General features: G+C 42.7%; 7 protein-coding genes, 1 long non-coding RNA gene and 1 pseudogene across 17 annotated transcripts; 6 read left to right on the top strand and 3 right to left on the bottom strand.

The window, feature by feature from the left end:
• The first annotated feature begins 9,873 nt into the window (after positions 1-9,873).
• LOC307200135 (serine/threonine-protein kinase SBK2-like) lies at positions 9,874-25,159 on the top strand. The gene is given in 6 exon segments (XM_079948535.1): positions 9,874-10,200; positions 10,203-10,243; positions 18,624-18,796; positions 20,474-20,676; positions 21,379-24,144; positions 24,521-25,159. Coding segments are annotated over 5 exon segments (1,053 nt in total). The 5' UTR covers positions 9,874-10,122; the 3' UTR covers positions 21,937-24,144; positions 24,521-25,159.
• A 2,413-nt stretch (positions 25,160-27,572) lies between these two features.
• On the top strand, positions 27,573-65,892 carry LOC307200120 (uncharacterized protein). 3 transcript variants are annotated; one of them, XM_079948503.1, is made up of 15 exons: positions 27,573-27,685; positions 46,386-46,454; positions 48,076-48,433; positions 50,667-50,897; positions 52,423-52,491; positions 52,800-53,027; positions 53,709-53,798; positions 54,441-54,530; positions 55,605-55,949; positions 56,719-56,829; positions 58,271-58,504; positions 59,067-59,111; positions 59,578-59,670; positions 61,310-61,993; positions 62,734-65,892. In XM_079948503.1, exons 3-15 carry the CDS (start codon positions 48,088-48,090, stop codon positions 64,722-64,724), a joined length of 4,557 nt encoding a protein of 1,518 aa, XP_079804629.1. In that variant the 5' UTR covers positions 27,573-27,685; positions 46,386-46,454; positions 48,076-48,087; the 3' UTR covers positions 64,725-65,892. The 3 variants fall into 3 exon arrangements, with proteins under 3 accessions (XP_079804629.1, XP_079804631.1, XP_079804630.1); XM_079948505.1 differs by lacking the exons at positions 27,573-27,685; positions 46,386-46,454 and having other exon boundaries at positions 48,303-48,433; positions 50,761-50,897; XM_079948504.1 differs by lacking the exons at positions 27,573-27,685; positions 46,386-46,454; positions 48,076-48,433 and adding an exon at positions 50,075-50,212.
• Positions 38,556-46,394, bottom strand: LOC307200234. 2 transcript variants are annotated; one of them, XR_013832346.1, is made up of 2 exons: positions 46,140-46,394; positions 38,556-38,990 (listed from the first exon to the last, which is right to left on the bottom strand). It is a non-coding gene; the product is annotated as an uncharacterized lncRNA (long non-coding RNA). The 2 variants fall into 2 exon arrangements; XR_013832347.1 differs by having other exon boundaries at positions 46,145-46,394.
• A 3,203-nt stretch (positions 65,893-69,095) lies between the features above and the next one.
• Positions 69,096-86,445, top strand: LOC307200130 (olfactory receptor 14I1-like). Of its 6 annotated transcripts, none has more exons than XM_079948523.1 (5): positions 69,096-69,179; positions 72,599-72,890; positions 75,114-75,341; positions 76,639-76,765; positions 83,830-86,445. In XM_079948523.1, the coding sequence occupies exons 2-5, from the start codon at positions 72,729-72,731 to the stop codon at positions 84,780-84,782; spliced, it is 1,470 nt and encodes a 489-aa protein (XP_079804649.1). In that variant the 5' UTR covers positions 69,096-69,179; positions 72,599-72,728; the 3' UTR covers positions 84,783-86,445. The 6 variants fall into 6 exon arrangements, with proteins under 6 accessions (XP_079804649.1, XP_079804652.1, XP_079804654.1 ...); XM_079948526.1 differs by lacking the exon at positions 83,830-86,445 and adding an exon at positions 77,663-78,971; XM_079948524.1 differs by having other exon boundaries at positions 69,137-69,179; positions 72,604-72,890.
• A 2,096-nt stretch (positions 86,446-88,541) lies between these two features.
• Positions 88,542-89,492, top strand: LOC307201585 (olfactory receptor 14C36-like; the record flags this gene model as incomplete). Its single annotated transcript, XM_079950866.1, has 1 exon — positions 88,542-89,492. The coding sequence occupies one exon, from the start codon at positions 88,542-88,544 to the stop codon at positions 89,490-89,492; it is 951 nt and encodes a 316-aa protein (XP_079806992.1).
• Positions 89,493-92,502: 3,010 nt separating this feature from the next.
• On the top strand, positions 92,503-97,412 carry LOC307200175 (olfactory receptor 14I1-like; the record flags this gene model as incomplete). The annotated part of the gene is made up of 2 exons (XM_079948590.1): positions 92,503-92,656; positions 96,460-97,412. The coding sequence occupies exon 2, from the start codon at positions 96,471-96,473 to the stop codon at positions 97,410-97,412; it is 942 nt and encodes a 313-aa protein (XP_079804716.1). The 5' UTR covers positions 92,503-92,656; positions 96,460-96,470.
• Positions 97,413-105,580: 8,168 nt separating this feature from the next.
• On the top strand, positions 105,581-110,295 carry LOC307201584 (olfactory receptor 14A16-like; annotated as a pseudogene). Its single transcript has 2 exons — positions 105,581-106,389; positions 109,330-110,295. The product of its transcript is annotated as an olfactory receptor 14A16-like (transcript).
• Positions 110,296-112,641: 2,346 nt separating this feature from the next.
• LOC307201583 (olfactory receptor 6M1-like) lies at positions 112,642-113,598 on the bottom strand (the record flags this gene model as incomplete). Its single annotated transcript, XM_079950865.1, has 1 exon — positions 112,642-113,598. One exon carries the CDS (start codon positions 113,596-113,598, stop codon positions 112,642-112,644), a length of 957 nt encoding a protein of 318 aa, XP_079806991.1.
• Positions 113,599-118,708: 5,110 nt separating this feature from the next.
• On the bottom strand, positions 118,709-119,635 carry LOC307200204 (olfactory receptor 5F1-like; the record flags this gene model as incomplete). The annotated part of the gene is made up of 1 exon (XM_079948621.1): positions 118,709-119,635. One exon carries the CDS (start codon positions 119,633-119,635, stop codon positions 118,709-118,711), a length of 927 nt encoding a protein of 308 aa, XP_079804747.1.
• Between the last annotated feature and the right edge of the window lie 3,297 nt (positions 119,636-122,932).

The raw sequence follows: 122,932 nt of genomic DNA, 5'->3' as shown, positions 1-122,932 counted from the left end.
GCTAGTCTGCCCCCCATAGTTCTCTCATCTTCTCTCCACCTGCTAGGAGGGGAGCTGGTAAAAGGGTATGTGAGGGGAGAGGGCCTTACTGTCCATTGGAGATTTATCGCCAGCAGGAGGTGGGAAGAATGCTTTGAAATGCTTCAGAAAGGGGATGCCCTGCTCCATCTTCTCTGAGGTGAACTTAGGAATCCGGTCCTAAGTACAAGGCTACGCTAGCTATAGAAGGCCATTTTTTTAGGGCTTCCTACCACTACATGTTTGAAACACTAATAGTTAAACATCTACATCACTCTTACCCTGAGCTCAAGTCACCTGTGGAGCTGCAGCGAAGCATTCTGGTCCCATCCATCAGCTAAGGGATGTTTGAATTGTGCGATTTCAAGATTTGCATATTGCGGTCTGTTGTAAGCTGCCTTGAGGCCCATTCATCCAAATGACAGGATATAAATCTTGTCACTAATTAAGCGAAATCCAGTTAATATGTAGATTAACTCCACCCTTTTCCCCTATACAGAAATAAAATAACATTCCCATGCCACCTCAGCTCATTCTTGTCTTTTTCATTCAACCATCATTTTAAACAACTAAACTAAACAAAAGCGCACATAATTACTTCTAATATAACTTATCAATAAAACAAAACTTTGGAAGGTAAATTTAATTCTCTGCAGATAGACCCACACACCTATATGTCACTGTTTGGCTTTAGGATTTGGCAGACACCATCACCCCACCAAATGGATGAAGGTCAGTATCGAAATTAATAAATAGTTGTAACAGCCTGCTCTTTACTGCTGAATCAGAGCAAATGTCAATAGGGTTTTCTATGGACTGACGTTTGCTCTGATTCCGTGGTAAAGAGCAACTTTCCATTTGGGGCAAATGGAAAACCACTCTTGGACCTGGGCCTAGTAGAAAGCACTGGACATGCAGAAAACCTCTCTAGAAATCAGACAAGCAAAGTGTGGATGAGCCCTATATAGGACCATAAAGACCTGGTTTGAAACCTCATTGCAGCCTTGAAACTTGTTAGGTGGTCTAGGGCCAATCCCTAACTCTTAGCCTCACCTATCTCACAAGGTTGTTGCAAATGGGTGGGAGGAGATGGGGCACACCATGTATGCCACCTTGAGCTCACTGGAAAATGTAAAGCTGCCTTAAAACTGAATAAAAATGCTGGCCCATCTAGTTCAGCGCTGCTTACTCTTACTCTTACAGCAGATCTTCAGGGTTTCAGATGGGAGTCTTTCTGAGTCCTACCTGGAAATGCCAAGGCACAAACCTGGGTCCTTCTAAATGCACAGTATGTGTTCCACAGCTAGGTCATCCTCCTGCCCTTGTAGAAATGACAGGCTATAAAGAATAATAGAAGCCTTCCATGCCTCACTAAACTACCCCATATTTTATTTTCTCCAGTGTTTTCAAGCCTTTTACATTGGTGTAACTGTTGTAACCTTGGAAAGCATCCAACAGGAAGTTTGACCGTACGAGATCCATCAAGATGCAAAAGAAGTGGATGCAGAACGCTACCATCTCCTGCTCATTTTGGTGAATCGTGTGCAGGAGAACTTCCCAGTTGGACACTGTGCCTCTTTGACCATTTCTTGGCTTGTTTCCCTATCTGCTTGCATGTTTTGGACGTTAGTAGGGAAACATTGCATTAGATGTGATTACAGCAGGAGGAACAGAGCACCAGTCATCCCTTTGAACTATATCATCCCCCACCCCCAAGCCTGGGCAGCTGTCAGGGTGACACTCTATCCAGATCATTCAATGGCTAATTGAAAAGCTTAACAATGACCTCAGCTTCTGATGGATCAACAAACAGTCACCGGACTGTTACACATTCCTTGCTGTGATGGAGTTAAGCTGCCTGAACTAAACTGAAGGTTTTGGTAAGTCTCGGCACATTAGATGCAGTTTGAGGAAGGGGCAATTGTGGTGGTGTTACCTATGCTGGGTTGACACAAGGGGAATAGACCACTGGGAGCAATACAGAAAATGGAAAGACTAGGAGGACGTTTCCCCTAGACCACAGAAAACCAATGGAGATGTTTTCTGATACTTATTTATTTTCATTTTATTTATTTCATAAAATTTATACACCACTTGATTGTAAAAAAAACCCCAAAACAAACCCCCCCTCAAAAGGTTTATAAAACAATAAAATCAAGAAAAAAATCACAACCATATTTCCAAATACTAAAACAGATTATAATTTATGTAGTTCAATTTCCACCCTTCTTATTCTGAAAGGGGTCAAAGGTGGGTAATAACTGCAAAACGTGCTGCCGAACCAAGATAAAACAAAATAAAACAAATAAAACAAAAACTTCCTGTCATAAAATTACGTCGCGTCTGTTTAACTGAGTGACAATCCAAAGAGAAATGTTTGAAAGGTGCCTGGAAACAATAAATGTTTGGGCTTTTCTGGATCTTTATGGGAAGCTTATGACTAAGAAGTGGAAGAACCATTCCTGCTTCTGAATACATGCTAATAGCCCAGTCTTCAGATTACTACTTTTTCACACAGCACATAGTTATACTGTGGAATTTTCTCCCCTAAAGGGCAGGGATGGCTACCAGCTTGGGGGCCTTTAAAAGATAACTATACCAATTCATTGAGGGTAAGGCATTCAGTGGCTGCTAGCCATGATGGCTGTTTTCTATCTTCACTGTCAGAAAGCAGTTGATGGAAACCACAGGAAGGAAGAGTGCTGTTGTGCTCAGACCCTCCTTGTTTGTTTCCTGCAGGCAGAGCCATAACTATGGGGGGGGGGGGGATCAGGGCGGGTAGCCATTTTTTTTTCCCCAGGTGAAGACTCTAAAGGGGTGCCACTGAGGTTCCAAGCCTGTGTGAGCGCGCACACATGCAAATATGCATGGTGTTGGTGGTGCCAAACTGGGTCTTTGATCTGGGTGAAATAAAGCCTAGTTTCACTCCAGCCAACAGGCATCTTGTTGGCCATTGTGAGAACAGGATGCTGAACAAAATGGACCACTGGCCAGATCAGGCTCCTGTCATGTGCAAAGAAAGATAAAAATAGAGCCAATATAAGAAAACTTTCTTTTGAACAGAAGATGAAAGAAGGCATTAAAGCTGCCAAGAACTTCCTGAGGATCTGTTTATCAAACATTCATCCTATTTTGTTCGCGAGGAGATTAGAGAACGCCAGCCATTTATTGAGCACTGATTCTGATTTGTCTGTGGAGAGGTTAGGAAATGTGGCATCAAGAAATCATTACCCCACACTTTCTGGTGCACTTCCCTGTCACTTTTCTCATTGCAAAAAGTGAAATTTGGGGGCAGGGGGGGGGAGGAGATTTGTTACGCAAGTGCTCCAAAGCTACTTCAGTTGCACAATTTGAATATGCCAGTATGTGACTGTATTCTACCTGAAAATAGCAACAGCTTAGAAGTGCTCAGTGTCAAGCACAGAGCTGTGGAGCTTTGAAAACAAGAAGTGTGAAGTTTATGGAAGACATTCTGAGAGTCAGTGTAGGCAGACAGATGGCATGACTATAGTAATGGGAGAAGCATCAGTTTCATAGATATTATAAATTTCCCCAGGGAGGGAAGGCATTCCGGGATTGATTCAAACTGGGGCTCCTAAGCCCAGCTGCACAGAATTCTAAAATGGTATGAACAAAGACATCTCTTTGAGTGCAATGGCAATAGATAATAGGCAAGTACACAAACCCAAGTTTAGCATAACAAGAAAAGAAGAATATTATGTGTCCTAATCTAGAAAAGATTCAGACAGTGGCCTATGAAAATTTTATATTTTGTTAAAATCAGCCTCGAAGATGCAACTTGACTCATAATTAAAATAACCATCACAAAAAGAGAACCAGGTATATGATGTGTGCCCTAAAAGTTTGCCTCTACAGCATTGCCTGTCTCTCTCTGAGTATCCCACTGAATGTAAAATTCAGTGCATTTCTAAACCCAACATGATCATACTGCTGTCTTCAACCCTGGCATTCTACTGTGTTTTGAACACAGCATGTTCATGAAGCAAAAGCCCATTAATATTTTTCTAAGTCAATAAATGGCAACGTAATTAACCAGTTATAGTATGATTGTGGAAAAGACCCTGGAAAAGACCCTGACCCTGATGTTGGGAAAGATGGAGAGCACAAGGAGAAGGGGATGACAGAGGACAAGATGGTTGGATAGTGTTCTCGAAGCTACCAGAATGAGTTTGACCAAACTGCGGGAGGCAGTGGAAGACAGGAGGGCCTGGCGTGCTCTGGTCCATGGGGTCACGAAGAGTCAGACACGACTAAATGACTAAACAACAACAAAGTATGATTGTAGCAGAACTTCTCTGTGATAGGGAGAACTCAGTGCTACAGTAAGATTGTCAAAGGCCAGACAGGGTGTGTGTGAAGGACACATTAACAACCAAATATTTGGCAGTCAGGAATCACCAGGTAAAGCTCTTCATGACACAAAGATGATAAGCATTAGTAGAGGTTCTTTCAATTTGTGGTAGGGGCAGTGGGATTGCACACACTGCCTCTGCTCCAAAACTTCTTCATATTCAGTTTGGGCAGGTTCAGGGTAACTTGTCCTTTCGATGTTATCTTTTACCACAAGAGATACTGTTTCAACATGAAGGTGACTTATTCCTTTTTTTGTTTTTTTTTAAAAAAACATTTTCAGCTGCTTTGCTCTTTTGGGTAGAAATTATGATCCAACCAGAAGGTTTCCAAGCCTTGGGTGCAATTTTAAAAATGCTTTCCCAAATTAGAACTGCTGCATCAGGATGAAAAATGGGCTGCTCTGTGAAGAATTGCAGGAACACTTACAACTGAAGAGGCAGCTAAAGGTTCTGCTTGCCTCATCAAATTCCATCCTGGATTTCTGTTTGATCTTTTCTGCCAGATCACGTATTTCATAAAGGAAAATGCTGGCTCTTCCAAGTCTCGTGCCTGAACATTGATGGAATAGACTCTTTGCACTCTGCACCTTGGGAACATTTCCATCCACCTGCTGTTATGCTAACCAGATGAATGATGAGATTAGCACTTGCTGAGAAAGAGGTCGACCTCCCTTATAGCAGGGCGAAAAGAGATCTGGTGCTAGGGAAAGAAGCCAAGATGGACCAGCAAGACTGCCAGCAACCTGGGCTCTTACGCGGTAGGATACAAAAGGTTGCCCTTCTTGAAGTGTGGGTGAAAGTGTAACACAGCTGCTTCCAGTTTATGAGGAAACAATCTGCCTTACCAAATGCTAATGCCTTCTTAGTAACACTCAAGCTCTGGTGAAATTCTGGTGAAAGAGTCATTTTATCTCTGGCCACTTCCAGGTAGCTCACCTCTGGATAAACTGCTTCTTGAGCATTCATTCTGGTGTGTTCTCACAGTTTGCAGGCAGGTTAGTTTAGTGGTTGCTTATTGAGCATTCATTCTGATTTGTTTTCAGGGAGGTTATATGACATGGCCTCAAGCATTTTTTATCTCATGCATTCCAGTCAGGGCTTTTTTCAGCTGGAACTCAGTTCCGGCACCTCGCAGGTGGACGTCATTGCCATTATAAGAGAAAGAAGGGAGGCGTTCATAGCGAGTTCTGGCACCTCTTTTCCTAGAAAAATAGCACTAATTCCAGCACATTTCTCGTCATTCTTCTTATCACAAAACGTCTGATAGGAGGGAGCAAGTTTGTTGCGCAAGAATGACAAATCCACTTCAGTTATGTAACTTTTATGTAACTTATGTATACAGCTTTCAGAGAATGCTCGAGATGCACCTCTTTAAACACTTGTTATGTTTTTAGGACCCACTTCATTTTATGGCTGTAAATTGTTTTCAGTTGTTTCTAATATCATGTTTTAATGTTGCCACCCTCCATGGACCTTAGGGCGAAGGGAGGGTAACAGTAAAAATAGTAAAAATAATAGTGTTATGAAAGTTGGGTGCCTCGCCCTCTTTCTGGTAACAACAATCCATGGGGTTCCAGGTACTCACCCAGGGTCTGTGTTCCTTTGGAGAATTGAGACATGGCATAGACTGTTGTAGTTTTAAGAAATATGGTCTATTCACCTATCTACATCTTCAGTCTGCATGAAGGGAGTCCAGATCTTACAGCATGGTCATTTCAAGAGGGGCTTGTCCCCCACAGCAGTACAGCCAGCCTTCAGCCAGCCTGCCCAAGATGGATTCCAGTCTTTTTTTTTCTTTTTTCTTCTTCCCTAAACACCTTGCTAAAAGACTCTCTTTTTCTGTTACCACACACCAAGTTACCCTGGCAACCTTCTAAACCCCCAGTCTCCGTTCACACCTCAGGGCAAGGGGAAAGACAGTTCTCTTGCATTTCCAATGCCTCTCAATGGCCCCATATTGTTTCTTAATGGCCCTAGCTTAGCTTGGTCATGTGCTTTTTCTTTTTCTTTTTTCTTTTTGCAAAGGCTAGCATGGGAATTCCTCTGCAGCTTGTTTTTCTGCCTTCACATCCCAAATAATCAAAATCCTACCATTTATCAATTTCTAGGGTTTTGCGCCCCCCCCAATCTATAACAATAGCAACAACCTGAATTTGCTGGTATGCATATTCCACTCAAAAATACCAGCCATCGGTATAAACTAATAGTATACAGAAAGTGGGATATTTTGTCATTATCTCGTCTTTGATCTTCATATTGTTGCATTTTCATCTTACATTTTCCATCTGCCTCCGGCCATTTGGGCAGATGCAGAGAGTGCTGGCAGCACATTGTGTAAGATGTCAGAATGCTGCTTTCCAGCTGCCTCCAGACTGAGGAAATAGTGACAGGATAGCTAGAAGTGCCAAATGAGAGGGAGGAAGGTGAGCAGTGAATATCTAAAAGGCCTAGTTGCTAAGATTATCAGCTGTGCATCCAAATCCTAAATAACCAAGAGCTTAGGCCAAGGCAAGAATAAGAGAGATAGATAAACTAGTGGATATCTTTTCCTTCTCCTTACTATCAAGGCTATAGAGAGAATAAGAGCTATAGATAGACCGGTGGATGTATTTTCCATCTCCTTATTAGTGATTCCAGTTACCACTCATCTGAAACACTTCACAGCTAATATTCTTTCCCTACATTACATGCCACTTGCAGCAGTAAATAAGATGAACTGGGTTTATTTATAATGTATATACAGTGGTACCTCAGGTTACAGATGCTTTGGGTTACAGATGCTTCAGGTTACAGACTCCGCTAACCCAGAAGTAGCACCTTGGGTTAAGAACTTTGCTTCAGGATGCTCTGGTGGCATGACGGCAGCGGGAGGCCCCGTTAGCTAAAGCGGTGCTTCAGGTTAAGAACAGTTTCAGGTTAAGAACGGACCTCCGGAACGAATTAAGTTCTTAACCTGAGGTACCACTGTATTGTACTTTCCTTCCAAGGAGCTCATAACAGAACACATGTTTATCTCTCAATTTATCATCCTAGCAACCCTGGGTGGCAGGCTAAGTTGAGAGATAGCGACTAGCTGAGGGGTCAGCAAACTTTTTCAGCAGGGGGCCGGTCCGTCAGCAAACTTTTTCAGCAGGGGGCCAGTCCACTGTCCCTCAGACCTTGTGGGGGGCTGGACTATTTTGTGAAAAGAAAGAAAGAAAGAAGAACGAATTCCTATGCCCCACTAATAACCCAGAGACACATTTTAAATAAAAGCACACTTTCTATTCATGTAAAAACACCAGGCAGGCCCCACAAATAATGCAGAGATGCATTTTAAATAAAAGGACACATTCTACTCATGTAAAAATCCGCAGGCCAGATTTAGAAGGTGATTGGGCCGGATCTGGCCCCCGGGCCTTAGTTTGCCTACCTCATGGTCACCAAGGGGCTATACTCTTCTCTTTCCAGGCATGACCCATTATTTAAAGGACCATGTCTGAGCCCTTTTAAAAATCTTGCTCCAGAGTTTTCCTTGTTAAAACCTGCTCTTTAAAGCTCAATGAAAGCAGACATAAATCTGTGGAGAACCCAAATTGATGTTTGCTCCAATTCGGCTTTAAAGAGTGGGTTTTCACAGGGAAAGTTCAGAATAAAAAGAGAGAGGGAGGGAAAAAACACCGCTTGGGTATGGAACATTAAACTGAGGACCTCTGGCTAGAAAAAGGATGGCAAAAAGTAAGTGTAGATAAGGCCTAAAAGAAGTTCATGGTTCTGAACCTGACTTTTCCAAGTTCTACCCTGACACTATAACTACCACACCATGCTGGCTCCATACTTTCTCAGACAAAAGAATATGTGATGTATTCAAATAGGTTCAATGGATTGTTCTAAAGAACTGTTAATTAGGAACATTCTATGCAGCTGCAGTATATGACTGTCATTAAAGCTAACCCCCCCCCCAACCAATTAGACTGATCTGCTCAGTAGCTAAACTGAACCACAGGTGAACTGTCTTCTGATTTCATTATACTGTATTTTGATTCACTGAGCTGTTTTTGTTTGTTTCCTGTCAGATAAAGAAACTAGGCCCTGAAATTTAAAGAAGATGAGAGATTCTGATACATTAATAATTTCCCAATCATTTGAATTTTCAAAATATCCAACTATCTTTATTTCTAAGGACACCTTTCAAGACAGAAATGGTTATTAGACCAACAGTACTTACATCTACAGTTCAACACATAGCTTGGCCCCAACACAGAGCCAAATGCTAAGTTGGAGCTTGAACGGCAAGCTCAAGAGATCCAAGTCAAATCTTTACCCACTCCATTTGCCAATGCTGCTGCCAGCATCACTTTGACAAATCCACCCTGAATCCTTCCAATAGGATGGGTCAGGTAGGTCACAATACCTTCTAACAGTCCAGTCACATCCCTCTGTTGGACTCTCATTGTTAAATCAAATCACATGAATCATGATCAAGTGAAGGAGAGACTAATCACTTTTCACCTTTGAGTTGTTTTGCATATTGCAAATTCATTGGCCGTCGCAGCATGGAGAAAGCACAGGCATGTGAAGCACCCTCAGCAATGCTGGGTTCCCTCGTTTTGCCCAAACCACTGAAGTTCTGTCCCATTCATGCGCAAAACACTTGCTGAAATTTCGGAATTCAGCAGATGTTGTTTTCAGGGCTTATTCTGTTGCAGCCAGCCAGCCAGAAGCATGTGATTGAAATCCTCATTTCTCTTGGCTGCAGAGCTTAATCCGAGCTATACTGTTCCTGTTTTGTACAGCAGGACAGCACAGGATTATGTAAAGTGACAAAATAGAAGAGGCTGCTTTTGCATATGCACAGAGTATACTTCACAGCTATCTTTGGTAAAGCAGTAAGAGGCAGGGCTGCTAACACAGAGAACTGGATTGAACTAGGTACCTCTCACTTATGAGAGTGTGACTTACTTCTCCCTATTCACTCTTTCTGTACTATTCAAAATGATATACATCTCTTTTGCGTACCACCAACTATTGTACTGAATGCAAAAAAGTACTCGCTGCTTAATTTTTTCTCTCTAGTGTGGAAGACAATTCATTTCCCTAAGTGAAATATTGGCTTTCGGGGACATTCAGGCTTTCTTACAAGCCTGGGCTTGCTGTACATGTTACATAAGCTGCACCACCCTGGTTTCCATGGAAACCGCCTTTAAGAGGTAGCCAGCTGTTGGCAACCTCAGAACATGGTACAGACATTTGTCACAGCTTACTCTTGCAGGATCCCTTGTACTTTTCAGCTAGAATGCATAGTGTGGAGAGGAGATGGACACGTGGGGGGTGCAGAAGGAGGGAGACCACGATTTCCCCCCTGCTTGTCTGCTTGCTTCCTCTCTCTCTTTCTCTCTCTCTCTCCCCGTCCCCATGCAGTGAAGAGACATGGACACAGGATGTCACTGTATCACAACTGCAGCATAAAGGATTATGGGGAATGGCAGAGGACTGTGGGAGAGAGGTGAAAGGCCATTGAATCCCCCAGAAACAGGAGCCCAAACTCTTGCTGCGGGTTAGGTATCCTGGCAGATGCCATGGTCTGGGCTGAATGCTGCCGGGTGGACAGCCTGCCTGGTATGCTCAACTCTTTCATCTGTCCTAGAGAGATAGATGACACCCTCGCTTGCGCTCCCCCTCTTCAAACTCCAGCTCCATAGGGTGTGTGTGGCACAGGAGAAGAGGCGGAGCGTCACGCTTAGACCCGGTAATGCCTGGCAGACACCCCGGCTGCACTCTGGACAGTTTCACCAGACAGCAGCAGAAGCAAGAAAGCGAGCGAGAGAGATAGAGAGACTGGGCACTCCAGAGATCCTTCAGCACAGCAGGAAGTAAGTACCAGGTGGAGTCCGCGGTGTCAGGGTGGGGAACTAGGTCCTGGGGTCAGCTCTGTTACCTGGGGCTTCAGACAGCAGAGTCCTGATGGAACAATCTGACAGGTGGCTTCCATTCAAATAACTATGGGTCTGCCTGCTACCCCAGTGCTTTTGGACAGTTTGCAAAGGTGTTCTCGGGTACCGAATCCAAGAGAACAGCCCAACTGTGTAAGCCAAAGCCAGAATAAAGGGCAAGAAATAATTATCTACACTGACTAATCAGCACAGAGCATTCATTCTAAAAAGTGTCCCTGGTTTTTGTCTGGGCGATTGATGTGTGAGGAATTGCAGCGCAGTGCAGCAGAAATGTGCAGGAAGAGGCAGGTGTTAAGGACTAGAATTCTAGCAAAGCGTCCATCGTTTGCCTGCTACTGTTCTATACTTCTTTCCCACGTCTTTCCAGTTATGTCTTGTACTGTGTATGTTCATGTTGCCACCTCATAAGTGGCTGTCAGTAGCAGGGGTGATGAAATGTGCAGAACATTGATGTCACATTGCACATTATGTTATAGTACATGTGCCCGGGAAGGGAGAAGAACAAATACAAAGGGGCAGCTCAGTGTCCCTTGTGTCTAATTCCACACTACATTTACTGGCCAAAGTTTCCAATATTTGAGTAAAAACCTGTATAAATCCCAGAGGGGTTTTCTTTCTCATCCAAGACTCACAATTAAGGTTTCTTTGCAGTTATCTAATCCGTGATGCCCGGTAAGAATACAGTAATATACAGGTGTGTGTACCAACAGGAGTGAATGCATTCCCCTCCCCCTTGCCCTGTGGTCCCTCTCAATCTTTGTTTTTCAAAGGAAACACATACTTGCCTTCATATCCAGCAGTTATCAGTGGCAGACTTTGGGCTCTCACATTTCAGCGGCGCCCTGTGCGACGCTAAAGTTCAGTCCCCCCACCTCGCACGCACCATTCTACATCATTATTGCAGCGCCCCCTGTTGCACGGTGCCCAGAGTGACCAAACCAGTCATGCTACCCTAAAACCGCCTCTGCAGGGATCACTTATTTATCCGTTTCAGGTAGGCTGCATTCTATTTTATTAAAAGTGTCTTGCAAGCTTCCTATTCAAATTATCCAGCACCTGAAAAAACAGCTTCTAAAAAGGAAGAAAATAAAAAAAGCCCTAGGGGAGTGTGTGTGGCTTTGTGATGTACAAGGGTCAGTCAATTAGCATGGAACACATCTGGTTTGTGTTGGTAAACCAATATACGGTAGCAAATTTTCTCTTTAGCTCATTCCTGTAGGGAAGATTGTGCATCCAGCCAAAACAGGGTCTGTGCTTGCACAGTGTTCTGACTGCTCTAATCAGGTAGGTCTGTGCACCGGCATGTATGAACACATGTAGCTGTTTTATATGCTGTCAGACCATTGGGCCTCTGTAGTCCAATATTATCTACTACAACTGGTAACATTTTATCAAGATCTCAGGCAAATAGAATTCCTTGCCCTACTTCCCACGCTTTAACTGGAGATCCTGCACAGTGCACTGCAAGACAAAAAAACACTTTCATTGAGCTCAGGCCCTCCAAAATAACAGAGGCAATTCAGAACTACTGCTATGCTTATGGTCATGCCTTTTCCCTGCTCGAACCACAGCAGCTTTTTGTCCACAGTAAGCAGATGGCCAGAGTCCTTCAGTGTGAGCGGAAAGTACCAGGCTGCTGTCGACAACACACTCCTGCTGCTACAGCTTGCAGCAGTGTAGAAAACTGATAGCTCCTATCCTGTGCATCAGTAAAAAGCACAAAAATTGTTACCAGACATGATGGTTGTATGAACTGGCCTGCACGCAGTTTTAACTGCTATGGGGGAATGTGTGCTTAAAACATAGCTGTCAACTTTTCCCTTTTCTTGTGAGGAATCCTATTCGGAATAAGGGAATTTCCCTTAAAAAAAGGGAAACATTGACAGCTATGGCTTAAAAGCCTTCTGTGATTGTTCTCTGTGTTTAGCTGAACCACTAAACAAGGTCTCTGCACATTCCAACATTGTTTTTTTTTATAAACAACACACAACTAAATTCCACACAAAAAACGAATTAGTCAACTTCTATATTAAATAAAGCAAATGTCTGCACATCTATTCTTATTTCACATTAACTTCCTCACCAACATGGTGAAAGGGGGAAGCTATGCAAGGTGCTGAATCTCTGAAACCCTGGGAATCCTGCTCAGCCCTTACCCTTGTTTTTGAAATTTCACCAGCTATCTGCAAGCCTACCCAGAACATTAAGGACTAGACACTTACTAGTCCTTACAGGTGACAGCAGTGGGGCAGAGGACAAGGTGATGGTAGTGGGTGTATGCCATTTTCTGTTTTGCCTCAAATGGCAAAATGCTCTTCACTCAGTGGCAACTTCACAAGCCCTGGCCTAAACTTGCACAGATAAACAGAATACCTTTGCCCTTTAGAAATTACAACAGGAAAGAGGGATGCCTATTTACTTGTAATTTTCTTCCGTTGGGCATAAGCAGTGCTTTAAATAAAGAATGTAGTGAGTGTTTCACAAGGAGTTTGAGCTTGTAAAGAAGTTGTTTTCTAAAACCGATTGTTCTCACCTAGTAAGCTTAGCTCCTCCTGAATAGTTGTTCCTTAATTGCTAGTATTATGTTAGAATCAAGGAGGAACTAATGATAATGAAGGCAAGGCAGGGTAGCCAATTTGCATTGAAAAAAGAAAGGAAATCACCAAAAAAGAATTGCATAAAAGATAGATTAATTTATATGTATTGATGCAAATTTTGAAAATGTTTTCTATAATTTACACAAAATACATCTCCCTGTATGGAGTGAGGCTGTGGACAGGCGGCCTGTGCACTTGCTCAGTCTGCTCCCAGGCATTGCTAACCGTTGATGGGCAGCTTCAAGGCACTTGGTTTTCCTTCTTACATTTCTTCATCTTTAAACCAAATGGCCATTCAAACTGAAGAAACACACCTTCATATAGAGAGCTGTCCTTCCAAGAAAGAATTGACCTCTGTAGAGTAGATCATATGGCCATCCAAAGGCAAGGTTTGGAGGTCAGATTTCAAAACAGGAGGGGAAGCAAAAAGCACAAACGTGAGAGGAGTTGTCTCCTTCAAAAATGGAAGAATGGCCTTATCTTCTGAATCTCTCTGACCTTTCATAGGATCAGAGGCAGGCTCTGTTCTCTTGCATGAGTAGAAAATTCACCATAGAACTCACATGCCCTTTAAACCAGGAAGCAGAATTTCACAGAAATTGTGGCAAAGCATCAAACAGACCAGTTGGGTCCACCTTTATTAGTAGTGGGGTAGCAGCAAGGTTTATCCGTGGACTGCACCTATAGGTAGAGCGAATGAAGGAGAGGAAGAGGGCACTTAATGAAAAGTTTTACTCTTTTTTGACTAGTGAAAAATGGTCTCTTTTGCCCTGTGCAAATGAATGGTACCTGAGTGAAACAGGCCTCAGATTTGCTCGGTTACCAGGGCAACCGCCTCCCCTTCAACCCTGCTTTGCGTGCAAGGATTGTCCTGAGAGGCAGATTGGGTTCCTTGCGAGTGTCCAAGCCCACATGATCGATCACAGCCAAGTGGCATGCAGCAGCAGCCGCGAATGGGCGGGCCAAATATTTGTTGCTTTGCCTGTAACTGGAGAGTATTCTGTGAAGTCTTGGTTGGTGTCTCTGCCACTCATTTGGAAGAGATACAGCCGTGATGGGAGATGAGACTTCCTTCACTTCACACTGAAGCTTAAAGGAGAGGAGATTTATAGTTAGTAGCAATAAAAACACACTGTGTTTTTATTTACTATTGTAAATGATAATAATAATCCAATGCTGAGCAAGTGGGGTATGCGAGGGCTGCAGGGGAGAGGAGGGGGGAGTGTTGTTGCACAGCCTTGTGTTTTTACTCTGGGCTTAAAATCAAATGATGAGTCTTTGTACCATGTTTTTATTTTATTTTTCACACAGTGATCTATTTGTGTGAAATTGCCCCTATGCGTGAGAGAAACCAGAAGGTTATTGCATCAGAGGGGTCATAAAATGGATGCAATACCTTTTCATTTGCTAGGTCTAATAAAAGCAAGACGCCCTACGAGCATGTACAAAATGCCAACTGCTCCCACCACTGAATAACCAACACCAGACACTACACCACTGATCTAGCTCATCCAGACTTCCAGGCACCCTTGAGCCTCAAGCTTATTTATTTATTTATTTAACCATCTTTCTCTCTCCCTTTCACATTTGCCTCTGTTTACTGGGCTTATCTCTAGGAGCAGGCTAGGCAGAAGAGAGAAAAAGGAGAGGGTGGTTGGACCTTGCCATGCCCTTTCCCTTTGCCTCTAGAAGCTTGGAAACGGATCTCCAGTGGCTTTAAGAGCGTGTCAATCCCATTTAGGCCCAAATCCCCATGAACTTTCCTAGCCTGTAAGAGAGGACGCTTGGCATGGAATCAGAAGGCAGGCACTCTGGCAGCAGCTAAGCAAAGGGGGCTACAGGCGACTGTGTCCATCTTCCGCGGGGCACCAGAAATGTAATTTAGAACATGACATAGAGCCAGTCTGCTCACCCACTTGAACTGGACCAAAAAAGAGTGTGTAGAAAGAAATCACTATCAAAGGGATTTTCCATTCTGCCTTCCAGCATTCTAGAGTTCTGCACAGTTCTCCAACCGGGACAATGTTTTATAAGTGGAATTAGTTAGGGAGATTGATACACTTTAGCCTTGCTAAATTTGGAATATGTCTGTATGGAGTGGGAGAGGGGAAAGGGACTAGAATCAAAAATTGTGGCTCAAAGAATCTCAGGGATACTACAGAGGCAGTGCATCCAATCTGCTGTAGATGCAACTGTTTCAGCTTGTTTGGCCTGGCCCACTTATAATGTAGACTACGTAGATGGAAACACCAAGCTGTTACAATACATCTACATGCAAGACTTCCCACAGTTGACATGTAAGGATTAAGAGGGCAAAGGATACAGTATATGCCCTTTCTAGGGTTAGAGTTGCATCTACGCATATACAGAGTACCTTTGCTTGACTTCCATCATAGATGCTGGATTGGCTCAGCTGAGGGAGGTCTAATACCTCTCTTTTTTTTTTTTGGTAGCCCCAGGTGGGGAGGAGCAGTGGCTGTGTGGAAAAACCTGCCTGGAGAGGAAAAGCAAACTCGGGCTACTGTTGTGCATCTATCTATGTGCCAGAGACTTGCCCTGAGTTTCTGTATTAAATTTCTTTGATAAATAATTATATTAAATCTATTGTGTGCTTAATTTATATATATTATACATATAAACATATCTGTGTATATTAAATAATATAAACTATATTGCAAACACTTTAATTAACAATATAGAAATTTAATTCAGCGTGTGGCTTGCAGGTTCTGTGCTGAAGTGCTCTTGCAGACCACTTCGTCTGAGAGGCTGGACTGCCCTGAGCTAAGAGCAGACGAAGCCCGCAAGGCTCTTAGTCTGAGTACAGAAGGCTAACTAGTTTAGATGTACTCTGTGTGGCAATTCACAGAAACTAGAATCCATATCCAAACACTGCACTGTGGAAAAGAATGCCAGCTGCTTCTTATGGGATGATCACATGCATTCCTATTTAGTGGATGAGCATGACAACACACACATATGGTTTTATTTATCTGTGTGAAAACTATAAATCCTCTCTCTTTCTCACTCACTCTCTCTCTCACACACACACAAAACAACAACAACAACAACACAGAATGAATTAAGAGGAGGTTAAGGGGTGATATGATAGCCATGTTCAAATATATAAAAGGATGTCACATAGAGGAGGGAGAAAGGTTGTTTTCTGCTGCTCCAGAGAAGCGGACACGGAACAATGGTTCCAAACTACAAGAAAGAAGATTCCACCTAAACATTAGGAAGAACTTCCTGACAGTAAGAGCTGTTTGACAGTGGAATTTGCTGTCAAGGAGTGTGGTGGAGTCTCCTTCTTTGGAGGTCTTTAAGCAGAGGCTTGACAACCATATGTCAGGAGTGCTCTGATGGTGTTTCCTGCTTGGCAGGGGGTTGGACTCGATGGCCCTTGTGGTCTCTTCCAGCTCTATGATTCTATGATTCTATGATTCTATGATTCTATGATTCTATGAATTATATTAGGAGGTGTTTATAAGTAGCTTGGATTGACATTATTTCCCCTGGTTCTATATGCTCCTGTTCTGGCAACTAGTCAGGAGGACTTTAAAAGTCTGGCTGTTTGGCAAGCCTAAAATTGCTTCCTGGTGTCCTAAATGAGCAAAAGCATGGAGCTAGGGGCACCTTTTAAGCTACCCATAAAGAGGAACGCATTGCAACTTAACCCACATTTACTATTTTCCCTCAAAACTGCTGAAATTGGATTGAGTGGTTGCGCTGTGCATTCAAACAGATTGTGTGATATGTTGCTGGTCTGATAACTTCATTACTACTTCAGCATCATAATAACAACAACTCAGTCCAAATCTACTCAGCCCACATGCCTGCCACATCAATATGGATGTGTGAATGAATTTACCTTCAGTTAGGGCTAGAGTGCCTAGTCAAATAGATTAATCCATCAAAACATTTTGACTGATGAAAAGGTGTCCTGAATTACTCAGGCAGTGGGATTTTTTTTTTTTAAAAAAAAATGTAAGTACTTAAGTGCAGATGATGTCTTGGAAGAGGTGGCTCCTCCTGTGTGAAAGAGAAGAGGAAGGATGCCCTTTCAAGATGATGTTTTCTGAATGAATTGTAAGACTAATACCACCTTCAACTGAAAGGACTTCTTTCTACTTTTCCTTCTGAGAGGTAATTCCTTTCGAAAGAATTCAGCCCAGAAATATCATCTAAGTGGAGAGCTAAAGCATGCTTTAAAAAAACCAACTGGACCTTGGAGACGTGGGATGGAACTGGGAATTAACAATGTGCAACATTCAGATGTGGACATTGGGGGACAGGGGCAGGGAACTCAAATTTAGGTTGAAATTACACAGTATGTAGGTTTCTGCTCCGTGGTTGCCCCAAGGCCATCTGGACCAATTCATACTTTTCATGGTGTATAAAGAGTGCCAGGCATGTGTGTTCTTCTGTTTCAAGGTCATTGAAAGGTTTCCAGGGTATCTGAACACCCTGGGGAGCTGCGGGGAAGCAAAGAAAGGCAAAGACTCATCCTAGAGACCTTTTGGAACTATAGGATGGCTCTGTTTATCAGTGGCGTAGCGTGGGGGGTGCAGGGGGGGCCGGCCACACCGGGCGCAACATCTGGGGTTAGGGTTAGGGGGCTCAAATCCACGGGTTAGGGGGCGCAAATTACTTGCCTTGCCCCGGGTGCTGACAACCCACACTACGCCACTGCTGTTTATTGCCTTGGCCCAAGAGACACCAAATAGTGAGGAGAATGCGTCATTACCATATGTTGAGGGGGAAGAGGGGAGGTAAATGACTTCCTTCCCTGTTCTGCAAATGGGACTTGAGACTGGTGGGTGGTGAGGGCACATCTGCATGGTAGGGAACCACTACCAACCTTCTTGCAATCTGAAACAAACTCCTGGGACATTCAGTGCAGGAGAAACTAGTCCTTGGAAAAACGAGGAATTTTTGAGAACCCAGCAAAAAGTAATAAAAAAGTTTGGGCAATATGAGTGACCATACCTCTATAGGAGTGCCATTAGATGCTCTCTCCCTCCCCACCAGGAAAGAAGGAGTGAGTGAAGATCTGCAACAGGAACAAGTGGGGAATAAAGATCTACCTCAGGATCTGCTGCTCCTGTGGATCCTGCTGCCTGAGGTGGTCACCTCACTTTGCCTCATGGGTGGGCTGGCCCTGCTGCTTGGACCATCTGAAGAGATATTTCAAGTAACAAAAACAACATTTTTTTTATTTGTACCTCGCTCTTCTGACTGGGGTGCCATTAAAAAAACAAAACAAATCACCTTGGTTAGGACTATAGTGGTACCTCGGGTTAAGTACTTAATTCATTCCGGAGGTCTGTTCTTAACCTGAAACTGTTCTTAACCTGAAGCACCACTTTAGCTAATGGGGCCTCCTGCTGCTGCTGCGCCGCCAGAGCAAAATTTCTGTTCTTATCCTGAAGCACTATTTCTGGGTTAGTGGAGTCTGTAACCTGAAGCATATGTAACCTGAAGCGTATGTAACCCGAGGTAATTTTGTAACCCACTGTAATTTTGTTTGCTACATTTGGATTTCTTGTGCTGTTTGGTTGTTTTCAATTACTTGTGACTTAGGAGAATTGAAATGTTATATATTCGTATATATGTAGAGAACTGGCTTTCTGCTGTCCTCCCCTGCCCAACGCAATTCATTTCAAGCTGTACTTAGCAATTTCTTCCTGTGTTTCTTGCAGCTTGGTCATGGACCTGTCCTCAGGCATGGAGGCCCAAGCTCTCCTAGAAGACATGTTGGAAATCACGTCCCAGAGTTTGGTGCACATGGAGGTGTCTGAGCACTACCACATCATCAAGGAGTTGGGCAAGGGGAAATATGGGCAGGTGGTGCTGGTGACTCACAGGAAGAGAGGTAAGGGTGGATTGCCTTGTGTGCTCTGGCAACTCCACTCACCAACAAGCTGTTTACGTTGAAAGGGCAACTAGGGATGAGAATACTTCAGTGGCCAGGTGTGCCACTGGAGAAGGTTGGACCACTTGCCATAACCAATGGGTGTGGTAACAATTTCAAATTACTATATGTGATCTGTGGTCAGCCAGTCATACACAGCAGTGGTCATGGACAGAACTGGCCATTTTTTTTAAAAAAACCCCCACTCTATTCAGTGACTCGTTTCATTCATTTATTAAACTTATGAATCACTTGTCACCTGAAGGTCCCCAAGTGGGTGACAAGACCTCTACTGTGGGCATTTGGTGCGAAAAAACTTATCATTGCCTGTGGAGGCATTCACCTTCCATCTCGTGACTGTAGAAAGAGTGCCCAAACAATTTCAAACAAACTCCACATATCAAGCAACATTCTTGACCCAGCTCTTAGTGGTTTCACTGAAGCCCATTTTAATGAAAATATCATTGTGAATGTAGTCCTTACAACTTGTCTTGTGCCTAAAAGATTTATGGGCCCCAAAAAGAATGAATGGGACTGATTCTCCCCAATTCTGAAATTCAGAATTAACAGCATAATCCTACCCGCGTCTATTCATAAGAAAGTCTGGTAAAGGTAAAGGGACTCCTGACCATTATGTCCAATCGTGACCGACTCTGGGGTTGTGGCACTCATCTTGCTTTATTGGCTGAGGAAGCCGGCGTATAGCTGCTGGGTCATGTGGCCAGCATGAATAAGCCACTTCTGGTGAACCAGAGCAGCGCACAGAAACGCTGTTTACCTTCCCGCTGGAGCGGTACCTATTTATCTACTTGCACTTTGACGTGCTTTCGAACTGCTAGGTTGGCAGGAGCACGGACCGAGCAACGGGAGCTCACCCCGTTGTAGGGATTCAAACTGCTGACCTTCTGATCGGCAAGTCCTAGGCTCTGTGGTTTAACCCACATCAAATGGAACTTACTCCCATGTCAATGGGGCTAAGAACCCCCTTCAATGCAGGAATTTTATCTAAAGCCTCTGCTTAATAACTGCCAATGAAGGAGAGTCCATTACCTTCTGAGGCAGTCCAGCAACCACTGTCCAGCAGCGCTTACTGTTAGAAAGTTTTCCCTGATGTTCTCCAAGAATTCTCAGAGATTAGACAGAGGCTCTGAGATTACACACACAAGCTCTTTTAGTATGATTGGGTGCAGCTCATCAGGCTCTAGATAGATAGGATGAGCTGCTGCAAATCCCTGCTTTCTAAATCCAAGTCTTGTTCAAGTGTTTGAAAGGGAACACCCTCATCTCCTCACCACCCCCTCATTTTGTTGCTACTGCAATTCCCCCTCTTCTAATCCATGTTTAGCTAGAATGGTTGAACTTGTATCTTAATTATCTCACATGTATGAGTGCTGTATGTTAAAGAGACTTCACCTTACTTGATTTGATTGATAGATGTAATCCCTCTCCTCCCACTATCCAACTTTATATATATATATATATATATATATATATATATATATATATATATATATATTTAAAAAATGCAATTGGAGTAATACTACGTTTCAGTTGTCTGTTGTGGAAATACATTTACTGTTATTGGAGTAGTATTATCTCAATGTCTCATTCACTTTTGTATCTCTCAACCTCCCTCAGGGACCCCTATGGCTCTCAAGCTGCTGCCTAAGGCAAGCACTAAACTGGAGAATTTCTTGTATGAATACTGTGTGGCCCTCTCACTCTCCACACACCCTGCCATTGTTGGAATGTTTGGCATCGCCATAGAGTCCAGCCAGCACTATGGTTTTCTTTATGAGGCAGCCTTGCACAAGGACCTCATCTCCATTATCAAGCCCAAGGTAAGGAATATACACGGACATCCAATGCAAAGCTTAGCTCCCAGCACCCCATGCTCGGGTCTCCTCAGGGAGGAAGGGCAGGATAAAAATACAGTCATACCTTGGATCCGAATGCCTTGGTACTCGGATGTTTTGGCTCCCGAATGTCGTAAACCCAGAAGTGAGTGTTCTGGTTTGCGAATGTTCTTTGGGACCCAAACGTCTGACAGGGCTTCTGCGGTTTCCAATTGGCTGCAGGAGCTTTTGAATGTTTTGGAAGTTGAACAGACTTCTGGAACAGATTCTGTTCGACTTCCATCGTATGACTGTATAATGAAGGAATGAATAATTGGCTTCAGCTAGGAATTCTACCAACACATGCGTGGTTTTATTTCTGAAATCGTGAAATAGCTGTTAATTAAACAAATTACACCAGGAATTTAAAACAAAAAATCCATAGATTAAACAAAAGCAGTGGGGCAAAGCCTTTTGAAGCTTGCAGCTGAATGTGTCTTGAGATATTTTAACATGGGTTGATGCAGTCAGGGTGGCATCACAGAGGGAAAGGAAATGTGACGTTTATTTTTAAATGCCTGTTGAGATTTTGTTGCTTTATTCAAGAGCAGAAAAGGGCTTGTGTTTCAGTGGCAGAGCCTAAACGCTTATGAGGAAGTGAGGAGACCCGACATGATAAAAACACGTGCCTTTCTCTTCTCTGACCAGGCTGGCATCCCTGAGCCAGCAGCCAAGCTTTGTGCCAAACAGCTGGTGAGTGCTCTGGACTTCATCCACAGCCGGGGCCTTGTCTATCGAGATGTCAAGCCTGAGAACATCCTGCTTTTTGATCGCCATTGCCACTGCATCAAACTGACAGATTTTGGCCTGACGCGGCCCCAGGGCACCCTTCTGCGCCTGGTGGTTGGGATCATCCCTTACACTGCACCCGAGCTGAGCTGTGGCACCGGTGACTCCCCAGGCCTGCCCATTGACGCCAGCCTGGATGCCTGGGCCCTTGGAGTGCTGATCTTCTGCCTGCTCACCGGCTACTTCCCTTGGGAGAAGACGTTGCCTGAGGATTCCTTCTTTGATGACTTTGTGATATGGCAACAGTCCGGCCTAGACGAAGACTTGCCATATCACTGGCGCCCTCTGTCGCCAGATGCCGTCGCCATGTTGCGGAGCCTCCTTGCTCTGGAGCCCACAAAGCGCGGTCCCATCCGCCGGGTACTCAGCTACCTTGACCGGCCATGGCGAGCAGAAGTGGTGGCCAAAGACCCCTAGCATAATAAAGCAGAGCAGGAATCCATTTTATGAGGCTGGGGAGAGAAAAGCACTAAGCAACTCATCCGAATACAAAAGATACTTGCAGGAATTCAAATGTTACGTGCTCTCGGCTGGGTTATTTCACAACATTCCCCAAGGAACGTAACACTGGACGTTCAGATTTCAGGAGGAGAGAAAATGTGTATTCTGTATGCCATGTGTCTGATCTTCTGGCACTGTTAGTGGCTAAGCATCCTTGTGCTAAGAACAGACTCATCTTATATCCCCAAAGGTAAACTCATTTTTCCACAGGCTGCAGAAGCCGATATTGCCCACCTTCTGCCCATCTTCATCACATCATTTGGGAAAGGCTTGGCATTCCTTGGATGCGAGGAGTGTTAAAGGCTTTTAAGGACATTTACAGTTTCAAACTTTCATAGTGCAACCATACATAAACTTTTATCATGTATACATGGTATCTTTAATTTTATTATCTGTATAGTTTTCATGCTCTGAATGGAGAGTCACTTTTCTCTGAGGGCTCATTCACACTTCTACTTATCCTGTGCATTGGAAAGCATGGGTCCTGGCAGTTTCCTGCTTGTTCCATGTTTTCTAGGCACAGCTCTGAGTGGTTTTGTACCACTGCTTTCCTGAGGAAAAGCTGCTCTTTAGCACTGAATTGGAGCAAACGTCAATCCAGAGAAAACCCGACTGATGTTTGTTCCGATTCAGCAGTAAACAGTGGGTTTTCCCCAGGGAACATCGCAGGGAAGCGGAAATGTGGATGAGCCCTGAGTGTACAGTGGCAAAAGTTATAGGCTGCCAGCCAGCTTCACATTTCACCTGAGTCCACTAGGTGTCCTTAAGAAAGCTTTTAGTGTCTACAATATAGGAATCTAATACAGTACTAGTCTATCTTTGACAGGCTGCTGTAGGGATTGTTGAAATACTGGGTTGGAACCAGACTAACTTAGTTGCACTCAGGCCCCATTGAAATCAATGTGAAAAATTAAGTCATGTTTTCACTTAAGTCTTGCTGATTTCAGTGACATGCATAACTTCTTTTAAAGAAAGAAGGAAAAGGCCTAAGAGCAAAACTCAGTTGAACGCACTTTTCTCAAGATACCAGTTCTACTGTTCCTTGCCCTACTTCTTTTAAAGATTCCTTACAATTAGTGTTACAAAATGTTTTTTCCAGTAAATAGTCATAGTAAGCTATGCGGCCTGCATTTAAGGCAGTGGTGCCCTGTCTTGATTCGTGCTCTATATTTCACACTGCAGTTAGTACCTCATAAAAGAGGTACTAATTTTACCACAATGTCCCTTACTGCTGTGAATGACCTTTAGGGAAATGTTTCACAACCCTCTTCCTCTTTCCTTTTATCACAGATAGCATTTTTAAAGTTTGAAAGCAGAAGGCATCCACAAATCGACCAGTTGCTCAGGTACCCCATTTCCATTGCCTCCATCACCATCCACTGTCTGCCAACCTTATTCAACATTAAGTAGACATCTTCCCTGACTATTTTATAATCCCAGATATATATGTTCCCCATTTTGTATAAAGAGATTTGGATCACCTACTGTAGTTAGTGATGTGGATTCCATTTGTGTGCACTTTTCTATTTCTTTCTTTTTTTTAAAAAAAAAAAGATATATAAAATACCCAGCTCATTTGCGAGGAAGAAAGTCACAATTACGCAACACATAGAGAAAGAAAGACATGGTGTAAAATTTTAAAATAGACTATTGGGATGGAATCAAAAGGTGATGAGCAGTGCTTTTTTTCTATTAAAAAAAAGGTTTCAGTACTCACCATGAAGTTGTTACAGTAAGTACCACACTTTTTAACAACAAAAAAAGAGGTGTTGGTACTGTGTCCCCTTGAGTGCCCCCGGGGGGAAAAAAGCACTGGTGATGATGCCGATTATGTTCCAGCATTCAGCTATTTTCTCATCAATAATGCACATAGAATGCATTCCTAGAAATATCAGCAAATTTCTTTGTCCCATCAATTTCTGTGCTGTGATAAAGTTCTGTTGTTCTAACGGAATAATTGCCATATTGCAAATCTTCACTCACTACTGTCCTTCCCCCGTTCCCCCACGGGTACATTTAAAATATTTTGTGCGCTCCCCAAATTATCTAATTTCTAGAGGGCAAATACATTTGTAAACACATTTATGGTGCAAACAGCAACGATAACCAAATGTATTTATTAAGGTAAAGGTAAAGGTACCCCTGCCCGTACGGGCCAGTCTTGACAGACTCTGGGGTTGTGCGCCCATCTCACTTAAGAGGCCAGGGGCCAGCGCTGTCCGGAGACACTTCCGGGTCACGTGGCCAGCGTGACATCGCTGCTCTGGCAAGCCAGAGCCGCACACGGAAACGCCGTTTACCTTCCCGCTGGTAAGCGGTCCCTATTTATCTACTTGCACCCGGAGGTGCTTTCGAACTGCTAGGTTGGCAGGCGCTGGGACCGAGCAGCGGGAGCGCACCCCGCCGCAGGGATTCGAACCGCCGACCTTTCGATCGGCAAGTCCTAGGCGCTGAGGCTTTAACCCACAGCGCCACCTGCGTCCCAAATGTATTTATTAAGACCAACTAAAAACCCAAAATAAAAAGAGTCTTGCAGGATCAGACCAAACACCTTTCTCACAGCACCCCATTTCTCACAGTGGGCAACTGGATGCCAATGGTGATGGTCCTTTACATTAGCAAAGCTGGGGATTAATTTTAGATGGGTGCTGGGAATTTAAGTGCCCATCTAAAATGCATATCCATTGTATTTATTTATACCTTATAAGGGACTCTGCTAGAAACAGTGCTAGAAATAGATTAGAATAATTGTTGGCTTTTATTAAAGTGTTTTAAGACCTCTTTCAACCCAGCATGCCCTTCTGCATCTGAGATCTTACTTCTTCGGGCCCGCAAAGCTCATAGTCTGAGTACAGAAGGCTAGCTAGTTTAGATGTACTCTGTTTGGCAATTCACAGAAGCTAGAATCCATATCAGGCACCATCTAACATAATCAAATCTGTATGATGTATGTCCCCTGTATGCCCCCAACTACAACAACTACAGCATTGGGCTTTTCATATTGCCTAAATACATCTTCCCTCCTCTTGTTTTAAATTATTTTGCTTAACATGTATGCACAAGAAGAATTATGATGAACACAAAAGTTTGTACACTTCTTTGTGACTTCTTAGCTAGTCCTAATAAAAGTATGATGATACTGCTGCTGTTTGAATTTTTTCTAGTGGACTGACATGGCTGCCCACAAGTTAATTTGTTATATAGGTACTCCTGTCATGGAGCCCTGGTTGCTCAGGTAACCACAGGGAGTGTACAGGCAGGTGGAAGTCTAGCTCACATCAAGTCTTCAGTATGAACATGCAGAAAGGCAAGTGATGGAACACAGAATCTGAGCCCCACCCACTTGTCAACTCAGCACTCAATGGGTACACACTCCTTGGCCAATGGTTGACCAGTTTTAATCCAAAAGGGCTGTCTTACTCATTTGTGACATTTCCAACATGGAAGCAGGAACTTTGGGATGAGACTTTGAATGGTGGAAGCTCAAAGTATGAGCTACCTTTAAATAGGTTGGCCCTATTGGGAGTTGGGCCAGAACCACTTTGAGCTGGATGCGACTCAGAATGTGGTTCACACTTGGCCTCTCCCCTCCCTGTCACTCCCCACCCCGCAAATAGCACCATGAGGGGAGCAGCAGGATAAGAGTTGGGGAAGGTCCTTTTAACACTGGAAGCATACCCTCCAACATTTCTCCAGTGAAAATAGGAGGAGGTCACTTCCAACTCTACAATTCCTTGGTTAATAACAATAATGTTATTATTTATACCCCACCCATCTGACTGGGTTGCCCCAGCCACTTCCAACATATATACAAACATATTAAACATCAAACATTAAAAACTTCCCTATACAGGGCTGCCTTCAGATGTCTTCTAAAAGTTGTATAGTTACTTATCTCCTTGGCTTGAGGGGGTATGTGGTTCACATAACTTTGTAACCTTCAACATCTCTCCAGTGAAAATAAAAGGTAAAGGTAAAGGTAAAGGTACCCTTGCCCGTACGGGCCAGTCTTGACAGACTCTAGGGTTGTGCGCTCATCTCACTCTAGAGGCCGGGAGCCAGCGCTGTCCACAGACACTTCCGGGTCACGTGGCCAGCGTGATGAAGCTGCTCTGGCGAACCGGCACCAGAGCAGCACACGGAAACGTCGTTTACCTTCCGGCTATAAAGCGGTACCTATTTATCTACTTGCACTTAAGGGTGCTTTCAAACTGCTAGGTGGGCAGGAGCTGGGACCGAACGACGGGAGCTCACCCCGACGCAGGGATTCGAACCGCTGACCATGCGATCGGCAAGTCCTAGGCGCTGAGGTTTTACCCAGTGAAAATAGGAATGTCCTAAAGAAAAGTGGGACATTCTGGCATCAAATCAGAAACCGGGGCAGCTTCTGTAAATCCAGGACTGTCTCTGGGAAATAGGGGCACTTGGAGGGTCTGTGGAAATTCAAAAGAAGACTTATTTTTCCCTTTGGGGAAGATGATGGATACTGAGTATTCAATTGGACTGTTTGAGCAAACTGAAAGCTTGAAAACCCCATCAAGTTTTATCAGGTACTTGACTTGAGGACTCAAAAGCAGAATTCAGGCATAGGTTGTGTACACATTATCATTTACCCTGGTTGTAGTGCACTCCCACTGCTGGTGTTTGATGCCGTTAGCCACAATCCACGTATATGCTGTAGTTTCTTTGATGTACTTTCCCTCAAAACAGCATCAATCCAAAAGCAAAATTTAAGCCACATTAGCTTTTTTTTTTTTTTTTAAAAAAAAGCCTCCCTTCCCCATGTGACCAAAGTAACCTCCGGCTTCTATTAAAACCAACATTGACATGGTTTGAAATTAATGAGTTTAGGGCAATAGCAACTTTGGCCCTCATCCAATTCCAAATAGGGCCAGCCTATTTGAAGGGGGGGGGTCATTCCTGGGCATTATTAGCCAAAGGTCAAATTCACACCATACATTTAAAGCACTATGGCACCACTTTAAACAACGATGGCTTCCTCTGAAGAATCCTGGGATGTGTAGTTTGTTAAGGGTACTGAGAGTTGTTAGGAGACCTCTGCTCCACTCCCAGAGCTACAATTCCCAGTGTTCCCTGGGAAGAGGAAGTGCTTGTTAAAACATTCTGGGAATCTCTGGATGATTGATGGCTTCATGAACTGAAACAACATGATACATATATTCACAAGTTTGGGGAGTTGAGAACTGAAATTTGGTTAAAAAATGATTTTGGGGGAGGGTGCTTAAAAAACACAACTGAATTAAAAGGTGAAAAACTCAAAGGTAATAACCGAAAACTCGACAACTTATAACTCTCCCCTCTCTCTACCTAAACACACTAAATTCATCAATATCCTAAAATGTAAATAGATACTTTTTAAACAATAATCTTAAAAAAAAATGTTGGATTATAAATGTGCAATTTTGCAATTGAAAATTTGAATTAGGGAAATCAGCATGTTAATTTCCTTCCTCTTCAACTTCAGTAGCATGTAGAAACTCCTTGCTTAGAATTATTCCTTTCTTAAAGGGAAAGTCGAGGTTAAGGCACGTTCCTCCCTGCACAGGTGTTGCCCTGATCAGTAACACATCCATCAGCTCTGCCTTGTCTCTGTGTTCCTTGGGGACCGCTCAGCGCTGACAATCGGACTGCTGAAACCAACACGGTAAGACCTGCTGAAATCCATTCACCCAAGAAGGGGAGCGGGAGGGGAAAATGTTGGTGGTTTGGCAGTGAATGTCAGGGGTCTAGAAATGGATCTTTCCACCCTTGTCACCCTGGCATAGTAGCAGCTGCTGTGGCTGCAAAGCAGAGCAGAGAGGTGTTTGTAAATATACCGATCTGTTCGCAGCCTTGCTGCCTGCAGGGTGGGAGGCCACTGGCCTTGTGCCTGGATCCGTGAAAGGGCAACACTTCGGCTAATGCAGTGGGGCGGATTCAGTTATGTCCTGAAAGAGGCATCGAGTGGCTGTTAAGGGGGAGGGAAGGGTCAGGAATCTGTGCCTCTTGAGGACAGAATAAAGAGATAACAAGGAGGGCGAAGCAGAAAGCAGGTGGGAACTCAAGCCTGGGTGAGAAGAGCTTTCTCTTTTTAATTTATTATTTCCATCTGTATGCCATTTTCCCAGCTCTGTAGTTCTCAAAGGGGTGCACCCCGACATTAAAAAAAGAAGCAAATGATTCTGACTGCACAATCTCAGCATATTCCTTTAAGGGGAAGAAGTTAGAAACAGGAAGCAAGTACCCAAGGGAGGGTGAAGTTTCTTCATAGTTCCTTTTTTTCACTTCCTAGTTCCCTATTTCATTCTAGCCCCCATCTGCCTTTTTTAATGCTGCCTTTGCAACTGCATAGTGGTTTTGAAAGGAGAAATAAGTGGGTATCCCAGAGTCCCCACATCTTGTAACTAGTAGTTGTAGCATCAAGGGTGATACTACATATCATCTGAAGGCAAGTCCTGTTTTGAGCATGCAAAACGAGGTGCCTGCTTTCTTCATTGGCCTGGTTCACACATAACCCAAAAACATGGTTTATTAAACCATGGCTTAGTGCCATGTATGAACCCATCTCAGCAGGTTAACAAAGGTTTCTGAAAGGTTGCTCATTAACCAAGCTTTTTAGTTGGTTTATAAAGCTTACCTAGTGTTGTAGCTAAGGCTGTGTATTCATTAGTAGCTTGAAATGCAAGGTTGTCTGCTGTTTCAAGCCACTTATGATTCATCATATGCACACTGCTGAACACACCAGAAATTGGGCGGGGATGTATTCACCTAAAGTGCTTTAACTGTTTGGTTTTGCTGTGTTTACAACCCCTGTGAACTCCAGTGAAGCTGTCATCTGCATATGTGCAATGGTTACCTCCAATGTAAACACCACAGCTTATGTTTTCAAATCCGGCAGAAGCTGCTTTGAGGAAAAACACATTAAATACAACAAACGGCACCGTTTCTCAAGAAACTACAGGATACACATGAATTGTGGCTAACATCATGCATATGCAGCTTCAAACACCAGCGAAGCCGGAGTAAACAGTGATGTGACACAACCTTAGTGTTACATGTGAGCCCAGATCTCTTTAACCAAGGTGAAGGAACTGTCACTACCTTAAAATTCAAACCACTCTTTTTATGTTGGCTAGTTTGTAAAAACTGTTAGGCCAAATCAGGAGATATGGGTGAGGTGCTAAACAGGCTTTTGGAGTCAGGGATGGGCTGGATGTGGAAGTGGAAATCGAATCCTGAAAGACAGAAGTGTTACATGTTCCAGGTTCTTGAGACCAGGAGGTGTGAAGACAGCCTGTTCTGAGTGAGGTTGTTGCGCTCCTGGAAGGAGCAGGTTCATAGTTTGGGAGTAGTCCTGGAGCCAACATTGTCACTTGAGGCCCAGGTGGCCTTGGTGCCTATTTCCAGCTAGAGTTTGTCAATTATGCCATTTTTGGATGGACATGGTCACAGTACAGCTCCGATATGACAAGATTACTGCAATGCACTCTAGGCGGAGCTGCCTTTGATGCTGCTGGTGTCTTCAAAGATGGTCTTTGTTTTGTAATGGATCCTATTTCTCCCCTTTGAAAGTGTGTGTAACTGAAAGGCAGAACAGGCTATGCGCGTGCCTACGCTTATATGTAAACCTGACATAATTTATACCCTGGTTCCCTTCCACCAAGTATCACAGAATCACAGAATCATAGAGTTGGAAGAGACCACAAGGGCCATCGAGTCCAACCCCCTGCCAAGCAGGAAACACCATCAGAGCACTCCTGACATATGGTTGTCAAGCCTCTGCTTAAAGACCTCCAAAGAAGAAGACTCCACCACACACCTTGGCAGCAAATTCCACTGTCGAACAGCTCTTACTGTCAGGAAGTTCTTCCTAATGTTTAGGTGGAATCTTTTTTCTTGTAGTTTGGAACCATTGCTCCATGTCCGCTTCTCTGGAGCAGCAGAAAACAACCTTTCTCCCTCCTCTATGTGACATCCTTTTATATATTTGAACATGGCTATCATATAACCCCTTAACCTCCTCTTCTCCAGGCTAAACATGCCCAGCTCCCTTAGCCGTTCTTCATAAGGCATCGTTTCCAGGCCTTTGACCATTTTGGTTGCCCTCCTCTGGACACGTTCCAGTTTGTCAGTGTCCTTCTTGAACTGTGGTGCCCAGAACTGGACACAGTACTCCAGGTGAGGTCTGACCAGAGCAGAATACAGTGGCACTATTACTTCCCTTGATCTAGATGCAAAACTCCTATTGATGCAGCCCAGAATTGCATTGGCTTTTTTAGCTGCCGCGTCACACTGTTGGCTCATGTCAAGTTTGTGGTCAACCAAGACTCCTAGATCCTTTTCACATGTACTGCTCTCAAGCCAGGTGTCACCCATCTTGTATTTGTGCCTCTCATTTTTTTTGCCCAAGTGCAATACTTTACATTTCTCCCTATTAAAATTCATCTTGTTTGTTTTGGCCCAGTTCTCTAATCTGTCAAGGTCGTTTTGAAGTGTGATCCTGTCCTCTGGGGTGTTAGCCACCCCTCCCAGTTTGGTGTCATCTGCAAATTTGATCAGGATGCCCTTGAGTCCATCATCCAAGTCGTTGATAAAGATGTTGAATAAGACCGGGCCCAAGACAGAACCCTGTGGCACCCCACTAGTCACTCTTCTCCAGGATGAAGAGGAACCATTGATGAGCACCCTTTGGGTTCGGTCAGTCAGCCAGTTACAAATCCACTGAGTGATAGCATAGTCAAGACCGCATTTTACCAGCTTCTGTACAAGAATATCATGGGGCACCTTGTCAAATGCCTTGCTGAAATCAAGGTAGGCTACATCCACTGCGTTCCCTTCATCTACCAGGCTTGTAATTCTGTCAAAAAATGAGATCAGGTTAGTCTGACACGACTTATTTTTCAGAAATCCATGCTGACTATTGGTGATCACAGTATTCCTTTCTAGGTGCTCACAGACTGTTTGCTTAATGATCTGCTCCAGGATCTTCCCTGGTATTGATGTCAGACTGACTGGGCGGTAATTATTTGGGTCCTCTCTTTTCCCCTTTTTGAAAATAGGGACAACATTTGCCCTCCTCCAGTCTGCCGGGACTTCGCCTGTTCTCCAGGAATTCTCAAAGATGACTGCCAGTGGTTCTGAGATCACATCTGCCAGTTCTTTTAATACTCTTGGATGCAGTTCATCTGGCCCTGGAGACTTGAATACATCTAAACTAGCCAAGTATTCTTGTACTATCTCCTTAGTTATTCTGGGCTGTGTTTCCTCTGCTGAATCATTTGCTCCAAATTCTTCAGGTCGGGCATTGTTTTCTTTATCGGAGAAGACTGAGGTAAAGAAGGGATTGAGGAGTTCAGCCCTTTCTGTGTCCCCTGTTTGCATTTCAGCATCTTCTCCTCTGGGAAGATGTAATCCCGGGAAACGTCATTTTGAAAGGAAGCAGTGACATCTGTGGTAAAACCCGAGCCCTTTACAGAACTACAATTCTGGAGTTCCCTGGGGAAAGCTACTGATGTTAATCTTTATAGCCCAATCCTATGCACAATTACTCAGAGGTGAGAGTCCCAGTATTTTCAATGGGGGATACTCCTAATGTTTGTAATGTGGGCCCCTCTCCCCACAGATGCAAAGGATCCTTTGTGTTTATGCTATTATAGTATTAGGGAACTGTTGCATAGATGTGTAGACTATGTGTCATCTATTTATCTGAAAAAGGGGCTGTGAGGAAAGGAAAGTGAAAAAGAGCAAAAGGAGCAAGAGCTCTGGTAACTGAGCCCAATCCAGCCCATGTACAAACAAAGCTCCTACAGATGTTTAGGGAAACTCTTAGTTCCTTGTCCCAGCCCTCAAAAACCTTTGCTATTTTATCCTCTCCAGACTGACAGAAGAGGGAACTATATAGTGTCCGTGTGGCAAGTGAGAGCCAGTGAGGTGTGGTGCTTAGAGTGTCAGACTCGGACCTGGGAGACCAGGTTTCGATCCTCACTTGGCCACGAAGCTCACTGGGTGATGGTGGGCCCGTCACTCACTCTCAGCCTAACCAACCTCACAAGGTTGTTGTGAGGAGTAAATGAAGAGAGGGGGAACATGCAAACCACCTTGAGCTATAGAGAAAAAAATTAGGGTTACCATATTTCAAAAAGTGAAAAAAGAAGTTGTTGAGCTACACTGCTTTAGACTGCAATATTCTGGGTATGTAAGGGAAATTCTGGATGTATGACAATCCTAGAAAAGGGTGGGGTATAAATGCAATAAGTAAATGTAAGTTTTGTTCAGTGAGCTGGGAATTCCTCAGTTCATATATTATCTCCGCCATGTGAATGTCCTAGAGGCCTTAGGCAAGTTATTGTATTTCCATTTCTAATGTGCAGTATTGGGACAATGATACTGGCCTACCTTATAGGCAGCTGAAAGGATGACTGAGATAATAAATGAGAAGTGCATTGAACACTCAGTATTTATTGCATATTTTAATTGTCTCATAACCCAAGTTCTCTACGAAATGAACACTAAGCAATTTAAAACAAAAATGGCATGCTATGAAGCAGATAACATTGTAACATTAAATCAACAAACAGAACAAAAAGTGAATTTAATACTGGCCACCATGATATACCGGTACGTCAATCAGGCCAAGAGCACAAAAGGCAAAACACACCGATAATTTATATTTTAATGCCAAGGATTGTCGGCTGTCAGGATGTTTTCCCACCACTAGGCGACACTGCCAGTTCTATACCAGGGCCTCTCTGCTCAAGAGAGCAAAGATTCCACCCAGATTCATTTAATTATTTTAAGATTACTTTTATACTTTGGCTTTTCCCCGAGGAGTTCAAAAGGTGGCAAACACAGGACTTCCGGGTTGGCGCCACAGCCGAATGGCGGATTCCCTCCGAGCTCCGGAGGGAATCTGCTCTACAGGGGTCGGGTCCTGCCGCGCCGGAAACACAGGGACCCTCAAAAACCATGGGCGCGGAAGCCCGTGGACCTGGTGACTTGGCGGGCACCGTTTTGTGCCCCCCAACCCGCGATGGAGCCTTTTTAAAGGCTGTGGAGCGGGGGACGGGAGCGGCAAAGTGCTGTGAGTCTTCTGCTTCCCCTGACGAGCGAAGCCGCATGCCGTTCGACCGAGAGCGCTGACTTTTTCCTATGAACATTTGGACTAAAAGCAACAACCCGTGAGTAATACGGAAATTGGACTTAAAAAAGAAAAAAAAAATTTTGGATTTGGCACGATCGGGGAAGACCAAAGAGGAAGTCCGTCTCCCCAGTCTTGTACACAATCTGAAACAAGGACTATATATTTAAGGTCGAGAGAATATCTCCTTTTAAAATGGATTAAACTATTAATTGCACGAATTGACAGTATAAGTAATTGTGCTGGAGGATAAGAGCTAACTTTGAGAGCTAAAGTGCCCCCCCCCGAGACCCAGGAGCGATCCGTGAGAGGAGCTTGCTGAGGAGACATAGAAGACTTTGACAGCTGTCAAATTAGCTGTCAAAGTGGGGAAAAGTAGAGAACTTTGTTTCTGATGCCTTTGCTGGCTACATTTGTTACAATATAGTGAGAAACTGTTGAAAATAAAGAAGAATTGAAACAAGCTAACTGGACTTTTGGGCTGGAAGTGTAAGGAATACATAATAACCAGAATCCCTCTAGAGGGGATTCAGGGACACTACAAGAATGGAAATAGGTCGAAAAATACTAGCTGATCTGGAAGAGGTTGCTTTTCTCGTGAGAAAATTGGTACAGCAGAGCCATGTTTTGTCTACAGCCCAGGCAGCTGAACAAGAAAAAGTGCAGAAAGAGATATTTGCTGAACAGGAGCATCAGGAAGGAGGGGCTGACATGTTGCAGAAGGCAAAAGGGAACCGGAGGCCTGTCAAGAAGGATATAAAAGAAAAAGAGGACTGGATGATGAAAATTTGGTTTGAACTGAAGAAGGAAGAATGGAAAGTTCTCCCTTTGTGGAGAGCTGAAGAATTTGGGACATTTGGACCTATAAAGATTAAGAAACAAGTTTTGAGCTCCACCTTTAAATCTGGAGGCCCGGCTGGATGGAACATGGACATTTTTGGGATAGAGCCCTTCCGAGACTCGGTGGTTATTACAGAGGACTTTCAAAAAAACCGGCAGAAAGGAACTGAGAGAGATTTAAGGGCTTTTGATGTGAGGAATCCAGGCTGATAGCATAAGGACAAATGGACAATGGTTTGGGGATTGAAACCGGGAAGGGGAGGGTGGGATTTGGAAATCCGAAGGGTGCACAAGTATGTTTTTGATTCTTTCTATTGTTTTCTTTCTTTTGTATTGCTATTAGTGTAAAAACAGGGAATTCGTGCAAGGGAAACAGGGTCGACCTTAGAAAAAGTCTTTAAGCATAATGATCAATGTATACAAGTAAAAATTTGATATATAAATTGAATTAGACATAATAACAAATTAGGGTTAAAAATTTAAGAACAAGAACTTGTTGAATAAATATCTGGATAAGGAATACAAGAAGGGGAGGTGAGAGGAAGTCGCAGAAAAGAAGTTATTGGAAAAAAAGGATTGTTAAGGTTGACTGTTTTTCTTTTCTTTTCGTTTTCTTTTTTCTTGTTTGTATTATTTGAAACTTCAAAAAATATCATTAAAAAAAAAAAAGGTGGCAAACACCTTTTTCTCCATTTTGCCTTCTCGACAACCCTGTTAGGCTAAGAAATAGTGACTGATGCAGAATTACCCTGTGGGCTTCATGGCTGAGCAGGGATTTGAACCCTAGTCTCTCAGGTCCTAGTCCAACCCACTCACCACTACACCACACTGGCTCTCATCTGATTAAGAACAAAGCACTGTCAATGTGCCCAGAGCCCCTTGCACTCTTAATCAGCCCAAAAGGATGTTCCTGTATAGAAAGAACTCAACCCCAGGGGAAAGACTGCTTCTCTGGCATTGATGGACTTGCCGGGAGATGCGCTGGGAGCCAGAGTTTATTTGCATGTTCTCATTGCACATAGTTAGCATTATTTCCATAAATGCAACAGATTCCAGGGGCCGCTGACAACTCCTGTTTCACTTAACCGAGACTACTAGTCTGCTAGGATGATCAAGCCCCTCAGTCTCTTTTAGTCACAAACGCGCTTGAAGTCATGGGATTTTGTCAGGATTTCTAAGCCTTAGGGGATTGCAAACAAACCATTTGATTTGTCAGTAAACCAAAATGCAAAATAGAATCCGATTGCTGGATGTTTTCTGGATGTTTACTCTTTGGCTTCTGAGTTTCGCAAACTAGCCTTTGTACATATTAACATAAGAAGAGACCTGCTGGATCATGTCAAAGGTCAGTCCAACATTCACTTCCCACAATGGCTATGAGAAGCCTGTGAGCAGGATTTGACTGCAGTATCTTTCCCCCACTTGTGTTCCACAGCAACTGGTAGAATTGTTGATTTCCTGCACACCCACAGAACAGAAAATAATCTAAGGGTGGGGAACATTTTCAGTCTGGCATGCTTGAGTCTCACCTCTCCACACCCCAGCGAAAGCTCATGACATAAATTTGTTTGTTTTTAAGGTGTCACAAGTCTCTGTGTCGTTTTCACTACAAGAGGCTAACATGGCTACACCTTTGGAAATTCATAAGGAAGATGGAACAGATAATTTTAATTGGATTTTTGTACCTTCCTCTGTATGGTGCTCTCTCTCTCTCTCTTTTAAAATGATTGACTCGATTACTGGAGAGGGAGCGATTTGCTTTGCCCACCCCAACACTGTATCTACTTTAAAGTATGGTTACAAAAGCTGGGTGACACCCTCACTCTCTGTTGGATGGTAGCAAGATTCCAGGGGGTTCCAGGCACTCACCCAGGGTCTGTGCTCCTTTGGAGAATGGAAGGCATGGCAGAGACTGTCATAGCTTTAAGAAATATGTTTTATTCACATATTTACACCTTCTGTCTGTGTGGAAGGAGTATAGATCTTACAACATGGTCACTTCAAGAGGGGCTAGTTCCCCACAGCAGTGCAGAACTGGAGTCAAAGGCAGGGGCACCAACTATAGGGGGCGATCACCCTCTGTGTTCCCCATCCCGGGTGGGGGCAGGATGCATAATGTGTCACTAGGCCCTCTTAATGTGGGGGGGGGGGCAAGTTGGCAACCCTGGTCAAGGGCATCTCTCTCAGCCAGCCTGCAGCCAGCCAGCCCAAGATGGATATGTGTGTCCTCCCCGTCCCTTCTTCTTCCCAGCACACTTTGCTTTCCAGACTCTCTTTTCCTGTTCCCTCAAACACTCCCCCATCAGAATGGCAACCTTCTGCCTGCCCAGGCTCAAGATTCCTCTCAGGTGGGCCACCAACACCTTTTGCCATGTCAACACCTGTATCCCAGGTGAGGCCCTGGCTTGGAAATGAAGCTTTGCCTGTAATTTTCCACTAGCCTGCAATCTTCCCTTCATTATTCCAAATAATAAAAATCCCATTTATTAATTTCTATGGTTTAGCCACCTGCCACCCCCAAACTCACAGCACTGAGTCTTGGAGGCCAGAAAAAATTGACGTCTTGAACGGGGGGTTAGCTTTTCCTGGAAGATAACTCCCTTTGCAACGGACACTCCACAAATGATGGCATGTGCAGCACTGTGTGCAGAAGTGCTAAGAATGTTTGGTGGCAGTAGAAAAAGCTGCTGGGTTGAGAGCAAGTGGCCAGGGTGATAATTGTAGACAGCTGTATTGTGGATTGCTAGGGCAGTGTGGTAATGGCCCAGGACTGACAACAGAGGCCTCAACAGTCTAGAAGCCTACAGTCATCGTCTGTACACACATTAAACTTGTGCACATCCAGCTTTACGTGCTTGGCCAAAAATTTAGAAATAAGACAGGGGGTGGGTGTCGGGGCGGGGGGAGGGGACTTTGGCAATCCCAGCCCCAGTGAACCCAGTATGCTTTGACTATCTGTGATTTTGGCTTTCGGCACGATCCCCGGAACATAACCCCCATGTAAGTTGTGGGCTTACTGCATTTCGAATCAGTGTATGAATCTTGGCTCCACCTCATATTCTTAGCTTTCTTGACATCCAAGTAAATGGAGAGTCCCTCCCCCATTCCTTAAGCATGCCCACATTTCATAGGATGCCAGAACTGGACACCTTTGCCATCTGTTCTGAAAAGAGGAGAAATGCAAAGAAGTTCTCTTTGTGAGTGGGCATTGTGGTGGCTGATGCAGGTGCCTTTTTCCTCATGGAAAGAACTGTGATTAGGCACCAACTCCCAGGGGCTAAGGTCCCTTGGCCCCCCCTAAAATATTTAAGGGGACTAGCCCCCTGCGAGTTGATGGACATTGCCATTCAAATGGTGTGCATGTGCCACATCTTGTGATTATGCAGGGCGTTGTTTACTCTCCCCCCCCATTTTATTCAATTTGGCACACTCCTCTATTACTGCTCTTTCAGATGTGGCAGCCATATTATGACTGGCTCCTACAAGTTCCTTAAAATTCAAAATTTGCCCACCGGCCCCCATTGGTTGGCAAACCCTGAGTTAGGGTACAGTGCTAGGACCTGGGAGACCATGTTTCAAATCCTCATTGCGATGGACTTGCAACTTGTGTGTAGTTACTTTTGGGGTGTTTTTTTTATTCCACAGAAAGCTGCCATCAGCTAGTCGATCTGTCCTACCCAGGATGCCAGCACCATGCTTTCCTGACCAGGTTAAACTGAAACAAGGATTCAGCAAGTCCTATATGTTTCATGCTCTCTTCCACCCCAAAATTTCCCATGGCTATTTCTGGACACTGATACTTGAGTGGTTGGCCGAAGGATAAGGGTACAGGCACACATCTTGAGACTTGACCATACAAGGCCAATGACAAATGCACAGCGAATGCTCACGGTGGAAAGGCCACATAAACAGCAACCAATGTCCGGACAACCAGCAACTGGAACAAAGACCAACTTTATAAAGAAGCAAGTGAGGCCTGAGGGTAATAGAGAGAGGAATGCGACACATTGGCAGCTTCCACTAAGGAGCACCAGAAAACCCAGAGCCCCTGTAGATCAGGCAGTCCATGGGTATGTTTGAAAGGTTTCAAAACACCACAATATATATTCATTCGTACCTTGGTTCTCGAATGCCTTGCGACTCGAATGTTTTGGCTCCCGAATGCTGCAAACTCGGATGTGAGTGTTCTGGTTTGCGAACGTTCTTTGGAACCCAAATGTCCAACGCGGCTTCTGATTGAGTGCAGGAAGCTCCTGCAGCTAATCAGAAGCTGCGCCTTGGTTTTCAAACGTTTTCAGAAGTGAAACAGAGATTGTGGGAGCTACTCTTCTCGTTCTCATCGGTCTGTAGAACACCCAAGCTCTGAACACCCAAGAGAGAGAGAATTGGACTTTCTAGCTCTTAAGATTTTCCTGGCATTACCCCACCTCATGTGTAGGTTGCTATCTTGCAGGCAGAGACTGTATTCAACACTTGTCATATTTCCAAGACAACTTGGCCATCTGTGTCAAGGGCTGCGGGGTACAAGCTTGGAGAAAGAGACCGACAGCCCCAAAAGTGGTGACAGAAGGTGCTTTAATAATTACCATGACATATCTCAGGATCCAAAATAGCCCTGCAGCCGTGTTACCCGCCTGGGTAGTGCTAAGCCTTCCCGGGGACATTGCAAGTCCATATCCTGAGGAGAGCTCTGACACCCGAGATGAGAGGCCACAGCAGTCTCTTCTTTCTTACCTCATCTCTACCACAGTATATACATGCTGCTTTTCTCGCTGAGCTTGGCTCCGCCACTCTCTCTCCAATTGGCTTTTCAGACTTTTCCTCGACCGTGTATTAACATGCACAGTTCTCTTTCCCCTTGTGGCCTGTTTCTCATAGGGTTGCCAACTGATCGGGAAAACAGCCTAGCCTTCTCTTGTGCCTTTTAATAGCAGCTCGATCTGCAGAAATTGGAAAGTGAAGCTTTAGATGCCATGGAGAGAAGCACAATCACCTGCTATAAAGCATGAAATTAGGCAAAAAAGTGTGTAATTTGTGGTCTGTAACTGAAGTAAATAGGGTTGTTAAAGTGTTTTCCCTGGATGATCCTGAATAATGGCCTATTTAAAGAGCAAATCCCCAGCATCATAAGGTTTGTTTCATTATATATATATTTAAAAATTGAGACCATTTCCATAAACACAACTTTATTCTGTTTCCACCACCAAGGGTTTCACGCTTAAGTTGAAACCTTTTCTCTCTCTCTTATGCTTAGCTGTATTTTTATATTGTATTGAAATTGCAGGCTGCCCAGAGAATATTATTGGGCAAGAATATAAAAGTTATAAAAAAATAATAATCGGTGCCCCCCAACTTTTCTCAAGAAATGCTTGTGTTTGTTTTTGGTATTCTTCAAAGGCGTATATTTGTTTTAACAGCAGGTGTCAGAAATGATTTGCAGCCCTGTAAACACCTGCCTGTCATACCAAAGCCCCATATACAAGACCATATAACCCTGGTGCAATTAACACCACAGAGTATGAACTCTGGTTGATTTTATTATTTATGCCCTTTATCCTTTCTTATAAATAAATGGCAAGGAACTTGTTGCAGGTCTTGAATGAACCCATTCAGCGCAAGCTACTGAATGGCAACTCACAACGATAAGGCACAATTGCTAAATGGAAGCTCTGCGTTCAGGGAAAGTGTATCTCTGAGTCTCAGATGCGGGGGACAAAGAATGGAAGGACTGATGCCTTCGTGAACTACGCTTGGTCTTTTTGGAGACATCTGGCTGCAAAAACGCTGGACTAGATGCTCCTAATCTGATCTGGTAGGGTTTTTCATAGGTTCTTAACTCATTAGGATCAATCTAATGGTATTATGCACCTATCCCACATTCACTGCTAAAAATAAATAAATGAGGTTTTTTTTTGGCTTTGGTTTTATTTCAAAAACCTTTTTTAATCAGAAAGGATTGTAAGACAAAAAGAAATGAACACAGGAAGCAGTACCTCTCTTAAACCATGCTCTTAAAAACCTTCTGTCCGCCTCCTGCCTCATCCGTGCTTAAATCACTGTAAATGGCGATTGTGCAGTTTGTCTGAATATGTCTTCATACTGCAAGGAGCTGTGACTGACCACGCCAGAGTGAATCTCTGAAGGCTTCATTTACTCTGACATGTTAAATGCCAGTTGTCATCATGTTACTGCGAGTTTCCCTTTCAGAAATCAGAATACAGTTACTAAATCTAGGTACTCAATATCCTATTAGTATGCGCAGCACTGCTGATTAACGTGATGATTCTGCTTTTGCCCTGCTCAGGCATACCCAGTCTGCGCTATGCACTCTCTTGTCACTCAGTTCATTAAAAGGAAGGTAATTCTAATGGGAGGGAGAGCCTTGACTTCTAGCTAGCTGACAAGCTACTCCTCTATACACTCACAGAGTGCATAATATTCAGTTCTAGGCTGTGAAGTTTTACCTGCTAACACCTGCTTATTAACCATAACAATATAGCTATATAGGGGCCAGTTGAAGAATTGGCAAGCCTACCTATCCATGGGCCTTCTTCAGCCATTCCACCTCCTTTTTTGGCCAGAAGACGCAGCTCCTCCTGCCCTTAGGAAGGCTTCCTTGTTCTTTCCCTTTCTCAATATGATGCCCACTTTATTCTCTTGTCAAGCTTCCCCACAGCAGCTCCTGCAGTCCCTGTGCTCCTATAAGCCTCACTCCCACCTCCCCTGTCACTTGCTTCCTTGCATAGCAGCTGCACTTTGGGTCAAATATTCTGTGACCGGCTCTTTCCCCCCGAGCAGTACAAGATAAGCATTCTATGACATCACAGCAATTCAGCCAATGTCTGGATACTGTGGCTTACAGATGAAATATAACAGCCCCTGCATGCTTATATATACTTCTACATACAAATGCATATGTCCAGGAGCCAGAGAGCTACATCAGGCATGTCTATTGGCTTTTTGTACGCCTGCTGGAATTTATGACCCTTACTTCATTTTCATTGCAGACCATGATGCACACCTGCTTTTAGAAATACCGTAACTCTTTCCTTCAGAATTGGTTAGCTGTATTGCATGGTGACAGATGGTGGGCACTGGATGTTATGTGCTGAATAACCAGATATAATGCTATCTTATAAGGGAATGCATAAAAGGTGCTTGCTTACACCCAAATGGAAACTATAGCTGTTTAAGAAACAATTGGACTGAGACAAGGAGCCTATAGTCCTCCAGATGCTGCTTACAACCCCTATTATCTCTGACCATTGGCCATGGTGGCTGGGTCTGATGGGAGCTGGAGTCCAGCAACATCTGTGGTGCCATGGGTCAGTGCATCTGGTTGTTAACCAGAAGGCTGGTGGTTCGAGCCCACCCAGGGATGGCTGTGAGCAGGATTCCTGCACTGCAGGAGGTTGGGCTAGATAACCCTTGGGGTCCCTTCCAACTCTGCAATCTGGAGGACCACAGGTTTGCCACTATGTCAAAACAGAGGGTTATAAAATTTTCAGCTGTCTTCTAACAGTGGTTTGAGTTGCATCAATTGGTAGGTGATTACGGTCATTATTCCTCCATATCAAGTTGCTATTAAGGGAAGGCTATAGAAGAAGCTGGATGAAAAGTTGGCAATCCTATCGAAGTCCTCTTGGACATGCAGAGTTTGGTGTGTGCTGCTTTTGATCTTTATAAATTCAAGAACAATTAAATTTATATGCCCAACTGTTGTTCATTAACTTAGCAATGCCAGGTTGATGGTGTTATAAATAGTCACTGTGCTTATTTCGCATACAGTGGTGCCTCGCAAGACGAAATTAATTCGTTCTGTGAGTTTTTTCGCCTTGCGAATTTTTTGTCTTGTGAAGCATGGATTCCCATAGGAATGCATTGAAAAACAATTAATGCGTTCCTATGGTCAAAAAAAGTCCAAACAAAGCCAAATTTGGTACAAAAAGAGTTTATTAAGTGCTCTTTAAAGTCACACATACTGTAAAGAGCATTTCAAAAATTGAAGGAACAATAATTTAAGTTTCTAAACATGACAGAAAAGCATTTAAAAATCACCAAAGTGTACAGTACTGTACATACATTTTCTAAGACTCTGGGGGACAACTCGAAGAAGGTTCCTCTTCCACTCTTTGCTTCTTGCTGAAGAACCTGTCCATGGTCTGCTGCTTCATCTGCCTTTTCAGCACCTCCCTGAAAGACGATATGACCCTCGTATCAAAAGTGTTCGCAAGGTCACGTGTCAGGTCCTTGTCAGGGTGTTGCCGCTGTGCAAAAGCCTGCACATCTTTCCACTTCTGGCAAATGTCCCTCAGGTCTTTGGAGGGCAGCTGTTCCTCAGTTGCTTCCTCCTCTTCCAGTGAGGCCTGCTCCTGCGCAGCCTCTGCCTGCAGTTCGACCAGCTCCTGGGTTGTCAGCTCATGGTCGTGCTCCTCCACCAGCTCGCTGACGTCCTCCTCTGTGACCTCCAGGCCCATGGTCCCAATGGTCGATGGATTCCTCCCGTACTCCCTGGTGAGGTCTGTCACACGCATTCCACCATCGTGCTTCCGGATGATCTCTTTCTTCATTTCCAGCATAACATTCTCCTTCCTCTCGCCGGCCTCTGCAGCAGCAGTCTTCTTGGGCCCCATGGCAGCACAGCTCCTACCTTCGCAAACCCAAACAAAAAAAATCAGTGCTTCACATCCAAAAAATTCAAAAGCACCAAACCTCCTAGAAAACACACAAGCTTCCAGATTCTTGCAAACGCCTTCTCAACTATTCCCCCAGCCACCCACCACACAGAAATCCAAACCCAGAAATCTTTTTTTTAACAACAGCAGAGTGCCCCAATGGTCACAAAAAATCATAAAAATACAGGAAAAAAACACACACAAGCTTCCAGATTCTTGCAAACCCCTCCCCAACACCAAGTCCTTGAATTCCAAACACCCCAACCCTAAATACAACCCCCCCCCAAAAAAGTTTAACTTACCAAATGGCTGCAAAAGAAGTTTTGGAAAAGCTTCAAAAATCACCAAAGTCTTCAAAAACCTCAAAGAAGGCTACCACACCGCGTGCTATGAGTTGCTCCTCGAAGTCAAGTCGCAACTGCACCTCTTCAAGCAATGCACCCTGGGTATTAATGGTTTTAAGAAAAAGGAAACAAACTTGCAAGACGTTTTCATCTTGCGAAGCAACTCAAAAAACGAAAAACTCTTTCGTCTTGCGAGTTTTTTGTCTTACGAGGCATTCGTCTTGCGAGGTACCACAGTACACTTAAACTTAAACACTAGCCAAGGGAGGCTAAATAAAATTGTTAAGTCTTTATGGTACCCCAAGACTCTTTATTTATATAACCTTGTTTCTGATTTTCTATTTCAAAAGGCCCTCATACCTTAGGAGTAAGTACTTCTAAACATTTTAAAATCAGTTTCAACAGATGTCATCATACACTATAAACCCCCTCTATGCAAAAGCAGGTTTTATTTCCATATAACTCTCTCTGCTGCCAGCCAGTGGACAACTGATGAAAAAGCAGTTATTTCAGTCTCATTTATTCACAGTAGCAATTTCTTCCCAAACTACCATTTTCTTAAGAAGTAAATGTGGGCTACCAGGGGTGGGGTTGCTTTTGCACTCTTAGCAGCCATCTCATATCAAGGAAATTGGATGGTGAAGCTTTTCTCATCACTTACCTCCATGCCAAATAAAAAGTTACTTGCTAAGAGAATGTGTTTCAGCTGGCTGCTCTTGCAAGCCACAGAAGCAGAAACAATTAATTCCACCCCGATTTCAAACGGCCTCCTAAAATTCTCTACACTTTCTGTGCACAGCAAATTGGGAGTGTATTTTGCCAAATATTATAGGTGGTGTTTTTAAACAGACTTTTGGAACCAACTGGCTAAGAGAGGAAGACTGGAAGAAGTAGGAATAAAGTCCATTATTTCCTTCAAAAATATTAATTTTATAATGAAACAGTAATCATTATCATCATTTATTTATACCCTGTCCATCTGGCTGGGTATCCCCAGCTACTCTGGGCGGCTGCCAACAGATTAAAAACAGAATAAAACATCACACATTAAAAACTTCCCTGAACAGGACTGCCTTCAGATGTCTTCTAAAAGTCAGATAGTTGTTTATTTCCTTGACATCTGATGGAAGGGCATTCCACAGGGCAGGTGCCACCACCAAGAAGGCCCTCTGCCTGGTTCCTTGTAACCTCACATCTCACAGTGAGGGAATCGCCAGAAGGCCCTCAGAGCTGGACCTCAGTGTCCGGGCTGAACAACAGGGGTAGAGATGTTCCTTCAGATATACTGGGCTGAGGCCATTTAGGGCTTTAAAGGTCAGTACCAATGCTTTGAATTGTGCTTGGAAACCTACTGGGAGCCAATGTAGGCCTTTCAGGACCGGTATTAAAACTGGATCCATAATTGCATCCAAAATTCAAATAACTGGTGATATTGTTTTGCTAAACATTCTGTTTTGCTAATCATTCTTTGAAATTATTTGTGAGTTTTTGAAGATCTCAAAAAAGAAATTGAAAAATTTGTCAGGAAATTGTGTTTTATAGAATTTTCAGCTCAGGTCTAAATAAAATGGTGGCACCCCAAAGAGACTTGGGAGTTTTGATTCTCCTGGTCTACCTGCTCCAGCTTAAAGGGAAGGGTAGAGTGAGTAGGTTAGATTAGCCAAGAAGCACTCAGTCAGTCAAATTCCCTTTCCTTGATCATCACTGATCTGGATAAGTTTCATTATTGGGATCTGAAGAATGGAAACCAAAACCCAAAGTTCAGCGTATCTCCCTATCACATTCTCCAACCTATGACATCACTCCAACCAACCAGAAGATGAAATCCTGATATGCAGGGCAAATTCCAACAAGTCAGTTGCCTTTGTGGCACCTCTGGTCTGAGCAGATAAGGAACTGCTGTTCTCTGTGTGCCCTGGCGTGGTGGAAATAGAACTGCCATTTCTTGCACTATGAAATACTTGTCACGGAGGAGCCCTAAAGGTGAACATCCTGAATCTGAAGGCAGAGCTAGGCTTAGAATTTGTGGGGCTTGGATGAAAAAAGAAGTGGTGGTGGGGAAACCTGGGAATTATGAAACAACTGTCAGATCCTTTTGTCTACAGCAGGCTTCCTCAAACTCGACCCTCCAGATGTTTTGAGACCACAATTCCCATCATCCCTGACCACTTGCCCTGCTAGCTAGGGATCATGGGAGTTGTAGGCCAAAAACACCTGGAGGGCCGAGTTTGAGGAAGCCTGGTCTACAGCAGTGTTTCCCAAACTTATGTCTCCAGCTGGTGTGTTGTTGGTTTTCTTTTTTTTTTTGGGGGGGGGACTACAACTCCCACCATCCCTAACTAGCAGGACCAGTGGTCAGGAATGAACATGCAAAGCCTACCCACCACACATTTAAAGCAGACGACTTTCCCCAGAGAATCCTGGGAATTGTAGCTCTGTGAGGGGTAAACTACAGTTCCCAGAATCCTTTGGAGGAAGTCATATGCTTTTTAAGTGAATGTGCAGCCAAAGGGAGGCTTCTAAGCTTACTCAAGATCTGAAGAGCAGTCATATGCGAGGGGATGTTTGATGGCATTTGCATGCTTAAAGGTAAAGGTAAAGGGACCCCTGACCATTAGGTCCAGTCGTGGCCAACTCTGGGGTTGCAGCGCTCATCTCGCATTATTGGCCGAGGGAGCCGGCGTGCAGCTTCCAGGTCATGTGGCCAGCATGACCAAGCCGCTTCTGGCAAACCAGAGCAGCGCATGGAAATGCTGTTTACCTTCCCGCTGGAGCAGTCCCTATTTATCTACTTGCACTTGACGTGCTTTCGAACTGCTAGGTTGGCAGGAGCAGGGACCGAGCAACAGGCGCTCACCCCGTTGCGGGGATTCGAACCGCCAACCTTCTGATCAGCAAGTCCTAGGCTCTGTGGTTTAACCCAGAGCGCCACCCGTGTACCATTGCATGCTTAACCCTCCCCTTTTAAGTCCTCACCTCGAGCTACAATAAGGTTGTCATGCGAGCTGAAAGTTCAACCCACATCCGCAGGCATTCAGTTCCCACATCACAGCATGTGCTCAAATCACTTGCATCCCCCACATTTCCTCCCCCCCCCCCCAAGCAACTGGGGCTGAAACTTACTTTACCCGGGAGTAAAGCCCAGTGGTTTTGACTTCTGAGTAGACAATGTTTAGGCTTCTACTGTACTATAAAAACGAAACGAGACCCTGGGTGATAGAAAAGGGAGACGCCGGTCTCCCAAGGCATCTTTCTTACCCTCCCAAACTAGGGAGGATGCTGTGACTCAAATCCCATGCGGCAAGAGGCGCGATCATGTGACGAAGAGAAATAGAAACTAAAGCAGCTGCCTCTTATTGTTTCCTGCAGAGTTGCTGAACGCTTCCTGTTTCTGCCTCATTTCCCCAATTCAGCTGCAGGAGGAAGAACCCGATCTAGGTGAGGACTTAAACTCTGAATAAATGTTCTGTTCCTGGCGGGTGGGAGAGGGCTGTTGTTGCATTTTAACTCACGTGGGCTTTTGTCCCCCGCAGCCCCTCTCCACGCCCCCTCTTAATCAGCAGTTTGCTGCAGGGTTGCGATCAGCGCATTAGCGGTGCTCGGCTCTTCCCCTTACCGTGTAATTAAAACTAAAATATAAAAATGAAATCCGAAGCGATCTGTGGTAGTGCCGGCTCAGAATCGAATCCCCGTCGGTTCGATGGATACACGAATTCCGTCTCAGCCCCAAGAAACATCGCATAGGACTGTTCACAGTGTTTACTAAGAAGTTACCACGACCGACTTGGGAGAGGTTTATCTTGAGTAAACGAAGGGTAGGCTGGGTGGTTAATCTGTGCCGGAGCTGATAAGTTTAGCCCCAGATTCTGGCAGAAGCAGCTTACACTGCTGAGAGATCCCTCCTGACCTGAGCAACAAATAAACTATGTTATTCCTACTCCATTCAGTAACCAAAGTTGGCTGGATCTAGGCTAAAGCTGCAATCCTAACCTCACTTGGAGGAAGGCCTTATTTAATTAAATGGGATTTAGACAGGGTTAAAAAAGGTAAAGGTACCCCTGCCCGTACGGGCCAGTCTTGACAGACTCTGGGGTTGTGCGCCCATCTCACTTAAGAGGCCAGGGGCCAGCGCTGTCCGAAGACACTTCCGGGTCACGTGGCCAGCGTGACATCGCTTCTCTGGCCAGAGCCAGAGCCGCACACGGAAACGCCGTTTACCTTCCCGCTGGTAAGCGGTCCCTATTTATCTACTTGCACCTGGAGGTGCTTTCGAACTGCTAGGTTGGCAGGCGCTGGGACCGAGCAGCGGGAGCGCACCCCGCCGCAGGGATTCGAACCGCCGACCTTTCGATCGGCAAGCCCTAGGGGCTGAGGCTTTAACCCACAGCGCCACCTGCGTCCCATAGACAGGGTTAGGGCTGCGATTTAAGGCTGCAGTACTGTATACTTGCCTGAGGGTAAGCCCCATTCACTTCCCCCTTGAAGCTCAAAGTAAGTAACAGCCAGTAGGGCTGCTGCATGTGAAAAGAGCTCCAATGTGCAACTGGAGTCCCTCCCCACACAGAGCTGGAAAGAACCATGATGATCATCTAGAGTCCAACTCCCGGAAATGGAGGACTCTTTCACCCAATGTGGGGCTTGAACCCACAACCCAGAGATTTAAGAGTCTCATGCTCTACCAACTGAGCTATCCCTCAGGTAATGGAGGAGCTGTAATCCTTTTCCATGCTGTCTGAACATGCACTGCAGGCAGGAAGAATGGCTGTGGTGTTTATTGTGGGGGGCAGGGATAGCCCAGGTCTCCTCCTCCCCCATTTTACTACAAAGAATGTGCGAACCTCTCTTATATCAAAATAATGCCACCAAAAGCCAGTCTGGCCTAAAGCTCTTCAGGAAATGCCCAAGCTACAGTGTCTCTGAGTTTTTCCATCATGCAGATGAAGCACACCGATGGTGTCGTAACTCTTTCAGAGCCACAGAAAACAAATGATGTAAGGCAGGGAGGATCTCCAGGGAAGTGAATCACCTGGTACTATTTTTTCTTTGATGTTTCCACCAGGCTTCATGGCTCATGGCCTTGGAAGAGGGGGACCCCAATGCCCTGAAGCACAATGTGCTGCACCTACTGCTCAGAAACCCCCTGGGGCTCAGTTTTGGGGACTTCGCCGGGGCCTTTCACCGGCTGCATGGCTACCAGCTTCAAATCACTCGTCATGGGTACAGCTCGCTCAAGCAGTTTCTGGCTGAAATGAAGGACTTCGTGGTTGTGGAAGATGGTGACTCACAGGTCCCAGTTATAAAGCTAGCAAATGGATTCCATCTTGGTCACTGGGCTGAAGGAAGAGAGAATGGGGTGGACATCTCTGAAGGACCAGCTTCGAGGTCAACAGATGAAGAAGACCCTGGAGGAGAAACAGGTAAATCTATACCTTACGTATTATTATTTTATTTTTTTAATAATATTTATTAACAATTTTTTAAACAATACAGAAAAACATACATCAGTAACATAGTCTTTTCAAATCTCCACATTTCATTCTCATCTTTGGACTTCCTCGCATCTCTTGTTCCTGCATTCTGAACTCATAAATTTTGCTAGCAAATTGTTTACTTGTTTCAATTCATATCATATAATTATCCAATATTAAATCTCAAATTTTAGAATTTAACTCACACTTTTGAAATCTTACTTTTAAAATATTGTTAATCCAAAATTTGTCTTTTCTTTCAATTACGTTCAAATTTATATTCCTTATTACTAATTTGTTGGAACCGTGTTATTACAAATCTTACATCTTTCTTAACATTCATACAATTTACAATGTTTTTGTAGATAATCCTTAAATTTTTCCAGTCCTCCTCCACCAGTTCTTCTCCCAGGTCTCGGATTCTGCCAGTCATCTCAGCCAGTTCCATATAGTCCATCAGTTGCATCTGCCATTCTTCCAGTGTGGGTAAATCTTGAGTTTTCCAGCATTTAGCGATGAGTATCCTTGCTGCTGTTGTAGCATACATAAAAAAAGTTCGATCCTTCTTTTGCACACTCTGGCCGACAATGCCTAAAAGAAAGGCCTCTGGTTTCTTAGGGAAGGTATACTTAAATACCTTTTTCAGCTCATTATATATCATTTCCCAGAAAGCCTTCACTCTAGGGCAAGTCCACCAGAGGTGAAAGAATGTTCCTTCAGCTTCTTTACACTTCCAACATTTATTGTCAGACATATGGTATATCTTTGCAAGCTTGACTGGAGTCATGTACCACCTATATATCATTTTCATAATGTTTTCTTTCAAGGCATTACATGCCGTAAATCTCAAACCTGTGGTCCATAACTTTTCCCAGTCAGCAAACATAATGTTGTACCCTATGTCCTGTGCCCATTTTATCATCGCTGATTTGACCGTTTCATCCTGTGTATTCCATTTTAGCAGCAAGTTATACATTCTTGAAAGTATCTTAGCGCTGGGTTCTAACAGTTCTGTTTCTAGCTTTGATTTTTCCACCTGGAATCCTAATTTTTTATCTGACTTAAAAGCTTCTTTAATCTGAGCATAATGTAACCAATCTCGCACTTTCCCCTCTAGTTTCTCCATACTCTGCAACCTCCAATTGTCTCCATCTTTTTCTATTATTTCCCAATATTTCGGCCATTTGGCCTTCATATTGAGTCTTTTCGGGGCCTTAGCCTCCATTGGTGATAACCACCTTGGGGTCTTGTTTTCCAATAAGTCCTTATATTTTGACCAGACATTGAAGACTGCTTTTCTGCTTTTTTAGTCGTCAGAAAAGCAGTCTATACCTTACGTATTAAAACCATTACTTATTAAGCTTATTAGTCACTTCTTTAACAACACAAAAGTAACTCAAAGCGGCTTACGGCAATAAATAGCATGCACATTAAAACCAGCTCCAAACAAAACAGAAAATCCAAGTCTGTGTTGTTGGAGACTGGCAGCCAAATTTAATTCTCCAATACAAATATTAGCTGTCTTTCTGAGTTAATAAGTAAATACAATTCTGGTTGGCCCTAGGACTCACATCTGCACTAAAACTCATCCATGGAGGAACATGGGAAGATCAGTATCATCCAAACTTGGACTGTCCTGCAAAATATTCCATGAAAGATAGATTCAGACAACCAAATTCAGTACAACGTTGCTGGATGAGAATTGGCAATGTCCAGGAGGCTTTCTAGGTGGTGCTGAGGAGCCTTAATGCTGAGACTCATATAAGGATGTGGGCAATCTGTTCTTAGCTTTCAGGATAGGGTTCCGGAGCCCAGGTACTGCCATAGCAGCATTCCAAGCATCAGGGAGGTGGCATAGAGGGGGAAGAGGGGGCTGGGGAGAAGCTTTCTGTCTAGCCTTTTTGCCAGTGGCAACAGTTACCACTTTCGTGAAGTAATGGAGTTTGGGGGATTATATGTGAATGGGTGTGGAAGGGTGTAGCAGACAGGTAAGTGAATGGGAAGGGGGGCATGGAAAAGACTGGAGCCAGAGGGGGGAATGGTTATAGTGCTTAGCTCATTTTAAGGTTGAGCATTCTGGGTTCTTAAAGATGTCTTTCTAAAAATGAGTTGAGATCTGGATTGTTCTGCATCATATCACTGTCTCAAGGAATTTTGATTTGCAATCTGCATTGTTTGGCAGCTCTGGCAGGAGTCTTGGGGTTGCTCTTCAGTCTTCTAAAGAGGTATCACTCGGGTTTGAGGATTAAGAAACTACAGAAATTGTTTCTTGCTAGTTCTGGAATTGACCTAGAGAAGCTCAGCATTCGTCGAGGCTATGCGGACACACTGGAATTTTTGGAACGGCGAATGCCGAATTTAAACATCACATACCAACAGAACAGACTCAACTGCGTGGTTCAGCTTATTGAAGGTACAAGGCAAAGAAGCTGTATTTGAATTTTTTTTGGTGGGGAGAGATGGGGTTGTTTCTGATCTTCTCAATCATAATTATGTTAAAAAAGCAACTTGGGGGGTCGCAGTTGAAAGTTTTGACTGCCCACTTCATGTAAGATCCAGCCAGGTTCAACATTAGCAGGGCACCAGGCACATTTTGAGCCTAAAGATTCTCTGTTTGCAAACAGCTCCAAAAGTCTGGTTAACATTTTTTGTGCCTGGTTGACACTCAAGGATTATTAAAATGTATGTGCTTTAAAGCCTTGGAAGTATTATGTTTAAAAATACAATGTGTTAACAATAAAGACTAGAGTGTTTTGAAAACAAAAGTATGGCACCAATATTGTAAACAGCAAATTAAACATGTACAGTATTAACAATTTATGCTAAAAATGTGATATTAACAATGTGTCACTTATGTGAATTGCGTATTAATTCATGCTTATCAAATTAATAAATAAAAAGTGTTGCCGCCCCCCCCTCCGGTGGTGACTAGACATTCTGTTTCAGTCACCCACAATCCAGGCCCCAGAAGCCATTTGGCTCCTAGCTTTTCTATCCCATTTTCTAACACTGGATCCAGCATAAGCTCAGTAAGCCAGGTTAAGGAAGCTGTGGCCCTCTAGATATGGTTAGACTTACAGCTCTCAGCAACCCAGCCAGCAGACTGATAGCCATAAAATAATGAGAATTGTAGTCCAGCGACACCTGGAAGGCCACAGATTTTCTACCCTCAATTTAGTATAATGTCCTGTTTCACATCTTGGCCTACCAGGTGTTTTTAGGGAGCCCATGAACAGGTTATGAAGGCAGTAGCCCTTTTCAGATGTTGACAGTTCCCCTCCCTCACCCACAACTGGTATTTAGAGGTATAGCACTTCTAAACCTTTAGGTTCGGTTTAGTTTTCATGGTTAATAGCTGTCGACTTGAATTTGTATTTGTATTGAATTTGTATCTCTGTGTTAACCACAACACAGACAAACAATTTAAAATCTGAGGGGGCGGTTCCGGCTGTTGCTGTGTTGGATTTCCCCATCCATGTTGATGCAGAATTCATCCCCACTCCTAAGATTTATTAAGTGGAGTGAAGCCATATTATGAAGATTTGTTGCTGTTATTTGTAGACCAGTCAATGTACACTTTACAGAGTTTCTTAAGCAATAATTACAGTTCTCTGTCCCAGAGAGTTCACAGGTTACATTTTTGTTAAGGACAAGAGACAAAGAGGGGTGGAGAGGGAAGAGGCCAGACTAACAGAGTGAAATGTGAAGGAAACTCAAAAGTAGAACTAAGGAGTCTTAGAACTGAGACGCTGAATACTAGGCCTTGACCGTTCAGCATGATTAAAAGAGTTCTCTGAGTGTTATATTGAGTACTCTTTTCTCCACTGAGAACAAATTCCTGTGGCTCAAAATTTGCTTCCCCGTTTCCAGTTATTACGCAGATGCTGAGAAACTGATTCTGAAACTGATTCCTGACTGATTTGATTTTTCTCCTATAGATCCCTCTGCACCTTTTTCTTCTGTCAGTACCGAGAACCTTGTGGAAGAACCAGCAAGCGAGACACCAGGTAAAACAGTGAGCTGCTTTGAGTAATGTTGCTGTGTGTGTAAGCGACAAATGACTTACACTTGGCAGGAGACTGGATCGTATGTCCTGTGGTTCCTAGGCCATGGCTTCAATCTCTGATTCTGCAGTAGTTCCGTCAAACTCCTTGCTAAAAGCAAGTTCCTGAACTCATTGTTGTTCATGGGGTATCCATTATCAGTTTCTTTCTAGTCAAGCCTTTCTGCTTACCACACCTGCAGAATCCTGAGAGTGCCGTCATAGTGCAGGGTACAATAGACATGAGAAGTGAATCCACTGCTTTCATTTCAGATCTGTCAGCTGCCTTGGTGCCAATCCGGGCCGTCCTTGAATGCCATCCTAAGGGTCTGAAGGTGAAGAACCTGAAAAAGGCCCTGCTAGAGAATTGTGGATTTGACCTGGAGATGTTCCGCCGTGACCTGGGCTACAATGACACGGTGTCCTGCCTGCAGGATATTCCTGGTCTGATTCTCAGAAACAGCAATAGGAACCGGAATTGCGTCATCCAGCTCGAATCACGTAAGGCAAAGATCGAAATGTTATCACTTGTGAGTTCAACACACACCCCAATTCTGTGACTGTTTTAGAGTGCCAGCCTCATTGTTGGCCTGGGCAAGGGTGTATGAATTGGCTTCAGGGAGAGTACGAGGGCAAGGCTGGGCTCGGTAAGATAGTCTTCAGAAGTAACAGCAATGAGGTAGGTTTTGTCACATGAGGCTCTCCAGTCTCCAGGTGTAGTGGTTAAGAGCGATAGACCTGTAATCTGGGGAACCGAGTTCGCGTCTCCGCTCCTCCACATGCAGCTGCTGGGTGACCTTGGGCTAGTCACACTTCTTTGAAGTCTCTCAGCCCCACTCACAGATTGTTTGTTGTGGGGGAGGAAGGGAAAGGAGAATGTTGGCCGCTTTGAGACTCCTTCGGGTAGTGATAAAGTGGGATATCAAATCCAAACTCTTCTTCTCTTCTTCAGTCTGCCTGGTATTTTGGCTGTCTAATACGCCTTCTTTTTCTTTCTGCCATTCCCATCTTTTAACCTGGCTCGCTGGTGATGTGCAAGCTGGATTTCTCTCTTGATAAGCAAAGAACTACTTGTAAAGCCTGCAAATAGTGTGCAGGCCGTGACGCGTGATTGGCTTATGTCATGTTACTCTGAACACAGAAGGTATGTTTCATAACCTGTCTTTTTATATCACGTCCCAGGTCCCTCTAGCTCAGCTCCTTCCTTGGACTCGGATTTTTCTGTATGCAGCTCACATACCACAACTGATGGGCTAATGAGAAATAACTCTGGTAAGGCTGCCTAGGAATTCTGGATGCAGAGCTGTATCTACACTTGATCCATTAATTGCTCTGTGGGTACTAAAGCCCCATATGAGGCCAAAGATAGACTCTGGTGCCCTTCAAAAGCAGTTAGTTTGAAAGGACTGGGTTTGAATGGGGGGGGGGGAGTCATGCAGCTGACCTATGCAGAGAGGACTCTCTCTTCCCCTTCCCCCCATACACAAACACTTCAGATCTTTGCCTGAAGATTTTCCAAAAGCGGGATGCTAGATAGTCTGCCATAGATCGCATTAGTACATGGCAGCCTCAAGAAAATGTAACAAGAAAATGCTTGACCTGCAAAGTAGCCTAGTTCACCCCTGGGAGGTGGTTGGGGAAGAATACTCAAGGCTGCAGCACCCTGGCCTGAGAGGAGTATCCCACCTTTTCAATGGCAAGAGTTGTTGTTGATGTGGCCCTTTCTGCCAAATGTGATCAGAGACATCCTTTTCAGTCTGTCAGTTCAGTTAAGGTTTGTACAGTGGCTTACTGCTCATGGTTTATCAAGGGGAGCTAAACTGTAGGCCTACGTGTGACCACTTTCATCCTCACTCTGTCCCATGGCCTTCTGCTGACCCACCTCAGCAATACTTTTGTTTTCTCCTCTGGTAGGTTCCCCTAGCCCTGTTCCCTCGCTTGATGCTGGTTTCTCTGCCTGCAACTCAAATTCTGTGCCCCAGACGCTGATGGGAAAGAAGTCTGGTAAGTTTTTGTTTTGAACCCTGAGGTTTCTTTGGTACTGCAAGTAGCATCTGGAATGTGGTACATGGGTGGCTTGTCCTCTTCATTTTGAATTGTGACTCCACTCAACCCCAACCACCACCCCACCTATGCTTAATCTTATCCCCACTACTTCAATCCCATGTCTGTTTAATGTAGATCTTAAGCACTCTAAGTGTGGATAGGTACTTTGCTTCTCTTCATGCAACTCCTAGTTTACAGAGGGAATTCCAGAAATTGCAGCAACCTGAAACATGGCGTCTCAAAATGGCCACCCTGTTGGGGGAAGACTTGGCACCAATAGTCAAGCACTTGGGAGTTTTTCCTATCAGAGGAGACATATAGATATACCCGCCTGGGGGTAAACACCTCCATGTTAGAGATGTAACAAGTCTCCCATTTCAGGTATGTCTCTAGGGCTCTGCGTTTTCTAGCCCATTGCAGCTTTCAGTCAAATTACCTCTCAGAGATGCGACTCTTAGCACATGACTCTGGGCCATTTTTGAAAACCCAAGGCAACAGATGAAGCACTTTCAGCAGTGGGGAACTCCACACTCTGATGGGTCTACGGTGGCTTTCCCACCCAGGCTACCTAACTAAGCTTCAGTTAGGGAGACAAAGTTGCCCGATCCATTCCACCTCCACCCCTGAAAATCCCAAGTATCAGCCAGAGCTCCTCAAAAGCACTGACGCTGCAGAGCAGGTAGCATAGAATAGGAGGGCTGTTATTTTTCCAGTTGCTAGAGGTGAGCATTATGAGGCTAGTCTGTATACGATGTCTGTTGGGGCAACTGGGAGGAGTCTTCCACTTCTGTCCACTTGATGAGAAGGGGGACTGCATTCTCCATTCTCTATACCGAGTACAGCTACGTAGTAGCTATAGAGAACTAGTATAGGATGGCAATTGGCAGCCTAAGCAAATCTCACCCTGGTCATGTGTTAACTAAGTGTCCTGCAGCCTAAGTTTCTTGCAGCCTGAGCCCCAATTCTCCAGTGTGGAGATAAGTAGTATCAACATGATTCACTAGGTTGAAATAGTACATCCTTCCTTTTCAGACCTGGCTGCTGTCTTGGTGCCAATCCTTGATGTTCTTGGAAACCATCCCGCTGGTCTGAATATAAAGACACTGAAGGAAAACCTAGAGAAGAAGCATGGGTTTGACCTAGAGACTTTCAGCCAAGATTTGGGGTATAAAGACGTAATGTATTGCCTCCTGGATGTGCCGGGCCTTCGCTACTCTTTCACAAATGGCAAGTGGCCCGACAGCTGTGTGGTTCAACTTCTCTCCGGTAGTCTTGGCCTCCCCCCTGTCACATTCGGTGCTGGTCCCTCTTTGGATAAATCTCCATCTTCCAAAGGATCAAACACCCTGTCTCAAGACTTAAAGGAAACAAAGCCAGGTGAGATGTCTCTGTGACGGTGAGGCCTAATAACATGTTCCTTTAAAAACCCCTCAAACCATAGACATTTTAAAGTTTGTGGTATGGTTGCCATACGTCCGGGAAATCCTGGGCATGTCCTCTTTTGGGGGACCAACATGCCTATCTGGGGGGATTTTTACATTTCAAAAGGAATGTATAGTTTTTTTGATGGGGGGATTTTTATTTTATTTTTGGGCTTGTGTTGCTTGGGCAGGGGCTGCTCCGCATGCAACAGCTGCTGCCAGCCTGAGGAGGGAAAGAGTACGCACCTATTTCTCTGGCTTGGGCTGCCCTCTTTTTTGCTCTTCCAGATATGGCAACCATAGTTCTTTGGAGCTTAAGTACTGAAGTATATTGTAGTCATGCTCATAACTTTCTGTAAATTGCCGTTATACTGATCCCAAGGGTTTCTTTGCTTTTTTTCTTTTTGGCCAAACTGTGACTAACTTACTTATATGCCACTATATATTTTACTAACTTTATATCGCACCTTTCCTCCAGGGAGCTTAAGGTGTCATGGTTCTCTTCCTTCCCACTTGTATCATCACAACAACCCTGTGAGGTAGGTTAGGCTGAGAGATTGTGGCTGAGAGGGATTTGAACCCAGGTCTCCCAGGTCCAACACCCTGGGTCCAGGTGCAGAAGGAGACAGGATCAAACTGGCATATTTCTATCAAATGGTGTAGGGTTTTTTTGAAATTTGAAAAAAAGCAGAAAAATTGGATTTCCATCTTCCTTTCTCTTCCAGCTTCCTGCCTTTCCACTGTGCCCCAGTCCTGTGCTTCTGTCCCCTTAAATGTGCAACGGCCTGCTGGGAAATCAAAACCCGTGAACCAAAATGTGCTTAAAAAAAAGCCTGGTAAGGCTGCATTTAACTCTGGAGGATTCTGGGTCCGGGTGCAGAAAGAGCACAGAGGCCTGACAGAGGGAGTGAGAGTGTAAAGGCCAGCTAGAGTATTTGTATCACATCCACCATTGATTTGTATGCCTTGGCATTGGGTGAAGTATATCTCTGCAGTCGTGGGACTTGCTTCTGTGTTCTGTGCATATTGGTGTTTGTGCAGGATCACAATTGTGAGTACAGTCCCAGGTATGTTTATTCAGAAATAGACCCTTTCTGCTTACTCTTGCAACCGTAAAGACTAGAAACCTTTTACGTTTTTAGTTGTAAGATTCCTCATGCTTTATAGAATCATAGAATCCGTGGTACACACTGTTCTGGCTTGATTTACTGGTGAAGTAGAGTACGGTCAAACCTTGGTTCCCGAATGGCTTAGTTGCCAAACAAATTGGCTCCTCAGTGCCTCAAACCTGGTAGTAAGTTTTCCAGTTTGCGAACATTTTTTGGAAACCGAACATCTGACGTGGCTTCCATTTGAGTGCAGGAAGCTTCTGTAGCCAATTGGAAGCTTCACTTTGGTTTTTGAACAGTTTCAGGAGTTGAACAGACTCCCAAAATAGATTAAGTTCGAGAACCGAAGTACCATTGTAGTCAGAATGGCAGAGTAGGATTGGGGAGTCCCAGGTTCATTCCCCCACCCAGTCATGAAACTCACTATGTGACTTTGGTCAATTTCTCAGCCTCACAATAACTGTGACCTCACAAGGTTCCTGTAAGGTTGAAAATGGTGAGAGATCCTTGGGAGATTTAGTTATTCTTGGAGTTGTTGGCATCCGTCTGTCTCTAGAGACAACGGAGTGCACCTCAAGCCTGGGCAGTGTGTATGGAGGTCCTGGGATACCCAGATGACAAGACCCCCACCCCTTTGGCCTTGCTGATATGGTCCATAGGAAAGCAGAGCAAAACATTTGACACCAGCTTGGTTGCAGGAGTTGCCAGAATGAAGCATAAAAGACGCCATCAAACCATTTTAGTGACTCCAAATTTGTGTAGGGTTTACTCCTTAGCCTTTTCTTCTTCCTGAAATCAATGGCACATGTCTGGTGATGGCTTAGTCCTTCAATTGTAGAAGAATATTGGCCTCTTCCTGATCGGTAACACTCCCAAAGTGTATTGACATTTTAAAGAAAACATTGTGTTAATATTTGACTTGGTGCGCAGATTTTTTCTGAGGTTTATTTAACAGGATTAGATTTCTCAAAGTAGTTTGTGACATTTTATAAAATACAACCAATATGCCAGGAATCCTAAGAATGAAAGTGAAACAAAACAGCAAGCTTGGCTGGAGCAGGAGCAGCACCATATATTTCTTCCCAGTTGCTTTTCCTTTGCTCCATCTTTGCTTGCTGCTGCTACCTCACTCTAGTCTTCATGCTAATATGCTTTTTCCCTCCTCTAGCTTCGCTGACAGATGTCTTGGCATTACTCACAAACCTCATAAGCACATACAACGAAGGTCTGAGGGTTGAGAAAGTGCAGGAGCTCCTGCTGGCCAAGAAAAAAATTGACCTGGAGAAGTTCAGCATTGACCAAGGCCACAAGGACGCGCTGGAGTTTTTGGAGCATCAAATGCCTAACTTAAACATCAGATACCGAGAGGACAGACTTAAATGTGTTGTTTCAATTGGATCAGGTGAATTTTGGAGGGGGAAAGATTGACTGCAACATTCCACTCCCATGTTGTCTGGGATAGCCAGCAAAGCTAGATTGCATTTTGGTTCCTGGTCTCGTAACCACCAAATCTGAATTCTTTCCTGAGCCAGAACCAAACAGGAGATGAGATTCAATGCTCCTTTGCTCTAAAGTTGCATGCTTTACTGAATATAGTGGGACTTCACAATGCAATTCAAATGACTCAGAAGTAAGTCACAAGAATTATATACCATTGCAGCCATGGGGTTTATTTTTAAAAAACCAACAAATTGCCAAATGATATATTATTCCATAAGCAGATATATTATTCCAATATCCGATTCAGTCCTTATCACCACCAGCAACTTACTTTTGCTCATCTATTCATAGAGTTGATTTAATTTGTCAGCTTTGGTCATCTGGTGAAATAACTTCCTTCAAATTGAACCAATAATCGTTAGCTCTCAGTTGGTCTCTCAGTTGCATTGGGAAAGTCCTGTTTGTCTGAAATCAGGCTTGAGAATCAACACAGGCTTCTTCCCCCTTCCCTTTCTCCAACTTAGGAAAAAGCGAAACGAAAAAGAAGCAGAAAAAGAAAATGGCAAAATGTAAGTCGAAGTCAGAAAAGTCTGCAATGCTACTGTCCAATTCAGCATAATTTCTGCATGTCTCCCAGTAATGGCTAGTTCATGGAACAACCACTTAAGTATCTGTTCTGTTCTGTTTTTCGCCTCAAACCTGGACGTTTTTTCTTTTTGGGATGTTTTTGGGTAACTTCTGGGTTTGGTCCAATGCACAAGTGTGCCGTCGCACACTTACTGGATAGGCATAAACCGGTTGTGGCCTGTACCTAACTTTAGACGCACAACTCTGCTGAGCCCTTCACTGGTCATGGAATCTTTTGGGTTGGAAGGAAACCAACCGCTTGTCAGTGCAGGAAATCAACTACAGCATTCCTCATAATGTGGCCATCCAGCCTCTGCTTCATTAGAGAAAGAGAACTATTACTGCTTGGACTATGTAAACATCCCTCCTGGTTAATATGACTATTTCTGTTCCTCTCTTCTCGTTTAGGTCCTGGTGTTAAGACTGCCCCTCCTCTGCTTGTTGCCCCTGTGCCTCTCTTGCATCCAGCAAAAGTGGTCCAGCAAGCAAACTGTGCACCAGGTAAATCTCCAAGGTGACTCCTTTCTGTTCTCGCCCATGCAGGGATGGTGATGCAGGAGAACAATAGTTTAAGTCACAGAGAGCACAGTTTGTACTGACAGACAAATTGAGCTAACTTTCTAAGATGGTTTACAGAGATGATTTATTTTCTGTAGATGGTAAGTAATCTGGAAATCCATCTTGCTTGCTAGGGCATGTGTTGACTGTTACGAGGTCTTCAAAAGATGAAACAGTTGCCGCTTCCTAATAAGTCTTAGTCATCCTTAGACATGGCACTAGCATCATTCTATAATGCTTAAAGAATGGTTCCTTAATGACCAAAGGATGCCATAATTCACATTATTATGGTGGTCATTAATGTGGTCATTAATTTGACCACACATAGTAAGAAAATCTAGGCAGGATACAACATAACTTATAATTGGATCCAGTCAATGAAAGGAGATCAATGGACTACTATTTAGGCAAGAGCCATGGAAATTAATGATCACGACTAAGTTACATCCATTAATTTCAGCGAGTCAGCTTTGAGTAAAACCACCGTCTCTATGCAGCTGTCTCTGTGCCATTTAAACTTACAGTGGACATTCTTTTAAGGATGGTTCAGCTGCCATTCGGGAATTGAAAGGGTTTTGTAATATATTGGCATTAATCGGCACAGGGCAGGATTCTGTTGTAGCTGGTAACTCATTAAAAGGTTGCCATTTCTCTCCATTTGTCTGGCTAGAACAAATACAATGTTTTTGCTCATGGATTCCTTTGTAGTCAAACTGTCCTTCTCAGAGTCTTAGCTGACCTTGGAACATGGAGATTCCATAGGCAAATAACAGAGAGATGATAAAAGACCAAGGGGAAAACTGGGAAATAGATAGTTAACACAGTCAGCAGCACTAAGATACGCACAGTTCTATGGTTCGTTCAAATTTCTTCACATCATTGAATTTTTTGGAAGCTGTCCTCTACCAAGACCGATCATTTGGACCATCCCGTTCAGTATTGTCTACTGATCCATCAGTTCTCCAGGATTTCAGGCAGGAGTATTTTTCCAGGCTTCCTGAAGATGCTGGGGATTATTATTATTATACTGCCCTTCATCCAAGGATCACAGGGTGGGTTACAATATAAAAACACAAGTTCAGGAGTACCCAGTGTGGTGCCATGCATATGTTTTGAGCTACAGCTCCCATCATCCCTGGCCAGCAGCAAAACTGGCTGGATCTGACGGGAATTGTAATCCACAACATCTGGAAAGCACGGAATCCCTTCAGGGCTGCCAACTCTCTTGTAAACCTACCTGTGAAGGCTCTTCTTTGTGTGCTCCCATCTTATGAAGCATTGTTGGTACCAACAAGCTTCTCTGGAGCGGCATCAAAGCTGTAGAATTTTCTCCCCTTCAGAAGTTCACCTTTCTCTTTATTGACTTTTTGATCCCAAGTCACAGCAGTTGTCTGCTCTTGCGCCTTGTGTTCTGTTTGGTGGTGGTGCTGATACCAGCAGGGTGTCTTTAAAACCATATAGATAGATATATGTAGTACTACCTTGGGGGCTTTTGGCAGAGACATTAGTTACAAATATTTTTCAGCAAACAAACATCCTCTGTTGACTGACCCAGCAGTAATGGCCTTCTTTTTTTTCTTAGACTTTGGTGGCATCTTTAAACCTTCGTTCAACATCTGCAATCCCTCTGGAAGTAAATCACAGAATTGGAGCCCGCCTGTTCCAGCTGCTTTTGTGTCCCCAGGAGTGCAGAACTGGCTCAACAACAGCAGCATGCATTTCCCATCTGCCACTTTTCCATTTTTTCCACCCTCCCAGGAGCCTCGTAGTGCTTTGTCAAGCAAGACCAACAGTTCCTTCCAGGCTCCCTCTGGCATTCTTCCACATCAGCCACCTCCCTCTGGCATTCTTCCACATCAGCCACCTCCCTCTGGCATTCTTCCACATCAGCCACCTCCCTCCGGCATTCTTCTCCATCAGCCAAGTGCATGGCAGTCTGGTGGGCCATCACCACTAGCCAAAGAGGTACACTCACGGGATAACCAGCTGCCCAGAGAATCCAACTTGAGGAACTCACAGCCTTCTAAGGACCTGGAAGAACTGAAACAGCGGGTGGCCCACATCCTGGCCATGCACCCCGAGGGCATGTCGCTCTTCCAATTCCGTGCTGCCTACAGCACTGCCTATCAGCAGCACCTGCCGCTTGGCAATGCTTCCTCTGCCAAACAGTGCCTGCTGGAGATGCCTGATATTGTTCGCCTGGAGGGCTGTGGAGTCCAAACATTGCTACTACCTGTGTCTGCTAAAGCGTCACCTGTCAAATCCAGTAAGTGCTTTTCATTTGCAGCGTCTTTTGTTATCTTTACTATGATTTTCATATTGTTTGCAATATAGATCTAATTTTTGCCAATTGCCATGAGACTTTTGGGGGGTGGGTTTGGGATGGGTTTTCGGAAGACATCTGTGTGAGAATTTGTTTGGTGTGTGGAGATCAGTTCCCGCTGATCAACGCACTGTCTTCGCAGTAAGGCTCTATTCCGATGGCATGAGTATCATGACGACTGGCAGATTCTTATTATCTGCTGCAGCCTTCATCTGCCTTCACAGCCATTGTAACATACTGCTTGTTATCTTCAGCCTGTTCTGCTGCTGAAGACTTCTTGGATCATTCTTTGTCTAGCTTCTCCCCTTTGACCACGTTGGGTGACCCAACTGGGAGTGTGACTCCCAATGGCATTGCTCACAAGGATCATGGGAACGTACAAGCCCACTCACCATGACAAGGTGATGATCCTGTGAGTGAATTGGCCTCCACAGTCACTTACTGATACACATTCATGGAAGACACTCTTGCTTGGCTAGGAGTGATCATCAAAGAGAAAGAAATATCTAGTTTAAAAATGAACAAACAGTTCCCCCGCTAACAGCATCTAGATCTAGCTTACTCCAGTTTTTCCATATGAGGCTTCAAGAAAGAACCACTTGACCTTTCTGTTTCCCCCCCTCCTGTTTCTAACTGCAGCTGTGATCCTTCTCTCTTAACAGTAAATATTGTTGTTGTTTCAGATCAGCCTGTCCCATCTGAAGTGGAAAATGCTGCAGTGGCTCCTTGTCAGTCGCTGCCCCAAACTATGGCATCAGCTGAACCTGTAGTAAGTCCCAAGCCTGCCCCTCTTCCCAAGGCTCCAGGGGTACCACAGCCCCACTCCACTTTCCTCCGGGCTTCAGACCCCCTCGAAAAGCAAGGTGATAAGGAGTCCTGCATTCTACCCAAGGGCCATCTCAAGGAGATACCAAAAACAGCATCTCCTTTGCAAGAGCATGAGAGGGCCACAGCCAATTCGAGAGACCTTTCAGGCCATCCTGATTTGTCCAAAGTGCAAGACTCTGCAGTGACTCCTGACCACTCCCCACCTAAAAACAAGCCTTTGGTTGTTCCCAAGTTCTCTCTAAATACTGCACTTCGCAAGCCTCAGCCCCATCTCTCTCTCCTCCAGCCTTCTGAATGTCTTGGACCACCAGCCAACAAGGAAATTAGTACTTTACCTGGGACTCCCAAACCAGTAGCTCCTGTGGGAGAGATGACACTCAAGCTGATAGACACTCCCAACTCTCCTGTAGTTTACCCAGTGGATTCCCAAGCCACCAGAAGGGATGAGAATTTGAAATCTGACAGCATTGGCTCCAGGCCTGCACATCTGGTTAACCATTGGTTTTTTAACAATACTACACCACCCACCTCCATCTTTCAGCCTGTCTCTACGGGTCCTGGAGCATGGGCTCAGCCAGTTGTATACCCGCCTGTCACATTTATTCCAGAGATGCCTCCTCTCTACCCAGCACCATTCATACCAGTTTCTGTAAAACCCTCTGGGATACAGTTTCAGAAGACTCCACCACAGACGCTGCCTGCCCAACCTGTGCCTCCAGCTAGCCAGACTCAGCCTCCCACACAAATTCAGCAGCAGAGGTCCTATTCTTCTGCAGTTTCGGGACAAGATTCCATTTTTCAGGAGCAGGTACCACCCAGAACCGCAGGACTCCCCCATAGTTTGACTCCCGCAGGGACGTTTCCTACTTCCTTACCTTCTCAAAACACAGCTAGCCTCCACTCGCCCAAATCTCGGACTGTCTACCAATCAGAATGCCACCACCATACATGGCTAGATGGTCTGCAGCACAGTTCTGTCCCTGTGGCAGATCAAAATCTTGTGGCTGCGCCCTCAGACAAAGTACCTTCTAAGTCTCCAACATCCACACATTGGGGGAAGTATGATGGTGTGGACTCTCCTGTAACCTCAAGCATGCAGCCGCTCAGTTCGCAGTCTGCTTCTACCAACACAACCCAGCGGTCCTCTGGATCTTATGCTGCTGTTAGTCCCAGCAGTAATTCTGACTCTCTGCCTTCTGACTCTTGGCCCTTGGTGCATCAGCAAAAAATTGTTAGCAAGAACTATGCCATAAGCTCCTCAAGCACAGGACCTGCAAGCTCACCACCTTCCCCTCTAGAAACCACCACCACCACACCACCTCTGCAGCCGCTGGGCACCTCTTCTTGGATCAACGGTAATTCTGATGCTCTGTGCTCCGAGTCATGGGCCCTCATTAGCCAGCAACGGTATGTAAGTGTGACCTCAAGCACAAGATCAGCACACCCATCCCCTTCGCCTCTGGAAACCATGACCACCCTATCCTGGCAGCCCTCATCATATACTTCAGCTGGAACGAACAGAAATTTGGATGCTTCTAAGGCTCAGGCCCTCATGCAACAGCACCAGCATGCTAGTTTGAGTTCCGTGACCACTGCAAGCCCACAATCGGCGAAACCACCACCTTCCCCTCGAGAAACCAGCACCCCATCCCTGCAGCCCTCCTATGCTCTTCATGCCAGCATGGATTATGGTTCTCCTAGCCAAAATCTGCCCACGGTTTCCAAAGAAGCTGAGCAGAAGCAGGGCCGTCCTCGTGCCTCTTTGCTAGGAAAACCAGCAACTTATTCATTTACTCCCCCGAGCAGTCCTCCTCCCAAAAACTTTGATAAATGCATTCTCCTATAATAGCAAGCGTTAAGGAAGTGTTCTGTGAAATCATTCACACCCAGAGGTGTTTTTCTCCCCCTCCTTCCCCAGGGTGGAGGGTAGGAATGACATACCAAGTGGGCTGAGTGCATTCAGAACCCGCAAGCAAAAACCTCTTGTGCTCTGTTTGCCCACCTAGTAAATGCCAGGTGTAGGGAATCTTGGCTTGTTCCTGGATGTTGGCAATCTGTTCCCAGGGAATTGCAATTTCAGTTCCTGAAATGCCATCCTGTGGCACAGCTTTTCCTATCTGCATCCTGTGCTCAAGCATAAAATGGGAGTGCAGGAAGAGCCTATGGGGGCAGAGTGACCTTGAACCCCAAAATGATGGAAGGCTGACACAGGCTTCTTTTACAAACAATGCCTTATAGATAGTCCAGTGTGTATTCCTTTCTTGACCAACATAATGCAATGTTCAAAGTTTCAGACTAGGTTCAAATTGCCACTAAACTACAAAGACTGAGGTTCAAGTTGCCATTCAGCTATGTAGGTTGTTACAATCTCTTGGGCCAGTCATTCCTCCTCACAGTATGGTTGTGAGGATTTTTTAAAAATAGGAATATCTGTGCTGCCCTGAGCTTGGAGGAAAGGCAAGGTAAAAATTAAATAAGAAAAGTTTTTTAATAATGTTCTCTGAATTTCAATTCCATGACTATACATTATGCAGATGAAGCAAACAACACAGAGTTGCTTATATTGCATAATTTCTCAGTTGATGGGGAAGGACAAGAAACAGAGTACTGATCCCTTGAAACCCTTGTCAGCTCCCTTTAGGCTTCTGAGATTTTATCTGGCATTGCCTGCACATCTCCCATATTATTTTTACAGCAATATGGACTACAAACTTCTCTTTTTTAAAAAACAACAACACCGCCACTTTAGATTTTTAGGGTATGAAATGCTGTCTTCAATATACAACCTGGCTAAAAGGCATGTCTACTAGGTCGTCTTCAAACCCTATTACTGGAAACAAAGAGATCGCATCATCAATTAACTGTTCTAATCACTGGAAGAAGTGGTGGTAGTGGTGTATCATTGATGCATATTTTAATAACTGAAGTAATTTGAAATACTTGTATCAACCATAAATAAAGAATATCTTGGAATGTAGTTGGGAAAGAATAAAAGAGTGAAATATTGCTGAGAATTAAGTGGTACTTTAAATAAACAACTTTGAAAGCAATGTCTTCATTAGGTATAAGAGATACTGCTATTTATTTGTTAACTGCAACAAGGGCTGTTCTGGTTATTAAGTGATCCTCTTCTGAGTCAAGGTTTACTACTTATTAACCTTGAGAAACTGCCTCATGAAAGATTGGTGGGTTAAGATGTGCGTATACAGGAAATATTTAGAAAGACTTGAACTCACTCCAGATAAACCACTTTTATGCATGAAATTATGAGGATCAGTTTAGCTTATTATCCCCTCCCCCTTCTTGTGAGCACAAATTTAATGCAGTATTAATACTAGCACACTCCCATCATTAGGGCCAACAATTTCATCTACACTCTGAAAATAGGCTGTAGCTTTTAGGTCTATGAAGCTTACTCCATTGAGCTAATGCTAACCAGAAAGAACTAGGAACAGACCAGGAGTAAAATAAATTGGAAAGCTTAATTACAATCACTAAAGAAATGATGGAAGTATGCAGACTCAGCAATAGCTAAGAACAAAATAAAAATATATAAATGAAACAGAGTAGTCTATAAAAAGAAAAGCACCATAATTGACACAAAGAAACCAAGTAGGTAGTTAGCAATTGTTGGCCACCGTCTTGTTTCAAGGGACTATGGAGTGTGCTGCTGGGGATGAAGTCAAACTGCTGGAGCATCGCAACTCCTCCTGTGGCTACAGAGACCAGTAGCTTGTAACTGCTGCTTACATTATGTTTTTGCTGCTGTGTATGGAGGTCCTGGGATGCCCAGACCACAAAACATACCCCTCAACTTCATTGATTTGGTCCAAAGGAAAGCAGAGCAATGCATTTGGCACCAGCGTGGCTGCAGGAGGTGCCTGAAGGAGGCGTGCAAGGCCCCATCCAATCATTTTAGGGACTCCACTCCAGATTTGTGCAGGGTTTACTCCTTAGCCTTTTCCTCACCCAAAGATGTCCTGCAAGGTAGCAGGTACAGATTTTTCCTCAGGATTTATTTGGGAAGTCTTTCTCATGAATGAGTATAGCTGCGAGGCAGCAGAGGTTTAGGATCAGTTTTCCTTCTCCTGAATGAGCTACCTTCCAAGGCTGGTGAGTCCCATTTGCCCATCATTTCCTTCTGCATGTGGAGTAACCACCTTCTTGATCATTGGACCCACTATTGGTCTCCTCTACTCAATCAGTTGGAGCCTGTCTTAGCATGCAAGGGAAGCTCCTAACTCACTGAGGGTTTCTTCTTTGGCGATCACTTGTAGCCGAGTAAGATTGTCTTCCATGAACATGGTTTTAACAATGAGTCCATAAGTGACTGTGGAGGCCAATTCTGGATCCACATGTCCTTCCACAGTGGGGACATAGGTTTATGGGTGGGAGTTGATCATGGTGAGGGTTTGTGAAGTGTGCCGCCTTCGAACGTTTCTCCCTTTCGTCCTGAGTTTGAGCATCTTCAAAGCCCATGACACCTTTGGTAAAGGGTGTACTCCAATTGCAGCGCTCGCAGGCTAGTGTTTCCCAGTTGTCGGTGTTTATGCTACATTTTTTAAAGATTTGCCTTGAGAGTTTTTAAACCTCTTGTTGACCACCAGCATTATGCTTTCCATTTTTAAGTTCGGAGTAGAGTAGTTGCTTTGGAAGATGATAATTGGGCATCCGCACAGCATGACCAGTCTAACGAATTTGATGTTGAAGAATCATTGCTTGGACATGGGTGATCTTTGCTGCTTCCAGTACACTGGCATTAGTTCGCCTGTTTTCCCAGGTGATGTGTGAAATTTTTTGGAGACACTATTGGTGGAATCTTTCGAGGAGTTGGAGAAAGTGGTCAACGTTTCGCAAACATACAGTAAGGTTGGTAGTATTGTACAATAGCTTTGTAAACAAGCATTTTGGTTTCCCTGAGAATGTCCCGGTCCTCAAACACTCCACTTCAATCAGGAGAAAGCTGCTGAGGGTTGGAGACCCATTGGCTACCCTCACCTGGTTTAGCTGGCCAGTTGAAGCTTTTTTCCCAGGGTGTAGATGCTGTCACATGCTGACAGCTTCTCGGAGCTGCAGGTGAGAGCCAAGTGCAGGATGAGGAATAAAGGTGGACAAACTACCTCAGAAGGAGCATGGTGTGTCCCCCACTAGAGATACTTTTGTTGTTTAGTCGTGTCTGACTCTTCGTGACCCCATGGACCAGAGCATGCCAGGCACTCCTGTCATCCACTGCCTCCCACAGTTTGGTCAAATTCATGTTAGTAGCTTTGAGAACACACACTAACCATCTCGTCCTCTGGCGCATTCTTCTTGTGCCCTCAATCCTTCCCAGCATCAGGGTCTTCTCATGAGGTGGCCGAAGTATTGGCGCCTCAGCTCCCTCTCCAAGGGAGACAAGATACTGCCCCTCCCCTAACACCCCATACACCCCCAAGAAACGTGGAAGCAGGAGATGTCACAGGTTACCTTAGTGACTGAGGCAATAATTAATGTATATTACGAACGCCTGATTTTAACCCTCCTAGAAACCTTTTCCAGCTCATACTGGTTTAAAATCATTCAGAGTAATTGAATTGAGACCCATTTGTATCCAAATGCACACAGGATTGCAGATTTAAGTTTCTCAGCAGAGCTTAGAATCATAGAATCATAGAGTTGGAAGAGACCACAAGGGCCATCGAGTCCAACCCCCTGCCAAGCAGGAAACACCATCAGAGCACTCCTGACATGGTTGTCAAGCCTCTGCTTAAAGACTATCCAATTTTGCACCCTGAGCATGTTTCCTGCAACTCTCTTTTGCCTTAGCTCTTGAATTTAATGCGAATAGAGTAGCATTTAGTAAAAGAGGAATTCATAGCTCCCAATCCAAAGGAGAGCTGAAGAAAACAAGCTCTTGTGGTCTCAGGTAACGTGGTGGAAATAAAGCCTTTGATTAAAAACTAGCTTTTTAAAAAAAACAGCTTCTAAGGAAGTAGAATAAAACATTGCCCCTTCAGTGGGGGGATAATGTTGGGAAGTGGAGGGTAGGCAAGCTTTGCAAAGCCGAAAAGCTGGGGCACTGGTGGGCCAACTTCTTCCATGTAGAAGTAAAGTGATTCCAGCCCCTACTCACCAAGTTGCTAAGCAATGTTTTGAGTCAACAACTCTCAGTGGTCAACTTGGCTAGGAAGGGAGACTCATTGTGAGGTCACAGTGCCCAGCCTCTCTTCAGGCAGGAATCTGCAGTACCTTGACCACTTTATCATTGAAGAAGGCAGCAGTGATGTCTCCCATCCCATCCCAAACGGTGCGGAAGGCAAAGGTAAGAAGTGTGTGAACTTAACTTTTTTCTCATAGAGCAAATGCTGGAGCTTGAGGACAGACCCACTTTCTGTTATTATGCTGGGCAGTAAACAGTGTGCGGCCACCAGTGTCTTATTGAAATGGGAAGCAGCAGGGGGTGTCACATCCTGTTTTGGCACAGGAATGTGCTGCCACCCCTCTGCTGATGCCACTGTGTCTCTCTTACCTGTGTTGTTTGCTTGGCAGTGATGGTGGCACCTGCAAAGCAGGTGAGATCTCATAAGATTGAGGTGAGAGCTTGCTGACACTTCCAGCACAGGGAAGGCAGAAGAGGCAAGGTGGGTGCTGCCTCTTCTACTTCTGCCACCCGAGGCAGGCTCCTCACCCTGCCTCATCAATGGGCCAGGTCTGAGCAGCAGAGCATGGGCACAGAAGCTTCAGGCAAGGAAAGAAGGGGAGCTAGTAAGTAGGCACACTAACTGTTATACAGCTTCTGTTTAGGAAAAGTGCCTCTAGGTAAAGGTAAAGGGACCCCTGACCATTAGGTCCAGTCGTGGCTGACTCTGGGGTTGTGGCGCTCATCTCGCTTTATTGGCTGAGGGAGCTAGCGTACAGCTTCTGGGTCATGTGGCCAGCATGACTAAGCCGCTTCTGGCGAACCAGAGCAGCGCACGGAAACGCCATTTACCTTCCCGCCGGAGCGGTACCTATTTATCTACTTGCACTTTGATGTGCTTTCGAATTGCTAGGTTGGCAGGAGCAGGGACCGAGCAACGGGAGCTCACCCCGTCGTGGGGATTCGAACCGCCGACCTTCTGATCAGCAAGCCCTAGGCTCTGTGGTTTAACCCACAGCGCCACCCGCGTCCCTCAAAAAAAGTGCCTCTGGATGGCCCTAATAGAAGATGTGATAGAAGAATTTTAGTAAGAACATAAGAGGCTGCTGGATCAGGCCAATGGGCCACCTAGTCTAGCATTGTGTTCTCACAGAGGCCAACCAGATGCTTGTGGGAAACCCACAAATCAGGATTTGAGCAAATGTACCAATACTTTATCATAGTAGTTTCAACAATGAGGATCCACTTTCTCAACTCTATTGTCTCCTTTCATACTTTCTGTCTTGGATGGAGCCTTGAAACTCCATACTTAGCACTCTTTCCCGCTGGCTTGCAGTAAAGACCAGTCCTTTTTTAAAAAAGTGTGTTAATTATGCCAATATGCTTTTGACCCCAAAGTACGCAGGGAAAATGTTTTAAAATTTGTTCCACTTTAAGTGCTGAAAGCAGGTGTGGGGTACCTTTGGCCCTCCAGATGTTGCTGGTAAACTTCCATCAGGCCCAACAAGCATGACCAATGGCCAGGTATGATAGGAGTTACAATTCAGCAACATCTGGAGGGGCAGAGGTCTCCACATCTGGCCTAAAGTGATGGCTGGAGCAGATGATAATTTGGTGGTATGGCAGTACGTGCTTTTACTCAGAAGTAAATCCTATTAAGTTCAATAATGCTTACTTCCAGGTTTGCAGCCTTAGTGCGTTGACTACTATGCATCATCACAAGATTCAGTAAAATTTGTCTGCTGCAGAGTTATATAACTATGGAGTTATACCCCACAAAAACCAAATACTTATTGTAAAGCATGCCTATACAGAATACTTCATGTGACTGCAGCCATATCACTCTACATAGAGTATGTGATAGGAGTCCAGGGCATTAGCATTTCAATACAAAACATTTCCACTACTACTACTTCCTTGCTTCTACTCTACTGTTGCCTAGATTCTATTTCCTCCCCTTGGTGTTGCATTAATCTATATCATTGAGCCTGCATATGATAACTATACCCTCTTCCACTAAGGAGCAGCAAAGAGTTGTGGTCAGATCAGGCAAACAGGTTGTTTCTGACTCTCTTGCACATGGTGCCACAATGAGTAGTCCTGTGGGGAGGAAGAAATAATAGAAGTGTAGAGTGATTGTGTACCCTGTAATTATTTCAAATCACTGTGAGCAATGTGGATTTCCAGGGGCCTTTCGCACAATTAGTAAACAAGTGATTCAAAGCTTACATAAAAGACCATAGTATTATTCAGTGCAGTGGAGAAGTAGGGGTAGGCAGAGCTACAATGGTCCAGTCTAGGAAATTCTCCCTTGAGAATGCAGGGCAGGGTCGATGTATCTAAACAATGAATGTTCTTTGAAGGGAGGGTGCTGGATCACAAAGAAGATGGAAACGGGGGCTTCTGTTTCATAGCAATAGGATTTGCCTTCAAAATGGAAATGGATGGTTTTTCTTTGCTCTTATTGTTGCTGTTGCTTCAAATTGAATGCAAGGCACATATTATGTGCAGTATGAGAGAACCTCTCTATGTCCCACATGAGTATAATCAGGGAGGTGATTTCATCATTGGAGAGATTACTTCTCAGTTCTTCTTATTGTTTGAACCCATTTTCTTCATGGAGCACCCAAGCACAAAGCTTATCGATCAAATCCTGTAAGGAAATACTTTCTTTCCTATGGCATAAAATTAGGCAATGTAGTAACAAGTTTGTCCTTGTGATCTCTATATACTGGTTTCAGGTCAAAGCCAGGTCTTGACCATGCTGCAGTTGTGGAGAACGTATGAGGTATTAAAATTACAGCACAGAAAATACAGGATGGCAGAGAACTGTGGTTTGTTTTATATAACTCCTGGTCAAAGTCGAGCCAAATTAAAACAAAATATGAAAGCATCCACAACTGCTGTCTTTTGAAACCTCTGTACTGTTGACCACAGGAGCTCTTGCTTCATTTGAATGGCATCACATGTTCCTAGTCATTAGTTTGTTCCTGATGTGGAATATTTATTAACCTTCTAATTTTCTAAATGTTGACAAAGAACCTGGTCAACACAAAAAGGCTAGCATAACTGAGGATGCAGCAATAAAGGGTAAAGGAACACTGTCGAACAGTTGATCAGTTGTGTATTTTTGAAAGTATTATGTGGATGGCATGTGTGCAAAGTTTTACTTAATGTGTGCGAGTTATGAAAACGTGTGCATATTTGTGAATGGACACAGAAAGGTATTCAAATGAACAACAACCCATATACATCCAGAATTGTATATGGTTCCTGTGTGTTTTAACTTAAAAATAATAATGCTAGTGATGTGTGAATGTGATAGATGATAGGTGTGGGTGTAGCTCCAGGTAGCTCTGCTACATAAATATCTTAACTGTGATGATGCTATACAGTGTCATACCATGAAACTGGTTTTCAAAAAGTAGTCATAAAGACTTGCAAATTGTTTGGGAAGTTCATAATAGGTATTTAATGCTTCATATAAATTCTTCTTCTTCTTCTTCTTCTTCTTCTTCTTCTTCTTCTTCTTCTTCTTCTTCTTCTTCTCCTCCTCCTCCTCCTCCTCCTCCTCCTCCTCCTCCTCCACTTGCTTATTTTAGAGCAGTGCCAAAAAACTATCAACACGTCTTGGCTTTCCTATTTGCCGTGAAGGAGGTAAATGATGACCCCAAAATTTTACCAAATGTCAGCCTGGGATTCCATATTTATGACAGCAACTTCAATGCAAAAATGACTTATCAGAACACCTTGAATGTTCTCTTTAATTTGAAAAAGACCATACCTAACTACAGCTGTGACACTGAGAAGAATTTGATAGCTGTTATTGGGGGACTTGATTCCGAAACCTCTCTCCATATAGCCAACTTCTTAAGCATCTACAAGATTCCACAGGTAGGATACACTTGTTAGTGTCATGGCGGGAAGAGTAACTGTGTCACAAAATTAGCACACATGTCATCATTTCCATGTGCAAATTATTGTTTTGGGGTAGAGAGAGATAGCTACAAATTTGATTGGCAAAAAATATACAAGCCTTGTTTGTTTCCCAAGAAAAATACATATTTAAAAAGGACATCTATACATACCCTCCATAGCATGCAGAAACTCCTCAACTTCAGTATACGGATCAGTTCTAACACTTTATAGAAAATGCCGCCTGCAAATGAATAATATTTGCTAACCTTTTAAAAGTACAGGAGGAGTTGGCCTTGTGATATTCTGTGTGGAAAAAAAGTTCCCCATTGTGCTCTGGAGACAGGGTTTAAAGAATTAAAGACTTTAGGTTCCTTCAGCTAAGTAGGGTTCCTATGATTCAGTGCTTTAAAATGTAAAACTAGCACTGCATCTCTCTCTCTCTCTCTCTCTCTCTCTCTCTCTCTCTCTCTCTCTCTCACACACACACACACACACACACAGAGAGAGAGAGAGAGAGAGAGAGAGAGAGAAGACAGCTGCTTAAACTCCAGACATTCTATTCAATTTCTATGCCCCTTCCCCAACAATCAGCATTCCACAGTCAATGAACACATTGTGTCCTAACTGGGCTGATTTAGGAGGGATACATTCTGGGGAATGTAACTATCCCATTTAATTTATAATGTTATTCATTTTGCTTAGGTCACCTACTGCTTTTTTGCTCCACTGATGAATGATAAAACCGAGTTCCCTTTTGTCTATCAGATGGTTCCCAATGAAGCACAGCAATACAATGGAATTGTCCATCTATTTCTGCATTTCCAGTGGAAATGGATTGGGATCATTGCACTGGATGATGAAAAAGGAGACAGATTTCTGCAGAACCTACTGCCACTGCTTTCACAGAATGGCATGTGTTCTGCCTTCATTGATAGACTTCCATTCATCACCTCCACGGATAACATGATAGATATTTTTTATTTGTCGAGACCTAGAGAGAGCATGGCCCTTTTCCTAACCAACACCAACGTCAATGTATTTGTCTTAAATGCTGATACTTTTACCATATTAATGCTGAAATGGTTTCTATACCTGGCACAAACAGAAGACTTGACAGAGGCAGTAATGGGTAAGGTATGGGTTATGACAGCCCAGTGGGAATTCTCATCACATATATATTACAGGAATTTGGATATCAACTTTTTCCATGGAGCTTTGTCATTTACATTGAACTCCAATGAAGTGTTTGGCTTCCAAAATTTCCTTCAAGTTCTAAATTTTCATTGGCCGAAAGGAGATGGCTTCATTAGGGTCTTCTGGGAACAGGCATTTGGCTGTTTGTGGCCGGGTACCAAACTGGGTAAGGAGCTCACTGACATATGTACTGGGGAGGAGAAACTGGAGAGCCTTCCTGGGATATTTTTTGAAATGAGTATGACTGCCCAAAGCTACAGTATCTACAATGCTGTCCATGCCATAGCACAAGCTCTACATGCCAGGTACTCAGCCATAGAGAATCATAGGACAGTGACAGGGGATGGAGGCAGTCTGGAGCCTCCCCACCAGCAACCTTGGCAGGTAACAGCTTGCATATCATGAGCCGGTGAATCTTATAAAGCTCAAGGGTCTGAGGGTTCGCCTAGGGAGGGTTATCCCCAGAACATTGCTTCTTCCCTGAACCTTTGTAATGTTTATGACCTTCGTTTGATCATCTCACCTTTTAAGGTAGACTAGAATTAACCTAGGGGACGCGGGTGGTGCTGTGGTCTAAACCACAGAGCCTAGGGCTTGCTGATCAGAAGGTTGGCAGTTTGAATCCCCACGACGGGGTGAGCTCCCGTTGCTCGGTCCCAGCTCCTGCCCAACTAGCAGTTCGAAAGCATGTCAAAGTGCAAGTAGATAAATAGATACCGCTCTGGAGGGAAGGTAAACAGTGTTTCTATGCACTACTTTGGTTCACCAGAAGAGGCTTAGTCATGCTGGCCACATGATCCAGAAGCTATCTGTGGACAAATGCCAGCTCCCTTGGCCTATAGAATGAGATGAGCGCCGCAACCCCAGAGTCTTTTAGGACTGGACTTAACTGTCAGGGGTCCCTTTACCTTTACTAGAATTAACCTCATCTTGCACACAGGAGACTATTATTTATTTATTATATTTATTAGTCTCGTTTTCTGAGATTTGCCTCTTTCAATCCAGCTTCACCCTTTTCTGAGGAGGATCTCATTCAATAACAGTGCTGGGGACACCATTTATTTTAATGAGAAAAACGAACTAGCTTCTGGATTTGATATTACCAACTGGATTACTTTCCCAAACAAATCCTTCATAAGAGTGAAATTGGGAAGGATGGATCCACACGCTTCACCAGGCACCGAGTTCACCATTAATGAAAGCATCATCACATGGCACAAGAATTTTAATCAGGTGGGATCTGGTTGCATGTAACAGAATCAAAAAACATACTGAGGAGAGCCCCTCCAACCCCATTTCTCCCCTTCAGTTTCTCCCTTCTTCTTCTTCTTCTTCTTCTTCTTCTTCTTCTTCTTCTTCTTCTTCTTTGTTGGGGCCTGCCAAGCTACCTGGTCCTGAAAGCACCATAGTGTGTTTCTCTCATCATTTCCCTTCCCACCCTCCAAACCATCTCACACAAACACAAGTAACGCTGGGTGTGACAGAAGCAGAGGTGGTCTAGTCAGTGAATCCTTCAATGAGCTCCTCATCAAACCATTCAGACCATCTTGGACCCTATGATTAGCAGGGGAAGCTCTATTGGTGGTTCAACCGCTGGGTGTTGACCCGTGAAAGGGCTTTCTTGCTAGTGGTTTCCCATTTGTGGAATATCCTTCCTGCTGTGTTGTATCTGTCTCCCTCATTAGTGGCATCCAGGAAGAATTGAAACAACAACAACAACAATTTATTATTTATACCCCACCAATCTGGCTGGGCTTAACCAACCAACCAACCAACCAACCAACCAACCAACCGTCCAGTTCACCCAGCCATTTGCTGGTTTTCAGCAAGCTTGAAATTGTCAGCTGTGGGGTTATATGACTATTTCTTAGATGTTTCTAAATGGTTGGGAGTATTGTAGTTGGGGAATTCGTGCCTCCACAGCATGCGTCCCCTGCCCCTAATCTCTCTTCTGATTCTAGGATGTGTTACCAACCCTGCAGTGAATTTTCCTTTTGTTTTCTTTATCTTACACCCAATTATGATAGGCTGTGCACATGTTGCCACCTTAAGGCACAGCTAGGTCAATCTTCTTAATTTAGCTAGAAGCTGGTTTGGAGGAAAACATATCAAAATGCAGTATTTTGTAAGAAATGACATGATAAATATGGATTGTAGCTAACGTGTGTACACTGCTTTCCAAATCAGCTTTGGGAGTACCCTGGATGCAAAGTAAAAGGGAGTATGCACACAGCAAAAGTAATTACCTACGTTCTTCCTGGAGGGCAGTGCTAAGTGCAAATTTCGAAGAATAGCTGTGTATCTGTTCACATATTCTTTCAGAAAGTGCAAAGTTGATAAATTTGGCTTTAAATGCATATTGAATCTAATTTCCCCCCATTCATATTTATGAGCCACGTAACTGCTTTCTGCCTACAAAATTCTCTTCCTCGGTTAGGCAGCCATTTGAAGTCAGCATCCTGTTACTCAAAGTTGAATAGAGGCAGTTAGAAGAAAACTGAGTCATATTACTTTCATTTTATATGGCTAGGCCCTGCCACTTGCCGTGTGTAATGACAACTGCTATCCAGGCTACAGCAGAAAAAGGAAGGAGGACAAGCCGTTTTGCTGCTATGATTGTGCTCCATGTCCAGAAGGGAAGATTTCAGACCAGAGTGGTAGGAGACAAAATGGTTGATTATACATATGAGAAAGTGAAGTGGGGCTTGGGAAAGACCAATAGAAAACATAATTGAAAAGGTTCCTCTTAATCTCTGCTGCCACTATTCTCTCATGCAAGGGAGATATTTCTTCTATGAACCCCTTTTAATGGGAATTGGGGTTGCTTGTGGGTAAGCCGCAACTGCTCCAGGCTGGGTTGTGGCTAAAACCTTTCCCTGGCTGGACAGCCCTCACACCGTGGCTGTCTTAATCACTGGCAGAATCCGTCAGTGGGCGTTTCCTGAACTTTTTCCAACATAAAAGTTCTTTGACACCAAGTCTCCGCCTAGCCTCCCTGCGCGGAAGCTTTCTGCGCAGAGTGGGCGTGCCCAGCGGAGGTCCTGTGCTCTCCCCGCTGGTGGAAGAGTCTCGGAGCCCTCCCTCCGAAGCCCTCTCAGCCTCTCCTTTCTTCCTGGTGTCACACTGATTTCCTTCCCCAGAGGAAGCTCTCCCTCCCTCCTTGCTGGTTCCCTCTCCGGCGTCATTGGGGAGCCTTACCTCCACTCTTGGCTCCGATGGCAGTTCCCTGACACCCCTTTTTGTGATTATTTTGCCTTGATTTGACATTACAATTTTTGGTATATTTGTACTATGAAATACTTAAAAATTCTGCTTCATTGTCATCACTTCAGAACTTAATTGGACTAAGAGGACACTTGACAGTGAAAGTAATTTTTCAGCCAATGAGGACTAGCGCTACTGAAACATGTCCCTTTTTACGTAAGTACCAAATGTAGGTCTATACATTGCATTATACATAGGAAAATATGCAGCAGAGGAACACTGCCCATGCAACTCTGATTACCATCCAGTATGTTTAAAAGAGTGAAAAATGATTTCCCCCCTTCTTGCAGATATGAATGACTGTGTCACATGTCCAGAACATCTGTATCCAAAGAGGGACGGGACTCAATGCCTTCCTAAGATTCTAAACTTTCTGTCTTATGATGAGCCTTTGGGGATCATTTTAGCTTTCTTGGCACTGTTTTTGTCTCTGATCACGTCTGTGGTGCTTGGAATCTTCATTAGGTTCCAGAACACCCCTATTGTCAAAGCCAACAATAGGAATCTCACCTACTCTCTGCTCATTTCTCTCCTGCTCTGTTTTCTCTGCTCCTTACTGTTCATAGGCCAACCTCAGACACTGATCTGCCTCCTACGGCAAACAGCTTTTGGACTCATTTTCTCTGTGGCAATTTCTTCTGTGTTGGCCAAAACCATCACTGTGGTTCTCGCATTCATGGCTAGTAAGCCAGGAGGCAGAACGAGGAAATGGCTAGGGAAAAAACTGGCGAACTCAGTTGTTCTTTCTTGTTCTATTTTTCAAGCGGGGATTTGTATGCTGTGGTTAGTCACAGCTCCTCCGTCTACATATTTGGACATGCACTCTCTAGTTAAAGAAATTGTAGTGGAATGCAATGAAGGGTCTGTGACTATGTTTTACTGTGTTCTGGGCTACTTGGGATTAATGGCACTAGTAACCTTTGTTGTGGCTTTCTTTGCAAGGAAGTTGCCTAACACATTCAATGAAGCCAAATTCATCACTTTTAGCATGCTGTTATTTTGCAGTGTTTGGGTGACCTTTGTGCCAACCTACCTGAGCACCAAGGGAAAATATATGGTGTCTGTGGAGATCTTTTCTATCTTGGCTTCCAGTGCAGGATTACTGGGTTGTATTTTCTTTCCAAAATGCTATATCATTATTCTGAGGCCCAAGCTGAATAGCAAGGATCAAATGTTAGTAAGAAATAAGTAAGCATGTCTACAATGGTCTAAGCAGAAGTCCTGCTGTTGATTGTTTTAAGCCCCAATAGTGGAGCAGAATGATGCTGCATTTATAAGCAATATTTTAATTGTGACATAGGTAGCAACTGCAGAAAACTGAAAACAATGCGCAAGTTGAAAACGTATTATTTAGTGTGCAGTTCTATGATTGTCTACTCAAATATAAATTCTAGGGAGCACAATGATGCTTATATCTAGGTAAATGGGTTTGACAACCCTATAATTTGATGTATTTCTATCATGACAATGTCACTGAGGAAAGGTTTTTAGAAAATTGTTTCAGTGGCATGCTCATTTTTAAAAGCTGTATATGTATGCTTATTTCTGGTTTTAAAAAACATCATAATGCAAAAATGTCGATAATAAAATTTCATAGCTTTTTTTTGCAGGGAAACTGTTCAATAGACCATTGTTATCTTTGGCCAGCAAAAGAGTTGAGCTAGATGCTTCAACTCTAAAATGCATTTGTAATATAGGATTCATTGCTATTTATTTATTTAAATAATTTATCTGCTGTCTTTCGGAATAAAATAAAATTTCTGTTGTCAGCTTTGTTGTGGCTTTGTTTGCTGGGAAATTTACCTGCACATTTAAATTATCAATCACTTTAAGCATGTTGGTATTTTGGATATGTGGGTCTCTTTGGTTGCAGCTTAAATGAGTGCAATGAGTGTCGGGCAATTCTGGGTTTCTGGGGGTTTTCCTGTTGTTATTCTGTCTCTCACAACTACAATAAACCTACCATTAAAATTATGGACTGGTCATTTTTTCGTCAGAGTGCAAAAGGGTAAATTTAGCAGGGGATCAAATACTTTTTTTCCTCACTGTATAGTGGTAAAGCAAAATAATATTATAGAAGGGGGCCAACATATAGAAATTTATTAAAACAAGAGGGAGGAGAGAATAATTTAAAAGAATTTACGGAATTATCAGAAAAATTAACAACATGGATACAGTATCATTATTTGAATGAAATATTTAAGAAGGATACGAGGGTTTGGGGAACAAATATCACAACTGAGAGAGACCTGTTGGAATGTACTGTAATGTAAAAGTGCTGTCTAAAATGTACAAAATATTACTGGAATGGGAGACAAAGGATGAGCAAGTAAAATTCTCAATGATACATTGGGCAATAGATGTTGGTCATAATACAGACATGGAAGCATGGGAACAATTGTGGAAAATGGATATAAAATTTACAGCATGTTACGGTCTAAGAGAAAATTATAAGAAAATGATATATCGATTGTATCTAACACTGAGTAAATTGGCAAAAATGAATAAATCTAAATCAAATAAGTGTTGGAAATGTAAAAAGAAAGAAGGTTCTTATTATCATATGTGGTGGTCTTATAGTAAGGTTAAAGCTTACTAGGAAATGATATATAATGAATTGAAAAGGATGTTTAAAATAATGTTTGTACAAAAACCAGAAGTTTCCTCATGAAAAGTATAGGGACAGAACAAACCAAACTGTACGGAAACTGATTCATGTATGCTACTACAGCGGCAATAATTTTACTTGCCGAAAAATGGAAAGAGGTAGAAGTCCCAGCAAAGGAATAATGGATACAAAAATTTATGGAATATCCAGAAATAGTGAAACTTACCAGAAAAATAAGAAATAAATTCTTTTATAAAAGAATGGAAATGGTTTATTGAATATTTACAGAAAAATTGTAAACAGATAAGAACATTGGCAGGATTATTGTAATAACCTAGAGTTTCATAAGAGTAAATATTTGTAGCAGATGAATAAATGAACAAATTAAGTTAATATGGATATGCAGAAGATATTTTTTTAAAAATTAAGGAACTGCAGAAAGAGGGGGAAGGAAGTCAAGTTTTGAAATGTTAATGAATTTTGTTAAACATCCAGACACCTTTTTGTTAGGTATCTCAAATCAAGAGCTACCAAAAGAAAAATGGACATTATTTATGTATGCTACAACAGTGGCAAGAATCTTGATTGCACAATATAGGAAGATGGAAGAAATACCATCAAAGGAACAATGGCAATGCAGAATTGGCTAAACTAACAGACAAATTACGAGAGAAAGACAAAAAGGACTTCCAAAAACTCTGGGAACCACTCACAGTTTATTTGCAAAAACAACAGAATGGACTAGATTCACTGGCAGGATTTGAATAAAGGTTCACAATTTCATTTGAGTAACAGATATTTTAGAGAAATAAGGGATTTTATTTTTGTACAGGAAAAGCAGAATACAATAAATAAAATTAAATAACTCAGCAGAGGGGGAGTTGAGGGAAGCCCAGAGGAGGGGAGGGAGAATAATTGTATATAACATGATGAATGAGATTTGTATCATTATTTGTTATAACATTCAATAAATATTCATATAAAAATAAAAAAATGAAATGTTAAAATGATTGTAAAATTATTGAAATGTATAAACCTGAAAATCATAAATGATTCTTTTTTTTTAAAAAAAGAACCCTGTATGATAAAAAATGCTTTGAAAGGGGCATGTAAGAGAGACACTGTTTTGTCTCTGGGGCTTTGCTGCAGAGATGCACAGAACTTTCAGTTGATTAATCCCTAGGAACCATTCTTACACTTTATATCCCCTTGCTCACATCCCCTTAGCACTTCTAGTTCTGCTTGTACCCAGCAGGGCACACAGCTTATGCTTGAAGAATGACAGGTCGCTTCCTTCAAACCTCAAAGAAACAGGAAGCTAAATGTAAGTACATGAAGTAAATATGGACATTCTGGTTGCTTCCCTGAATGATGAATGGTAGATGAAAGTCAATTGAATGTGTGGGTGGGTGGAAAAAGTGATAAATATCATGTTATATGGCAAGTTAAGATTCAGGGGAGAATTTTCAGCATCCAGCTGGAAAATATTTGTAAGGAAAAACATTTTAAACTTATCAAATCTCTCTCTCTCTCTCTCTCTCTCTCTCTCTCTCTCTCTCTCCCTCCCTCCCTCCCTCTCTCTCCCCCTCCCCTCCCCTCCCCCTCCCTTCTCATTCTCTGGTTTCCTTTGCCCCAGTATTTTATTTTATTTTTGTATTTCTGTATGCGTCTGTTTCTGATTCCCCCTCCCCCAAAGAAACTCCCTCACTTCTAAATCAAACCAGATCCACACTATACAAAAAGGTACGGTGTGGATCTAATCCCTTTGTTATCCCCCCATCATGCACTTTGATCTTCTTCTGACCTAAGTGCACTAAGCCGACATTGTATTTTTACTCTTTTTCCCTTAGTGAGTGCCTGTTCTCAGAAGGCATGTTATTTGTGGGGTTTGTAAACTACAACCAAGGAGACAGCATGCTCCATGTGACATCTACCATGCAATTTCCTTTCATGCATGGCCTCATGTATTGTGTAAATATTGTGGGGGTAGTAATGGTTAGCAAAACATACTTCTGCTAAACATGTTTTCCTTTCTTAGGCATCCTAAGCTGTTTCTGTCCAGCTCTCCATGGTGCCAAACGACTATTGGTGAGATTTCTGATCCAGCAGAAACCAGTCATTTAAATCTATTGAAATCACAAGGTTTAAAACAGTCACAGCTAAATGGGACTGTGGTTACAGTGAGACTTGAATGCAACTATTTTGTGAAATTTTCGTTCATTTTAGTTATTGCCGTAATATGGATTTTTCTCATGGGTCACTAAGGCTACCTTTGCTTACTGTATAACCTTAGTTGGATCCTGGCTATGGTGTCTTACATGCCCATCCGGGGTAATCTTACACTTTAAAATGTATGGGATTTGGGGTTTTTTTGTGCTCAGGCAGCTATGGTTCCGGCTGGAGCTCTGGTGCAGGCAATCCGGGCTTTGGCTCTGGTGTGGGTGACACTGGCTTTGGCGGCAGTGGATGGGCTATCAGGTGTTCGGATTTTTACCTCTGGAAATATGGCAAGCCTAAATTAGTCCTGCTCTAAGATGGCCTGTTGAAATGAGTGGGATGACTAAATTAGGTGAATTGAGTTCAGTGAGTCTGCTTTGAGTAAACCTTAGTAGAATATATCCCATGTGGAGTCCAACTAATGTTGATATGCAGCCTGTCATTGATCTCATTGATTTAACAACATATTAGATAGAACCAGTGTTTAATAGAAAAGATAGATATATCATCCTTAAGATAAGAGGCAGGTAGTTGGAAAGAGAGACAGAGAGTGGGTGCATATGAACAGTGATGGTGGGTCAGAGCAGTGATGCCTGCAGCTCAGCATAGTGTCTCTCCTCTGCCCCAAACAAGCTTGATGCAGATGAGAAATGCACACAGACACTATGAAAGGCATGGCTATTCCCTCTTGTTTCATTCTGGCAGTCAGATCTATACTGCTTCTGAATATAAAGCAAATCATTCCTAGTTTTAAGGAAAATACTCATTTGAGGGATTAATGGAGCAACTTACCAGGGAATAAGCCCTATTGACATACTTCTGAGTAGATGTGGTAAGGGTTTTCAGGCTGCTCTACACAAAGTGGAGATTTAAGAAGGAAGGGATATGTGAAAATTGAGGGTCAAACTGTTTGTTATGTAGCTGTGATGTTAAGTGTAGGGATTTTTATTTTTATTTTACACAAATGGTTAGCATGCTGCACTCTCTACGTTACAGTTGTCCCTAAAAATATCATTAAGTTGGAATATATCTCCAGACCTTCCAAGTGTCCCTATTTTCCAGGGACAGTCCTGGATTTACAGAAGCTGTCCCAGTTTCTGATTTGATCCTGGAATGTCCCAATTTCCCTTAAGATGTCCCTATTTTTATTGGAGAAATGTTGGAGGGCTTGGAGTTATGCGACCACCAATCAAGGAGATAAGGAACTATACAACCTTTAGAAGACATCTGAAGGAAGCCCTGCATAGGGAAGTTTTTAAAAAAAATGTTTACTGTCCTATTATATTTTTATATATGTTTTTATATATGAGGGAAGCATTCCAGAGTGGCTGGGGCAACCCAGTCAGATGGGCGTAGTATAAATATTATTACTATTATTAAATAGGATGTCACTATTTTCATCAGAGAAATGATGGAACATATGTGTCTCTGAATACCAGTTGCTGAAGAACATGAGTGGTAAAATGGTATTGTGCTTGTGACCTGCATGTGGACTTCCAATAGGTATTGGCTTGGTCATTGCTAGATATGCCTTTGTTCTGCTCCAAGAAGCCTGTTCTTTTAAGTATTGGATGTAAACATTTTCTTGCAATAGTAAAATTTTTATAATAGTCTCTCTTATTCCCCCAACAGATTGCAAAGACATGTCTAATGTAACCATTGTAAGAGATTTCCTGCTTCTGGGATTTTCAGAGCAAAGGGAACTCCAGATATTACACCTTGCAGTCTTCACAGCAATGTACATGGCAATTCTCATTGGAAATTTCCTCATCATCATTCTGGTAGCTAGAACTACCCACCTTCAGACCCCAATGTATTTCTTCCTTGTCAACTTATCAATTGTTGACCTTGGATCCACAACCGTCACCATTCCCAGATCAATAGCTAATGCCCTGATGAACACAACACGTATTTCTTATTCTGAATGTGCTGCACAAATGCTTTTGTTCGTCCTCTTCATGTCATCAGATATTTTCCTCCTCGCTGTCATGGCCTATGACCGGTATGTGGCCATCTGTCACCCACTGCACTATACCTCTGTGATGAAGTGGGGAAGGTGTATTCAGCTGGCAGGTGGGGCATGGGCAGCAGGCTTCCTTAATGCTGCTCTGCACACAGGTACCATTTTTTCACTGCCCTTCTGCTCCAACATCATCACTCAGTTCTTCTGTGAAATCCCACACCTGATGAAGATCTCATGTGCTAATTCGTACTTGAATGAAATGTGGCCCCTTTTCTTTAGTTCAGCCTTAGGTCTTGGCTGCTTTGTGCTCATTGTCACATCCTATGTTCAGATCTTTACTGCAGTGCTGAGAATGTCCTCGAAAGCAAGTAGACAGAAAGCGTTCTCTACCTGCATTCCCCACCTCACAGTTGTCTCTCTCTTACTTAGTACAAGTCTCTTTGCCTATGTCATGCCAACCACCAGCCCTTCATTTAATCTGGATGAAGTGCTTGTTGTGATATACTCAGTGTTTCCTCCAATGATGAACCCGTTAATTTACAGCATGAGGAATAAGGATGTCAAAACTGCCCTGCGGAAGCTGTTTTACCAGAAACTTCCAAACAATAAATCAGTTTCATAGTTTAAAAACCACCACCACCACTGCCACATGTGATTTGAGGTGTTTGCCATTTCTACCCCTGCTTAAAATATCAAGGAAATGGAAATTTAAAGTACCTTAATGTTCACACCATTTAAGCAGGGAATACTTTGTCAAGGGTTGTCTGTTATGCTTGCTTGCAAACTTGGTTCCATTCATCCATACTTTGCCCTGGCTTTTGGGATGGGGGAGGAGGCATTCAACAGGTGCAGCAGCTTCCTCAGTCACATGCTTCATGTAGCCATGATTAGTTTTTGCCTGAAAACATCTGTTTAAGGCACTCTGCTTCCCTGCCACAATCACAATTTGTAGAGAATCTCCAGGCAAGAATTCTACAGGTTAGCCAGTTTCCCAATCCCTTGCTACAGATGTAGATGATGAATTTCTGTCTGAGATATCCGTACAAGGCACATTTCTTCCATCAAATACCACCTACTATAGTAAGTGTCTGGGCAGACAGTCAATAGGTTTATCCTGAAAATGTCCATACTGCAAGCAAGCAAGTAAGTAAGCAAGCAAGCAAAAACAAACAAACAGGAACAGTTGAAGCCATCTGGGAAGGAGGTGAAGAAAGATAGTCTGCATGGATGAACTGGGGATTTTAAACCTTCGGACTAATGCAAATGACACTAATCAGGAGACTATTTTTCACATAGCTAATATTAGTATAGGAGCAGCACACACAACAGTCTCTTGTGAATAAAGAAAACATCAGGCTGGACACAAGTTGGTTGCCATTCAGGGCAGTATGCCAGGCAGAGTCTTGTAGCAAAATGAAGTATTGAGCTAGATGCAAAGCTATGGTGCCCCAGAGGGGACAGTCTCCTGTTTGACAGAATTGAAAAAGACTGTGCCGTTGAAACAGATTTTTTTCCCCAACTGGTGTTTTGCTTTCAGATTTATATTTCTATTCTCTAACATTACTTGCTTGGGGGTTTCAGAGCTGCCTTTGGCTGTATCTGCAACAGGATTGTAGGGCACCTCTTTTTATCTTTATTGGTGTAGTTTATGCTATATATATTGAGTACAATGTAATACCTTTATATAATCAAAATATAGTTTTTAAACCAGCTGTATACTCTTCTATCTTCTGGTGTGCTAGAAATCTGGCTGCATGACATACATATATCATATCTGCTCTGCACACAATTTGTGGCCTATGAAACTGAACTCTGCTCACCAGCCAGGGATGTGAGAAACCTCCATTTTATTCTGGGTCTTAGACAATGGTGGGGAATGACATAGCATGACATGACATATGGCTAGTTGGCTGGATTTGTCGGGGGTTTCAGAGCTGCCTTTGGCTGCATCTGTAACAGGATTGTAGTGCACCTGTGTGAGGTCATGATGTGCCCCCATAGCTTAAAAAAAGATCACAGTGCTCTGCTGAAGAAAGAACATTGGTAGACACGTGCAGTGCCTAAAGTTGAACCAAAACAGAGTTAGTGTGAGTTTTTCATTGTCTTTTTAAAGAGGTTCATCTATCATTTACATAATAAACACAAGAAAGGGAAAAAAGAGCCTTCCACTGAGAACAGTCCCAGTGCTTTTCAGATATGAATATTTCTCTTTCAAATACAAATACCATTCCAAAATGTTTTCATGACTGGCGGGCTATAGCCATGTTCTTTTGAGGTCAAATAGATAATAAAGCAGAAACATGTTTTAAAAAACTTTTCTGATTTGTGTTATTTCTTTGGTTTTCAAACTTGTGAGTGAATCTTTTCCATTAATATCAAGTCCCGCACCGGTATAATGGTGTATAATTTTCATGGTCAAGGAGCATCTCGTCTGCCCACACACCCACAAAAACCTCTTGGCACTTTTAACATTCAGAAATTTATTGTGGCATAAGCTTGCATGAAGTGTCAACCTCCGTGGGGAGATATATAGGATGGGTGGGAACTGCTTTTAAGTAGGACTCTTCCATATGCTGGACATGTAGTGTATGCATGCTGCAATTATATGGTTATCCACAATTTGAGGGATCCTGTCTACTAATGGTGGTGTTTTGCCTATCAATGCTTCCCTAATGGTGAACGGATTTCCCCAATGCCTAGTAAGGATTCTTAGGAGCTGCCATTGCATCAGCCTCTGCAACAATGTCACTGTTGAATTAATTCCCTTAATTACTTAAACACTGCAGTTCCCCTGCCCCCATTCCATATGGGTATGATAAGAAACAGAAGTGGAATCCTTGCCTGGGTCTCACTGTGCATGCAGCATGAGAAAGACAGTATGAGAAAAGTAGGCAGTATTAGCAATTCATGATGAGAGAGAGCCTTAGATTGTAAACTTTGGTCTTTTGCTTCTGTTTTTTTGGCAGTGGCTGTGGGCTGTTAGTGCCATGCTATTAAGAGAAAGAGGGAGCTAATCTTTAGCAACGAATATACTTCCACTATCACATTCATCTGCCTCTCTCAGTGCTTCTTTAAATAACCTTTTCTTCTAACATGCACCTGTGAAGCAAAAGGAGCTGTGAATCCAACAGAGAAGAGACTGCAATGGATCTCTCATACTGGCATGAAATGTGAGGAGACAGCTTCTAGGAGCCACAGGTGAGAGCTGAGTGCATGGTGGGGACCAAAGGTGGAGAAACTACCCCAGAAAGGAGCATGATGTGTCCCTCACCAGATATACTCCCCCTCTCCGAACAACTTCTTCTACTGTTCTTTTAAACCCTGTACACAGTATGGGATTTATGCTATTTCTTTCCGAAGCTGATACATTGCATGTTAGACTGATGAGGCAAGAATGGGAACAGAGATAATAGCTAGTGAGTCAGGAGTTTGAGGAATCACTTGCAGCTTAGGACAATATGGTAAAGTAAACTCACAAGAATCGTATTGACTTGGATCCTCGAGAAATAAAATGAATAGGTTTCCAGAAGAAATGTTTCAACTCCTTCCATTATCCTTTTCTGTGACCCTTGAGAAGCCACTTTGTGGAAGGGGCTCCTCACAACATGGGTCCCATGCCTTTGCTATTTTATTTATTTATGAACCTTTTGCCTTTGAAAAGATCTCAGGGTGGCCAACATATGGTTCAGTGACACTCTGCCTTCCAGGTAGTGTTCATAGCGAAACCAGTTTAGCTTCAGGGTATTTTCTGAGCACCAAAACACAACAGGCATTCTATCAACCTAATGTCTGAATATTGTTTTAAAGACTAAAGTCTGAAACCAGGGAAGTGTGATGAGATCTGTGCCTGTACAGTAGGACTTTCCTAGGTTGCTTTCCTCACTGCAAACCACTGAACTCTCTGTACTGAAGGACCCTTAGAAATGCAATGTGAAGAGACTCAAGTTGGCTGCAGGTGGTTGGGGACTTATTAGTGGAAGTGCCTTTCTGTTGACGCAAAATGTGTTTGGATCCAGTAAAAAGCTACACTGGGAAAACTGAAATTGTGGTATCATTCATTTAACAATAAAGTAATAAAAATATCATACATGGCAGTAAATATAATTCTAACATTAATGAAAAAATAAGACTTTAGAATGAACATTAACAATTTTCTACTACTGGAAATTTTGAGGGACCAAGAACGGCAAATTTTGCACTTTGAGGTCTTCTTAGGAATATACACTTTAAAGAAATGCTGTATTGAATGTTCAGACAATATAAGTTAATATCTATGAAGATTAATGGTATTCCCCCCCCCCCCATTCTATAGGTTTCAATTCCTGGCTTCTGATGACTGGTAATCTGTGCTACTGTACCTCTTGAGCATGAGGGAGAAGTAATGTCTAATATAACAATAATCAATGATTTCCTGCTTCTGGGATTTTCTAACCAACGAGAGTTTCAACTTTTACAGTTTGCAATCTTCTCAGCAATGTATCTGGTTATACTTACAGGAAATCTGATTCTCATAATTCTAGTAGCCCTCAACACCAACCTTCAGACCCCAATGTATTTCTTCCTTGTCAATTTATCGATAGGAGAACTTGGCTCTACCTCTGTCATTATTCCCAAATCAATGGCCAATGCGCTCATGAACTCAACACTGATTTCATATTCTGAATGCGTGACACAAATGCTTTCCTTTGTTTTTTTCCTGTCATCGGATGTGTTCCTCCTCACGGTCATGGCCTATGACCGATATGTGGCCATCTGCCACCCACTGCATTATGCATCTGTGATGAAGTGGGGAAAATGCATCCAACTGGCAGGCGGATCGTGGATGGCAGGTTTGCTTAATGCTGCTGTGCATACTGGCACTATTTTTTCACTGCCCTTCTGTTCCAACGTTATCAATCAGTTCTTTTGTGAAATCCCACACCTAATGAAGATCTCATGCGCTGATTCATACCTCAATGAAATTTGGACACTGCTCTTCAGTTGCGCATTAGGTATTGGCTGCTTTGTGTTCATCGTCTTGACCTATGTGCAGATCTTCAGCACAGTGTTGAGCATGCAGTCCATGGCAAACAGGCAAAAAGCCTTCTCCACTTGCATTCCCCACCTCATTGTTCTCTCTGTCTTAGTTGGCACCATTCTTTTTACTTATCTCATGCCAGCCTCCATCTCGTCATACAAGCTGGACCAGATGCTTGCTGTGATATATTCTGTGGTTCCTCCAATGATGAACCCAGTAATCTACAGCATGAGGAATAAGGATGTCAAAGCTGCCCTGGGGAAGCTGTTTTACTGGAAGATTTCAAGCAAGAACACCATGCTTCCTTTTCACTGATAACCCTGCTGCTTACTCGTGATAAATTATGGAATAATTTAACATAAAACTTATATCATTTCCCTCTTTATTTTCACTGTATTGCATTTTAGCATGGCATAATATATCGAATTCAAATTGTGAGTTATTATTAATATCACTGGGAATGTAAAATGTTTGTGTTGTATGCACGGTAAGTCCTACTTAGAAGTGACACCTTAAAAGTAATAAACATAAATTGGGGTGATTGATTTTAATGCGTTACTCCAAATAAAACTGAACTGAACACAACCCTAACTCTGCTTCAGTGTAGTTCCCCCCCCCCCTTAATCACTTAAAGTGGAAGAAATATTTCCATATTGGACAAGCATTTGTTCCTGGGACAACACTTTCATGCAAAAGCCACTTGTTATTGTTTTCTGATTTTTGTGTGTGTGTGGGGGGGGATTTCAATATTATTTTAAAAAATGGAAATATAATACATAACCTTTGAGTCTATGCTGCCCCTGGGGTAGGTATCCTTGTTGCTCTACCTAGTTATATAGTTTTCAAATTGTTTTCAGAAAGTTCACAGAAGAACAAATTTATGGTGACATCATCATTATCAACAACAATAACAATAACAACAACAACAAAAGGATGGGCTTCACAAGGACTGTAGCTGCTGTAGAGGACTGTAGCTCAGCAGAGAGGGCTCCTCCTTTAAATTTATTTTTATCTGTGTCATTTTAAATTATGGGGTTTTTGTGTGTGTGTTTTTCTTTGTTGGGGGGTGGGATGGACATTTGGTGGGACTGGGAATAGGTTTAGTTTTAATGTAATTGTAAATTGTTTTTCTTATTATTAGTTTCTATTTCTTCTTCTTCTTCTTCTTCTTCTTCTTCTTCTTCTTCTTCTTCGGTATAGTTACAGATAGTTACTGGAAGGAATTTTTTTATTTTGTTCTTCGGTATAGTTCGTGTTTGCTTTTAAGGGGAGAGGGTCAGGGCTGCCTGGGAGTGGGTCCCAGCCAACAGAATGGCTGGGGCAGGTTCCATGGGGGGATGCACTGGGACACCCGATCTCAGTGATCATGGTTAGGAGGAGGAGCTATGCTAAGACCAGACCATGTCATTACCAAGGAGGCGGGTTTAGTCATTGTTTGAAGACTATCCCTGCCTCCAGGTCTGGGCTTGACCGGAAAGATACCAGAATCAATGACTTGATTGGGGATGGAGGACTTGACCTGGCATGTGTAACAGAGACTTGGTTGAATGAAGCAGATGGGCCTGTTCTTGCCACTGCTTGTCAACCAAGTTTCTATTACACACAGAAACCCAGATTATATGGACGGGGTGGGGGTGGGGTTGCTGTGATTTTTAGGAAGTCATTAGTTTGCACCAGGCATCCTATTGGGAAGACCCAGTTTTCTGAGTGCATGTTCTGGAAGTTGGGCAATAGGGGCAGTACAGGATTCCTTTTGGTGTACCAACCTCCCCACTGCACCAAGGATTCCTTGCCCGAGCTGCTTCAGGTTGTGGCGGATGTTCTCCTGGAGACACCTAGTTTGGTTGTCCTAGGGGATTTCAACATCCATGCCAACATGACCTTACAAGGGGTACCTCGGGACTACGTGGAAAGCATGGCCTCCAAGGGGCTGTCCCTGGATATGTTTGGCCCAACTCAGTCACAGACATGCCTTAGACCTGGTTCACCTCTATGGATGTGGGTGATCTGACACTAAATAAAAGCAAAACAAAAGAAGTGTCATGGTTGGATCACTTCCTGGTGCACCTGGACTTCTCCATGACCCTTCCCCTCTGCAGGGAGGTGGGCCCGATTCAGATGGTCTGCCTCTGCCACTTAATGGATCCAAATGCTTTCCAGAGAGTGGTAGGAGATGTTTTATCCCATGTTAATAGCCTTTCAGCTGATTCCCTGGTGGCTCGCTGGAATGTGGAGTTAACCAGGGCTATTGACTGTCTGGCTCTGAAGCGCCCTCTCTGACTGCATGGAGCCCAGACAGCTCCATGGTTTTCCCCAGAGCTGAGGGCAATGAAACAATTGCTGAGACGGCTAGAGCGCCGGTGGCAGAAAACTCATTCTGAATCTGACCGGACACAGGTTAGAGCTCAACGTTAAGCCTACCAAGCCTATTGTATCTGCAGAAAACAGCAGCAGGAGACTCTTTCAGGAGGTTCACAACCATCTTTGCCACCGGGGCCTGGTAAGGACCCCAAGATCTCCTGCAATGATTTTGCAATGATTTTTGCAAATAAAGTCACTTAGATTGGAAAGAGGTACACCCCACCATGGGAACAGGGCCAGGGCGGAAGAGTCCTAGAGTTTTGTCTAGTCAAGTTGCATGGGATCAATTCCAATCTGTTGCCTCCAAGAATGTGGACAGGCTGCTTGGATGAGTGAAGCCGACCACCTGTCTCCTTGATCCTTGCCCATCCTGGCTCTTAAAAGCGAGCCAGGAAGGGCTGGGTGATAGGCTCCATGGGGTGGGGAATGCTTGCCTCTCCTCTGTGAGGGAGACTTCCCAGACCCGCTGAAAGAGGCGGTCATTAAACCACTTCTTTAAAAAACATCTTTGGACCTGGCCAATATGGCCAACTATCGCCCAGTCTCATATCTTCCATTCTTGGGCAAGGTGTTTGAGCAGATGGTTGCTGAACAACTCCAGGCATGCCTGGAGGATGCAGACCATTTGGATCCCTTCCAATCGGGATTCAGGCCTCATCAGTGGACTGAAACTGCCTTGGTCGCACTGGTTGATAATCTCTGGCAGCCTAGGGACAAACACGAAAGCTGTTTCCTAATTCTGCATGTCTCTCTCAGCAGCCTTTGATACCATTAATCATAACATCCTTCTGGACCATCTAGGGGAGCTGGGAGCTGGGGGCACCGTTATACAGTGGTTCTGCTCCTTCAGCACAATGCAAGAATAAGGGCCTTGTATGATGAAAAATGCTTCAAAGGAGTGCATGTAAGAGTGACACTGTTTTGTCTCCAGGGCTTTGCTGCAGAGTTGCACAAAACCTTCAGATAGTTAATCCCTAGGAACTATTCTTACACTTCTTATCCCTTTGCTCACACTCCTTAGCACTACTAGTTCTGCTTGTACCTAGCAAGGCACACAGCTTATGCTTGAAGGACGACAGGTTGCTTCCTTCAAACCTCAAAGAAACAGGAAGCTAAATGTAAGTACATGAAGTAAATATGGACATTCTGTTTGCTGCCCTGAATGATGAATGGTAGATGAAAGGACAATTGAAGGAGTGGGTGGATGGAAAAAGTGATAAATATCATGTTATATGGCAAGTTAAGATTCAGGGAGAATTTCTAGCATCCAGCTGGAAAATATTTGTAGGGAAAGACAGATTTAAAACTGTTATCAAACCTCTCTCTTTCTCTATGGTTTCCTTTGCCTCAGTATTTAATTTTACTTTTGCATTTCTGTACATGTCTATTTCTGATCCCCCGCAAACCCCCCTCACTTCTAATCAATCCAGATCCACTTTATACATCAATGTATTGTGTGAATCTAATCCCTTAGTGATCCCCTGTCATGCACTTTGATCTTCTTCTGACATAAGTGCATTTAGCAGACATTAGTTTTCACTCCTTTGTGAGTGCCTGTTCTCAGACAGCATGTTATTTGTGGGGTTTGCAAACTGCAGCCAAGCAGACATCATGCTCCATGTGACATTTAGCATGCAATTTCCTTTCATGCCTCAGCATGGCCTCATGTATTGTGTAAATATTGTGGGGATAGTAATGGATAGCAATACATACTTCTGCTAAGCATGTTTTCCTTTCTTAGGCATCCTGAGCTATTTCTGTCCAGCTTTCCATGGTGAAATATTTGCCAACTGACTATAGGCGAGAGTTCTGATACAGCAAGAACCAGTCATTTATGTCTATTGAAATCACAAGGTTTAAAACTGTCACAGTTGAACAGGACTGTTGATTACAGTGAAACTTGAGTGCAACTATTTTGTGAAATTTTGGTTCATCTAAGGCAGCGGTTCTCAACCTGTGGGTCCCCAGATGTTGTTGGACTACAGCTCCCATCATCCCTGAGCTCTGGCCTTGCTAGCTAGGGGTGATGGGAGTTGTAGTTCAACAACATCTGGGGACCCAGAGGTTGAAAAAGGCTGATCTAAGGTATTACCCTGGTGGTTTCCTCACTGCGAGTAGCAAAGTTACAGGAAACCTAGGACCCTTGTACCTATGGGACCGCCTCTCCTGGTATGCCCTGCGGAGGACCTTAAGGTCCATAAATAGCAACACTTTGGTAGTCCCGAGCCCCAAGGAGGTTAGATTGGCCTCAATCAGGGCTAGGGCCTTTTCAGCTCTGGCCCCAGCCTGGTGGAACGCCCTACTGCAGGAGATCAGGGCCCTGCGGGATTTGACATCTTTCTGCAGGGCCTGCAAGACGGAGCTGTTCTGCCTGGCCTTTGGGCTGAATTCAGTCTAACCCCTCTCCTCATTTATTTATTTTTGATGGAACCCCTTATATGGGATTTGTATATAAATTTTCCCTTGCTCTTTTTGCTGGCCCATGTAGGACCAGCATGGATAGTTTGGTCCTGGTGAATAGTTGATTTTTTCTCCTCTTATGGCAGTGATCTATAGGCTAGCACTAAAATGAGGCTGCATTTTAAGCTGCATTTTAAACTACATTCTAACTTATATTTTAATCAACTTTGTTTTTGTTTTTTTAAATGTTTTTACTGTATTTTATTCAGTGTTAGCTGCCCTGAGCCCAGTCTAGGCCGGGGAGGGCGGGGTATAAATAAATTATTATTATTATTATTATTATTATTATTATTATTAACCAGGCAGAGGGCCTTCTCAGTAGTGGTGCCCGTCCTGTGGAACACCCTCCCATCAGATGTCAAAGAAATAAACATCTGACTTTTAGAAGACATCTGAAGGCAGCCCTGTTTAGGGAAGCTTTTAATGTTTAACAAACCATTGTATTTTAATATTTTGCTCAAAGCCACCCGGAGTGGCTGGAGAGACCCAGTCAGATGGGTGGGGTATAAATAAATTATTATTATTGTTATTATATTAATTATTATTACCCTAGTATGGATTTTTCTGATGGTTAACTATGGCTACCTTTGCTTATTGTATATCTTTAGTTGGATCCTGGCTATAGTCCCTTTCATCCCAAACTGCACCTGAGTGAAGCAGAAACAATGGGTATTATTCAATGTTTGTTAGGCTGACCATATATCTGGGAATTCCTGGGCATGTTCTCTTTTCGGGGTCCTACATGCCCCCCCCAAGGTAATTTTATATTTTAAAGCAAATGTCCCGGATTTTTTTTTTGGGGGGGGTGTTGTGTGTGCTGGGGCAGCTCTGGTTCAGGCAGGGACTCTGGTGCAGGCAATCCAGGCTCTGGCTCTGGTTCTGGCAGAGGGGCTATGGGTTGTCCGGATTTTTACCTCTGGAAATATGGCAAGCCTAAATTAGTCCTCCTCAGATTAGATCTTTTGAGATGCGTGGGATGACTAAATTAGGTGAATTAATTTCAGTGAGTCTGCTTTGAGTAATCCTTAGTTGAGTATTTCCAATGTGAATTTAAACAAATGCTGATATGCAGCCTTCATAGATTTCCCTGATTTAACGACATATTAGATTGAATCAGTGTTTAATAGAATATATATATATATATATATATATATATATATATATATATATATATATATATAATGTTAGCATTAAATCAGAGGCAGATAGTAGGAAAGAGACATAGACTGTAGGTGCATATGAACAATGATGGTGGGTCAGAGCAGTGATGCCTACAGCTCAGCATGGTGTCTCTCTTCTGCCCCAAACTGCTTGATGCAGATGAGAAATACACACAGATGCTATGAAAGGCATGGATATTCCCGCTTGTTTCATTCTGGCAGTCAGATCTATACTGCTTCTGAATATAAAACAAATCATTCCTAGCTTTCAGGAGGTAACCCCACTTACCAGGGAATAAACCCTATTGTCTTACTTCTGAGTAGATGTGGTAGGGGTTTTCAAACTGCTCTACAGAAAGTGGAGATTTCAGGAAGAGGCGGTATGTGAAAATTGGGGTCAAACTGTTTGTTATTTAGCTATGCTGTTCAGTTTAGGGATTTTTATTTATTTTTTACACAAATGGTGAGCATGCTGCAACCTCTACCTTACAGTTGTCCCTAAAAATATCACTGTTAGAATATGTCTCTAGACCCTCCAAGTGCCCATATTTTCCAGCGACAGTCCTGGATTTAGAGAAGCTGTCCCAGTTTCTGATTTGATCCTGAAATGTCCTGCTTTTCCTTAGGTAAAGGTAAAGGGACCCCTTACCATTAGGTCCAGTCGTGACCGACTCTGGGGTTGCGGCGCTCATCTCGCTTTATTGGCTTCCGGGTCATGTGGCCAGCATGACTAAGCTGCTTCTGGAGAAGTCCTAGGCTCTGTGGTTTAACCCACAGTGCCACCCGCTGCTTTTCCTTAGGATGTCCTTTTCCTTAGGACGTCCCTATTTTCACTGGAGAAATGTTGTGGGGTATGGAATTATGTGACCACCAAGTCATGGCGATAATGAACTATACAACTTTTAGAAGAGATCTGAAGGCAGCCCTGTAAAGGGAAGTCATTTTTATGTTTACTGGTTTATTATGTTTTTATATATGTGGGAAGCTGCCCAGTGTGATTGGGGCACCCCAGTCAGAGGCGCGGAGTATACATAACAAAATAACAAAATAGTAATAGTAATAATAATAATAATAATAATAATAATAATGGAAGTCACTACTTTCAATGTGAAATGTTGGAAGATATGTGTCTCTGAATACCAGTTGAGAAGAACATGAGTGGTAAAATGTTATTGTGCTTTTGACTTCCAATAGGTATTGAGACTTCCAATAGGTATTGAGTTGGCCATTGCTAGATACTGGATGGAACCATATTCTTGCACAAGCAACATTTATAATGGTCTCTCTTATTCCCCCAACAGACTGAGAAGACATGTCTAATGTAACCATCGTAAGAGATTTCCTGCTTCTGGGATTTTCAGAGCAAAGGGAACTCCAGATATTACACCTTGCAGTCTTCACAGCAATGTACATGGCAATTCTCATTGGAAACTTCCTCATCATCATTCTGGTAGCTAGAACTACCCACCTTCAGACCCCAATGTATTTCTTCCTTGTCAACTTATCAATTGTTGACCTTGGATCCACAACCGTCACCATTCCCAGATCAATATCTAATGCCCTGATGAACACAACACGTATTTCTTATTCCGAATGTGTTGCACAAATGCTTTTGTTCCTCTTCTTCATGTCATCAGATATTTTCCTCCTCGCTGTCATGGCCTATGACCGGTATGTGGCCATCTGTCACCCACTGCACTATAGCTCTGTGATGAAGTGGGGAAGGTGTATTCAGCTGGCTGGTGGGGCATGGGCAGCAGGCTTCCTTAATGCTGCTTTGCACACAGGTACCATTTTTTCACTGCCCTTCTGCTCCAACATCATTACTCAGTTCTTCTGTGAAATCCCACACCTGATGAAGATATCCTGCCCTGATCCATACTTCAGTGAAATGTGGGCCCTTCTCTTTAGTTCAGCCTTAGGTCTTGGCTGCTTTGTGCTCATTGTCATATCCTACGTGCAGATCTTTACTGCAGTGCTGAGAATGTCCTCCAAGGCAAGCAGGCAGAAAGCCTTCTCTACTTGCATTCCCCACCTCACTGTTGTCTCTCTCTTACTTAGTACAGGTATCTTCTCCTATGTCATGCCAACCTCCAGCCCTTCATTTAATCTGGATGAAGTGCTTGCTGTGATATACTCAGTGCTTCCTCCAATGATGAACCCATTAATTTACAGCATGAGGAATAAGGATGTCAAAACTGCCCTGCGGAAGCTGTTTTACCAGAAACTTCCAAACAGTAAATCAGTTTCATAGTTTAAAAACTACCACCACCACTGCCACATGTGATTTGAGGTGTTTGCCATTTCTACCCCTGCTTAAAATATCAAGGAAATGGAAATTTAAGGCACCTTAATGTTCACACCATTTAAGCAGGGAATACTTTGTCAAGGGTTGTCTGTTATGCTTGCTTGCAAACTTGGTTCCATGCATCCATACTTTGCCCTGGCTTTTGGGATGGGGGAGGAGACATGTATCCAGAAAAAAATCCACAGGTGCAGCAGCTTCCTCAGTCACATGCTTCATGTAGCCATGATGAATTCCTGCCTGAACACATCTGTTTAAGGCACTTTACTTCCCTGCCACAATCACAGTTGTAGAGAATCTCCAGGCAAGAATTCTACAGGTTAGCCACTTTTCCAATCCCTTGCTACAGATGTAGTTGATGAATTTCTGCCTTTGACATCCATACAAGGCACCCTGATTCCGGCACATTCCACCTATTATAGTAAGTGTGGCAACCCCACGTGACAACATTTAAGTGTAATGGGAGTGACCATCCCCTGCTTGCATCCACATTTTACCTGCACGCTGTCCAAAGCCTATTTTTCTAAGGTACCACCTCAGTGCCTCATACATACATACATACATACATGCATACAGACATACAGACATACATATAGTGGTCCTTATTGGCGTGCAGTCTCCTGTTTGACAGAATTGAAAAAGTCTGTGCCATTGAAACAGATTTTTTTCAACTGGTGTCCGACCTTCAGATTTCTATTTCTATTTTCTAACATTGTTTACTTGGGCCTCATTTTATCTTTATTAGTGTGGTTTATGATATATATATTGAGTACAATATAGTACCTTTATATAGTCAAAATGTAGTTTTTAAACCAGCTATATCCTCTTCTATCTTCTGGTGTGCTAGAAATCTTGCTGCATGACTTTCTTATATCAGACCTGCTCTGCACACAATTTGTGGCCTATGAAACTGAACTCTGCCCACCAGCCAGGGATGTGAGGAACTTCCATTTTATCCTGGGTCTTAGACAATGGTGGGGAATGACATAGCATGACACAACATATGGCTAGTTGCCTGGATTTGTCTTGGGGGTTTCAGAGCTGCCTTTGGCTGCATCTGTAACAGGATTGCACTTCTGTAGAAGTGTGCATGCACATGAAAGCTCATACAAAGAACAAACTTAGTTGGTCTCTAAGGTGCTACTGGACAATTTTTAATTTTTAAAAAAATATATATTTCTACTGTGTCAGACCAACACGGCTACCTACCTGAATCTAGAACCAAGGATTACGGTGTACCTGTGTGAGGTCAAGATGTGCCCCTATATCTTAAAAAAAAAGATCACAATGCTTTGCTGAAGGAAAGAACATTGACAGACACATGCAGTGCCTAAAGCTGAACCAAAACAGAGTTAGTGTGAGTTTTTTATTGCCTTTTTAAAGGGGTTCATCTATCATTTACATAATAAACACAAGAAAGGAAAAAAGAGCCTTCCACTGAGCACAGTCCCAGTGCTTTTTAAATAGCACTAATGTCTCAACAAATGAAACTGATCTGTAGAAAATGTAACTTGAAAAAGAGACATTGCACATACCTTTGTAAACCAAGAAATCTCTAATTAAATATATATATGAATATTTCTCTTTCAAATACAAATACCTTTCAAAATGTTATCATGACTGGTGGACTATGGCCATGTTCTTTTGAAGTTGAATTGGAAATAAAGCTGAAGCCTGTTTTACAAAACTTTTCTGATTTTGTGTTCTTTCCTGGGTTTTCAACGTTGTGAGTGATTTCCCCCCATTAATATCAAGTCCCACACCCGTATAATGGTGTATAATTTTCATTGTCAAAGAACATCTCATCCACCCACACACCTACAAAAATCTCTTGGCACTTTTAACATTCAGAAATTTATTATGGCATATATCTCTGTGGGGAGATACATACTGTAGGATGGGTGGAAACTGCTTTTAGGCGGTACTCTTCCATATGCTGGACATGTAGTGTATGCATGTTGCAATTCTATGGTTATCTGCAATTTGAGGGATCCTGCCTACAATGGTGGTGTTTTGCAGGCCTATGATTGCTTCCCTAATGATGAAGGGATTTCCCCAATGCCTAGCAGGGATGCTGAAGAGCTGACATTGCATCAGCCTCTGTAACAATGTTACTGTTGAATTAATTACTTAAGCATTGCAGTTCCCCCGCCCCAATTCCATATGGGTATGATAAGAAACAGAAGAGGAATCCTTGCCTGGGTCTCACTGTATGTGCAGCATGAGAAAGATAGCCTGAGAAAGGTAGGTAAAGGTAAAGGTACCCCTGCCCATACGGGCCAGTCTTGACAGACTCTGGGGTTGTGCGCCCATCTCACTTAAGAGGCCAGGGGCCAGCGCTGTCCGGAGACACTTCCAGGTCACGTGGCCAGCGTGACATCGCTGCTCTGGCCAGAGCCAGAGCCGCACACGGAAACGCCGTTTACCTTCCCACTGGTAAGCGGTCCCTATTTATCTACTTGCACCCGGAGGTGCTTTCGAACTGCTAGGTTGGCAGGCGCTGGGACCGAGCAGCGGGAGCGCACCCCGCCGCAGGGATTCGAACCGCCGACCTTTCGATCGGCAAGCCCTAGGCGCTGAGGCTTTAACCCACAGCGCCACCTGCGTCCCCGCGCCACCTGCGTCCCCTGAGAAAGGTAGACAGCAGCAATTCATTATGAGAGATAGCCTAATACTGAAAACTTTGAAGGCGGTCTACTGCTGTCGGAAAAGTGACCTATTTTGGCAGTGGCTCTGGGCTGTTAGTGCTGTGCTATTCGGGGAAATCAGGAGGTAATCTTTAGCGACCAATAGAAGTCAGCAATATTCTTCCACCATCACATAAGTCTCCCCTCTTAGTGCTTTTTAAAAGAAGCTTTTCTTCTAACATGCACCTGTGAAGCAAAAGGAGCTGTGAATCCAACAGAGAAGAAACTGTGATGGATCTCTCATCAAATGCCAACAGTGTCCTTCAGCTCTCTATATTGGACAAACAGGCCAAACCTTACGCCAAAGAATAAACGGACATAAATCCGACATCAGGAACCACAAGACAGAGAAACCAGTAGGAGAACACTTCAATCTCCCAGGACATTCTATACAAGATCTCAAAGTAGCTGTTCTATTACAAAGGAATTTCAGAAATAGACTGGAAAGAGAAGCTGCTGAATTGCAACTTATTACCATACCTAAAACCATGGAGAGACCTGGTCTGAACAAAGACATTGGATTCTTATCTCATTATACATGACAAAGCCATTTTTCACCTTCTCACCCCTTGCTTTTTCCTGTAAAACCTATTGCAGTCGTTAAGAGTCGTCAACAGGCTCATCACAGCTATCTGCCAATCACCCAATCCCACCACCCTTCTGAGTAATACCCCTCCCCACCTTCTCACTATATAGAAGGGTCTGGTGACTTCTGTTTCAGTGTATCTGAAGAAGTGTGCATGCACACGAAAGCTCATACCAAGAACTAACTTAGTTGGTCTTTAAGGTGCTACTGGAAGGAATTTTTTTATTTTGTTTTGACTATGGCAGACCAACACGGCTACCTATCTGTAACATTTACTGCAGTGTTAAGAATGCCCTCCATGGCAAACAGGCAGTTCTGGAGCCAAGTGAGGATTCCCAGGTAAGATCCTCCCTCTATTGTGTGGGCAGGTAATCCCTCCCCTACCTGGCCTGGTCTCCTTGGCAACACTTCCCTCAGGTGGGATTGGACAACTGACTGAGGTAGGCGGAGACCTCCAGTTATCCCATCTGAGGGAAGGCAAAGCCAAGCCTATGCTGTTGGAGCCACTCCAGATCTAGGGGCTGCGCGCGTCCACGCAAAGGGCGCCCCCCGTTTTAAACGGGGAGTGGTCATTATCATGTCCTGTGTTCAGATATTTACTGCAGTGTTAAGAATGCCCTCCATGGCAAACAGGCAGAAAGCCTTCTCCACTTGCATTCCCCACATCACTGTTATCTCCATATTAGTCAGTACTGCCATTTTTACCCATCTTATTCCAACCTCTGACTCAGAATATAATTTAGATCAAGTGCTTGTTTTGTTGTATACTGTGGTGCCTCCACTACTGAACCCAATAATTTACAGTATGAGGAACAAAGATGTCAAAACTGCCTTGTGGAATTTGTTGGGTTTTATTCTTGCTAAAAAGAATAAAAACGTGGCTCTGATTCTCCTATGAGTTTTCTTCTTCCAACTTGTCTTGTGATGCAGTTTAAGATTATTGTGTTGTAACATTTTTTTTGTTATGCAAAAATACATTGTGCTTCCTATGTATGTATATCTTTCCCTTCCATAGTCTAAAGAAGTGAATGGAATGAGAAACTTGTATAATAAGTAAATAACAAATACCGTATTTTTCACTCTATAACACGCACCCGACCATAACATGCACATAGTTTTTAGAGCAGGAAAATCCGTAGGCATTCCACCCATAGGCATTCCCTCCATAACACGCACAGACATTTCCCCTTACTTTCTAGGAGGAAAAAAGTGAGTGTTATGGTGCAAAAAATATGGTAAATACTATATAGTATTTACTTTCCTTCTGTACTGAAGAAAATTGAATATGATGTTGAAAGTGTATGCTGGACTCTATATGAAAACAGTGAGCTTCTTTATCCATATGCATTCTTCATTTCATTAGCTGTCCAGGTGCTTAAAGGAATGTGCAAGTGGGCTGGGACCCCCCCCCCCCGATTTACAAGAAAGCCTTAAAAGTGAGAAGTAACATATCTATAGGCTGCAACTTGTTTGTTTCCCTGATGAGCTTAGACTATTTTGTCACGTAATGTAGTATCCTTGCTTGCCCCCCCAGCTAATATCCTTTTTATTGCACATTCCTGATCATTTCTGCTCATGTTGCTATTGAGAGGATCATGTGTGATTTCTCATTCAATACTGTTTGTAGCTGAAATGCTTTGGAGTGATTATGCTGCTTCATTTCTTGTTAGTGCTTTTGCTGAAACCTCATAATTTTTCATATCACACATTTTCTGGTTTATTTTTGTTTTACTGTGACTCCTCTGGACAACAATAATGTGGCAGCATTGGAAAAGCATTGCAGAGCAAACTAAAGCTGAACAAATTACCACTTCTGCACTATTATTGTGTCAATATATTTGCAGAATACACACTTAATAAACCACCAGTCTTGGGAGATGACCTTTGTAAAGTAACATTTGTTCTACAATTATGCCGTTGATTTGAAATTTGTATCCCAGAATAGAATGTACTGCATTCAATGTTCCTGAACCCAATTTTATATCCACATCCCTATGCTAGATAGCTCTGTCTGACATCTAGCTGTCACCAGTGAAATGTATTACCCACTACACCATTTGTGGAAAGTGTGGTAGGACATAGCTCTCAGCTGACCTCCCAGCAACTGAGTTCCTGCTGTTTACCAGGAAGGAGAGGAGGAAAGGTGAGGAGATGATGAGGTTGACAAGAGCAGAAATACCTGAAATTATGAGATTCTCCTTCACTGGAATGTTAGGAGAGCACTACTCCTTCAACACACCACCTACAGCTTCACTGCACTACCCAGAACTCTTTAAGATACATTTAGGAATGGACTGAAGGAACTTTAAAGCCTTTGACAGTAGCCCAGTACAAGAAGCAAAGATGGCAAACATATCCACAACAGGTAATATGTTTCCTTGGCACCTAGGTACACTGGTATAAAGGAGACCCAGACACTGAAAAACATCAGCGTACTGAAGATGATGAAGTCAACTAGGAAAGCTATGGCGAAATTGATGATGGCTACAAAAATTGATTGGCAGAATAAATTACTAGAATTTGCCAAAATGGCACATATGACTAACAGGTTGAGAGGCAATACAAATCAAAGCTTTATTCAAAAATGGGACATATTCAAGGACTATTTAAAGAAATGCAACAACAGTGTGGCATCTATGGTAGCATTTGAATGATTTCTGTGTTTATCAACAACAACAAAAAAGCAAATGGTTGTAAAAGGTGTAAGGAATTATAGGATTATATAAATAGAACAAAGTAATAATTATTTGTATAACTGAATAAGTAGAATTTGTAAATACATTGGGGGGTGATGGGCAGTCTTATGTGGTCAAGCAAGAAGGTATGGTGATTTGTATTGTATTGTATAGGAATGAACTGACTTGTATTTGTAACTTCTGAAATACTACATATAAGTCTGTTATGTTATCAACTAAATTTAATACAGCAGAAAACACTGGGGGGGGGGAATGTGTGTGTTGGGGGGAGGGGGAGAAATTGATGATGGCCACAGTAGAAAATGGTGTTGGAGCCTTCATTGCACTCCTGAATAATTGTCACGACTATGTGCACTTTGCAGCTATAAGGGTACGAGTCCTTTGCTGGATCCTGCCTACGATGTTTGATGTTTCATGGCTGTATATTTGCTTCCCTAATGTTGAAGGGAAATTCGCTTTTCAGTCTACAATCGACCACCCTCCGAGCTGCAATCAAGTATCCCAATTGTCTAACTTTCTTCTGCTGTATACTCAATGAGACCCAGAGAGACCTTCCTCTTCTGTTTCTAATCATTCTCATATGCAACGGGAAGGTAATGTTTAAGTCATCGACCCAAGACAATGAATGCAATAGTGAAATGGTTGTAGAGGCTGATGCAGTGAGAACTCTTAAGAATCATTACCGGGACTAGAACATTTAATTGACACTGGTGCTGGGCCATTAGGAGTTAAGCTTTAGAGTCAGATGTATATTTCCACCAACATAAGTCTGTCCCTTTTGCTGCTGTTTGAAATAAGCCTTTCCTCCTGTGTAACCTGAGGAGATTTTGAACCTGACAGAGGAGAGAGTGAGAGGAGTCTCCCACAATTGCATGAAATGTGAAAGAAATATAAATCTGAGGAAAGAAAAAGGGATGGGAAGATATATAATTGACTTGCTTGTACTTCACTGAGGGGGAACAAAAGAATAGAGACATCTAGAACAATCAAGGTAAATAGAAACAATTTTGCTAATAAAGGATCTGGAGCAGAATTGCAAATATCAACTTGATACAATCTATGAGAAAATAAAGTAAGTCTTATATCTTTGACCTCTAATTTTTTGGGAGATTTTTTTCTTCAACCCCCCATTTCTCCTTCATTCACACCATTTAAATCACTCAGCTTAATTCTATTCATTCATTCTCCCCCCCCTTGTTAAAATATTACTATTGTTATTATCTATTAGTTTTTACTTTCTTTTTCTAACTTATTATTCCTTCAGGTATACAATCTGCTTTCCCAGTTATTCTCTATCCCACAACAACTGTGGCTTAATGATGTATGCTCTGTTATTTCCACTTCTTTCCTGACAACATTATAGTTTTATTCTCTCCCCCCCCCCCCAATATATTTGCATTAGTTTTCCATCACAGAGAGAAGAGTATGAAATGGAAGATAGTATAAATAAACAACTATGACATTAACATAGAACAGAATTGGTATATGGATCAGGGCTGTCTTCAAAGGGGTTCCAAAATATAATGTCAAAAGAAATCAAATTGGGTTCAAATAACAAAGAGACTGAGACACAGGAAAATGCTAGGTGCGTCTTTCTTCATTGGCATAAGCCAGGCTTCCTCAACCTCGGCCCTGAAGATGTTTTTTGGCCTACAACTCCCATGATCCCTAGCTAGCAGGACCAGTGGTCAGGGATGATGGGAATTGTAGTCTGAAAACATCTGGAGGGCCGAGGTTGAGGAAGCCTGGCATAAGGCGAGTGCAGCAGGTGGTGGAAATCACTAGAATTTGAGGGTGTGGTTAAGTGGAATGCTTTTGTTTGTTTTGTTTTTGCTGCTGTAGCATGTGTATGGCTCCAAGCCAAGGAAGGAAAACAATTCAATGGGAAGGCTAAAATGGTTGTATCATATATTTAACAAAATGTAATAGAAAGAAATCCTACATGAAAGTTTATAGAATTCTGAAATTGGTGGAAAAAATAGAGAATATAGATTCTTTTATGTGCAATGAATTGATAATTTTTTTCTGCTCTCCAATAGTCAAAATATGATGGAGGCTGTGCCCAACATAACTGTCATTGAAAATTTTCTACTTCTGGGATATTTGGGGGACCAAGAATGGCAAATTTTGCAATCCTTGATCTTCTTAGCAATGTACCTGGCTATCCTGATGGGAAATATTATGATCATTATCCTGATAGCTGTCAACAGGCACCTGCACACACCAATGTATTTCTTTCTTCTCAACTTATCAATTCTGGACCTTGGATCAACCTCTACCATCATCCCCAAATCTCTGGCTAATTCCATCATGAACATAAGGCTGATTTCATATTCACAATATGTCACACAAGTGTTTTTCTTCGTGTTTTTTGTGTCATCAGACCTCCTCCTCCTCATTGTCATGGCCTATGACCGATATGTGGCCATCTGTCACCCTTTGCACTATGCATCCGTGATGAAATGGAGTAGTTGCATCCAGATGGCAGGTGGAACATTAATGTGTGGTTTGCTCAATGCTGCTTTGCACACTGGTACTGTTTTTTCAATGCCCTTCTGCTCCAATGTCATCCACCAGTTCTTCTGTGAGATACCATGCCTACTTAAGATCTCCTGCTCTGATTCATACCTCAATGAGATATGGGCCCTTCTTTTTAGTACAGCAATTTGTCTTGGTTGCTTTGTGTTCATTGTCATGTCCTATGTGCAGATCTTTACTGCAGTGTTTAGAATGCCCTCCATGGCAAACAGGCAGAAAGCCTTCTCCACTTGCATTCCCCACATCACAGTTGTCTCCATATTATTATTCACTTCTGTCTTCACCTGCTTAATGCCAACCTCTAATTCTTCATACCATCTGGATGAAGTGCTTGCTGTGTTATATACTGTGGTGCCTCCACTGATGAACCCAATAATCTACAGCATGAGGAACAAAGACTGCCTTGTGGAAGTTGCTGAGTTTTAATTTTGGTAAGAAAACTAAAAAGATGCCTCCCATTTACCTTTAATCCTGTTCCTCTTTCATCTTATCTTGTAATGCAGATTAATAATAATAATAATAATAATAATACAGTATTATTATTACTATAGAAGCTTATCTCTGTAACAACAGTTTTCTGCAGTAATAAATTATATTGCCATTTTGCAAACAGAAACCTGAGAGAGATCCCTTTTTCTGTATTTTGTGTCCTGGAAAGCATTATGACTTATACATGTTTTATCTACCTCTATATCTCGACAACCCCAGTTTTTTTATTTTTGTGTCAAAAAAGCATCGTCCAATACACGGAAAAATACGGTATCTACTCTACACATGACTATGGCTGTAATCATAACCTCATTTACCTCAGAGCAGGCCAACTGATTATAACAGGGCTTACTCCCACCCCCTTTTAGTCGTTCTGGATGCAGAAGCTGTCCCTTCTTATTCCTTATCTTCTCATGTAATAGCCTATTTATTGCTTGCTAGGCACCCCACTTTTCAGCCTTCTGAAGCAAGCTTGCTCTATCTAGAGGATCTACCCAGCATATCTGCTGCTGCACTTCTCTGGAATATAAACCTTTCATTCATAGAGGGCTGTGTTTCATGATGTAACCCTCCTTGCTACTATATCTAAACATAATTTTGTTGCCATGAGATGTGGTGAATTTAACACAGTTTTATAAATGATTAGGCAATTCAGAGAAGAAATGATCTCTCAATAGCTACTAGTAATGATGTCCATCACAACTTGCAAGTTCAGATACCTTCAAGTACCAGTTGCATGAATGGGTTCTGCTTATGGGTTTCCAAAAACATCTGGTGGTCTGCTTTGGAAAATAAGATGCTGGCCTAAATATACTTTTGGTTGCATCCACATAAAATCTTCTTTTGCTCTTATATTCTCTTGAGGGGAAGGATATTTCTGATGCTATTACCCCAAGTTACTTTAATGCATGTGTGTGTGTAATGCAACTAAATTAAGGTTACCAGATTTTTTTGAATGAAACTGGGGACACTTTTCAGCTTCAGTAGGAATGATAGGATTTTGTCAGGGGACTGATTTGTAAATCCGGGGACTTTCCCTGGAAAAGGGGACATCTGCTAACCTTAAACTAAATGGTTATCAGAATTTTTCTTGGTGTTGCCTAGTATCTTTGATTATTTGTGGGTGTACAACAATTTACCTAATGATGAAGGAAAATCTTCCATTCCTTAGAATGATGCTAAAGAGCTGGCATTGCCTCAGCCTCTGCTACAATTCAGCTATTACATTTGTTCCCTTGGGTGGATTACTTAAACATTGCCTCCCTATTCCATGTGGGGATGTTTGGAAATTCAAAAGAGGAGCTCTCTGGGTCTCACTGGATATTGACAACTGGAAAATGCAATGCAACATAGCCTTAGATTGCAAAGTAGGCTGTTGTAGTCAGAAAAGTCAGCATTGTAGCCACTCTGTGCCATTAATGCTGAGCTATTCAGGGAAACAGGGAGTAAATCTTTAGAGAACAAAATGATTCAGGTAGATATGTCTCCTATCACATAAGCCTGCCTCTTTTACTGCGGTTTGAAACAAGTTCTTTCTCCAAGACACACCTGTCAACCCAAGATGAGTTGCTGTGATCTGAGAGAAGAAAAAGAGAGGAATCACTCGCAATTGCATGGGATGTGAAAGAATTATGGCAAATTTGAGGAAAAAAATGGAAAATATACACCTGATTTGTTCACACTTTACTGAGTGAAAGATTAAAAGGTGTCAGAAAAAGGGAGAGACACCTAGACCAACGAAGGTAAATAGAAACCATTTTGCTGATAAATCATTTGAAGCAGAATTGCCAAAGAAATATATAGAAAAATACAGTACCCATTTTATCTGTGTCCTTCAATCTTGTGTCCTCAGATCTCCTTTGCTGATATTCCTTTAATTTCTTCCACTTAATTCTATTCCACTTTTTTTGCTTTTTTCCATCTTTTTAAAAAAATATCATTGCTATTACATTGTTATTATGTTGTTCCTGCTGTTGTTTTCTTTTTCTAGGTGATTATCCCCTCATTTGTATGTTCAGTATCCCCAATCCTGCCCTATCCCACTAGAATAGTGGCTTAATCATGCACCTTCTCTTATTTTCAATCTATTTCTTCTGAGATGGATAAATAAATTGAAGTTCAGAGAAGCAGCATCTATCCTTCTATCGTCCCCAATGTATACACTTGCAATCCCTGAAATGCCTCTCTGGAAGTTTGGGGAGGAGGCTGCTAACAAATTGATGGCTGCTAGGGAGAGGTAGGGATGGGAAAATTCCTCTGGCAAAATGAAGTTATCATAGGATCCAAGGCATTATAATTTTATTTCTGACCTGTATGCTCCAGATTTGTCCCCAAAGATCTCAGAGTGGTTATGGTTCCTTGACACTCTTCCATCCTGATAACTTTCATGACCAAACCTGATTAGCCTCAGGCATGGAGCTGTATCACACACATTTAGGCTATTTTCCAAGCAGAAGAACACAGAGTTAGAATTACACAAATCTGGACTGTGAGTTTTGCCTTAAAGAGTTTTGACCCAGAGAATTGGGAATGAAACACTGGTTGCATAGTGGGGCTTCTTCTCCCCATGGCAAACCACTGACATCTCAGGATGAAGGACAGTTAAGTAATGACATTAGGTGGGTTGGGGAACAAGTGTGCTACAGCTGTTTGGAGGAATAACTAGAATCTGAGGGTGCTGTTTGTTGGAAGTGCCTTTTTGCTGGTGAAAAATACAAACAAATGAACAAAAACAAACGAACTACAACCAGGAAATGGGGGTGGGGTGGGGTAAGTAGCAAATTACAGGGAGATATTTCAGAATTTATAATAAAGACACCTTCTTCTATGTGCAAATGAATTAATCAATACTGTTTCTCTTCTTCCAACAGTCAAAATATGATTCATGCCTTTCTCAACATAACAATGATTGAAAATTTCGTACTTCTAGGATTTTCTGGGGGTCGAGATCTGCAGATTTTACACTTTGTGATCTTCTTTGCAATGTACCTGACTGCCCTGGTGGGAAATCTTCTGATCATTACCCTGGTTGCTGTCAACAGTCATCTGCACACCCCAATGTATTTTTTTCTTGTCAATTTATCAATCCTTGATGTTGGCTCAATCTCTGTCATCATTCCCAAATCCATGGCAAATTCTCTCATGAACATAAGACTGATTTCATATTCACAGTGCGTTACTCAAACGTTTCTCTTCATCCTTTTTGCATCATCAGACTTCTTCTTCCTCACTGCCATGGCCTATGACCGATATGTAGCCATCTGTCACCCTTTGCACTATGCATCTATGATGAAATGGAGTAGCTGCATTCAAATGGCAGGTGGAGCATGGATGTTTGGTTTGTTCAATGCTGCTTTGCACACCGGTACTGTCTTTTCACTTTCTTTCTGCTCCAATGTCACCCACCAGTTCTTCTGTGAAATCCCACGCCTGGTGAAAATCTCCTGCTCTGATTCATACCTCAATGAAATTTGGGCTCTTCTATTTACTGCTGTGTTAAGTCTTGGTTGCTTTGTGTTCATTGTCATGTCCTATGTTCAGATCTTTACTGCAGTGTTGAGAATGCCCTCCATGGCAAACAGGCAGAAAGCCTTCTCCACTTGCATTCCCCACATCACGGTTGTCTCCATATTATTCGTCACTTCTGTCTTCACCTACTTAATGCCAACCTCTAATTCTCCATACCATCTGGATGAAGTGCTTGCTGTGTGGTGCCTCCACTGATGAACCCAATAATCTATAGCATGAGAAACAAAGATGTCAAAACTGCCTTGTGGAAATTGCTGGGTTTTATTTTTGGTAGGAATAATAAAAAGAGGCCTCCCGTTCACCTATAAGCCTGTTTTTGTTTCATCTCTTCTTGCAATACAGCTTTTTTTTTAAAAAGCACTGAGCTCACCTTACATAGCTTTTTCCTGTAATAATAGTTTTCTGTAACAATAAACTTTGCTACCTTTTTACAATAGTTTAGTTTACAATAGTTTAGGCATTCCTTGTCCAGGGAGGCCTAGCTATTTTAATCTCTGATGACCTTCTCGGCATCTTAAAGCATTTTAATTAGATGCTTACCAATATTTTAACTAACTTGCTTTATGGCTTTATTTTGCTTTGTATTTTATTACTGTTCTGCCATCTTTTATTATATTTTACTGTATTTGCATTATTGATGACATCTACTTAATTTATATTTGGTGGAAAGTTAGAATACAAACATAAATAAATAAAGATTTTGTTTATTCAGAATATTCAGAATATTTCACCTTCCTTCCATCAACACAGGAACATACTTTCAGGTCTCAGCCACACCTCTGTTTGCCCTGCCACATTCTCCCAGGAAAAGCCAATCTTTAGAGCTGAATTGGAACAAACAGAAACTGTGCATTCTGCAGATGGCTGTTTGTTCTTGTTTTTGTTCTTGTCTATTGTTAAAGAAAGGGTTTTCTGGGGAAAGCAACACGCCATGGCAAAATTGCTTGGACCTGTACCTCGAAAGCATGGGACAAGTGGAAATCCACTCTGACCTGCACTTATGAGGCAGGAGACAAGCAGATGTATGGATGAGCCCTTGCTTCAATTTGTTTTGTTTTGTGCAGTGTGATAGTGGATATATCTCAGTGAATGTTGTTTGTTATTCATTCCATACATTATTATTTGTCACATATGTGGCACATGAGACGTACTGAGCATTCTTGAATGCAGCAGGTTGGTGGAACTTAAGCCTGTATAAATTCACACCCTGTAAATGTCCAGCACTAGCCTAGTCGAGCTAAAAGAAAGCACCACAACACAGAGAGCCAGCTCACCTGGCATTACCTACCAGGGAATGGGGTGCACTTGTGACATACAAGGAGAGTTTCCAAGTCCCCTGATCAGGTGTGTATGAACTGTAGAGATAGCTCACCGAAAATGGCTCATAATTGCCAGCACAGGAATACAAACAAACTGGGCACAGAGTGCACACAGAGTCTCTAGCAGTGCTCATTGGGGCAGGCAATCAGCACAATGTGTGTGCCACACATCAGCACATGCTCTTATCACACAGGTATGTGCACCAACAGCATGGGACAGTGTGGCCAGGTAAGCAAGCACACGGGAGCACACCAGAACACCCATGTTGCACCCACATTGCACCCACTGCACAGACCCCAAACACCCACCTTATCCAGCATTGCAATCCCACTCCACAAGAATGCACAGCACACACAGAGAAATCATAAAGATAGTTTATTGAATGCACCCTATAAGTTGCACATGACTACAGGCAGTGAGCAGGTAGGAAACTTAGGCACAAACTGCCCCAGAGTCCTCAAGGGCTGCTGCAGAGGGCATGGCCCCAACGATAGGCTCCAGGCACATCCTCCTCCAATGTCTCTTCTTCCTCTGTGGTGGTGGCAGAAGTTTTTGACTGCAACTTGCTTAATGTTTTACCTGACGGGTCATTCTTCGACCTTTTGCCGAACACATACAAACCTCTAAAAACAGGAAGATTTGCTTTTTCCTCACACATTTGTAATTAGGCATATTCATTTTATGTGTAAAGGGACTGTCAGGGATAGATTCACATATGCCCCATGCATAAAGCTTAGATATAGAACCTCAATGTGATATTAGGCAAGAATTCAGGATTCCCACACAATGTCACTCCACAACAGGTTTTGCTTTCTGAAATATAATGAGAAAAACTAGTTTAATTAATGACCTCTTTATTTCCACTCAGCCTTTGTTCATTCCCATACCCATTATAGGCCTCTCCTGTCTGCTGCATACTTTGTTTGGAAGTGGGGGGCAAGCAGAACAGCTCTACCTCTGGCTCCTTCTCCCCATGTAGGAGCCAGTGTGGTGTAGTGGTTAAGAGCAGTGGACTAGTAATCTGGTGAACCAGATTTGATTCCCCGCTCCTTCTCATGCAGCTGCTGGGTGACCTTGGGCCAGTCACACTTCTCTGACGTTTCTCAGCTTCACTCACCTCACAGAGTGTTTGTTGTGGGGGAGGAAGGGAAAGGAGATTGTTAGCCACTTTGAGACTCCTTAGGGTAGTGATAAAGCAGGATATCAAATCCAAACTACTCTTCTTCTTCTTCTTCTTCTTCTTCTTCTTCTTCTTCTTCTTCTTCTTCTTCTATATAGGGGCAATTTGGAAAAATGAATCAAGATTCCATCTCTCCAAGTATGCTTCAACAATCTCAGGCCTCACTTTGCAAAATGGCCTGCAGTCTTCTCAATGCATCTCTCAGTGTTTCCTTCACGGTCTTGTTCCTGAAGCTGTAAATAATAGGGTTTAGCAATGGGGTCACTACTGTGTTGAATACTGTGGCTATTTTGTTGAATTCCATTGAAGAGCTGCCAGCTGGCTTGATATAGATAAAGATGGAGCTGCCATAATAAAGTGATGCCACAGTGATATGTGAAGTGCATGTGCTAAAGGCTTTCTTTCTGCCTTTAGCAGAGGGTATCCTAATCACAGTGACAATGATGCAGATATAAGAGATTGTTGTTACAGATACAGAGCTGAGAAGCATGAAACAGGATACTGCCAAATCTAAGGCTTGGAGAAAGCGAACATCAGCACAGATCATTTCCAAAAGAGGGCCGCTGTCACAGAAAAAGTGGTCAATAACATTGGAGCCACAGAAAGGCAGTCCTGCCTTCAGCACCATGGAGGCAGAGATGGAAAAGAAGCTGCACAACCAACAAGACAGGACCATTAGCACACAGACACGGGAGTTCATGATAGCAGTATACCGCAGAGGGTTGCAGATAGCCACATAGCGATCCACTGACATAGCAGCCAAAAGGAGGACTTCAGTGGAACCAGCAACAAAGTAGATATATCCTTGCAAGGCACAGGCAACAAAAGATATGGTGTTTTCCTTTGAGATAAGTAGGGTGAGCATCTTTGGAGTGACAGTTGTGGTGATGATGATCTCCAACCAGGAGAGGTTCTTGAGTAAATAGTACATTGGTGTATGCAAACGGTGGTCCACATGGATCATGATGATGACTAAAGTGTTCCCAATCAAAGTCAGTATGTACATGACAAGGAAGAGGAAGAAGAGTGGTTTTTGAAACTGGTGGAGATTAGAGAAGCCAAGTAGGACAACCTCAGTGACAATGGTTTTAGAGATGTTTCTGAAGGTCATCATACCAACATATATTCCTTCTGAAAGAAAGTGGAATATTTAGTATATAATTAAAATAAATTAAGAAAAATCATTCTAGAAAAATCAGTGATATGTTTCCTTAGTGACTAATTTGTTCATTTTGGTAAGAGCTCCTGTAGGTAAAGACCTAGGTTTCTAGGAAAAGTCAAAGCTCAGTAGTGGAATAACTGTTTTCCATGCAAAAGCTCCCAGATTCAGTACCTGGCATCACCAAGTAGGGCTGGGGAGGACTTCCCCCCCAAAAAAATCCTGGATAACCACTGACAGCAAATGTATATAACACTGAGCTAGATGAACTAGTGGTTTGACTCAAAATAAGGCAACTTCTCACATCCTTCCTATACTCCTAAACATAAAACTAATGCTATAAACTCCCTAATTTCAGTTTTCCTTTGTAGCATGAAGAAAGAGTTGCAGTTTGGGGAAAGAGTTTAATGGTGATAAGTCCACAGCAAAATATACTAGTTTAGTTAATTTTCCTTTTACTCATTATATTTTATATTATTACTGCAGTTATATCCCACCTTTCCTCTAGGGAACTCCAGGTGGCATACATGGTTCCCATTTTATCCACACAAACAACCACATGAGACAGGTGAGGCTAAGAGACTGTGGGTGGCTTAAGGTCACTCAGTTAGGTTCACGGGTGAGTGGAGATTTTAATTCTGCTATCCAAGGATCAGTCCAACACTAACCATGTCAGTCTAACTATGACACCACATTGGCTTTTAGAACAGTAGCAATGACTGTGGTGTCAGACTGCTAAACACATGTGCTTCTAGAACAGCTGAAACATTTCCAAATCTTGAAATATTCATTCAGGAGCTAGATTGAAATGGGAAGCTTTTCAGTTGTTTTCAAATGGTTTATTTTACTACATCTACTCCAATTATGGCTTCCAAGTTGGTCTGTTGGGACATTCTCCAGAAACATTATTGTGATCTTTTATCTGATTTGATGAAATCAAAATGTCCCCTTTTTAACAGAGCCCTCTTCCTTCCAACTCTCACCAGATCATTGCTCATACATATCAGCACACCAGCTGTTACCTACAATAGAATTTCTGAGCTCAGCTCCCAAAGGTGGATGGCCCTATTCTGCTTGTCACAGACTGCAGTGCAATCAGTGAGGTCAGTATTTTATTTTGAATGAAAAATTGATGGGTGAAAAATGTACCATTGTAAATGTGTACACTCCCAACAATAAGTAATCAAGAATTTTCAAAGCACTCTTAATTTTTGGAAGTATGCATTACTCATGCAGATGATCTTAACTGAGTTAGTCTTCATGGAGTAATGCCTCAAGGTTTTATTATTTTTAAATAGATAGTTGCAGGCACAGGTAATCAGAGGGCAATGATATACTTTCTATTTCAAAACACACTTTTATTCAATCATTGGTTATTATTATTTTTCAGATTTGTACAATATATTAATAGTGCACTCTGAATAATATAAGAACAATAGATTAGCCCTGGTTAATCAGGCCAAGGCCAAAGGCTCACCTAGTCCACCATCCTTTTCTACTATGTTCTCTCAAACAGAACCTGAGTGCAACATTGCTCTCTCTGCTTTTGAACCCTAGCAACTGGTATCCAGAGGCAAACTCAGTGCTATTTTTTCGAGAAAAAGAGGTGCCAGAACTCACCATGAATGCCTCCTTTGTTCTCTTATAGTGGCAATGGCCCCCACCTGAGAAGTACTAGAACTGAGGTCCGGTGCGTTCCAGCTTTAAAAAAAGCCTCTAACGCTGGAGCTAGATCATAGCAATCACAACTAGTAGCCCCTGATAACGTTATACTTTGTGATCATAATAAATTTGTGGTTATTCTTTAGCTTTAATAGTTCATCCTTATTTTTATTCCTTCTTTTAACATATTTTCACAACACTCATACCCATTACAGTCATGTTTTCCCCTCACCATATCATAATCCTCACTCATTAAAGTCTTAATTCTGCAGTGCCCCTTTTGCCTTCCAAAGGATTCTCCCCAGTGCCATATTGAGTGTCCATGGTAGCATTTCCTATTCTACTTACACTTTTCCTTCATTATGGTGAGCCCCAGGTCAAAGGCAGATGATGTGTTTCTGTAGTTACATGCTTTGCCAGACATGGGACAGCTGATTTTTTATCCCAGAAATGGATCCCATCTTTTTGTCAATGCTGGAGAAATTTCAGTCAATCAGTCAGGTCAGCTGCTGTGCTAAATGATGTAGATGGATCACATAACTTTTATGGAAGAACCAGTCTCCCTCTGTTTAACTTCAATAATAATTGGAAATCACTGGTTGCAATCTCTCTTCAGCCATCTTCCCATGACATGCTCACTCAGGCTGGTAATTGGTGAAGCTAAATGGACATTAAATTGAAAGCAACCTGAGCAAATATATATCCTGTGAAATATGTAGGACTATATGCACCTAATGTGCTATGTATTTTATTTAGCAGTCATCCTGGTATGTTAGTACCCTCATTTAGTTTACAGAAGCAATTCCAATTAAAGTTGGGAGATCAGGAAACTTGTACAGTGGCATCATGGCCCTATGGGAGAAACCCACTTGATACTCATTAAACATAGGTATCTCCCAACTTTCTGGGGGGGAGGGGGAGAACAACAATAGTAGACACACACCCTAAGCTGCTATTTTGGATCTGATACAGTGAAGTGGATAGGGTTAGGATGTTGGAGTTTGACTTGGGTTCAAACCCATCACTGTCAAGGGCCCATACTGTGACCTTGAGCAATTCCAATTTGTAGCAGCTGTAAAATGGGGCTTATTGTGGAGGAAAAGAATAACATTTGTAAAGCCCTTTAGGCATCCAAAATAATGCATAAAATATTGTTTCAACTTTTCCCTTCTAAAGTTCAGTTTTGTACAGCTTCTTGCTTTGACCACATTCTACAAAGGTGGTGACCTGAAGTGCAACTTTCTCATGACTGTTAGGTGGATTTGTAGCTAGCTGATTGACTAAACCCAAAACTAATGACTGGAGAAAAACTAGTTACATAAATGTAAATGTATCTTATTACCTATAAGAAAATCAAATTAATAAAATGCATGTGGTTGGATGTGATTGACCCTAAGTCTGAATATTCTTATCTAGTGGTATAGAGTAAAAAACAATTTGAATTAAATAAATGAATGACCAAGCCTGTTAGATAGATTCTATTCATTTATACATATTTCTGCAGCATGGACCTCCTTTTAACATAAGTTGTAGATCCTCATGTCTACCATATAATCCCACCTAGTATTTATTGCACTTCATATCCATTTATTCTATGCAACTGAAATATCATCATAAAGAGACAGCCTAACTAATCTTAATATGGTAGTACTGGGGGAGCATTGCAGAACCAACTAAAGCAGAATAGCTCTACCACTAATGCACAATTATTGTGTTAAGAATATGTTGCAGAATACACCTGCAATAAAAGACCAGTCTGGAGGGGCCCTTAGTCTGGACGCAACCCATTATTTTTTCAGTGGCCACAGTCCAAAGCAGAGTTAAGCATGCTTAAGCCCACTGAGATCAACAGCCTTTGTCACATTTGTCTTGGATTGTGGTTATTGATTTTTAAATTAATTATCTATATCCTACCAGGAAGGCTCAGGTGGGCAAAAATTAAAATTAAAATAAGAGTCACTATGATAGCAAAATAGGGGGGGGGGATTAAATCACTTGTAATGCACCATGTTTGGGATTTATGTTTAGAGTGGGTCACTCAGATGCAAAATATTAAGGTGAAGGGAGTTGAAGGCAGCATGGAATGGTACTTGGGATGGGAGCATCATTTGAAAATTGGAAGAACTTGCTCCCTACTTGAAAAATATTGCAGACACCCATGGCCACAAGTTCCTATGCCTAATATGAACTTGCTTTTTGCTCCTCTGAATGCTGCTCTTTCAAAGTTCTGCTAAGACCACAAGGGGGAAGTTTACTTCACCCTTGTAAAGTAACATGTAAAGTAGTAAAATAATTCTAGGAGATGATATATAATGAACTGAAAAAAATGTTTAAAATAACTTTTTCTAAAAAACCCAAAACTTTTCTTTTAGGAATTCTAGGTACTGAAATTCCAATGGATCAGAAAAGACTATTTATGTATGCGACCATTGCTGCTCGGACGTTACTAGCCAGAGATGGAAAGAAGACCTTACCAGAGAAGAATGGCAGATTAAGTTGATGGACTATGCCAGAATGGCAAAAATGACCGGAAGAATCAGAATTCAGGAAGACCAAATTTTTAATAAGGAATGGGGGAAAATATGTAATTTACCTTAAAAACCATTGTAAACAGTTCAAATTATTAGTAGGATTGGAGTACCACTTATAGTTTAATGTTGAATTTTGGTTATAATGGAGATTTAATAGATTCGGATTAATAGGCAAGATGAGGGAGGAAAGGTTAATCTAAGGACCCACAAAAGGGAGGAGGGAAACCCAGGAGATTCTTTGGAATTCTTTTTCTGTGTTTGTTGTTTGATAATTGTTTGTAAATTTTAAAATCTGAAAAAAAGAATTAAAAAAAAAGGAAAAGAAAATTTACTCCACCCTTTCTGGATATAGATAGATAAAGATATAGATATGGATGATATAGATATAGATAGATGCATGCGATGTGAAATCACATGTTTAAGTTACACATAGGCCCTGATAGTGATCTTAGCTGTCTACTCCCCTACTCCCCAGACCTTAGTAAGATAACTCTAAGATGGAGTTTGTTATTTATTGGCTGAGTTTTTATTTTTTCATCTTTCCCTTGCTAGCCACAGGAAGGAATGGTTGACACTTTGGTAAGAGTTATGGAAGTAAAGGAATATAATAATATTGCTCCTCTCCCTCTGTCTTCACTCATTCTTTAAATATTTAACAATATCTGCAGATCTCAGTTTTGGGGTGTTACTAATATTATAGTCACTACTGTATAGTGGTTCAGGAGAATTTAGCATTTTTTCTTTGGAAAGTAAGCTAAATAATAGATGAAAAATCTTCTTTATTAACTGATTATTTGATGTTTCACAATTTAGCACAATCCCCAACTTGTCTGTGGAGAGAAAAATCTGAGCTTCCAGAATGCAATGTGTTATTTCTTTCCAAGAACATTCAGAAATGCAACTTGCATTTCCCTGTTTCTGAAGCTGTAGATGAGGGGATTTAGAAAAGGAGTGATGATGGTGTATAACACAGAGATCACGCGCTCCTGTTCCATGGAGCGGCTGGAGGAAGGAGACATGTAGGTGAAGATGGCTGTGCTGTAGAAGATGCTCACCACAGTAAGATGGGAAGCACAGGTTGAGAATGTCTTGATCCTACCCTGTGCTGAATGAATTTTGAGTACAGCTGAGACAATGAGGATGTAGGAGAGTACAATCAAGGAGACTGTTGTTATCATTATGCTTCCAGAGATTATGAAAGTCACCAACTCAGCAAGGGAGGTATCTGAGCAGGAGAGGTGCAGGAGAGGTGGGATGTCACAAAAGAAATGCACAATCTTATTGGAGCCACAGAAGTTCAGGGAGAATATAAAAGATGTGTTGACAATGGCATTGATATTTCCAATGGTCCATGAAGCAGCCAAAAGCCACCTGAGGATCGGCTGGCTCATGAGCAAAGTGTAGCGCAGTGGGTGGCAGATGGCGGCATAGCGATCATATGCCATGACAGAAAGGAGGGCGCCTTCCGTGGCAGCTGTGGTTAGAAAAAAATACATCTGGATCACACAGCCTGCAAAGGAGATGGTCTTGTCCTTGGACAGAAGGTCCCACAACATCTTTGGCACGGTGGTGGTGATGTAGCAGATCTCTGTAAATGACAGGTTGCTCAGCAAGAAGTACATAGGAGTGTGGAGTTGCTGGTCAGCCTGTATTAAAATAATGATGGTTAGATTCCCTGTTAAGGTGATTACGTAGATCATCAGTCCAATAGCAAAGAGGAGGCTCTGGAGTTTAGGGTCATCTGACAGTCCCAAAAAGATGAATTCTTTCAGAGTGGTTTGGTTTTTCCTTTCCATTTTGACATGGATTTCTAACTCCAGAAGGCATCAGGACTCCTCAGAGGGCTTCCTTCACTGTACAAAGAGCTGCACATTCAGGAGAGTGGGGGGGGGAAAAAATATAATAAGAGGGGTTAACTATTGGCAACTGTTTAATGGGACTTTAAAGTCTGACACAGCTACTGATAAAATGTTAGGTACACTGATTGCACTTCATAAAAATGGCTATTGGGAAGACTCCATGGATGGTTTTCAATCATGCTGAGTGATTGATTGTGGGGGCTAGATATATTTCCCTCCAAAGCAGAATGGATAACAACTTCTCAAACATCCTTGTCCTGTAACAAGTGGCGTGGCTTAATTGTTTGTGTCATGTGAACAATTTGTTCTCCAGGCATTGTGTTGTCTTGCACCTGTGTCTCTCTATCTTTGTGTTCCATCATTATGTGTTGATCTATGAGGTTCTGAAAGAAGGAAATAGGAAGCCAAATCTCTCTGATTAAGTTCATTTCCTCTATACCTGTCAATTATGTGGAGACAAACTACTGTGCTACTGGAGCTAAATCAGGGTTAGTGTGCATATAACATAAAGGACACTTCCCTCCTTCCGACTGAGAAGACCTATGGATTCAAAAATTTAGTGTCAGAGACCTCCTGGTGAGCCCTTACTCTTTGAGCTTCAGACTTTTGCTATCATTAGATCTCATCCTGTTTTGTTTATTTGCTGTACTGTTACACCCAGCCTAGCACTATGCATTTATCCCTTCTCCCTGTAAGTCACCACTGAGGTAATTGGCCTCAGACCTTCTCCAGCTTTTTCTCGGTCTTCTTACTTTCCCTCCATTGCAATGGCTACCAGCTCTGCTTCTCCTAGTCTCCTCTTGTTCCTTCCCTCTTTTCTACCATGTCATGGCCTCCAACTCCTGGTCTATCCTGACTGACCAGTTGAGACCAAGATTTAAAAAGAAGCAGACCATTTGCCTCAGCACTACCTCTCTATGTTTGGATTAAATAGAACAAATGTGTATAGCTATATTGGTTATCCCTTCTGTATTCTATTTTCCCATATATCATATAAATTCCTCCAATGACCCCTTTGTTAGTTTGTCTTTGGTCTAACAACTGCTACTGAATGAAAGCAAAGGACTTTGCAGCTACACAAGCCAGCCATTATTGTTAAAATCCATGTTATTTTACAGTTATCAGGGATTCACTCAACACTATATTGAGTTATTAATGAGCCTACTATTCCATGTGTTGTAATATTCTTGATTTACCAGTTACATTGATGTACTTCAAATTATGGCAGTGGCAACTCCTACACATATTTGAAAGCTACACATTTTGCAGCTACAGCATCTCAGATCAAGTTAATCCACACTCATTCCAGTTTCATGAGCATCCCAGGAGCCCTTACTACACACCAAGCACATATTGGGATAAAGCAGTGAATCTACTGCTCAAAGGGGGAGGGGGAGGAGAAGCCAGCATTTCCTTTAGTGTGCCCAAGTTCTTGAACATGCCTAAATAACCCTGTTGGACCCTAGCCATAAACTCTTCAGGCTCAAACTAGACATGAAGGCACCAGATCCATCCCTTTCAGTGGGGGGAGGGTCTGTCTAAAATCATATGAAGCAGGGGAAGGAAGTCCAATTGTGAAAGTTAAAAGAGAAAGAGAAACAAACCTCATTCCATTGCTAAGATGTCAATTCTGAAGACATACAGTAAATGAATCAACATTTCATTTTGAGTGCCTTTTTATTTGCTGTCCAGCATCTCTTCTTGTTGACAACTGCATAGTAAGATGCTTGTGTTATGCTAACTTCAGATTATCTCACCGTGGGGCTGTTGAAATTAGTCCCACTGAGGAATGTAAAGAATCTACTTGAGTCATTAAAATATTCTCAAGTGGGAGCAGCTCAAAGAGCTGAGGGAATAAGTACAGTGGATATCTATCGGAAAGGCCATGAGACAATTTTGTGTTTTTACATTTCCTAATCTTAATTTAAGGCATTCCAAAATTCTAATAGAAACATACAAAAATGTGGTTTATGACCAGTTCAGAAATCCTTAATGATATGTTTGAAGAGCAAATATGTCATGCCATGTATTTTTATACTTTTTGTCCCTAAATTGTTTTTGTTTTTAAAAAGCGGAATTGTTTTTATAAAGCGGAATAGGAATGCTGTAATGTAAGTGGAGTAGCAACAATGCTTTCTCCCTCCTGCCATTTATTGCCATGGCAGAAGTTTGGGTGGAGGACACTGAGAAGAAAATTGTGGTTTTAAACAATTGCAAAAGGTATGAATAAAGGAGAGATGAAGGGACATTGAGAGGTTGTATTTTTTTTTTAAAAGAAAAAACCCAAACATAACAGTTTTTAACAATGAGAAGTATAACACAGATGATAACACCAAAAAGTGAAAACAACTGAGCCTTTCCAAACACCCTTCTTACTGTACTGAAATGTTGTTTTAAACAATCACTTCCCCTCTCAGTGTCATCCCCTGCAAACTCCACACAAACCTCTGCCATTATTTAAAATGGCTACTTTTTCCCTTTCAGAGTCCCTTCCTTCTTGCTGTACTCAAACTTCTCCGTCTTCCATTTATCAGCTGCCTCATGTGAGATAGATAAAGGATGTGGAGCCCTCAGATATTCCATAGTACTTTACTCAAACCTCTGCCATTGCTTAAAACTGACACTTTGCTCTAAGTTCTCTACATTCCTGCTTTAAATTCTTCTGCTGTTTTAAACCACAACTTCCCCCCTCTCGGTGATTTTCCATTCTCGCTCCTGTACCACAGCCACTGCTGTTGTACAATCTGCCTTCACTTTTGCTCCCCTATCCTAGTCTGCCTTCATGAAAATTCAGGACTGTGAAGAGGTACTACAAATGCTCCAATAGGGGTGAATGATGACAGCCTTACATTTTTATTATATATAGAGAAATATGTAACAAAACAAATTTCTTTAGTACATTGTACATTAAGGTGTATAATAAACAAGAGAGATTTCTGAAAGAAATTAGAAATTTTATCAATTTCTAATCTCCAATATCTAATGGTTTCAATCACCATTTCATCAGTGTAGGTGAAAAAGAAGATTTCTATCCACGAGCTAATACAATTTTAGCTGCTACAAAGGAATTCACAATTCAAATGCCCCATAAAAATAAGCATCTCAAGAGCTGATTATATTATTTTCTTGGTGTTTTGAGAGCTTGTCCACAATCTTTGAGGATATTCAGCCAGGTCTCAGTCAGCACAGACCCATTGAAATCAATTAAGCCCAAAGGCTCAGTTCCACATATGA

Source organism: Podarcis cretensis (assembly GCF_951804945.1).
Source record: "Podarcis cretensis genome assembly, chromosome: 13".
Classification (NCBI taxonomy): Eukaryota; Metazoa; Chordata; class Lepidosauria; order Squamata; family Lacertidae; genus Podarcis; species Podarcis cretensis.
The sequence above is the reverse complement of the archived record's forward strand: the minus strand, read 5'-3'. Positions and strand labels throughout refer to the sequence as shown.

Bases quoted from the DNA above. Each gene is read 5' to 3' on its own strand.
- LOC307200130 (XM_079948523.1), top strand. From the start codon at position 72,729: ATGACTTATCAGAACACCTTGAATGTTCTCTTTAATTTGAAAAAGACC. The intron at 75,342-76,638 runs GTGGGATCTGGT...TTATATGGCTAG, and splicing joins GGCACAAGAATTTTAATCAG to GCCCTGCCACTTGCCGTGTG. The intron at 76,766-83,829 runs GTAGGAGACAAA...TTCCCCCAACAG, and splicing joins GAAGATTTCAGACCAGAGTG to ATTGCAAAGACATGTCTAAT.
- LOC307200120 (XM_079948503.1), top strand. From the start codon at position 48,088: ATGGCCTTGGAAGAGGGGGACCCCAATGCCCTGAAGCACAATGTGCTG. The intron at 54,531-55,604 runs GTAAGTTTTTGT...CTTCCTTTTCAG, and splicing joins GCTGATGGGAAAGAAGTCTG to ACCTGGCTGCTGTCTTGGTG. The intron at 59,112-59,577 runs GTAAGTCGAAGT...CTTCTCGTTTAG, and splicing joins GAAAAAGAAAATGGCAAAAT to GTCCTGGTGTTAAGACTGCC.